The sequence below is a fragment of the Acomys russatus genome, chromosome 16 (assembly GCF_903995435.1).
Source record: "Acomys russatus chromosome 16, mAcoRus1.1, whole genome shotgun sequence".
Lineage (NCBI taxonomy): Eukaryota > Metazoa > Chordata > Mammalia > Rodentia > Muridae > Acomys > Acomys russatus.
Genome location: NC_067152.1, coordinates 23,570,757 through 23,682,529, shown reverse-complemented (window position 1 = coordinate 23,682,529; position 111,773 = coordinate 23,570,757). Strand labels below are relative to the sequence as shown.

Sequence of the window (111,773 nt, the reverse complement as noted above, 5' to 3'; positions counted from 1 at the left end):
AGGTTTGCTCACTGAACCATCTCTGCCATCCAAAGTCTACATTGCAGAGATTTAACCATATATATATATATATATATATCTGTTCTCCTCCAAGTCTCGAGGGATTCACGTAGTTATCAAAGTATCCTGTAGTGTATGTGTCCTCACAAAGCAAGGCTATGCATGCCACCCTTTCCCTTTCTGAGTCTCTGTGATGTTGTAACACAGCCACGGGGTTTCTCAGACAGTCTGACCAGATGGAGCTGCTTGATTTTTAAGTCACAGCCTTCCCAACTGAGAGCTACACCAACCTGTGTTCTATACTATATAATGTATCCATCCTCCATTATTTTGGTACAATCTCCCAATTCATCACCTTTTTCTTTCTTTTTTTCCCTCGAGGCAGGGCTTCTCTGTGTAACAGCCCTGGCTGTTGTGGAATGGTTATTAGACTGCAGGGCTTTTCTATGCCAGCTAGTTCCCAAATAATTGAGACAGAGACCTCTTGGATTTTTTTTAAAGGTTTATTTATTTATTATGTATACAGTGCTCTGCCTGTATGTACACCTGTAGGCCAGAAAAGGGCATCAGATCACATTATAGATGGTTGTGAGTTACCATGTGGTTGCTGGGAATTGAACTCAGGACCTCTGGAAAACAGCCACTGCTGGTAACCTCTGAGCCATCTCTCCAGCCCCCAGTTCATCGTCTTAATGGTAGTTGGCAGTAGGACCCTGGGAAGAAGTGAAGATCAGGTGAGATTAAGAAGGTAGGGCCGCCAGGCGTGGTAGCACACGCCTTTAATACCAGCACTAGGGAGGCAGAGGCAGGTGGATCAATGTGAGTTTGAGGCCAGCCTGATCTATAAAGTGAGTCTACCACAGCTACACAGAGAAACCCAGTCTCAAAAAACCAAAACTAAACCTAAGACAGAACAAAAAAGACTCTATCTTCAGGGCTGGGTGTGGTGACACACACCTATAATCCCAGCACTCTGGAGGCAAAGGCAGGTGGATCTCTGTGAGTTGGAGGGCAGCCTGGTCTACAAAAGCAAGTCCAAGACAGCCAAGGCTACACAGAGAAGCCCAGTCTCAAAACAAATAAACAAACACATACTATCTTCAAAAAGAAAATTATATGATAGGGGTAAGTGTGATAGCTCACTTCTATAATCCCAGTACTTGGGAGACAGAGGTAATAGAATTTCCATGAATTCAATTAGCTTTTGGTTACATAAGGAGTTTTAGGCCACTTTAGGCTACTGTGTGAGATCCTGCCTCAATATCAAACAAACAGGGCCGGAAGAGCTGGCTTAGCAATTAAAGTACCTTTTGCAAAGGACCCAGGTTCAATTCCCAGCACCCACATCAGATGGTTCTTTTTTTGTTTTTTCTTTTGTTTTTTTTCGAGACAGGGTTTCTCTCTGTAGCCTTGACTGTCCTGGACTTGCTTTGTAGACCAGGCTGGCCTCGAACTCACAGCGATCCACCTGCCTCTGCCTCCCGAGCGCTGGGATTAAAGGCATGCGCCACCACACCCGGCCATCAGATGGTTCTTAACTCTCTGTAACTCCACTTCCGTGGGAACCAATACCCTCTGGCTTCATAAGCGCCTACATGGTACACATAAAAATTCGCACAGGGAAGCACACATACACATAAAAAGAAGAAAAAATTAAAAACAAACAAAAAAAATTCCATGAGCATTCTACCCTTCACGTATTTTTTTTTTTTTTCCTTCCCTATTAGAAAATTGTTTTGGGAGCCAGTGAGGTGACTCAGTGGGTAAAGGCATTTTCCACCAAACTGGACAGCAAAAAGTGGGAAAAGGCCAGAACTGATTCCTGGCCTTAGAAAGATGACTCAGCAGTTAAGAGTTTTTATGAGAGAGAGAGAGGAGAGAGAGTTAGTTTTTACTGCTTCTACAGAGGACCTATGTTTGATCCCTAGCTCTCACAGGTCTCACAAGCATCCGTAACTCCAGTTCCAAGACATCCGATGCCGCTTCTGGTCTCCGAATCACCAGGCACTCATGTTGTTTGTACAGTGCACACATGCAGGAAAACACCCATACACATAAAAATGTAAAACAAAACAAAACTGATTCCTTTTGCAAGTTGTCCTCTGACCTCCAAGTGCACTATGGCATTTATACATCCTTGCTCATGAATAAGTAAATAAACGTAATAAACTAATTTTTTGTTTGTTTTTTGAGACAGGGTTTCTCTGTGTAGCCTTGGCTGTCCTGGACTCACTTTGTAGACCTGGCTGGCTTCGAACTCACAGTGATCCTCCTGCCTCTGCTTCCCGAGTGCTGGCATTAAAGGCATGTGCCACCACCACCTGGCTAAAACAATTTTAAAGCCAGGTGTGCGATGCACACCTTTGATTTCAGCACAATGGAGGCAGAAGCAGTTGGGTCTCTGTGAGTTCAAGGCCAGCCTTTTCTATATAGTGAGTTTCAGAAAGTCAGGGTTATATAGAGAGACCCTATCTTAAGAAACCAAGCCGGGCATGGTAGCACATGCCAATTCCAGCACCCCGGAGACAGAGGCAGGTGGATTGCTGTGAGTTTGAGGCCAGCCTGGTCTACAAAGCAAGTCCAGGACAGCCAAAGGCTACACAGAGAAATCCTGTGGGGCGGGGCCTCTGGGTGGGTGAAGAAACCAAGTAAGTAAACAAAATAAGTAAATTGAAGCTTTGATTTTCCCAGAAGAGGCAGAAGCAGGTCTAGAATGTCACCCTGAATCATTGTCAGATAATGGGCATGCTCAAAGTATATTGAGACAGAACCAGTGGCAAGGGAGCAAAATAGACCCAACACTAGTTTCTTGGTGTGGGGTGCCAGCTCTTGGATGCCAGCTGCCATAACCTTGCCAAGATCGCTCTCAAAGTAACTCAAATAAAACACAGAATGAGTGCCACCCTATTCTGAACACAAGTATCTAGTTTCAGAAATAGTATGTGAAGTATCTGAAATATGTGGAGAGACAAGCTCATTTGGTTTTGGTTTTTCAAGACTGAGTTTCTCCGTGTAGCTCTGGCTGTCCTGGAACTCCCTCTGTAGACCAGGCTGCTCCACCTGCTTTTGCCTCCAAATTCTGGAATTAAAGGTATAAAAACCAGGTGTCGTGACCCATTCCTTTAATCCCAGCACTCCGAAGCAGAGGCAGGCGGATCTCTGTAAGTTTGAGGCCCAGCCTGGTCTACAAAGAGCGTTCTAGGACAGCCAAGGGCACACAGAGAAACCCTGTCTCCAAAAACCCAAACCAAACAAACCGTAAAGATGATTTTTCTAGAGCTGGTTGAAATTAACTGTGATGGAGCCAGGTGTGGTGGCGCACGCCTTTAATCCCAGCACTCGGGAGGCAGAGGCAGGTGGATCGCTGTGAGTTCAAGGCCAGCATGGTCTACAAAGTGAGTCCAGGATGGCCAAGGCTACACAGAGAAAACCCTGTCTCGAAAAAACCAAAAAAAAAAAAAAAAAAAGAAAGAAATTAACTGTGATGGTTTGAACCAGAGTGGCCCTCATAGGCTAATATGTGTGGATGCTTAGTTACCAAGGAGCAGAGCATTTTGAAAGGATTAGGAGGTGTGGCCTTGTGGAAGGAAGTGTGTCACTGTCGGTGAGTGGGATTTGAAGTTTCAAAAACCTGTAACCAGCCTAGTGGTTCTCTTTCCCTCTGCCTCTGAGGTATACATTAGGAAGTAGTTCCAGATACTTGCCAGCACCATGTGTGCTGCTGCCATGCTCCATGTCATCATGATACTGGACTAAGCCCCTGAAACTGTAAGCCAGCCCCCAGTCAGATGCTTTCCTTTATGAGAGTTATCTTGGCTGGGTGTGGTGGCACATGCCTATAATCCCAGCACTTGGGAGACAGAGACAGGAGGATCGCTGTGAGTTCGAGGCCAGCCTGGTCTACAAAGTGAGCCCAGGACAGCCAAGGCTACACAGAGAAACCCTGTCTCAAAAAACAAAACAACAACAACAAAAAAGAATTGCCATGGTCATGATCAATAGAACAGTGACTAAGGCATTACTGATAGCATAGAGACAGCTGCTTCTAGGTTGCTTAGCAACCTATGACATCATTGCCTGTTGCAGCCAGGTGTGTGCTAGACTGTAACGAGGCCAACCTGCCACCTTGTCTCTCTTATTTTGTCTCTTATTCTCTCTCTCTCTCTCTCTCTCTCTCTCTCTCCCTCTCTCTCCCTCTCTCTCTCTCTGTCTGTTTCTGTCCCCCTTCCTTCTCTCCCCAAGTTTCTATAATCAATCTTATATCCTACATGTTGCGTGGCACATATTTAACAGTTACTCTATGGTGTAATGTATGCAGGTAAACACCCTGGCTATGGGAAAGTCAAACAAGAGATCTTTTTAGGGTTTCATAGGCTGAAAAACTAAACATGACAGAATGTCAGTCAACTCTCAAGAAGAGCGTTGGTGCCAACAAAAGCTATTTAAAGTTCCTTCTTATAAAGCAAAAGGCTCAGGAACTGTGGATGCAGCTCAGTTGGTAGTGGTGTACCTGCCCGGTAAGCGCAAAGCCCTGGGCTCTGTCCTGGGGGCCACATAAAGCTGGTGCTGGGGGCACCAACCCCAGCACTCCAAAGGTGAAGGCAGAAGAATCAGAAGTTCAAGGTGATTTTCTGTATGCTCAAGTTTGGTTTTTGGGTTTTTTTTTTTTCTTTGTTTTGTTTTGTCTTTTTTTGAGACAGGGTTTCTCTGTGTAGCCTTGGCTGTCCTAGACTCACTTTGTAGACGAGGCTGGCCTCAAATTTACAGCGATCCTCCTGCCTCTGCCTCCTGAGTCCTGGGATTAAAGCGTATGCCACCACATCCGGCCAATGCGCAAGTTTGAATCCAAGTCTGGGATACAGTGAGACCTTTTCTCAAAAAGCCAGACATGGTGGCGCATGTCTTTAATTCCAGCACTGGGGAGGCAGGGTCAGGCGGATCACTGTGACTTTTGAGGCCAGCCTGGTTTACAAAAGTGAGTTCAGCACAGCCAAGGCTACACAGAGAGACCGTGTCTCAAAACAAAACAAAACAAAACAAATTAAAATAAATAAAATAATAAATAAACAAGCAAACACACATTAAGCGAACAGTTCAAAACACTGGTTGCAAGTCTTCACGATTTGAGAGCAGGACTGGTGGCACAGATGCAAGGCCCAGGTTCCCCTCCAGCACCATGGAAAGTAATGAGAGCTTCAGGTGGACAATGTGTAGTGTTGTTAGGATTATAAAATCTTCTTATTGTGTATTTAAAAAAAAAGATTTAGTTGCCAGGCTTGGTGGTGCACACCTTTAACCCCAGCACTTGGGAGGCAGAGGCAGGAGGATGTCTGTCTGTGAGTTGGAGGCCAGCCTGGTCTACAAAGTGAGTCTAGGTCAGACAAAGCTACACAAAGAAACCCTGTTTCAAAAAAAAAAAAAAACAGAAAAACAAAACAACAAAAAAAACCAATTTAAATTTAATTAAGTATCCCTCTCCCCCCCCCCCCCCAGCAAACCATCTCCCTGGCTGCTGATAGAACCTTCTGCCCCCTTTGCACTGCGAAAACCATGTAGCTACTCTTTTAATCACCTGGTATAGTAATGGATCAACTATGACATAAGGTGGGTACTTCCTTCCAGGCTCTTCAGTTAGTGTCTGTGTAAGGGCTATAAAAGCCTCAGATTAGCCACAGAGACTTACGGCTAGAAAACCCGCTTCTCTTGCTAGGTCTGCTGTTCCTACTGACAGATGAGTAGATCCCACTTTGTAAAGCCGGCTGAAGTCTCCACCAATGCTGAAGGAGAATATTTTGTTCCGATGAAGTCACCCCGCCTCTTTCCCTAATGGAGTACCCTATTGTTTGGCCTTTTAGGACTTGTCAGACCTCCAGGAGAGAAGCCTGCCAAACAGAGACTGGAACGTTGTTATTCCAGAAGGGGCCTGGCTGGGCTTGGTGGCACAGAAACTTGTCATGCCTGCACTCGGGAGGCAGAGATATAAGGAGCCAGCCTGGTCTATGAAATCAGTTCTGGGTCAGCCAGGGCTATGTAGCAAGAAGGAAAGAAAGAAAGAAAGGAAAAAGGAAAGAGCCCTGCTGCGCTCAGCTGGAGCACCCCCTCAGCATCAGCTGGCGTTCTGGAGGAGGATTCTGTTACCCTCATTTGAGCAGCCTGGTTATTCGAGCAATCAGATCTTTCTGTCTCCTTCCTGTTCCCTGACCTTGACAGTACCTATTCATGTGCCCTCTTTGTCCTGACTCCAGGCATTCAAGCCTTTCATTTTTAAACTCAAATGCCAGAGTATTGGAATTTCCCAGACCTTGGCCCGCCTTATGACAACAGTGGAATAGCGTGTGTGTGTGTGTGTGTGTGTGCGCGCGCGTGTGGGCGGGCAGTCAGGAGTGTCCTATATGGCTTCTCTATATTTGAAGATTTGTTCTCTGTCAGCTACAGAGGACAGCAGGGATCTTGGGACAGTAGATAGGACTGGGTGGCGGGGGGTGGGGGTGGGGTGGGGTAGGGTGGGGGTCTGAACCCCTTCTCTCTTTATGCTTTCAGTCTTCGCTTGTAGTCAACCTTGGCAGATCACTGAATCTTTGTCCTGGGCCGGTTTTCTCTCCCTTCTGTTTGAAGAACCAGTGACAATGCCGAAAAGAAAAATGACCTAGTTTGCAACTTAGTTTGGCTAGTCTTGAAATGCACGCGAAGAACCTTAAGGCTCTGACACAGCAGGCTATGTGTTTATGGCCCTTTACCACAAAGTGGGAGAAAAGTTATGGACAAGAGAGACTTGAAGAATCTTCCCATCCGGATCTGAATTCCTTGGTTTTCACCTCTGCGTTGTTTTGCTGTAGTGGGTGGGGGGGGGAGGGGGGGTCTTGTTTCATTTTGGCAATGTGGCGATGGAAGCCGGGGCCTCACACAGGCTAGGCAAATAAGCTTTATTCCCCGCTGAATTCCTCCTGTTTGTGTGTGCGTGTGGATGTGTGTGTGTGTGTGTGTGTGTGAGTGTGTGCGCACGTCCTAGGGCGCGCTCGTGGGTACACGCACAAGAACACATGCCACCCTTGACTGTGAAGACTGTAAGATCACCTCAGGTGTCAGATTGCCTTTCACCTTCTTTGAGGCAGGGTCTCTTTTGTTGTTCCTGGTCGCACAGACCAGACTCTCAGCCTCAAGGGTACACATGAATGTACCTCCTAGGCAGGCCAGAAGAGAGAGTAGTGGACTCATCACAAGTGGTTGTTAGCGGCCCGGTGGGCGTGTTAGGTCCTTGGCAAGAGCAGCGAGCTATTTCTCCATTGTGCCCCACCCACTCCTCATTCCAACTCCGTTTTTAGGAAAAGGATGAAATAACGCCTGCGTTTTAGAATCACAACTTGCAAAATTCATGTGTGGGGAACCCAACCTGAATAGAGCTGCAGTATTCTAATTCCTTGAGAAGGTGGAAGGGGACAGGGCCGATCAATGCTTTCCCTTGGCCAACATTCCCACTAGCATCTTCTGTCACCTTCCTTGAATCTACTGAGCTCTTCTTGCTTTATGATAAGAAAACAATGACCACTTAGCGAAAGTACACAGCATTAAAGACAGGTGACGCATTTTGATATCTCTTGGCACAGATACACACTAGGGCAGGACACCTCAGAGTTCACTCAACTGTTTGCTTATGCAGACTGGATAATGCTGTGGTTTGCAGTATGGGGTAATAAGAATATAAATCTTGGGCTGGAGAGATGGCTCAGCAGTTAAGAGCACTGTCTGCTCTTCCAGAGGTCCTGAGTTCAATTCCCAGCATCACATGGTAGCCCACAGCCATCTATAATGAGATCTAATGCCCTCTTCTGACTTGCAGGCATACATGCAGATAGAGTACTGTTTACATAATAAATAAACTTTTTGTTTTTTGGCTTTTCGAAACAGGGTTTCTCTATGTAACAGCTCTACCTGTCCGTCCTGGAACTCACTCTGTCAACCAGGCTGACCTCGAACTCACAGAGATCCGCCTGCCTCTGCCTTCCAAGTGCTGGGATTAAAGGCATGCACCACCACCGCCCGGCCATAATAAATAAATCTTTAAAACACACACACACACACACACACACACACAAATCTCAGGCTGGGCCTGGTGGCACAGGCCTGTAATCCCAGCACTCAGGGGGCAGAGGCAGGTGTACTGCTGTGAGTTTGAGGTCAGCGTGGTCTACAAAGAGTCCAGGACAGCCAGGGCTACACAGAGACCCTCCCCCAACCCTTGGAAAAAAAATAAAAACTCTCTCGAATGGTTTAAATTGTGTCTTGTCTCTTGACTAAGGAATTTTTCTTTTTTTGACCTGGCCCAATTTCAGATGTCAGGTCCCTACATTATTCCTGCTATGTCTCAGTTCTCAGTGCATGTGTATTTTATACAGTGTGATCACACTTTGAACTAAAATAGACCATATCCAGAAACCTGCCTGTGCAGGTTCCTCAGGGCTAATGAGCAGGTTCAATCACTTTTCCCCCCTTTGAATTGGCTCAAAATACAGAGATGCTGCATTTGTAATTTTTTTTTTTTTTTAAAAGAGATTCTTAAGAGCAGGCCTCGAGCCGGGCGTGGTGGTGCACGCCTTTAATCCCAGCACTCAGGAGGCAGAGGCAGGCGGATCATTGTGAGTTCGAGGCCAGCCTGGTCTACAAAGCGAGTCCAGGACAGCCAAGGCTACACAGAGAAACCCTGTCTCGAAAAACAAAAAAACCAAAAAACAAACAAACAAACAAAAAGAGCAGGCCTCATGCCAAGACTCTCCCTGAAAAATTCATATCTGAAAATGGGAGCGCCCCAGATGCTGGCCTTACAACCTCTCTTCATTCACCTCTGCTGTTGTTTGTTCCTTAGGGACATGACAACTTTCAGTTGAGTCATGGAGCCGAGTCCCAGCTCTCCCTCCACTTTTTGTTTTGAGACAGGGCCTCATGTAACCTAAGAAGTGGCAAATTCACTGTGTTGCTGATGATGCTCTTGAACGCTGATTCTACGTGGCCGCCTCTCTGGTGCTTTTTAAGGGTCTTGTCTCTCATACCAAGTCTGGAGAGGTTGGCAGGAGAGGACTGTCCTCCTCAGATATTTATGTGGCTAAGACTCCAAGGCAAATTGCTGCTATAAAGTCGCACCCCGTGAGATTCGAATCTAAGGGTGGTGGCAGACCTTTGTGTCTTGGCTCTTTTCCCCCACCACACCCTTAACCTTGGGTTAGACAAGAGCTGGTCTCTGCTAGGTTTGGCATCAGATACTGGGGGAGGCCTAATTCTGATGTCAACTCTTCTTGACAAGGATTTAAGAAACAAACAGAAGAAGAGCTGAGGGTGGATAAATTGGGGCCCTGTGACGACTGTCATACTGTTGAGGCTTCTAATCCTCTTGGTCACACCAGGGCCCTGGCTTTAAAGAAGTTATCTTTGTGTGTGTGGTTTGGGATTTTGTTTGATTGGTTTTTTTTGTTTTGTTTTGGTTTTTTTGCCTGCATGCATGTCTATGTGCCACATGAATAGTTCCCAAGGAAGCAACACAAAGAATTCGATTCTCTAGGAGCTACAGATGGTTGTTAGCCACCATGAATGTTCTGGGAACCGAATCTGCGTCCTCTGAAAGATCAATAACTCCTCTTAACCTCCCAGCCATTTCTCCAGCCCCTATTCTTTTTTTGTTTTTTCCTCCCTTGAGCCTGGCTGTCCTGGACTCTCTTTGTAGACCAGGCTATCCTGGATTCGCTTTGTAGACCAGGCTGTTCTCGAACTCAACTCACAGAGATCCATCTGCCTCTGCTTCCTGAGTGCTGGGATTACAGGCGTGCACCTCCATGGCCTGTGGGTTCCTTTCTCTGAGAGGCTGGGCTGAGAATCTGGTCACAGAGTTTTCTTCAGCCTTCTGGAGGCTAGCTGAAGAAGGCTCTGTCCTGAGACTGGTCACAAAGAAGGCCTTCTGGGCACGGAGGGAGCGCAGGCTCAGCCGGGGTTGAGACAATAGAAATCTGCGTCCCTTCCAGAGGGGGAAGGGAGCCTCTGGCTTGTGAAGGGCCAGACCCGACTTGATTAAAATGAAAACAGTCAAGAGTCAAAGGACTAGATTTTAATTCACTGAGCTTAATGATAAAAGAAAGACAAGGGGAGAGAGCTACGGGGAGAAGTGGGGAGTGTGCTCCCCAAACCCTCTAACCTCTGGGTTTTTAAACTAAGTGTACTTGAATAGCAGGAGACAATCCCAGGACACTTGTTGAGGGGCTTGTCTCCAGGGCACCATTGATATGTTTTTCTTCAAAGAGACAGCTTTTGACACCCTTTGTGTGGGTTAGGTTGTGCAAGAAACTATCTTTTTTTTTTAAACACATTTGGGTCTGGTGGGTTGTTATCAGCAGGAGGGTCCGCTCACCTAAGTCCAAGCAGGAAGCAGACAGTGCCCACAATGGCTGGCTTATTAATTTATTTTAATTAATTTTACACCCTGACTACAGCTTCCCCTCCCTCTTCTTCCCCTAGTCCTTTCCCCCTCCCCCTCATTTATTTATGATTTGCTCATGTGTGAGTTTGTGCATGAGTGATTCATGTGTGTGGGTGTAGGTGCCAAGTCCTATGCATGCGGTCAGAGGACACCGTGTGGAGTTTGCTCTCTCCTCCTACTTTTACATAGATTCTAAGGCTGTGGAACTCAAGCTGCCAGGCCTGAGTGACAAGGGTCACTGAGCCTATTCCTGGATAGATTTTTTTTTTTAAGTCAATGCAAATGTGGTTGAAATCCAATGCAAGCATGCCAGCCAGCACCAGAACACTTGTAACCTTTAAAGACTTGGGATTCCAGGAGCAGCAGCAGCTTCCCAGCAGCATTCCAGAAACCCACGCGGGCAGACACAGATATCTGCACTCTCGCCTGCAGCTGTTGGCTTCGCTCCCTAGTACACACACTCTGCAAAGCCCTGGTGGCTCACCTTTCCCAAGAGAACGGAGGTGAACAGGCCCAACCCGAGCTGAAGATCACCAGTGAGAGGGCTGGGTCTGTCACGTTGCTGCCAGTCATTGGGGGGGGGGGGGGGAAATGAGCTGGAAGCAATGGTAATGACATCGGACCAGAAGTGCCCGAGGCGGGGTGGGGCGGGGGGGGGGGGGGGGGTGTGGGGGCAGGGCTCAAAAGGAAACAAGGCAGGTGGAAATGTATGACTCTTTCAATTTCCTGATGGAAAGATACCAGGAGAAACAGAAATCTTCTGGACGACATGGGACCAATCTTTGGCCTCAATTGGATCTACAGAGTAGCATTGCCAGTTCTCAAATAAATAAATCTGGGCTGCAGTGTAGCCCAGAGGTAGAAAAGAGCGCCCTCCTAGCATGAACAGGGAGCTCTGTTAGACTCTTCAGCACCACAGAACAAAAGGAAAAACAAAACCCTCAAAACCAATCCCTACCAGCAAGTGGTCGTGGCACACATCTTTTGTTTTTGTTTTGTTTTTTTATTTTTTTTTTTTATTTTTTTATTTTTTTTTTTTGGTTTTTTTTTTTGTTTTTTCGAGACAGGGTTTCTCTGTGTAGCCTTGGCCATCATGGACTCGCTTTGTAGACCAGGCGGGCCTCGAACTCACAGCGATCCGCCTGCCTCTGCCTCCCGAGTGCTGGGATTAAAGGCGTGCGCCACCACGCCCGGCTTTTGTTTTGTTTTTTTAGAGACAGGGTTTCTCTGTGTAGCCTTGGCTGTCCTAGACTCACTTTGTAGACCAGGCTGGCCTTGAACTCACAGCGCTCCACCTGCCTCTGCCTCCCGAGTGCTGGGATTAAAGGCGTGCGCCACCTAGTCCTAGCACTCGGGAGGCAGAGGCAGGTCTACAAAGTGAGTCTAGGACAGCCAAAGCTACACAGAGAAACCATATCTTGGGGGGGGGGGGAACTGTGCCTGTGCCTCAAACTCAAAAAGATCAGCTGCCCTCTGCCTCCTGAGTGCTGGGGTTTAAAGCATGCACCAACACATACCTTGCGAGTATACTATGTATCTGTCTTTCTTTTTCTGTTTTCTGGTTTTGTTTTTTTTCCAAGACAGGGTTTCTCAGTGTAGCCTTGGCTGTCCTGGACTTAACTTTGTAGACCATGCTGGCCTTGAACTTACAGAGATCTGCCTGCCTCTGCATCTCGCCTGGCCTTGCTAAACTGTTTTTTTTTTTTTTTTTCCTTTTCTTTTCTGCCCCCACCCCACCCCGCCCCAAGACAAGACAAGGCCATAATTTTCAAGTCAGGAGCAGCGATGTTTTGTTTTGATCTAACATGGTGGCTTCTGCTATGGTTTCCCGCATTCCTTGCAGCTCTCCTTTCCATGCTCCAGAGCAGGGGTTCTCTCAGCTGGAGATTTTGGCTCCCTACTCTAGCTCCTTTGTACTGTCTTTGCTTGGAATTATCTCTTCCCGAGATCTACATTTCCTTTATGTATCTACATGCTAGCCCTTTACCCACTCATAGTGCAAAAATGCTAAGGCTTCTTCATAGAAGATTTCAAGCCACAGCTGAAGCGCATAGGTCATTTTTGGATGGTGAAGCCAAGGCAGGAAAGGTACATGACTTGTTCTTGGACAGAGAGGACACTGAAATTCTCTCCTTCTGTCTTCAGAGTCTTGAGCTCTGGGCAAGCAAGCACTATACCACTGAGCTATATCCCCAGCCTACTTTAAATGTTCTTCTTTTTTGTTTTTTTGAGACAGGGTTTCTCTGTGTAGCCCTGGCTGTCCTGGACTCATTTTGTAGACCAGGCTGGCCTTGAACTTCTAAAGACCCAGCTGTGTCTGCCTTCTGAGCTAGGATTAAAGCTATAAGACACTATAGCAGTCTCTTTCTTTCTTTTTCTTTTTCCTTTCTTTTTTTTTTTTTTTTTTTTTTTTTTTTGAGGCAGGCTTTCACATAGCCTAAGCTGGTCTCAAAGTCTTTCTGCAGGGTAGGACGACCCTGTTCACTTCTGAAGCTAGTGTTTCCACTTCCCAAGTGCTGGGATTACAGTTGCACCATCACACCTGGCCAGTACAGGCAACAGGCTAGGGTTTTTGTTTTGGCAATCCCCCTGTCCCAGCTCTCTTAAGTAGTTGGACTACAGATATAAGCCACTACTCTTGGCCCTAGCTTTTAATGTTACATTTTTCTTTCTCATACACCCCACCCTGTAGGTCCTCATGGTGAGTGTGTGTGTGTGTGTGTGTGTACAAGTAGAGACCAGAGGACATCTTGTAGGAGTTAGTTTTCCCCATTGTGGGCTCTGGGACCCAACTCAGGTTGTGAGGCTTGGAGGCACGTGCCTTTACCCACGGGGCCATCCTGCCAACCCCCTTTATGTTGTTGTTTCTCAAGACAGCGTTTCTCTGTGAAGCCTTCGCTGTACTGGACTTGCTTTGTAGACCAGGCTGGCCTCGAACTCACAGCGATCCACCTGCCTCTGCCTCCTGAGTGCTGGGAGCAAAGGCATGCGCCACCACCACCACCTGGTCCTTTTTAACTTCTTAATTGAAGCTTATGGACTAGAAGAGGATTTTTGTTTTGTTTTTAATTTTCACATTTTCAAGGGCTTGGTAGACAGATACCTAGAACCTGGCAAGAGTAAGGCATCACCTTTCTACTCCATCAGAAGTACCGTAAAGACTTTCCAATTGCCCCTGGCGTTCTTCATTTCAGCTGCTTTAGAGAAGCCTCAGTGAAGTACATGTTAGTGGGTATCCAGTCCCAGGTAGGAAATGGCTTGATATACTGAGACCTTCTGAGTTATGGGGTCAGGGATGGGGATGAATTCGGTTATTGGCTTCTTTCTCAGCAAGTTCAAAGTCATCACTGATTGAAGTTGATTTTTCGGGTGTGTGTATGTGCTAGGAATTGAACCCAGGCCTTTTGTTTGTTTGTTTTGTTTTTTGAAACAGAGTTTCTCTGTGTAACAGCTCTGGCTGTCCTGGAACTCACTCTGTAGACCAGGCTGGCGAACCCAGGCCTTTTTAAGCACATGACAGGCAAAACACTCCACACTAAGCCTACACCCCAGCCAATTTGCATTTTCATTTCTAATCCTGTGATTTAATAAATATAATCTTAGCTTCACAGTTTCTCTGTGGGGCACAGATCTTGTGCAGGAAAGATTGTATAAGATATTCTCTCTTGTGGTTAGTCGGCTCAATAGCAACTGAGATGTACTTTGTTCAGGGCCTAGAGCTGAAAGCAATAAAATTGCCAGAGTGAGCTCCTGAAGAAGTAAGTGAGGCCAAGAGAAAATGAACAGAGTTAGGTGTGGTGGCTCAAGCCTCTAACCCCAGCCCCCAGGAGGCTGAGACAGGAGGATGACTGTGTATTTAAGGCCAGCGGGGCTTTCAGTAGGAGACCCTGTCTCAAAAAGAAGAAACCACATGGCGTGGTGGTTCATGCCTTAAACGCTAGCACTTGGGAGATAGACCTTTGAGAGTTAGGAGCCAGCCTGTTTACATAGCTAATTCCGTGCTAGCCATAAATATTCAGTTGCAAAACGTAAGAACAAGTCCAAATTAATCAGCCAAGCGAGTACTGGAGCTAATGGGAAAGGGCTAGGAGCTGGGTGGGGTCAGGGAATGAGGCCTCTTCCTGGCAAGGTGAGGAAGGGAGGGGCCCGGGTTTGAAAAAAAAAAAAAGATGAGGAAGCCATTAAGGCACTAACTTCTGAGCACTGGTGGAAAGCAAGGAGAGAGCTGCAAGGGCTAGAAAGTGAATATGTTAGAAGGAGAGTTTATGTTAAAGGGTAAGGAAAAGACAAGCCTGAGAAAACAGCTCATGATCAGCCTTAGATGGTTATAAATCAATTTTGCTTTGACGAGAGGAAGGCTTTCACAATGAAAATATTTTGAGAGCTGGGCGTGGTGGCGCACACCTTTAATCCCAGCACTTGGGAGGCAGAGGCAGGAGGATCTCTGTAAATTGGAGACCAGCCTGGTCTACAAAGTGAGTCTAGGACAGCCAAGGCTACACAGAGAAACTCTGTCTCCAAAAACCAAAAAAAGAAAAAATAAATATTTTTTTTTTGAGGAGCTGATATACAATTGGCTTAGAATAAAACAAAGTGGCAGAGTTATGAAAAAGGAAGGCGTGGTAAAGTTCTCAAGGAGAAAAAAGAAACAACTGGCCGTCGACTTCAGCTCTGCCAATTATTAGCTTAGCTGTGTACAGGCCTTGGGCAAGTCATGAACTTTCTATATATTTGCTTTTGCATATATAAAACAGGATGATGTCCACCTCACAGAGCTTCTGAGAAATTAAATGAATGTCCAAAAAGTGTTCAACAAGGGGCTGGGCTAAGAGACCCTGAGTTCAACTCCCAGCAATCATATGTTGCCTCACAACCATCTATAATGTGATCTGATGGCCTCTTCTGCAGATAAAGCACTCATATACAATAAATAAGATAAATAAATCTTAGCCGGGCATGGCGGCACACGCCTTTAATCCCAGCCATATGGGAGCTAGAGGCAGAAGGATTGCTGTGAATTTGAGGCTGAGGCCAGCCTGGTCTACAAACGGAGTCTAGGACAGGCAAGGCTACACAGAGAAACTCTGTCTTGAAAAACCAAACCAAACCAAACCAAAAAAATCTTAAAAGAGTGTTTAACAAGCACTTGATAAAAATTAAAGGCCCATTTTTTTTTTTTTTTTTTTTTTCAGACAGGGTTCCGCTGTGTAGCCTTGGCTGTCCCGGACTCACTTTGGAAATTAAGTTTTGCCTCTTAGAGGTTTCTATAAAGAAATATGCTTTTAGGACTAAGTATTTTTCTCTTGATTTAAAAATAAGTCTAAATTAGAGAGATAACTATGGTGGAGAAAGCCATAGTAGTTGGGCGCTTTCCTGAAAGTTATAATGGTAAAGGGTTTTTCACACACACACAAAAGCAGAAACAAAACTAAGGAGCTTGGGGTGTGGCTCAGCGGCATGGTGCTTGCCTACCTTGTGTGGAAGCTATGAGCTCAACGGGCAGCACCACAGGAAGAAAAGAATCTGGAAACAGATTTCATTATTTTTTGGTTTTTCGAGACAAGGTTTGTGTGTTATCTCGGCTATCCTGGACTCGCTTTATAGGCCAGGCCGGCCTCGAACTCACAGAGACCCACCTGCCTCTGTCTCCCAAGTGCTGGAATTAAAGGTGTGACGCCCGGCTTTATTATGTATGTTTTAAAAATAAAAATCTTACTCTGTGCCCATACTATCCTGGAACTCCCTCTGGAGACCAGGCTGGCCGGTGTTGATCCTCCTGCCTCAGCCTCGGTGCCCAGCTCTGAAGCGTCGTGTTTTTAACATTAAACCATGGGATCCAGTCTTTCTAACGTTTGACGTCACCCTTCCCCGAGGTCCGGATTTCACTGGTTGGAGCGACCTGGATAAACTAAAGGTTTTCTGGTAAAACTGTTCTCAGATCATCCCTTCAACTAGCTATTTAACAGAAAGGAGCCTCGGGTCGGGATTATACCGCTCAGGAAGAACGGCTATTTCCACACGTCACCCCGGATGCACTGACCGCTGCGTAGGCTTCCATTTCCCCCAGCACCTCAGGCGCTCCTGCTGTGGCTCCTCGGGGCAACAGGCCGAGCGCCGCCGACAGGTGCAGCGCGTAGAGCCGCCCTGCGCCTTCCCGTCCGCCGGCCGCGCCCTCGGCGCCCCGCCCCGCCCCCGGCGCGCGCACTCAGCGGGGCCGCGCTCGCCCCGCGGGGTCGCGCACGCAGCCGCCGCCGCCGCCTCCCTCCCTGCCCTCCTCCCCTGCCCTCCCCTCCGCCCCCTTCCCCGTAGGCAGCCCGCCCGCCAACCCGCCCGCACCGCCGCCCGCCCGGCCCAGGCGCCCGCTGGGTCTGTACCCCCGCCCCAGCCTCCCCGGCAGCTCTCCGCAGGCGGTCGCCCGCGCCCGGTGGATGTGGCTGGCAGCCGCCGCCCCCTCCCTCGCTCGCCGCCTGCTCCTCCTCGGCCCTCCGCCTCCTCCCCTCCTTCTCCTCCTCAGCCGTTCCTCTCGCCGCCGCCGCCTCCACCGCCAGGGCCTCGCCGCGATGCCGGAGAAGCGGCCCTTCGAGCGGCTGCCCGCCGAGGTGTCGCCCATCAACTACAGCCTCTGCCTCAAGCCCGACTTGCTGGACTTCACCTTCGAGGGCAAGCTGGAGGCCGCCGCCCAGGTACGGCGACCCTCGGGCTCCAGGGGCGAGCAGTTAGGCCGCGCCCGCGGGCTGGGCAGGAGGCCGGGGCGGGCTGGGCGCGTGGGCCGCGGGACCGAGCGGGAGGTGGGTGCGGCGCACCCCTCGGGGCTGGTGTGCTGGGCCCCGCCGGGCGGGATCGCGCTGCGGGAGCCTGCGGCCAAGCGATCTGTGCGCCCCTCGGGGGCCAGCACACCTGCCTGTAGCGCCCCCCGGTCCTCGTCTTCCGGGGCCCTGGGCTTTGGGAGAAGTCGGGTGGGGGGTGGGGAGCTAAGAAGGGGATAGGAGTGCCTGTTTGGTCCCAGCCCTGTGGACTGGGTTCTGTTCTAGTTGTCCCTTCACTCCACCGCGCATAGATTGGAAGGGGCGGTCATCAGGCACTTGGGAGTAAGGAGGGGGACGTCTAGGAAGGTTCGTGGCGGGGAGGGGGGGGGCAGTGGAACGAGAATGTTAATCCCAGGCAGCCTCACCGAGTTCTCTCGGCCTGATCCTGCCCAAGGGGCCGGGTTTCCAGGATGATCCGCCCCCTCCCCCCCCTTCCCCTCAAATGACAGTGCAGCCGTGACTTTGTTCTCTCTTAACCTCCAGAGAAGCTGAAGGAGGACCCCAGCTCCTCTTCTCCTTTCTGCCTTGCTCCCCAAACCTGTAAACCTGGTGGATTTATTTCTGCAGGGATGGTTTGCTTAGCAGTCCCCTCTTCTGAAAGAAAGCTCTCAGTCTTAGCCTGCCACTGGTTGAAAATATTCCATTACTCTTCTTTGCAGTTTTTTTTTCTTTTTTTTTTTTTTGGTGAATCATACGCTCCTCCCTCCTCTCCGAAGTATTTATCTGGCAGTATTGTTTGATTTTTGGAGACCGTTTAGTGTAGATGGCTCACAAAGGTCCCAAAAGAGACATTTATGATAGATAGGCCGAGGTGCGTGATGTGCTGGGAAATCAGACATGAAAACTGGGAGCTGTTTAATAGCTCTATGTGAGTGGTGGTAGATATAATTGGTTCCGTTTCTTTTCCTACTAGGGGTGGGGAAGCAGGAGCAGTAGAGGAAGCCAGGACAGTAGGCCTCAACCTGAAAGATAGGGTGTGTGTTGCAGTGAGATGCCAGAAGTGAAGACTAGTACTTGGGTGAACTGAAAGCCAAGATAGTAGGATACTCAGTTTAAAGAATGGTGTAAAAGTACAGAATTTAGAAGCACGCTTGTTAGATTTGGGGCATTGGTTTGAAAGCTTGAAGGTTCTAGGCGCTGGGCAGCCTCAAAAGGAGAACTTTTGTGACAGGGAAAATTTATATTTTTCTGTCAAGGATAGAAATGAGGATGAATGCATGTTGGGTCTAAATTAGGATTTGAAAGTGTCATTTAGGAAACTCTGGTGTGTGCCAAGTGACTTCAGTTTGATATATATTGGCAGGGGTCAGATAGAAGGGATTGTAAACAGTAGAGTGTCTGCGACCTTTGGAGGAAGGACCTAGCCTTGGATGACTTCGAATTATATGAAAGAAGTTGACATGAGTTCATGAATCTGGAAGGTGTGCATATCGAGCGAAGGAATTTGAGGAAAAAAAATAGTGCCGATTTTTTTACTGGTTATTAAGTGAGCTTTATTGAAGGGTTAGAGCAACACGCAGCAATATGCTGCTTCCCTCCTCCTTCCCCCTTTAAAAATGTGTTTGTGTGTGAGTGGGTGGGGGGTGCGTGGGCGCCATGGCCTGTATGGTTCCCCGACAACCTTCTCTTACCTTTTCATTGTGGGATCTTGGGTTCTAACTCAGGCTGTTTGGCTTTCATAGCAATCACTTTTAACACTTTCTACATTTCTAAAGAGTTGAAAACAAGCCTGGCACAGTCGGGGCGGTGGTGCAGAGGCAGGCCCAGCAGTTGGGAGGCAGAGGCAGGTGGATCGATGTGAGTTTGAGGCCAGCCTGGTCTACAAAGTGAGTCTAGGATTCTAGGATGGCCAAGATAACATAGAGAGACCCTGTCTCGAAAAACCAAAAAAAAAAAAAAAACCAAAAAAAAAAAAAAAAAAGAGAGAGAGAGAGAGAAGGAAAAAGAAAACAAGCCTAGCATACACCTTTAATCCCAGCACTTGTGGGAGGCAGAGGCAGGCAGATCTCTGAGTTCGTGGCCAACCTGGTCTACAGAGGGAGTTCCAGGTCAGCCAGGACCACACAGAGAAAACCAAAAAATAAAAAATAAAAAGGAGATGAACTATGTAGAAAGTTGGTTTCTGCCATTGAGGAATCACAAGGTTCTATGCCAACCATCAGCAGGACTGGCTAGGTTTCTTTGAGAAGGAGCTCTGGTTATCCAGGCTGGCCTTGAATTTGTGCCTCAGTCCTCAGCCTTCAGAGCAGTTTGGATTCTAAGCGTGGGCTTTTGTGTCTGTCTGATTTGTGAATTTCATACAAGGAAGTAAGTGGATCTTTTTAATAGAATAAACTTTACAAAAATTAAGAAAACATTTCTGTCACTTATATATTTTGTGTGTTCCTCTGTGGGTGTGGGAATGAGTGAGAGTGTTCATCTCTGGGGTGCTGTGGCATGCCTGTGGAGGTCATTGGACAACTTTTGGCATTAGCTCTGTCTTTCCACAATGTGGGCTCTGGGATTGAGCTCAAGACAAGAGTTTTGGCAGCAAATGCCTTTACCCACTGATCCATCTTCCTGGCCTTCAAAAAAAATTTTTTTCCCCTCAGAAATTCTTTTAAGACTATGTGGCCCTGTCTCAAAACAAACAAACAAAAAGACTAGGTGGCAACACAAAGATGGAGTGATAGTGAATCTAACTATCATGAGCTAATTAAGGGATAATTGGACTTTCATTTGTTCCTTTGGAAGTAGAAGAGAATTTCAACAGTTAGAGCAACTAGATCCATGAATTGAAGCCATATGCTTAAATTGTGGCAATAGGTGGTATCACTGGAAAATAAAAATATTCTAAAATTTACATTGACATTAGATCACTTGCTTAGCAATTGATATCATATTTGAAAGTTGTATGGAGAAACCCTGTGTGTGTGTGTGTGTGTGTGTGTGTGTGTGTGTGTGTGTATGTGTGTAGAAAGTTGCACGATTGCCTTAGTTGTTTTATTTTTTTTCTGAGACTGGTTTTCTCTGTGTAGCCTTGGCTGTTCTAGACTCCCATTGTAGACCAGGCTGGCCTCGAACTCTCAGAGATCCACCTGCCTCTGCCTCCCAGAGCGCTGGGATTACAGGTGTGTGTCACTACTGCCTGGTGTTGGTTCCAAAATTTTATGGCAGAGTATTTGTACAGGTTATACATTAGAAACCTGGTGTATTTTTAACCTGAAAGGTCCAAAAAAAAAGAAAAAGAAAATAGGCAATGGTGTAGTAAAAATTGTCATTTTACATAGATGAATTTTCTTTCTTTTTTTTTTAGACAGGGTTTTTCTATGTAGTCTTGGCTATCCTGTAGATTGATCGTAGATCAGGCTGACCTTGAATTTAGAGATACACCTGCCTCTGTCTCCTGGGTGCTGAGATTGAAGTTGTGTGACACAGCCATGCAGACCCACAGGTGACCACCAGGCCCTGCTTTCAGTGAGTTTTTCTTGTGATTTTGAAATGAGGTCTTATACTCGGTGGCCCAGCCTGCCTTGGAACCCAGCTGTGTACTCCTGGCCACCTTCGAAGCTCATCAGCTCTCCTGCCTTCGGAACCCAGGACAGTAAGCAGGAGCCACCGTGCTCAGCTTCTCAGATCCTGAAGTGTCTTGTGGGCCTAGAGAGATGTTTTAGGCTTATAATTTTATTTTCACTTTTATGTTGGATATTTTTGATCAGTATATGTCTTCAGAAATTTCAAAATCTGATCTGCCACTCTTGATGATTGATTAAATTGGATTATAGGTCTATGTGACTGAAGTCCTTGGTTGAGGAACTAGAACAAGAGGTGGGCACTCTCCTGTGGATATACTCTGTCTCAAGAAATTAACTTCATCCATGAAGCCCAAAAATCAGGTTATACCAGCTAGTTTCTGGGCTCTACCAACAAATTATCCATGTTGCTGATGACTACACTGGCAGTAAGACAAGAGTGACAGCTACAGGGGTTGGCTTGGCTAAAAGCTTGCCATCTAAGTAAATGTTACTGTTAATCCTCTGTTGTGAAAACTTATTCCCAGTTTTTTTCCAAGTCTTTTTATTGTAATCATGGTGACAGTTTGTAATTACTTTAGAAAAACAGAGAAATTAATAACATGTTAGCATTATGTTAGCTCATTAATTGGTCTTAAATTTGAGGTGTTACTGGTGTAGCTTAATGCTAAAATGTCTGCTTCAAGGGCCTGTGTTCAGTGCCCAGCAAATAGAGCTTAGAAGATGGGAAGAAGGAATTTCCTCATGTTTTTATGTTCAGCTTTTTAAAAAATGTATCTATAAAATAAGACATATAAGGCACTAAGATAGGCATGGTGGCTCATGCCTGTAATTTTAGCCCTTAGGGAGTGGGAGGATTAATTACCACAAGTTCAAGGCCAGTTCCAAATCAGCCAGGGTATGGCCCTGACAAACTGACAGACAGACTGACACATGAAAGAAAGATAAGAGATTAAAAAAAAAAAAAAAATCCAAAAAACAAGCAAACCACAGCTGGGTGGTAGAGTCCTTGCTTAGGATTTAGGCTGTGCAGGAACTTAGTTCCCAGCAGCACTACTCCCGCAAAATACAACTTCCATTTACTAAGCTTTTGTCTGAAGTTACCTGGCATTGAATTGTGTAGTGAATTTTGCATATAAGCCATACTTACCTTTGAAACATTTAACTTCTTAAAAAATATTCACTGGTTTGGAAGGCTAATTTGTTCTCTGGATTTCTTTCTTTCTTTCTTTCTTTTTTTTTTTTTTTTTTGGTTTTTCGAGACAGGGTTTCTCTGTGTAGCCTTGGCCATCCTGGACTCACTTTGTAGACCAGGCTGGCCTCGAACTCACAGCGATCCGCCTGCCTCTGCCTCCCGAGTGCTGGGATTAAAGGCGTGCGCCACCACGCCCGGCTTCTTTTTTTTTTTGTTTAAATAAAGATTTATTTACTTATTATGTATACAAATCTTGTTATAGATGGTTGTGAGCCAACCTGTGGTTGCTGGGAATTGAACTCATGACCTTTGGAAGAGCAGCCAGTGCTCTTAACCTCTGAGCCATCTCTCCAGCCCCTGGATTTCTTTTTCTAAGTGCTGGATCATTCTCAATACCTGTCGTTGATGTTAGAATACTTAAAGGAATTACCTGAAGCGCAGCACTGTGTAACTCGTTAACTTAGTACCTGCCCTTTGAAGTTGCTTTGTGTGTTCCCAGCACACTGCTTCTTGCTGTGGACTGCGTCTTGTCACGCTGCCTGTGGTGTACTTGGTCTTCTCTTCTGTTTCACTGATGTTGAGCAGAAAGGCCTATGTAGTGAGTCAGGCAAGCTGGTTTGAACTTAAAAATGAATTACTAAGTGAGAGTTTGATGGGCTCTCTTCTAACTGAACAGTATGGGCTTTGCTGTATGGACTTTGTATTATCTATCCTGACATTGTGTACAAGCCTTGTTTTGTTTGGTTTAACTTCCTGGTTCTAGATTATCAATTATACAGCCTGGATAGATGTGGTCTTGAGTAGCAGCTTATCTATGAAGCTTCTTTGAACTTTGTTTCATAAGTGAGCCGGTTTTTATTGTAAAGTAAATCTATTCTAATCTGTACATGAGCCAATGGCAAAGAACTGAGTCTTCTGATAGTTGTTTTTTTGTTTTTGTTTTTCGAGACAGGGTCTCTCTGTGTAGCCTTGACTGTCCTGGACTCACTTTGTAGACCAGGCTGGCCTCGAACTCACAACGATCCGCCTGTCTCTGCCTCCCAAGTGCCGGGATTAAAGACGAGCGCCACCATGCCTGGCCCGCTGTTTAGTTGTTAACTGAGCTCAACACCCCAGATTTTACAGATTTTCCTTTGAACATACGAACCTGTGGTTTTGGTTTATTTGGTCATTTGTAATCTTTTCAAATTTTATTTATTTTATTTTAAAAATTTATTTAATTTTACTTTATGTGCATTAGTGTGACAATGTCAGATCACCTGGAATTGGAGTTACAGACAATTGTAAACTGCCATGTCGGTGCTGGGAATTGAACCTGGGTCCTCTGGAAGAGCAAACAGTGCTCTTAACCACTGAACCATCTCTCCAGACCCTTGAAACTTTAATTTAAATCAGGAAATATCTTAGAAATACAGATAACAACTTACTTAGATTTACTATTTTTGTCTCATTGCTTCAGCCTGTTTCTATTATTTTTTTTGGAAAATGTCACAGATAGGAGCTGGAGTTGCAACTCAGCTGCTCAGCGTGCTCTTCCAGTGTGCTGGGTTTGCAGCTTGTCCCCTAGCACTGTCTGGCCCTGAGTGGCTTCTCCTATCTCAGTGCTTGGAAGCTAAAGGCAGGAGGACCACAAGTTTAATGTTATTCTTGTCTGCACAGTATTCAAGACCTGTCTAGTCTACATGATGCCTTGCCCTCCTGGACGCCTACCCCCCCCACCCCCCACCACCAAGGGGAAAAAGGCCTGGTATGGTGGCACACACCTCTAATTGCAGCATATGGGAGGCAGAGGCAGGTGGATCTTGGAGCTTGAGACCAAACTCATTCAAGGACAGCCAGAGCCATAAAGAGAGACCCTGTTTCAAAGCAGGGTGGGGTGGATAAATAGTCATGAATAGCACTAAAATTTATTTTCATGTCTTACCGTGCTCAAAGGTAACTCCTGTTGGCTGCCTGGAGATAAGTGTGTAATATACCTATGTATAGTTTCAATTTTATAATGTTTATAAGTAGTCACAAAATATAAATGTCAATATTCTGTGTATTTAAACTTTTTTTTTTGAGGCATATGTTTCTGCCTCTCAAGTACTAGGATAAATATACGTGTGTGTGTGTGTGTGTGTGTGTGTGTGTGTGTGTGTCTGTGTGTAGTTATTGATGGCTGGGAGTGGTGGTGCATGCATGTAATCCTAACTCTTTGGAGGCATAGACATATGGTTCTCAAGTTCCAGCCAGAATTACCATAGTGAGTTTGAGGCCAGCCTAAGCTACAAAGCAAACTATCTTAGAGATGGGGGAGGGGAGAGGGAGAACATGAATTTATTTGGTTTCCTTCGACTTGCTCTTTTCAGCATCTCTTGCAAGAAATTTAGCTAAGTTAGAATTGACTGGTTATTTGTGTCTCACTGACCTGAGAAATTATAGTTCTGCTCAACACAACAATTACTGAAGTTTTTTGTTTTTTATTTATTTTATGTATGAGTGCTTTCTCTGCATGTGTGCCTGCATGTCAGAAGAGGGCATCAGATTGCAGTGTAGATGGTTGTGAGCCACCGTGTGGTTGTTGGGAATTGAGCTCAGGACCTCAGAAGAGCAGATAGTGTCCTAACCACTGAGCTGTCTCTCCAGCCCCTATTACAAAGTGCTAACCGTGGAATCACTTGTCTCGGGCTTCAAATGATTGTTTGTAGTTATAACATTGGACATTTTTCTTTATTAACTTATCTGGATTTGCCAATTAGTAAAAAAAAAAAAAAAAACCAAACTATTGAGTCTTACCCCAGTAAATATAAGGTTTATTTACTGTGCATCTGATTATAGCACTGTGTGAAGTCTTCCAACAGCAAGGACCTGATGATGTAGCATGTTATTTGATTGCAGAGAAGGGTCATTCAGGAAAAACTGTCCATTGTTAGCTCTGTAGCTCTGGAAGCTTCCATTGTATAACTGTTACCAAGGACCATGCTACTGCTTTAGTATAGCCTTACTTTTATGTGGCTCATTTGAAGGACAGTCTATAGAAATCCAAAGACTTAATCAGGGGCCTGAAACAAAGAAATGACATTCTGCTCTTTTATGCTATTAAATAGAAGAATTGAAAGTGAGTTTATTATCAGTACAATTTATAGGCCAATTTAAGCACTTCCCTTTTTTTTTTTTGGTTTTTCGAGATGGGTTTTTCTATGTATCTTGGCCATTTTGGACTCTGTAGACCACAGCAATCCTCCTGCCTCTGCCTCCCAAGTGCTGGGATTAAAGGCGTGAGCCACCACGCCAGGTGCATTTCACTTTTTTATTGTTTGCTTGTTTATTTTTTGAAACAAAGTTTCTCTGTGTAGCCCTGGCTGTCCTGAAATGAGCTTTGTAAGCCAGGCTGGCCTTGAACGCACAAAGATCTGCCTGCCTATGAGTATTGGTATTACAGGTGCCACCATGCCCAACTTTCCCCCCCTTGAGACAGTGTTTCTCTGTGTAGCCCTGGCTGGCCTGGAACTCAAGACCAGGCTGGCCTTGAATTCACAGCGCTGCCTTCATCTGCCTCCAGAGTGCTGGGAATAAAGGGGTGAGCCACCATTGTCCAGCTCGGTTGTTTTTTTAAATGCATCTCTAATAAAGGGCAAAATATATTGATTGATATTTAAAAGGTTTAATGGAGTAAGACAAATTTCTCTGTGTAGCTCTGCATGTCCTGGGACTTACTATATAAACCAGGCTGGCCGTGAACTCAGAATTGCCTCTCTCTGCCAGGAGGTTTTTTTTGGGGTGGGGGAGTTGAGACAGGGTTTTTCTGTGTAGCCTTGGCTGTCCTGGACTCACTTTGTAGACCAGGCTGGCCTCGAACTCACAGGGATATGCCTGACTCTGCCTCCCAAGTGCTGGGATTAAAGGCATGTGCCATCACTCCCAGCAGGAGTTTTATTTTTAAGATAACATATTTTTGTTCCTCTGGCTTTTTTTACTCTTCTAAAAATGTCAGTACCCTGAGACAAGAAAGTAGCGGTTAAGTAACAAATTGCTTGATTTGTTAGTACAAACAGGTAGATTTTCCCCTAACAACAGGAGGGATGAGAACATATGGTAATTTGTGGTTTGCAAAGGCAGAGGCAGGCAGATCTCTGAGTTCAAGGCAAACCTGGTTTACAGAGGAAGTTCCAGGACAGTCAGGGCTACTCACACAGAATCTTTGTCTTGAAAGACAAACAAACAAACAAATAAAAACAACAAAAAATTCAGTTTATGAATAGGGAAAAGGTTTATTAGTCATTACCAGTTGGGCATAAAGGTATTGATTGGGTGTATTCTGGTAAAATACAATACAATAGGAAGAAATATTGCCACTTAAAAAAGTTAAACTAGGTTACATTTTTGGTTTGAAATAGATTTACAAGAACTAAAATTTAGGGCTGGAGAGATGGGTCAGAGGTTAAGAGCACTGACTGCTCTTCAGAGGTCCTGAGTTCAATTCCCAGCAACCACATGGTGGCTCACAACCATCTATAATGTAATGTGATTTAATGTCCTCTTCTGGCCTGCAGGTGTACATGCAGGCAAAACACTGTATACATAATATTCAATAAATATTAAAAAAAAGAACTAAAATTTAAAATGTGTGTGTGTGTGTATGTGTGTGTGTGTTGTAGCTTGAATTAAGGACCTTGTATATTCTAGTGATAAGAGTTTAAACAAGTTCCCAGGGGAAAACAGAAGATGCTTAGTAATCAGTTTTAGTTATTTAGGAGGATTATAATTAAAACCATAGAATGCCAATTAATGCTTACCAGATTGTTAGACACTTAAAAAAAAAAAGATTTATTTATCTATTATATATACAATGTTCTTCCTGCACTCTAGAAGAGGGCATTAGATCTTATTATAGATGGTTGTGAGCCACCATGGGGTTGCTGGGAATTGAACTCAGGACCTCTGGAAGAGCAGACAGTGCGCTTAACTACTGAGCCATCTATCCAGTCCTGGACTTGCTTTGTAGGTCACAGAGACCCTACCTCTGCCTCCCTGATTGCTAGGATTACAAGTGTGCACCACTTCGCCCGGCTTGTTGGGCATTTTTTAAGTGGTTTAGAATGCACTGATTTCTTTCTTTTCTTTTCCTTTCTTCCATCCTTTCTTTTTTTCTTTTTGGTTTTTTGAGAGACGTTCTCTGTGTAGCCTTGGCTGTCCTGGACTCACTTGTAGACCAGGCTGGCCTCAAACTCACAAAGATCCACCTGCCTCAGCCTCCCAAGTGTACCATGCCAGGCGAATTTTCTTTATTCTTTATATAGTAGTGTCGGTTGGAACTACTCTGGAGGGAATTTGTCAAGTCTTGTTTTTGTTTTTAAGATTTATTTTGTGTATATGAGTGCTCTATTTGCATGTACACCTGCAGACCAAAAGAGGGCACTAGATCACATTATAAATGCTTATGAGCCACCATGTGGTTCCTGGGACTTGAACTCAGGACCTCTGGAAGAATAGACACTGCTCTTAACCTCTGAGCCACCTCTCCAGCCCCAAGTCTTGGTATTTTTGGAAAATATATCCTGTCCAGAAAGACTGTCATTACGTTTCTTTCTCTGGAAAAAAAAAAAAAATCTTGCATGGGCACAGGAACACTAGACCAGGATGTTTATTGTAGTAGGGTCTTGTTTATATGTAATACAAACAAGCAACAAAGCAGTGTGTTCTTTAAAAATGGAAATAAACTTCTTTAGGAAGTCTGGATAAATAACTGCTTTATTTATAGGATGGAACACTAAAAGAGAGTTCAAATTAGTTAGATCATGCCAGGTGTGATAGTGCATGCCCTTAAACTCAGTGGAGGCTGAAGCAGGTGAACTTCTCTGAGTCCCAGGACAGCCTGGTCTACTTAGTGAGTTCTAGGATAGCAAGGGCTATATAGTGACTTCCTGACTTTAAAGCAACAAATACACTTAGGTGTATAATGTGTATATATAAGTATGTTAAGCTTGCATGTGTTCCCTCAGCCCATCTCCAGAAGTCATATCTTAAGTGAGGAAAGTTATTTGGGAAAGGTGGTGCATATACATACTTTATTATCTACGTAAAATGTGAAGAACAGTTTGTAGCCGGCCGTGTGGCGCACGCCTTTAACCCCAGCACTCGGGAGACAGAGGCAGGTGGATCGCTGTGAGTTTGAAGCCAGCCTGGTCTACAAAGTGAGTCTAGAACAGCCAGGATGACACAGAGAGACTCTGTCTCGAACCCCCCCCCCCCAAAAAAAAACAAAAACAAAAACAAAACCCACCAGTTTGTAGAGCCTTGTATATTTGAACATGCATCGGAAAGACAGACAGCAGTAGCCTGAGGTTGGTAGTTGTCTCTAGAAAGAGTGGAAGGCAGCTTCATTATATTCATTCTGTTGCCCCATGCTGCCCCGAGGTGGTGCAATCCAAGACCCCTCATGGATACTGAAATATGAGGGCATATTTTATGTCTTTCCTATATATCTTAAGAGTTGCCACACAGTAAAAGATGTACATGCCTTATTCTTCCCACCACTCCTCTTTTTTTTTTTTTTTTTTTTTTTGGTTTTTCCAGACAAGGTTTGTTTGGCTGTCCTGGACTCCATTTGTAACTAGGCTGGCCTCACATTCAGAGTTCTGCCTGCCTTTGCCTCCAGAGTATTGGGATTAAAGGTGTGTGATACCATGCCTGTCCAGTCTAGGCTTTTAGAAATTATGTGAAATATTAGCCCAGGTTGAAGGTAAACATTTTGTGTGCTATTTTCTACTAACAGCTGGTTTTTTTTTCTTTTTAGGTAAGGCAGGCAACCAATCAGATTGTGATGAATTGTGCTGACATTGACATTATTACAGCTTCTTATGCGCCAGAAGGAGATGAAGGTAAGAACTGTTTCCACTTTAACTTAGTGCCTGAAAGAGACTGACCAACTCAGATTTCCAGACTGAGGCTCAGTGCTCATCTCTGTAAAATGTGCAGGCGTGTGGTGAAGAGCTGCAGTCGGGGAGGCCGAGGCAAGAGAACTGCATGTTCCTTACCAGCCTGCTGTATGTGGTGAGGCTCATTCTCAAAAAATAGCAAAACAAAGTAAAGCAAGTTTGTTAGTTGTTTATAGGATTATTTAAATAGTATTAGCTAAGTGTATTCTGAGATACAGAAGCATCAGAATTTAAATTTTCAGCACTTGGGAGGCAGAGGCAGGGATTTGTCAAAATAAAAAATTGGTTAAAAATGTACCACAGAGCCGGGCGTGGTGGCGCACGCCTTTAATCCCAGCAGAGGCAGAAGCAGAGGCAGGAGGGTCTCTGTGAGTTCGAGGCCAGCCTGGTCTACAAAGCCAGTCCAGGACAGCCAAGGCTACACAGAGAGACCCTGTCTCGAAAAACAAAAAACAAAAACAATTTAAATTTTGCTCGAAACAAATTGTGTTGTTACCTAGGAAATCACATTTCTTTTTTTTGGAAATCACATTTTATATATGTAAGATGAATATAATAAACATAACAGCTGAGCAATGGTGGCGCACACCTTTAATCCCAGCACTCGGGAGGCAGAGGCAGGAAGATCCCTGTGAGTTCCAGGCCAGTTTGGTCTACAAAGTGAGTCCAGGACAGCCAGGACTGTTACACAGAGAAACCCTATCTCCAAAAACAAAAACAAAAAACAAAACAAAACAAAAAAAGAGAAAAGCATAATAAAGCTGGTGAATTAGTTTTTAAATTAAGTATTTTGAACATGAAAGTTTCATCAAAGGAGCTTAGTTTTATTTTTTTATTTTATTTTTTTATTTCTTAAAGACCTCACCACCTGGAATGTGAGATAGTTAAATCGTGCTTATAACTGGAAAAATAGCGTCTTGAGGCTGAGGGTTTAGGCTAGAAGCTAGATGGTGGCGCTAGTTATGAAGGGTTAAGAGAAGCATGATGTATTTTGTATAGGAAGTTTATCAGCATCTTTGAAGCTGAGAACTATTGTAGACAGTATAGTTTTCGTTCTTTGTTTTTCGAGACAGGATCTCTCTGTGTAGCCTTGGTTGTCCTGGGCTCACTCTGTAGACCAGGCTGGCCTTGAACTCACAGTCATCTGCCTGCCTCTGCCTCCCGAGTGCGCCATAGCTTTTTCTTAATCCGGCTTATAGTAGGAAGATGAAGTAGTAGGCGTTGCCCATGCTGCTGCAGCAGTTTGCAAACCCACACTGCCGCATTTTAAGTTTAGAAAAATAGACTCTTCAAGTGGACTTGAATGAGTGCCAACTTTTGAAAGAATGCCTGGCAAATGAAAGAATGATCAATTTCTTCACCTCTGAGTTAAAATGGATACACTTGTGATAGTTCCATCAAGGCTAGCTTTTAAGTCAGCCTAGGGGTTTAAAGAGGCATCTCTGTGTAGCCTTGGCTGTCCTGGACTCGCTTTGTAGACCAGGCTGGCCTTGAACTCACAGTGATCCACCTGCCTCTGCCTCCCAGGTGCTGGGATTAAAGGTGTGGACCACCATCCCTGGCACAGTGTATACTTAAGGAAGTAGAATTTATAGAGATTCAGATAAAACATTACCTTTTTTTTTTTTTTTTCTCTTTTTTTTGAGACAGGGTTTCTCTGTGTAGCTTTGGCTGTCCTGGACTCAGTTTGTGGACCAGGATGACCTCAAACTCACAGCAATCCGCCTGCCTCTACTTCTTAGTGCTGGAATTATAGGCGTGTGCTACCACTCCTGGCCCAAAACATTACATTTTTTAGATACTTAAAATATTTTCCACCTGGCAATAGTGGTGTATGCCCTTAATCCCAGTACTTGGGAGCTGGAAGTAGGTGGATCTCTGAGTTTGAGGACAGCCTGGTCTACAGAGAGAGTTCTAGGACAGCCAAGGCTATACAGAAAAACCCTGTGTCAGAAAAATAGAACAACAATTTGTTTTTGTTTTTTGAGACAGGGTTTCTTTGTGTAGCTTGACTGTCCTGGACTTTGTAGACCAGGCTGGCCTGGAACTCAGAGATCTTTCTGCCTCTGCTTTCCAAGTGCTTGGATTAAGGCATGAGCCACTACTGCCCGGCTGAACAGCATTTTTTTCCCCCAGAACTAGCTAAGACACAATCTCCAGTCCTTTTCTCCTGTAGCACCAGGAGAAACCCAGAGTCACTTAGAAGCTCATCTGATATTGGAATATAATTTACAAAATGGTAGTGTTTTTGATTTGGTATTTTAAGGCTTGTGTAAGGAACAGGGATAGATTTGGCCTCTGTTCAAACAGACACATTTTAATGTTGCCCTTGGACCTAATAGCATTTTATCATTTTTACCTTACAGGAGAGTATGGCATATTGTTTTTTTTTTCTTTCCTTTTCTTTCTTTGTCCCCCCCCCGCCCCCTGAGACAGGGTTTCTCTGTGTAACAGCTCTAGCTGTCCTGGAACTCACTCCATAGACCAGGATGGCCTCGAACTAACAGAGATCCGCTTGCCTCTGCCTCTTGAGTGCTGGGATTAAAGGCATGTGCCACCACCACCCGGCCCCATTTCTTTTCTTTTTTTTACCCCCTGAGACAGGGTTTCTCTGTGTAACCTTGGCTGTCCTGGACTCACTTTGTAGACCAGGATGGCCTCAAATTCACAGAGCTGTGCCAGCCTCTGCCTCCCTAGTGCTGGGATCAAAGACGTGCGCTACCACGCTCGGCTTCTTCCTTCTTTCCTTCCTTTCTTGTCTTTTGAGACAGGGTTTCTCTGTGTAGCCTTGGACTCACTTTGTAGACCAGATGCCTCACAGAGATCTGCTTGCCTCTGCCTCGTGGAGTGCTGGCATTAAAGATGTGCCTGGCTGGCATGTTGTTTCTTTAGAAACTGGTGGTTATAAATTTGACCCAGATCTTTTCAGAGCTATCTGCTGGTAAAAGGGAACATTTTAACCTAGCTAATCACATCAAGCACCCATTAGTACTTACCATTGATACCTTTTGCAAGATTGATGCAGCCATGCGTGGTGCTGGGAGCCTTTAATCCCAGCACTGGAGAGGCAGGGGCAGGTGGATCTCTGAGGTCCAGGACAGTCTGGTCTCCATAGTGAGTTTCAGCTAGGGGTACACAGTGAGACCCTGTCTCAAAAAAAAAAAAAAAAAAAAAATTGATGGAGATAACAGAAGCCACTAAAATTTGATGCCAACCAGAAAAATATTTGAAGCCATGAAGTTGTTGCAGTGTACATTTTTTACTGGGTGAAGAAAGGCCATATTTTGTTATATGTAATAATTCTGAGAGACCATTAGACTCTAAGGCATGGTTAATCTTACAAAACTATTTGAGATCTTATTTTGTAATATATATATATATATATTTAAATGAGAAACCAGTAAGCGAAGATGGCTGAAAACTTTTTTTTTTTTTTTTTTTTTTTTACTATTCTGCACTTCAAGGGTTGGTGAAATCACTAGCACTTAAGCCAGTGCAAGAAGTGCACCTCCCTACACAGTGCAGGGATTAGTAGTGTCATCAGCTTCTGCAGGAGAAATACGAAACTCTTGAGTGCCTGAATCAGGTCCTGACAGGTAAAGAGTCTTTTAATTTATCATTAATAGACAGCTTGAGTAAAGCCACATAGCAGTGGTCATTGGAGAGGTTTATGCCAGCTTCTCCCTCAGTGCGTCCTACCAGACGGTCTGCCTGCAGCACGAGGTGTGAGGCAGGGCTGCCCCGGTGAAGCGCGCCACACAAAGCTCTAGTGCACAGGCCGCGTTCACCAGCACCACTTCGCTCATCTACATAGAAGCCTAGATTACATTGTTCTTGAAGTGCGGTTGTGTATTGGAATGTGTGCTTATGCAGATGTGCACATGTTTAATTAATAAAAGGATATCACCAAATACATCATCAGAACAAATTGTTAAACCTGACAAAAGTAATGGTTCTTCACACTTGATCATAAGCCCTTCTCCAACTTCTAGTAATGTATGTTCTGTCATTATAGTTATGTATGGATAAATAACACTAGCTACCATCTCTTTGAAGTGGACTTATTTAATGTCATTATTCTGAAAACTCATGTGGCTTTTAAAATGGGAAGACTGAAAATGAAAGCAAAATAACCATAAAACGTATATACTATTGCCGCAGAAAGTTTCACAGAGATCTTGTTGGTGGAAGGAATTTGATTGTAACTTCAATTCTTTTTTGTTTGTTTGTTTTTTTGGTTTGGTTTTTTGAGACAGGGTCTCTCTGTGTAGCTTTGGCTGTCCTGGACTAGCTTTGCAGACCAGGCTGGCCTCAAACCCACATCTGCCTCTGCCTCTCAGAGTGCTAGGATTACAGGCGTGTGCCATTGTGCCCGGCCCATTGTTAGTTTCTTTAGCAGTATTAAAGATTGCTCTTAGGGCTTCATGAATGTTAGGCAACTAACTGGTCTAGCACCAAGACGCATTCCCAGTCCCAATTAAAACACTTTTGAGCCAGGCTTGGTGGCACATTTCTTTAATTCTAGCACCCAAGGAGGCAGGGGCAGGTGGATCTCTGAGTTTGAGGCCAGCCTGGTCTAGGACAGCCAAAACAACACAAAGAAACCCTGTCACGGAAAACCAAACCAAACAATTTCTGAAGGCTCCATTGAACTTGGTTAAATTTGGAAGTTCTGAAAGAGTCCTGGGAACTGATTGCAAGGAACCATTATACATGTTCTTCATCGCATGGACCTTAGTATAAGATGTAAGGTGAGCCGGGCGTGGTGGCGCACGCCTTTGATCCCAGCACTCAGGAGGCAGAGGCAGGAGAATTCCTGTGAGTTCAAGGCCAGCCTGGTCTACAAAGTGAGTCCAGGACAGCCAAGACTACACAGAGAAACCCTGTCTCAAAAAACAACCCCCCAACTGCCCAAAAAGATATAAGGTGAGCATAGCTATCTGATTAAAAGTGAGTAAAAAAAATTTTTTTGACTTGGGCTGGAGATAGCTCGGAGGTTAAGAGCACTGCATGCTCTTCCAAAGGTCCCAAGTTAAATTCCCAGCAACCACATGGTGGCCCACGACCATCTAGAATGAGATATGGTGCCTGCTTCTCGTGTGCAGGCATAACATGCAAGCAAAACACTGTATATTTAATAAATAAATACACCTTAAAAAAAAAAAGTTCGGGAGCCAGGCGTGGTGGCGCACGCCTTTAATCCCAGCACTCGGGAGGCAGAGACGGGCGGATCGATGTGAGTTCGAGGCCAGCCTGGTCTACAAAGTGAGTCCAGGACAGCCAAGGCTAACACAAAGAGACCCTGTCTCGAAAAACCAAAAAAAAATAAAAAAATAAAAATAAAAAAGCTCGGCTTATTTAGATAGTGTATGCCCCAAGGTCTTCTTCAGCTCCCTGTGTAAGCCAGACAGGCCCTGAAGTTAAGGCCTGCTTCAACTTGTCATGTGTTTTGCCATTCCTGGCACAGTCTTGAGGTTTATAGACTTTCAATGAAAACTGACGAAAATAATACACTTTTTTTGTTTTGTTTCTTTTTCAAGACAGTTTCTTTTCTAGCCCTGCCTGTTCTGACTTGCTTTGTAGACCAGGCTGGCCTCGAACTCACAGCAACCCACCTGCTTCTGCCTCTGAAGTGCTGGGATTAAACGCATGTGCCCAGCTTACACTATATTATAATGAAATATATTTACTAAGTTGTTTGACCTTACTTGCTGTTCATACTTCTTTGATACCATAGATACCAAGATTTCAGGACTGGCAAGATGACTCAGTGGTCACACACCCCAGGCTCATGACCTGAGTTGAATTTCTTGAACCCCTAGGGTGGAAGGTGACATGTGTGTATCTTGGAGTGCACTTGGAATGTTTAACAAAAATCAAATATTTATGGCTAGTGTGTAGTTCAGTAGAAGAATACTATGTATGTGAGGTCCTGAGCTTCACCCCTACTATTTTAAATAAAATAAAGTAAATAAATAAATTAATTAATATTCAGAGACTATCAGTTAGCTCTTTTAAAAAAAGATTTTATTTAATTTATATACATGAATGCTCTAGTATCTGCGTGTATACCTGGCGGCCAGAAGAGGGCATTAGAGTGTATAGATGGTTGTGAGCCACCATGTGGGTGCTGGGAATTGAACTCAGGATCTCTGGAAGAGCAGTCAGTGCTCTTGCCTCTGAGCCACCTCTCCAGCCCCAGTTAGCTCTTTCAGGTAGATTTTAGGATGTTTTGGGGTGGAGTGATTGGGCACATGATGCACTACCAGGAATGGAGTTCTCATGCTTACTATATAAGTGCTCCGCCACTGAATTATATCTTATCCTGTTTTTGTTTTGTTTTGTTTTTAAGACAGGCTGGCCTCGAACTCAAAGCGATCCTTCTGCCTCTGCCTCCTAGTGCTGGGATTAAAGGTGTGCGCTACCATGCCCAGCTCCCAGTTTTTGTTTTAACAAAGTCCTTCCCTGCTTCAGCTTCCTAGGTGCTGGGTTAGTTAGCTTTCACCCCTTCTTTCCTTCCTTCCTTTATTCTTTGTGTAGCCCTGGCTGTTGTAGACCATGCTGGCCTCCAAATTCAGAGATCCACCTGATTCTCTACCTTCCCAGTGCTGGGTTTAAAGGTGTGTACCACCACTGCCCAGTCCTTTTTTCTTTTTTTAATTTTGTCTCTGGTTTACGATTTCTGAATGTAGCTGGTTTGGAGAATGGGAATATAACGTCTATTTGTGCTATTTTTCTTTGAAGAATGGGTAAAGTTATACTCCAGACTACACTGAGGAACCAAATTGTTTTTCAACTTTTTGGTATCTTTTGGATGTAGCCCTGGTGGTCCTGGACTTGCTTTGTAAATCCCTGAGTGCTAGGATTATAGGCTTATGCCGTCTTATTTCACTTGAAATATATCTTAAGTTTTAGAGCTATTTCAGGTTAACAGGAGAGCCAAGAAGAAAATACAGCGAGTTCTTGTATAATCCCTGTTCCCAGGCACTCAGCAGCTCTGCTAACGCCAGCATGCTGTGCCACACTGGATGTAGTGGTCCCAGTTGATAAGTGCCCACTAAAACATCGTCATCTACTGTCTGGTTATGCTCCTGTTGTGGTGTGCTATCTGTGGGTTTTGACAAATGAATGAGGACAAGTGTCCACCCTTTTAGAATCATATGGAACTGCTTTACTACCCTAAAAACCAGCCATCTGTATGGTACCTGTTCATTCCTCCCTGGCTATCTCCTGACAACCACTACTTTTACTGTTATCGTGCCCATAGGTTTTAATATCATCATTATTATTTCTAATTATTTGTATGTGTCTCTCTGTAGGTATATGTATCTGATTTTAAGTGCACACAGTAGCCAAGGAGTGTGGGATACCCCTGGAGCTGGAGTTACAAGTGCTTGTGAGCTGTCTGGTGTAGGTGTTGAGAATTGTTGTCTGGGTGAGCAGTAATTGTGCTGAGTGCTGAGCCATCTCCATTCCTGTGCTCATAGTTTTGTTTTTTCTAAAATGTCAGGGTTGGAATCATGTAGTATGCAATCTTTCCCAATGGCTCTTTTCATTATAATAGTACACATTGGAATTTTGTCCATGTTGTTTTGTCGCTTAGTAACTTGCTTCCTTTTAGCACTGAATAATATTCCAGCTGAGTGTGGTGGTGCAGGCTTTTAATCCCAATACTTGGGAGTCAGAAATAGGTGGATTTCTGTGAGTTTTATCTGCCTGATCTACACAACAGTGTCCAGCCAGAGCTACATAGAGACCCTGTCTCAAACAAAAAATGTCTGCTTTTGGCATATGATACAATTTATTCACTTACTCGAATGTTTTGCCTGTTTTGAAATTTTGGCATTTATGAATCAAGCTTCTGTAAACATCCATATTCAGGTGTTTTCGTTTTTGTTTTTTTAACTTAGAAGTTCTCAGTTTTTAGTCCCTTTTTTTGTTTTGTTTTGTTTTTGTTTTTCGAGACAAGGTTTCTCTGTGGAGCCCTGGCTGTCCTGTACTCACCGTGTAGACCAAGCTGACCTTGAACTCACAGAGATCTGCCTGCCTCTGCCTCCCAAGTGCTGGGATTAAAGGCGTGCATCATTAGCCCCAGCCCTTTTAAAAAAAATAAATACCAAAGACTGTAATTTCTGGATAATATGCTACAAAGGAAATGAAATCAGCCGGGTGTGGTGGCGCACGCCTTTACTCCCAGCACCCGGGAGGTAGAGGCAGTTGCATCGCTGTGAGTTCGAGGCCAGCCTGGTCTGCAAAGTAAGTCCAGGACAGCCAAGGCTACACAGAGAAACCCTGTCTCAGAAAATCAAAAACATAAAATAAAACAAAAAACAAATGAAATGACATCATCTCCATCTTTCTGTGGCAGGGTCTAGTGTAGCTCAGGCTGGCCTTGGACTTAATATGTAGGCCGGTTGTGTTTGTTGTTAGAAGCATGTACTGTAGAATGGGATGTAGCAACCACAGTGCTGGACCCTTCTGTTCTCAGGCTGCTGCTATCTTGTGTGTCATTAACTTCTTGCCAGTGTGAAGTATTTCTGTAGATTTGTAAGAACAAATTGGTTTTCATAATCTGTGGTTATAATAGCCCAGAGCTGCCAGAATCCCACTTTCTCTTAAGCCGGAACTGTGGCCGGGGAGGTGGCTGCGCTGGCAATTGCTTGCTGCACAGTGTGCATGAGGGCTTGATCCAGACCCACAGCACTCACATACAAGTGCACTTGGGGTTCAGTGGCTGCCAGCCTGGCCAGACCACGAGTTACATGAGGTGGAGAGTGACCCAGGAAGGCACCTCATGTTGCCCTCTGGTCTCCACATGCATGCCCACCCCATACACATGTACACATATCCCCCTGAAGATGTCCATGCCACATACAGAGGAAAGAATATTGTTTTCCTGTCTGTTTGATCATTTGAGACGGCGTCTCACTATCATTCCAGGCCGTCCCGACCCTTACTGTGATCTTCCTGTCTTGGTGCCCCAAGTGCTGGCTGCTGTTTTAGGCATTGAGGTGGTAGTTGCCTTCCCGTCAGGCTATTATAATTGTGTTCTAGGGAATTGCTTGACAGCAGCGTATTTTTAGTTGTTGTTCTAGTATTGAACAATTCTCTTTATACCAAATTTGGGTATCTGTTTAAATTTTAGGATAGCAAAAAGAATTTTAGAAATAGGTACAGGAAGACAGCTGAGTTCTAATCTCACCATGCAGTCTTCATCAAAGCCTTAGCTTTTTATACTTAATTTTATTCTTATGATAAAATGAGTAAGTTTTACTTAGGGGATCAATGAAAGGTCTTTCAAAGTCTGAACGTAACTGTTTTTATTGGCTTTGTAAAGATTTCATTTTTACAGACACATATGTGAACCGTAGTGATAATATGAAAGTGTTTGAAATCCTGCTGGTGAATTGCAAGCGTATGTAGGGCTGTGGATGTGGCGGTGCATGCTGTGATCCCAGCACGTGGATGCGGAGCTGAGAGGATCACTGCAAGTTACAGACCAACCTCAACCATGAACGGGTGCTGCCTCAGAAAGCCAGACGCTTAGAAATGAATAAAGTATGTTATTTCAGCTTTTAGTTTGTTCACAGACTTTGTGGCCATCAGCATACCCAACCAACATTTCTTAGCTCCAAGAAGAAAGTATTCATTAGTAGTCACTGCCTATTTCTCCTCAATCTTTTACTCATTTATTTATTTAATTAACTTGCTTTATTTGAGACAGTTGTTTGATGCAATTCAGGCTAGCTCGAACCTTTAGTGTACCTAAGGCTGGCTTTGAGCTTCTGATTGTTTTTCATCTACCTCCCAGGTGCAAGCATTACAAGCATGTAGTGTCACCCCCAGCTGTCTAGGCTTCTGTTTGTTTGGTGCTGCGGTCCATGGGTGAAGTCCAGGGCCTTCCGCGCCTGAGGCAGCACACTCCTATTGAGCCTCACCCCAAGGCTCCCATAGATCTTCTGTTTCTGTACACTTGTCTATTCTAGATATTTCATATGAATATCTTCTGTATTTGTTTGTTTTGTTTAACTTGGTATATGTTCAGTTCCAAGTTTCTCAGGACTGGGACTATTGCTCTAGGGTGCTTAGAGAAAGACAAACAATGGGGTTGGCTCATTGAGTAGACTGCCGTGGAAGGAGGATTTGAGTTTTGATCTCAGCACCGATTTCATAAGCCAGGCATGGCACAAACACTCTGATAACCTAAGCACTGACTGGGCAAAGACAAGTAGATGTCTGGAAGCCAGCCATGAGAAACCAGTAAGATCCAAGGTTAGGGAGAGACCCTGTCTCAAAAACTAAGGCGGACAGCCGGGTGTAGTGATGCAAGCCTTTAACCCTAGCACTGGGGAGACAGGGACAGGTGGAACTCTTGAGTTTGAGGCCAGCCTGGTCTACATAGTGAGTTTTACAACAGCCAGACGCATGTAGACAAGCACATATCTTGTCTAGAAAAAAGAAAGACTACCCCCCATGGGATTATCTGAAACACACCCAATACCTCTTAAGTTCTAGACAGACAGACAGTCTCTCTCTCTCTCTCTCTCTCTCTCTCTCTCTCTCTCCTCCTCTCCTCTCTCCTCACCCTCCTCCCTCTCTCTCCTCTCTCTCTCTCTCTCTCCGCTCTCCCCCCCCCACCTCCTCTCGCCCGGCTCATGGCAGGCCTTTTACCCATAAATTTCTTTTGTTTCTTTTCGAGACAGGGTTTCTCTGTGGATTTCTCTGTGTAGCCTTGGCTGTCCTGAACTCACTTTGTAGACCAGGCTGGCCTTGAACTCACACTGATCCGTCTGCCTCTGCCTGCCTCCCACACTGAGATTAAAGGCATGTGCCACCATGCCCGGATTAACTATCATTTTCATCTGGGATGTACTTGGGATGTGTTGGTTGGAATTAGTTTATGAGTTCTTACTGTGTCAAATAAACTTCCTTAAGCAGCACCAAGGCAGCAGTTTTGTCTCACTCCTGGGTGGGGGAAAGTAAATAACTGGAGTCTTAATTTATCTGAACAGGTTTCTGTTTATTTTTGTAAAATCCAACAGCACAGAATCCAGAAAAGGGTGTAGTTTCTTTCTTGTTTTACATTATTTAATGGGGGCGAGGTGCAAAAGACTTTCATATCTTTAACAATGAATTCTTGGCAATCTGTGAAACTTCCAAAGATTCATGAGTAGATGCAGCTTGGAAAATAGTACCACAGTCATGTAAGATTAGAACGAAGCATTTCTGTAAGTCTCACAAAACCATCACAACTCTAGGAGCTGTGGCAAGACCCTATCTCACAAGATGAACACAGTACACATTAGTGAATAGGAAAGAAAATAGTATCATTTATAGTAACCCTATTTCCCTACAATACCAAAGATGGAAAGTTTATAAATAAATGTAATTATTTTTGAAACATTTTGTGTGTGTGTGTGTGTGTGTGTGTGTGTGTGTGTGTGTGTAGAGGTCAGAGAACAGTTTTGTGGAGTTGGTGCTCTCCTGTGTCTACATGCTGAACTCTGAGAGTTTTGAATACTGCCAGACTTGTACAGCAAGTACCTTTATCCATTGAACCATTTCACCATCCAACATAGAGTTTATTTTATTTTGGTTTTTTGAGAATGGAGTTTATTCTTTTTTTTTTTTTTTTAAAGATTTATTTATTTATTTATTATACAGTGCTTTGGCTACATATACACCTGCAGGCCAGAAGAAAGCATCAGATCACATTATAGATGGTTGTGAGCCACCATGTGGGTGCTGCGAATTGAACTCAGGACCTCTGGATGAGCAGTCAGTGCCCTTAACCTCTGAGCCCTCTCTCCAGCCCCGAATGGAGTTTATTTTTTTTTTTTAATTTTTAAAAATTTTTTGGTTTTTTGAGACAAGGTCTCTCTGTGTTATCCTTGGCTGTCCTGGACTCACTTTGTAGACCAGGCTGGCCTCGAACTCACAGCGATCCGCCTGCTTCTGCCTCCCGAGAGCTGGGATTACAGGCATGCGCCACCACACCCGGCTTGGAGTTTATTCTTAAGGAGCATGTTTAACTCATTATTGAAACTTGATTTGCTAAATCAAGAATGTTGCGGAAGGTGGGCGTGGTGGCGCACGCCTATAATCCCAGCACTCAGGAGGCAGAGGCAGGCGGAGCCCTGTGAGTTCGAAGCCAGCCTGGTCTACAAAGTGAATTCAGGACAGCCAAGGCTACACAGAGAAACCCTGCCTTGGTTGGGGAGGGAGAAGGAAAGAATGTTGCATTTTGCCTAGTATGGTGCTACACACTTTTAATTCCAGCACAGGATCTCTGAATTCCAGGCTAGGCAGAACTACATAGTAAGACCTCATCTCCAAAAGACAAATAAACAAAAGGCACATTTAATTTCATCATTTGGAGAGGGTTAAGGCAGGAGATTTGCTATGAGATCAAGAGCAGCCTGGACTATATGGCTCTCACAAAAAAGAATATTTCATACAATTTAGTAGAAATTTTGTTCAAGTTGTTAATTGTGGCAGTTGAAATTTGTTCGTTCCAGTGTAGTTTGATTTGTGAAGTAATTTTTTTATCTTTCCAGAAATCCATGCTACAGGATTTAACTATCAGAACGAAGATGAAAAGGTCACCTTGTCTTTTCCTAGTACTCTACAAACAGGTGAGAAACGTCTTTTGTGAATCTTACCAGAGATGATGTATTTTACTGCTTCCAAAGATATACATGCCATTTGTCCCCTTATTATTGCTTACAGATTTAAGTTTTAAGAACTTTTCAGCTGGGTGTGGTGGACCATGCCTTTAATCCCAGCACTTGGGAAGCAGGAGGATTTCTGTGAATTCGAGGCCAGCCTGGTTTACAAAGTGAGTCTTGGACAGCCAGGGCTGTCTTGGACAGAGAAACCCTGTCTCAAAACAAAACAAAACACCAAAAAACAAACAAACAAAAAACCCAACAACTTTTCTTCCCCTTTAAAAGTTCTGGGTTATGGCTGGGCAGTGGTGACACATGCCTTTAATCCCAACAGTCAGAAGGCAGAACCAGGTAGATCTATGTGAGTTCGAGGCCAACCTGGTCTACAGAGTGAATTTCAGGATAGCCAGGGCTACACAGAAGAACCCTGTCTAGAGAACCAAAAAATAAACTAAAAAACTGGGTTATGAAAAGAAAAGTTTCAAAATCTTGTCTTTTGGGGTTTTATTTAAACATAAACTACATTAAAAAACAAAACAAAACCCAGAAGAACATTTGCTGTAGAATATGATGTATAACTTTTCAGTTTGTTTATTAAAAATTAGCTCCTTCCATCTGTTGTTGAATGAAATCTCTGAGAACAGTGTTCCACATTATGATTTAGTGTACAGCCAGAAAGAGAGACACTTCTCTGGTAAAGCCATAGAAAGGAGGGATTTTTGCAATGCTACTATTATTTGACACAAAAGCACTAAGAAAGTAAACTTTGTGAGCTTAATACAGAAGAAATTATATGCAAATTAATTAGGAAAGCTCTAGGAATTTGATAAATGCGATGAAAAGGAGAGATCATACAGAAAACAATTGTGTGAAAGAAATATTTAGGTCCCTAGTAATCAGAGCTATCAAAACAAGTTACTATATCCTAAACCAATTTTTTTCTTGTCATGTAAGCTGAAGTTAAAAAGATCCCCCCCCCCCCAACAGGGTCCTGGACTTGCTTTGTAGACCAGGCTGGCCTAGAACTTACAGCAGTCCACCTGCCTCTGCCTCCCAGTGCTGGATTAAAGGCGTGCGCTACTAAGCCCGGCCGTTAAAAAGATTCCTAATGGGCCTGAGAGCTGGCTCAGTGGCTCAGACTGCTGCTTGTTCTTCCACAGACCCAAGCTCAGTTCCTGACACTCCATTAGGAAACAGTTCCAGCCAACACCCTTTGATCTCTCTCCTTCTCCCCCAAATAAAAATACATCTTAAACAGAAAAAGATTGTTGGTGATAAAGTCTTTGAGATACTGCTTACAGATAAACCCATGTGATTACTTTGAAAACCAGCTTGTCAGTACATGCAAAGAGTCTAAATGTGTTCATGACATTTAGCTCAACAGTTCTGTTAGTATGAATGTATTTTAAGGAAAAGCCGTAACAAAAATATTGAGACTTTACATGTGTTCATGAAAGAGTTAGAATTAATATATCTGTTCAACATTGAGTTAACAAATTCCTTATGACACATCAGTATAGTTGGGTTAGTGGTAAACATTTGTGAATTCTTATTAACATAATAAAGTACTTATTAGATAAAAAAAATTGAAAGACATAAAAGTGGGGCTGGGGATTTAGCTCAGTGGGCCCTGGGGTCGGTCCTCAGCTCTGGGAAAAATACAAACAAAAAACATAAAAGTACATACTCAAGTTGGTGCACTCTGTCTCTAAAATAGTACAAATAGGGTTGGGCGGTGGTGGCGCACACCTTTAATAGCAACATTTGGGAGTCAGAGGCAGGCAGGCAGATCCCTGTGAGTTCAAGGCTGTCCTGGTCTACAAAGAGAGTTCCATGACAGCCAGGGATACAGAGAGACACATAGTCAGACAGACAGACAGGCAAGTACAAATAGAATGACGCTTAGCTGGGTATAGTGGCTCAGACACCTATAGTCCCAGCAATTGGGAGATAGAAACAGGAGGACCAGGAAGTCATGTGGGCTAGGTGAGACCCTGGTGGGGTTGTTTTGTTTTTTTTAAAGATGTATTTATTTTATGAGTGCTCTGCCTGCATGTACACCTGCATGCCAGAAGAGGGCATCAGATCACATTATAGATGGTTGTGAGCTAACATGTGGTTGTTGGGAATTGAACTCAGGACCTCTGGAAGAGCAGCCAGTGCTCTTAACCTCTGAGCCATCTCTCCAGCCCAAGACCCTGTTTTAATGCCTCCCCACTGTTCATTTTACAGATTCCTGGATTATGTATAAATATTTACATAGCTGTTGCTTTTATCCTTATTTATTTCTATTATCTAGTTTCCAGAAGTTTTAATATTTTTAAAAAATTTGGGCCTGGGTATGGTGGTGCACACCTTAATCCCAGGACTTGAGAGGCAGAGGCTGGTGGGTCGCTGTGGGTTCGAGGTCATCCTGGTCTACGAAGTCCAGGGCAGCCAAGGCCACACAGAGAAACTCTGTCTCGGTGGAAAAAATGGTGTGTATGGTGCGAGGAATGTATGTATGGACATGCAGAATATAGTGAAGAAGCCCTACTGTGATGAATTGAAATGTTTTAAGTGTAAATTAGTTTTTATGTGTCTGGGTGTTTTATTTGAACATATGTATGTATGTATATATATATATGCATATATGTATGTATGCACACCACATGCATATAGTACCCATGGAAGTCAGAAGAGGATGTTGGATCACCCAGGACTGGAGTTACGGAAGTTTGTGAGCAACATGTGGATGCTGGGAATTGAACCTCTAGAAAGGCAGCCAGTCATTTCAACACTGAGCTATTTTTACAGCTCTTCTTCCTTTGAAGTAAAAGTTTGGGGAAAACCAAGACATGCAAAGCAGAAAGTAGGAAAAGTGGGAATGAGTTTATCAGAACCAAAAGGAGCAGCAGCAGCTGCTGCTGGCAGTGGTAGTGGTAGCATCCGCCTTTAATCTCCACACCCAGGAGAGGCAGGTGGATCTCTTGAAATAAAATAAAGGCCAGTCTTGTCTATGCAGCTAGCTCCAGGACAGCCAGGGCTACACAGAGAAAACCTGTCTGGAAAAAAGATGGGGGCGGGGAGACCAAAAAACTTAAAGAAGTGGAATAAATTAAGAAATCTGTTTGAATTAAACACAGGGGCTTTCAGTTTACAAAAATATACCTTTGGAGAGAGACTAGCTCAGAAAATATAAAGGATTGCAACCGAAAGTAGATTTTAGTACTTTGGGCATGAATGAAGCTTTCAGAGACTCTTGGTATGGCATGGAAGCTGGGGTATTACTTTGAAATTTTGGGAATCAGATTGGCACTAGGCTTGTTTTATACTTTGAAACAAGGTGTCATGTAGCCTGAACTGGCTTCAAGCACTATAACCAAGGGTGACCTTGAACTGCTCCTGCTACCTTCATCTCCAGTGCTGGGGCTTCAGGCCACCATGCCCACCTTATTGGGTGCTTGGAATCAAATTTAGGGCTTTGTGCATGACAGACAAGCATACCAACTGAGCTATATCCCAGCCCCAGCACTAGACTTTCATCAGGACCAATGGAAACTATACTCTAATAAATGCTTGCTTATTTAAAAAACGAAGTAAATCTGATTTTCGTTTGTTTGTGCGCGCACGCGTGCGTGCATGTGTGTGTGTGTGTGTGTGTGTGTGTGTGTGTGTGTGTGTGTGTGTGTGTGTGTGTGTTGCAAGACAGGGTTTCTCTTACAGTCCTAGCTGTCCTGGACTCACTTTCTAGACCAGGCCGCCTTTGAACTCATAGAGATTTGCTTGCCTCTGCCTTCTGAGTGCTGGGATTAGAGGTGTGTTTCACTTCTGCCTGGCATAATGAACAATTTTTTAAAAAATGAATCCTGTTATATTATATAAGCTAGTGTCTAGAAGTCAGAGTTGAAACCATTGGCTGGTAGGCACACTGGCCAGGACTTGTAGTTTATAGGTAAGCCTGGGGCTGCTGTATCAATTTAAAAATATGATAAAAATAAAGTAAATTTAGGCTGGGTCTTGGCACACGTCTTTAATTCCAGCACTAAAACCAGTTTCCTGTGTATTGTTAGAAACACTGCCATAGTTTTGTAGTTATATATACTAAAATTGTTTTTTTTTTTTAATAATTTTATGTTATGGATGTTTCATCTGTGTATATCTGTGCCTGGTGTCTGAAGAAGCCAGAAGAGGGCATCAGATCTTCTATAACTAGAGCTGCACACAATTTTGAGCTACTGTATGAATTCTGGGAATCAAACCTGGGTACTTTGGAAGAGCAGCCAGTGCTCTTAACTGCTGATCCATCTCTCCAGTCCCAGGCTGCATCATTCTTTTTTTTTTTTTTTTGAGATAGGGTTTCTTTGCATGGCCTTGGCTGTCGTAGAGCTAGCTCTGTAGACCAGGTTCACCGTGAATTCACAGACATCCACCGTCCTCTGTCTCCTGAGTGCTGGGATTAAAGGCGTGCACCACCACGGCCTAGCTAGACTGCATCATTCTTGATATTCATAAAGCACATGGTAAAGTCAAAGCCATTTCAAATAATAACAGAAAATTGCATATACATAATACGCCATAAGTCAGCATAGTGTTTTTTAAATGTTTTTTATTTTATTGGAAATTGAGTTTATTCATAAAATACTTTATATAGTTTTTGAGATTTTAAGTTAATAGAACAATGTGAAAATATTTTATGATTGTGTGTGTGTGTCTCTGTATGTATGTGCAGAACCTTTAGAGACCAGAAGGTTGGTGGGGTGACAGATGGTTGTGAACCACTCTGTGGGTGCTGGCAATCATGCATCCTCTGGAAGAGCAGCTAGTGTTCTTAACTACTGATCCATCTCTCTAACTGCAGTAAATTCCTAAGCTAATATAACAACAACTAATAAAAATGCTAGAAAATTCTGCAGGTGTGACTATATTAAATTATTTAATATTGGGCTGACAAGATGCCTTGGTGGATAAAGCTATTTGCCACACAAGCCTGGACCTGGATTCAATCCCTAGAGCCCCTGTAAAGGTAGAAGGAGAGAACCAACTCCCACAAAGTTGTCCTCTAGCTAATAATAATAATAATAATAATAATAATAATAATAATAATAATAATAATAGTAGTAGTAGTAGAAGTAGTAGTAGTAGTAGTAATAGTTTTAAATGTTAAATTACTGAATATCTGTGGTAATGTCTGGAAAATCACTGACTTCCATATTATACCAAAGTTCTTAGGATCAGTTACCCAGTCATTCTTTGCTTTAAATAAGGGTCTTAGTCCCCAAATATCCATGAATTAGGAAGAAATAAAAACAACCAATCTTAAGAAAAACTTTTAAAATATTTATTTATTTATTTAATGTCTATGAATGCTCTACCTGCATGTACACCTGCAGGCCAGAAGAGGGCATTAGATCACTTTATAGATGGTTGTGAGCCACCATGTGGTTGTTGGGATTGAACTCAGGACTTCTGGAAGAACAGCCAGTGCTCTTAGCCTCTAAGCCATCTCTCTAGCCCCCCAAGAAAAACTTTTTTTTATGTTTTCAGATTTTTATCAGATTATAGAACTGGTCCTAGGTGATGATGGAGCAAATATTTAACATAATCATATGAGATTTTTAGTAGTCTTTGTGTTTGTCTTTTCAAACTTAACATTTATACCAGTTATCAGATAACTAAGTAAAACATCTGATACTGGCATCATTCTGTTATCATTGGTTAATCTCCCAGAATCATTGTAAGGTCTAAGAGCTTGAGAACAGTTTTAAAAGTCCTGTCAAATGGCATCAGTATAGCGAAACACAGTTGCTCTTAGTGTTTATCTTTTATATAAATTAGTTTTAGCTTTATAGCATTTATTAATCTTATTAAATTACTTCAAGATATGTTGGTTTTACAATTATAATTTTCTAAATTTTCAACATTTGTGATTTTGATGAATGTTGTGATTGCTTTATTTATTTATTTATTAATTTATTTATTTGGTTTTTGGTTTTTTTGTTTTGTTTTGTTTTTTGTTTTGTTTGGTTTTGGTTTTTTTGTTTTTTTATTTTGAGACAGGGTTCACCATGTAGCCTTGGCTGTCCTGGACTCACTATGTAGACCAGACTGGCCTTGCACTCACAGTGACCCGCCTGCCTCTGCCTCCCAAGTGCCACCACACCTGGCTGTAGTTGTTTGATTCTAATAATTATTTTATGGCTTGTTTTTTATTTTGGCTTTTTGCTCTTTGTTTGTTTGTTTTTAAAGGCAGGATTTCTCTATTTAGCCTTGACTGTCCTGGGCTTTCTTGATAGACCAGTGTGGCCTCAAACTCACAGGGATCATCTGCCTGCCTCTGCCTCCTAAGTGCTGGAATTAAAGGAGTGTGCCATCACAGCCCGGCTTGTTTTTTGTTTTTTCAAGACAGGTTTCTCTGTGTAACAGCTCTAGCTGTCCTGGAACTCTCTCTGTAGACCAAGTTGGCCTTGAACTCACAGAGATCCTCCTGCCTCTGCCTCCCAAGTGCTGGGATTAAAGACATGCATCACCACTGCCGGGCTGTTGTTTTGTTTTCTTGAGACAGGGTCTCAACATGTAGTGTTGGCTGACCTGGAACTCTCAACTATGTAGACCAGCCTGGCCTCAAACTCAAAGAGAGATGTGCCCAAGTGCTGGGATTAAAGATGTGAGCCATTAAGCTGGCTTTATATTATATTTTTAAAGGTTTAAATATAAGTAGGTTAGATATTGAAATTAAGTATCTAATTTGAAAAAACAATGTAGTTAATGTGCGTATAGGTATAAAATTAAAGGTCACTTGGCAGTTAGTTCATCATAACATTTGGTAAATGAAATTTGTCAAAAAGACGTTTTCTAGTCACTTTAAAATTCTGTTAATAGCAATGCTTTGTGATCAGTATTGTATAATGTGAAACTAATTATTTTATTAATGATTTTAAAAAACCTTTAACTTGTGTTTTGTTTGAATTTCAGGTAATTATCCTTTCCAATACTTTGTATTTTGTTTAGTAAGCCACTCTTTGGAAGTGGTCACTGTCAGTATCTTGTTATGGTTTGATGGCCTTGGAGATTTAAAACCAAGTAAAAGTGTAAGCAGCCTTTCTTATTTAGTTATGAGTTTTAAATCCACTTTTGTTCCAAGTAGGAAAAATTGAAAGTAGATTTACTATGAATATGACTTATACTAGAAAACATCTTGACAGTGAAAACAGACTGCCAATTTCACCTGTGGAACTGCAACATAAGATTTCTTCAGACAATTCCCACTAAGGGTAATAGAATTAAAAATATTGTGTTATATTTGCAAAATCTTAATAATGTTGATACATCTGCTTTTAAAAAAATAGATAAAAGCCTATAGAAAATAGAGAGCGGGCCACCTAGTTATTTTCTTATATGCCTGCATTACTTACTACTCTAGTACCCACCATTAGTAACTCTGCCAGTCCATCGCTGCATTGAAAGTTACTGCCCTAGAATCTGTTGTTTTCGTTAAACAAGGGTTCTCTGGAATTGGAGGCGCTCAGTGGCAGAGGACCTTCTTAGCATACACACCAGAACGTCATTGTCCCTTGAGATGACACAGATCAAATGTCTTATTTCAAACTATATAGATTTGAGCTGTCCAGTTGAGCGTCAGTTAAGCTGTTAGTGTTTGCCAGCATGACTGTTTTAAGAATGTTACATTATTTTAGGGCTTTGCTATCTATAGGAGTATGAAATTCTGTCTTCAATAATTGTCAGAATCACTCAGTGACATGTGAGAAAATGAGATTAGCCACATGACGGATACACTTGTCTTTAAGTGGAGGCAGTGCCTTTTGTCCTTTACCTGATGTATAAAATTGTACTTGTGTGCCTTTGAACCTTTCCAAAGAGCAAATTCAGTTTTAGGTATGAAATTTTGACTTTAAGGCCACACAAAAAGATATACTAAGGAATCAATGTCAGACATCATTACTTTAGAGCATTTCAGAAGGAAAGTTTGGAATATTAGGATATGACAGTCTGGTATGACTGGCTGGTCATTTTTCTTGATTTGTTAGAGCCGCATACTCTAGATCTGCTTACAAGTAGACCCGTGGAGACGATCCACTCCAAAGTCAACATTTTTTCAAAACAGTTTTTGTGTGGGGACTTGATTTGTAAGATACAGAATGGGATTGTCGTTTTACCATGCATCTGAACTTAGCAGGTGACCGCTAGATACAATTGTCTTTATTCTGTTATTAAAAATAGTACATGAAAGCAAAGGTTTTATGTATAGGCAAAAACTGGTATTTAGGCTGCATTTGTGCTTGGGTTTAGTATCCATGCTCAAATGATTGAGGTAATCCTCAGAATTAACTTCATGCCCTTTAGTTGATCAAATAATTATTCTTCCTTATACTTCCTTATAGGAATATGCAATCAATATTCTATCTGGACCAAACAGACACTGTCTTTAGTGGTAGAGTAATTGGCTACATTTCTCTTTGTGTGCTTCAAACCTTCTGAAACGACTAATCACATGGTGTAATTGGCAGAGAGCATGTTTTAGAAGAAAACATTCTTGCTGCTTAATAATTTCATGACCTTTGGAAAGTCACTTTAAATTTTTAGCCCCTTGGTTTCCTTTTCTAAAAAAGGGGGACTATACTTCCAACTTTATAAACATTCATGAATATTTTTAGAAGTCCCATGCACAGAAACTTGTGTCAGACTTCATTATTAAATGCTTCTTCCTTACTCTTGCCTTCATGTGTTATGGTAATTTGAGACTTAGTAAAATTATTTTTTAAGCTTATTTTCTAAGCAATCCCCCTAAATAAGGCTTTTAGGATTAGTTTGCCACTTATGTCAATCAGTCAAATATTCTCTCCAGTTCCAGAAGGAGTACTTGAGAAAGGAAATGCTGTGAACGTTGTAATAGCCAGTTGAACATACTGTCTTTGATACGGTATTGATTAACGTCTCCATAAAAAGATCTTTATTCATCTTCAACACAGGCACAGGAACCTTAAAGATAGATTTTGTTGGCGAGCTGAATGACAAAATGAAAGGCTTCTATAGAAGCAAATACACCACCCCCTCTGGAGAGGTGCGCTATGCTGCTGTCACACAGTTTGAGGTATGTGCTACTTTTTTACTAATGTAACTTTTTTTGTCTTGCTTTTTCATTTTATTTTTGGTTTTTTGAGACAGGGTCACACTGTGTAGCCTTGGCTGCCCTGGAACATGTTCTATAGACCAGGCTGGTCTCAAACTCAGAAATCTGTATGCCTCTGTCTCCTGAGTGCTGGGATCAAAGGCATGTACTGTCATGCCTGGCCCTAGAATTTGTATTTTATATTCAGGATTATTTCTATCTATATAAAGAAGATAAGTAGCTTCCAAGACAATCTGCAGCTGGTGCAGTCACCAGCACTCAGCACCATGCCTTAAAAAGCCGAGGACTCGGGAGGTGTGGGTCATTGTTTAAGAGACCATTCTGCTCAGTGAGAGGACCTGAGTTTGCTGATTTCTAGCTTTCACATTGGGCATCTGAACAACTGTAACTCCAGGGGATCTGACACCCTCTGGCCTCTGATGGCAACTTGTTCTCACCTGCATGCATGCACACATACACTTACAAACAAAAGTAAATCTTTTTTTTTTTTTTTTTTTAAGTTTTTCGAGACAGGGTTTCTCTGTGTAGCTCTGGCTATCCTAGACTCACTTTTATAAACCAGGCTGGCCTCAAACCCACAGCGATCTGTCTGCCTCTGCCTCCCGAGTGCTGGGATCTTTAAATAAGGAGGGAATGAAGGATACAGGCTGCAGAACGATGTCATAGTCGTGTGTTTATACACAATCAGAACTGGCTTTGGTTGTTATTGTTGTTTTAGGTTGAGTAGTGAATTTAAGAGCTGCCGGGGCCACACGGTGCTACTCTATGAGAAGTAAACCAAAATAAAAATACACATCACATTTATGTGTTCCTGTTTACTTGCAGCTATTCTAGATTCTTAGCTGTAGTACACTACTATTTTATTATTACAATTTTTAAAAACTTATTATTTTTATTTTCACTTTTCAAGAGTTTTTTTGTTTTTGTTTCTTTTTAATAGTCAAATGCGGAGGCCTGGCTCATTTCAGCTCTGTCACTTCCAAACCAGGACGTATGGGCTGCTTCATAGTCCCTGCCGCCTCGTCTGTGATGACCAGGCCGTGAAAGTGCCTGCGCGATGAGCCGCCAACTTCCCGTTATCCTTGTCATGATCTTGAGGGATTTGGTTTCCTTCCGCTGGACTCTGAGCAGAAAGCCCTTGATTTCCTCGGGTTTTAAGGCATGGTGTTTGGCCCTGGGGAGGCACCAGCTGCATTTTGTCTTGGATTTAGCTCTCTTCGCTACCTATCCAAAAGTCTCACACCTTTGAGGATTTTTTGAGACAGGGTCTCAGTGCGTAGCTCTGGCTGTGCCGGAACTCATTATGTGGACCAGGCTGACTTCAAACTCAGAAGAGATCTGTCTGCCTCTGCCTCCTGACTGCTGAGATTACAGGTGTGTGCCACAGTTCCCAGCTGGCTTGGTTTAAATGTTACTATGAAGTTTGTTCTTTGACAGTTTCATACATGTATATAACATATTCCTCCCTTTTAATCTCCCACCCCAGCTCTCTTCCCCACATTCATGCCTATTTGTTTAACTTGGTGACTCTAACTTTATATACATATATTTAGATTTTGTGTCTGTGTGTGTGCCTATACAGGTTCAGGTGTCCACTCCAGGTTCCTCTGGAGTTATGGGAGGTTGCAAGGCCCCTAATTAGGTGTTGGGAACTGAATCAGGTCTTCTGCAAGAACAATACATGCTCTTAACTTCTGTGCCATTTCTGTAGCCTGACTCTGATTTTAACCAGGACTGTCTGTATGGCCATGGGGTTGGAACTATCTCCTGGAGCCTGGTGGGCTTACTGTTTGGCATACAACTGAAAGCCATGACTGTCCCTTCCCCAGAGTCCATCTGTTGTCAAATATTAGCATGGAGAACAAACAGTTGTGGTTTTGCTTGTTTGTTTTATTTAATTGATTTATTTTTTATATGTATGGGAGTTTTGCCTGCATGTATATCTGTGTAAGTGCCTTTGGAGACCAGAAGAGGATGTTGGATCCCCTGGGACTTGAGTTAACTAATGATTGTAAGCTACCATGTGGGTGTTTGGTCCTTTGGAAGAGTAGCCAGCGCTCTTGACCACTGAGCCATCGCTTCATCCCCAAACTGTTGTTAAAACAAACAAAAATTTATAGTATGCTGTGGCACTCATGTGGAAGTCAGATGACAACTTGGGGGAATTGATTGTTTCCTTCTACCTTGTGGGTCCTGGAATTGAGCTCAGGTTTGGACTTGACAGGAAGTACCCTTGCCCAGCTGAGTCATTTTGCTAGACTTCCAAACAAGAACTTTTGTTGTTTAACTCGGCTTGTCTTTACATTCTTCATGATCTTCCTGCCTTAACTTAGCAAATGTGGGGTTTTCAAGTGTGTGTCACTAGCCTGGCTCACTTCCGTTTTCTGATAGTACCCAGTTTAAAGTGCTCTGTTTCCTTGGATCCTCCTCAAACAGTCTAAACAAAAATAGATAAAATGTTTTGTTTTGTTTTTTAGACAAGGTCTCTCTGGCCTGGAACTTGTTCTGTAGACTAGGCTGCTCTCAAACTCAAGAGATCTGTATGTCTCTGCCTCCTGAGTGCTGGGGTTAAAGGTTGCTGGGAACCAAACACGAGTTTAATGCAAGAGCACTTAATTACTGAGCCATCACCTCAGCTCTTACAATTTATTTTTTTACATTCTCTTTTGTCAGTGTCTTAATTATTCACTGATAGAATTCGTGATTTACTTTGAGAATTCAGTCCACATAGCTCAGTGGTAGAGCACTTGCCTAGCAAATGTGAGATGCTGGGTTCATTCCCCAACACTGATTGAAAAAAATGTGTGCTAGGGGCTAGAGAGATGGCTCAGCAGTTAGGGGCACTGACTGCTCTTCCAGAGGTCTTGAGTTCAGTTCTCAGCAACCACATGGTGGCTCATAACCATCTATAAATGCATCTGATGTCCTCTTCTATCATACAAACACACATGCAAATAGAGCACTCATAGGCATTAATTACATAAATAAATCTTTTAGAAGGAATACCATTCTTACCAGGCTTGGTGGTGCACGCCTTTAATCCCAGCACTCAGGAAGCAGAGGCAGGGGGATCTCTGTGCGTTCGAGGCCAGCCTGGTCTACAAAGTGAGTCCAGGACAGCCAAGGCTATACAAAAAAGAAAAAGAAGTGATGCCATTCTTTTAAAAATATGTGTCTTTTGCTCTGTGTGTTTTCATTATTTCTTTCTATGATTCAGAATAGTATCATAGGCTCCACTTTGGGGTTTTGTTCTGTTTTTTTGTTTGTTTGTTCGTTTTTTGTTTTTTCTATTTTCTTTTTTTCAAGACAAGGTTTCTTTGTATAATCTTGGCTGCCCTGGACTCACTTTGTAGACCAGGCTGGCCTTGGACTCACATCAATCTGCCTGCCCCTGCCTCCTGAGTGCTGGGATTAAAGGCATGCGCTGCCACGCCTGGCTGTTTGTTACTTTTTAAAAAATATTAATTTATTTTATGTGTGTGAGTGCTTTGTTTTCATGTACACCAGAAGAAGGAATCAGAGTCCATTAGAGATGGTTGTGAGCTACCATGTGGTTGCTGGGAATTGAACTCAGGACCTCGGAAGAGCCAACTAGTCCTCTTAACCTCTGAGCCATCGCTCCAGCCCCTTGTTTTTGTTTATTAACATTGATTTATTTTTATATTTGGTATCATGCAAAACTGTTAGAACTGTATTTTGCTTTAAGCTTGTTCTTTCTGTTTATTCATTCTTTTTGTTTGTTTGTTTGTTTTGTTTTTGTTTTTTGAGACAGGGTTTCTCAGTGTAACAAGAGCCTTAGCTGTCCTGGACTTGCTTTGTAGACAGGGTGGCCTGAAATTCATAGAAATCTGCCTGTCTCTGCCTCTCAAATGCTGGGATTAAAGGTGTGTAGAACCACATAAGGTTTTTTTTTTTTTTTTTTTTTTAATTTGTTATTTTGTGTGCGTTGGTGTTTTGCTTGCCTTTATATCTATGAGGGGTATAATCAGGGCTTGGAGTTACAGACAGTTGTGAGCTGCTGTGTGGGTGCTGGGAATTGAACCCAGGTCCTCTGAAAGAGCAATCAGTGCTTTTAACTGGTTAGCCATCTCTCCAGCCCCACTTTTATTTATATTTGTATTTTATTTTTTCACATTTCTACATTTTAATCCCACAAGGTAGGCAAGGTGAAGCTTAGGCTGGGGGCCATAGACATCTGGGCCTTCCTGGCGGGATGTACGCCAGGTCCTCAGGACTACCTCACCAGCAGGCTGCTCTGCAGGCAGACCATCATGAGTGCCAGGGTGGAAGGGTCCAGGATTCACAGGGCAGGGGTGCTTCGCGCAGGCACACACTTGTAAGGCTAGATGTAGCATGGCAGGGCCTTCTCTATTCCCTGGGGCTCCCCCATGGACCATAGCGCTTCACCAAGCAGCCATTCTTATCAATGAGAAACTTGATGAAGTTCCATTTGATGGCATTTCCCAGCGTGCCGCTGCGGTTGGCCTGGACTTTCATCCATTTCTACAGTGGGGGTAGATCTTGTAAGTCAAACTTGACATTGTAGCGGCTGCAAAATCCTTGATTTCTTGATTACTTCCTGGCTCCTGGCTCCTGAACTGGTTGCAAGGGAAGGCCAAGATTTGTAAGCCACGCTCCACATATTGGGCATGCAGATCAACTAGCCGAGTGTAATTTACATCGGTTTTGCCAGGCTATGTTGGTGACATACATGAAACCTTTGTTTTTAATCCAGGCAAATCATGTGCCTGTTGATGTCCTAGGCTGAGAATATATGCATGGGAAACACACAGTGCCCGTCGTCACGGGATGTGCACTCTTATTTATATCTTAAATCTTAAATAAATTTTTATTGGGCTGGAGGGATGGCTGAGAAGTTAGGGCACTGTCTGTTCTTCCAAAGGTCCTGAGTTCAATTCCCAGCAGCCACATGGTGGTTCACAACCATGTATAATGAGATCTGGTGCCCTCTTCTGGCATGCTGGTACACATGCAGGCAGAGTACTGTATAAATAGTAAATAAATCTCTTGTTTTTGAGTCAGGGTTTCTCTGTGTAGCCTTGGCTGTCCTGGACCCGCTTTGTAGACCAGACTGGCCTTGAACTCACATTGATCAGCTTGCCTCTGCCTCCCGAGTGCTGGGATTAAAGGCGTGTGCCACCAGACCCAGCCTAGTAAAAATTTTTATTCACTTACTTCTTTTTGAGACAGGCTCTTAATGTAACCCAGTATGGTTTCAGTCTTACCGTGGAGGTGAACATACCCTAGAGCTTCTGATGGCTTCAGCCTTCCAAGTGCTCTTGCTCTAAGTGTGGCAACACTCTTGCCTTATGTTTTCCTTTTAGGCAGAGTCATATGTAGCCCTAGCTGGCTTCAAAGTCACTGTGCAGCTGAGTCTAGTTTTGAGCTCTTTCCTAATCTTATTTCCTGATTGCTAGGATCACATGCATGTACCACCATGCCTGACTATTCATTATTTATCTTACGCGTGTGTGAGCGGGTACACATGTGAGCAGATACATGTGCATGTGCTCATGGAGGTCAGAGTTCAGCCTCAGATAATCAATCTTCAGGATGTTATCTACCTCTTTTTTTCTTCCCAGAGTTTCAAATAGAGCCAGGTGGTGGTGGAACATGCCTTTAAACCTAGCACTCATGGTGTAGAAGAGAGGCAAGGCTACAGAGCAATACCATGAAAGCCAGAGCCACACAGCACAACTCTGTACCAAAAAATAATAAACAACCAAGAGGAAGAGCTTTGGCTAGGCTAGACAAGCTGGCCGAGGAGCCCGGGCCTCTTCTTATCCCGCCTCCCCCAGCATCGAGACCACGAACACCACCACAAACAGGTTCTGGGGATCAAATTTAATTTATCCTGCTTGCTTGCTCAGTTTATACTTCCTGGCTGAGCTGTCTCCCTAGTCCCATTTTTAATTTTTATAGAAAGAATGATGTCTCGAAGTAGGTCAGATAGTGAGTTTGATGTACAGTATATAGAAATGCCATTAAACAAATGGCTTGTTTTGAATTGATAGAGCATCTGCTTTTATTCTCATTCTAGATAAAGAACAGAGTATATTAAAGATTGGGAACATTTTTATTTCTTTATTATAGTACCCAACATATTTTTATTGCTATATTGATTGTTTTTAACTTAAAATAAAACCCAGAGGCACTTTCTCTCATATTTTCCATACTTTGAATCTTTTTTTTTTTTGGTTTTTGGTTTTTGGTTTTTTGAGACAGGGTTTCTCTGTGTAGCCTTGGCTGTCCTGGACTCACTTTGTAGACCAGGCTGGCCTCGAACTCACAGCGATCCGCCTGCCTCTGCCTCCCGAGTGCTGGGCTTAAAGGCGTGTGCCACCATGCCCAGCTCATACTTTGAATCCTTACAGCATGGGATAAAATGGTCTGTGCATTGTATTGTGTCTACATTATTAGTAAAGCTGTTCATGTTAAATCTGAAATGTTAAAATACTTTAATAAAAGCAAAGATATAACCACAAATGAGTCCCATTTTTTCATGATCTGTAGCAGAATATTTCACAAATAATTGCTAGTGTGACAGTGGTGGCAGCATTGGATTTGCTTTGTAGTCAGTACCTAGCTCATTTTCTGGCAGAGTAGAAAGTAAATATATGAAGCCTAGGGACAGATCAGTAGATGAGAGCTTGTCTGTTATGCATGTGCTAGAGCACAAGAATATTCCACACAAACCACTCAGACTCTGGTGTCGGTCAGGTATGGATGTTTATTGAAGCCCAAAACTTATAACAATCAGGGACACAGAGTGGACTCTCAGGAGCCAAACTGCTCTTAGGGCAGCCTTTTTATAGGAAAGCCAAGTGCAAAAGGCAGGGGAGGGCAGTAATACATTGGAATACATTTTGGCTAACTAAACAAAGTATTATCAGTTAACTGTTAATCTGATTGGTGCCTTGCTCAGCTAGGTCACCTACATCAGCTGACATTATAGGTACCTATTTGTTTGTCAGCTCCTTTTGACGTTAGCATTTCAACTTCTCAGAAGGGACAATGGACAAAGTATTACATAACTACTTCCAGCTGACATTAGGATGTTGATTATCAGGGTCCAGGAAGGCTGAAATGCTCATCAAAGCCTGGGCAATGGGGCAGTTATCAGAAGCATCTGATTAGTCGATCCAGTTGAAAGACCTGGAGCAATCACATCAGCTGGCCTGGTTTATATTATATCAGCTTTTAGGAAGTCCAGAGCTCAGCAGCTTGTATCCGCAAGTGATCCCGGGATGGAGTCTGAGTGGTTGTGTGGCTATTCTTGGGCTCCAACACAGTGATCAATACTGAAAAAAAATGAAAGAAAAAGAGGAGTTAGAGAGAGAGCTCAGAGGTTAGGAGCACAGGCTGATCTTGAAGAGAACTCAGGTTCAATTCCCAGCATACATATGGCTACTCAACTATTGGTAATTCTGGTTCCAGGAGATCTCATGTCTTCTTCTGGTATCTGAAGATACCAGGCACAAATGTGGTGCAGAAACATACATGCAGAGAGAACATGTTAAATACAATTTTTACAAAAAGGAAAGAAAAAAAAAAAAAGAATTGACTAAACTAATAAACGATAACAAAATGGCAGTGATTTCATGAAACAGCCTCTGAGGTTAACTTAATATTTATAAGCTTATATATATATATTTTTTTCCCCCCTTAAGGCTACTGATGCACGGAGGGCTTTTCCTTGTTGGGATGAGCCTGCTATCAAAGCAACTTTTGATATCTCCCTGGTTGTTCCTAAAGACAGAGTGGCTTTATCAAACATGGTATGTATGAGCTAATAAACTTTTAATAATTTGCTTTGTTGATTAAATAGGATGCCATGAACCACTTACCGTGGTGCTTAATGCATACTAGAAACATCTTTATTGTTTCCTTTATTTTCAGTGGGACAGTTACACAGAAAAACAAAACAAAAAGTGTGTTGGCTTTCTCATTAAATCATAGAAGCGATGACTGAACTAAAAAGTATATTTAGGTTTTTGGCTGATTATATTTTCAAATATGCTCTCTTTACTGTTGTTATTGATCTCATTCATAAGCACAATAAGCTTTCATTGCTTAAACTGTATTGTCTAAGACTGAGAGTAACCAGGGTCTCTGACTCTGTCTCTGGATGTCTAATAGCCACTAGCTAGCTTGCTTTCCCTCCCTCCCTCCCTCCCTCCCTCCCTCCCTCTCTCTCTCTCTTTCTTTCTTTCTAGGTTTTTAGAGAGTTTCAAGCCAGGCATGGTGGCTCTTACCTATAATCCCAGCATTTGAGCAGATGAGGCACCATGCCTGGTTTAGCCACTACCTTTCTATGCTTGGTGAATCATGCCTCTAATCCCAGCAAATGAGCAACTAAAGCAGAAAGGTTACTGCAAGTTCAAGACTAGCCCACACAACATAATGAGTTTTAGGCCAGTTGGACTAAAAGCTGGATTAAAAGCCAAAAATGAACAAACAAAAACATCTCCTTTTTGCCTACTTATTGGTGAAAGAATTTCATAGAAAACGCTATTGTCTTCTCAAACACTCCTAGACAGGAGACTAACACACTAAATGGAACATTCATTGACATTTTAGTGTGAATGAATTTGGGATCTGTTTCTTAAATCAGGCCATGGTGGCGCACGCCTTTAATCCTAGCACTCAGGAGGCAGAGGCAGGCAGATCTATGTGAGTTCAAGGCCTCCCTGGTCTACAAAGTGAGTTCCAAGACACCCAGGACTGTTACACAGTGAAATCCAGACCCTTGGTACAAAGGGTATTTGAGATCTCGAAGTTAATACACTTTAAGATGTAAGATTCCATAACACTTTTATTATCAATTCATTTTCTCCTGTTCTTATTTTTCTTTTGGTTTTTCGAGACAGGGATTCTCTGTGTAGCCTTGGCTGTCTTGGACTCGCTTTGTAGACCAGGCTGTCCTTGAACTCACATTGATCAGCCTGCCTCTGCCTCCTGAGTGATGAGATTAAAGGGTGAGCCACCACGCCTGGCTTCTTATTTTCATTTGAAAGATATTGAGAGGTTTTGTTTGTTTGTTTGTTTTTGCTTTTAACACCTCTATGATGGCCTAGGCATACTGGTGCACGCCTTTAATCCCAGCACCTAGGAGGCAGAGACAGGTGGATCTTTGTGAATTCAATGCCAGCCAGAGCTATATAGTAAGACCCTGAGTCAAAAAACAGAACTGAGCCGGGCGTGGTGGCATGCTCCTTCAATCCCAGCACTCAGAGGCAGAGGCAGGTGGATCGCTGTGAGTTCGAGGCCAGCCTGGTTTACAAAGTGAGTCCAGGACAGCCAAGATAACAGAGAGAAACTCTGTCTCAAAAACAGAAAACCAAAACAAAACAAAAACCTGAAAAGAAAAATTCCAATGTGTACCATGTAAACTTTTTAAGAAAAATTAACTCCTTTTTTAAAGTAAGTCCTTAAGAGTTTTAGCACTTTGCTTCCAGTTCTTAGTGTGAGACTTTATTAAAAACCAAGCAAGGTAGTACATGCCTTTGATCTCAGCAGTGTGGATCTCTATGAGTCAGAAGCCAGCCTGATCTGTGTAGCAAGATCCCAGCCAACCAAGGGCACATCCTGAGACCTTGTCTCAAAAGCAGAAAAAAAGAACTTGTTTGTTTTCAAGATAGGGTTTCTCTTTGTAGCTGGGGCTGTCCTCAGAGATCCACCTGCCTCTGCCTTTGGAGTGCTGGAACTCTAAAGGTGTGTGCTACCACCACCCCACAGATGGAAAAGAACCTTATCAGATCATTTTTCATCAAAGAGGGACTAGCTTCATTATATAAAAACACTGATGAGGCCCAGCGTGGTGGCACACGCCTTTGGGGGCCAGAAGCAGGTGGATCTCTGAGTTCAAGGCCAGCCTGGTCTATAAAGTGAGTCCAGGACAGCCAAGTATACGCAGAGAAACCCTGTCTCAAAAAACACCGATGAGAACTGGGCGTGGTGGCTCATGCCTTTAATCCCAGCATAGGGAGGCAGAGGCAGGGGGATCTCTGAGTTTGAGGACAGCCAGGGCTATATAGAGAAACTCTGTCTTGGAAAACCAAAAACCAAACCAAACCAAAACACTGATGAACTGGGATTAAAATAAGTCATTCTAAGGAAGGTAAAGGGAAAATATTTAAGCCGATAGTTTTTGTCTAGTATCACTCTAAAATACCAATATAAATCTTGTTAAAATTTTCTTGTTTTCTGTTTTTACTTTTTCCTTAAGAATGTAATTGACAGGAAACCATATCCTGATGATGAAAATTTAGTGGAAGTGAAGTTTGCCCGAACACCTGTTATGTCTACGTATCTGGTGGCATTTGTTGTGGGTGAATACGACTTTGTAGAAACAAGGTCAAAAGATGGGGTGTGTGTCCGTGTGTACACCCCTGTTGGCAAAGCAGAGCAAGGAAAATTTGCGCTAGAGGTAAATGTCATTGAAGAGGATTGTTCCAACAGTCCGTACCTCCAGGTTGGGGAATTTACATTTCTGATAATTTACTAGTACAGTTACTTGTGATTAATTGGAAAGTTGTTGTGATACTTTCATTAGAATTTTGGATATGCCAACCTTAATTGCATTAACATTTTATTAGACAGTGATCCAGAAAATACCAAAGCCGTGATGGGGTAGTGGCAGCGTTCGTGTTTTGCAGTTTGAAGTCATGGGTTCAGACCTCTGGCTCTGGATAGCGGGGGGCGGGGGGAATGAGAATGTAAAAACAGATTTTTGTTTTTCTATGGAACACCATGAAAATACATAGTTATATTGTTCGTATCAACTTATAAATGGGTTAGGGTTTGACCAGTGATCCAAAACTTGTGGCTAACACAGCCTTCCGAGGTGTAGGCGTCCCTGGGACTAGTTTCTGGAAGCTCATGGTACTTTGTCTTCAAACAGCTTTCCTTTGTGGAGTTCTGTGTTACTCCTAATAAAGTATTCATAGAAGTTTTTTGTTTGTTCTTTATAGGTTGCTGCTAAAACCTTGCCTTTTTATAAAGACTACTTCAATGTTCCTTATCCTCTGCCTAAAATTGATCTCATTGCTATTGCTGACTTTGCAGCTGGTAAAGTAAATTTCATTTTATTGCTGAATTGTGTGACTTTATTTGAATTTTGTGATTTTGAGGAAAAGTATGCATATGTATCAATAAATGTTTATATTTATTTTATGAAGGTGCCATGGAGAACTGGGGCCTTGTTACTTATAGGTATGTTAATGACACGTCACCGCCTTCTTTCCAATCACTGCTTTCCTAAGGGCTTGACTCCTATTCACAGCTGAGTGGCTTTGCTTTACACTCTGGGGTAGATTTTTCCACCTCTCCTGAGTTTGATGCGTATTTGAAGCATGCAGACGGACTTCCCTCTCTGGTGCTACCATCTGAGGAGCAGTAGTTTTAAAGGGAGCGTTTGGCACTTACAGTGTTTTTAGCTGTGTTGTTGGCTGAGTCACATTCAGTGCGGTTCCTTCCCAGCAGTTACACAGCTGTTGCCCAACTTTAAGAGCCTCCCTGAGTCTGCATTTTCTAGGCAGAGTTTTACATGTCTGTTAGCACAGCACAAACATGTGGGTTGCATAATTTCTGAGGCTGAGTCTGTAAACAGTTTTTCCTTCCACTTTCAGTTGCCTTTAGATGACCTGAGCTTTGCATAGCCTGCTCGTGCCCTTTTCGGGACTTGAGACTGCCTTCCTCTGCTGCTCGCTGTGTCTTCTCTGATAGCAGTCTTCCTAGTCACCAGACAGCACACTGATAAGCTTGGATGTCTTTGATTTTCTGTTGTACAAAGTCTACCAAAGTAGTCTGCAGTCTTCCTGGACCCCATTTACCTTACCTGTGCTGAGGAAATGTTTACGTGGTATTGCTGAAGCCTAACATAAAGCCATCAGACTTATTGCCTGAGTCTCCTTCACTTCTGTATGCTGCTTTTATTGAAATGCTTTTACCATTTTATTTTATTTTATTTTCAAACACAGGGAGACTGCATTGCTCATTGATCCAAAAAACTCCTGCTCTTCATCACGGCAATGGGTTGCTCTAGTTGTGGGACATGAACTCGCCCATCAATGGTTTGGAAATCTTGTTACTATGGTATTTAATATTTTTAAGTGCTCAAATATATCCATCTATGTCCTGCTGCACGCTATTTTGGCCACAGTATTTAAAATTTGGCTATGATATTGTGCCCCACAAAAAGACTTTTTCTTTTGCGCGCTTCAGTGGTGGGGGCCAGAGGCAGGTCTGAGGCCAGCCTGCTCTACAGAACAAGTTCAAAGCCAGCGAGGGCTACACAGAGATACCCTATTTCAAAAAAGAAGCGTTTTCTTATAAAAGGTCTGTTTTGAAAGGCTGTAGAAATGGTTGTTGTATTTATCAGTGTATAGCTCAGTGGTTAGACCCTTGCTCAGCATGGGTAAGGTCTTCAGTTAGGTTCCCCAGCATGGAGAGCAGGTGAGAGGTGTATGAGAAGAGAAGGAGACCGTGGTTGCTTAACAGGAAGTACTTTGTAAATTTCTATAATTTGTTGGCAAATAGGAATTGTGAAGATACTAATTTGGGTGAGAGAAAAATTCTTACGCTAAGAGGAATGAATTGTGCAATGAGATTCCAAGCTGACTCTAGTTCCCTGCGTTACCTTTGTTGTACAGCTTGTTAATTGAAATGTATAGACACAAAGCTTGCCAGACGTGGTGGCAGCACTCGGGAGGCAGAGGCAGGCGGATCGCTGTGAGTTCGAGGCCAGCCTGGTCTACAAAGTGAGTTTAGGACAGCCAAGGCTACACAGAGAAACCCTGTCTCTAAAACTTAAACACACACATACACAAACTTTATTAAAGTGGTTATATGGATCATTATTGCAGTCACCTCAAATAAGATAAATAAATTAAAAAATAAAACCTTTGATGTAATATACTTTTTTAAAAAAATCTACAGAATAAAGTCATGCTAGGGGAGTGGAGAGATGGCTCAGAGGTTAAGAGCACTGTCTGCTCTTCCAAAGGTCCTGAGTTTAATTCCCAGCAACTACATGGTGGCTCACAACCATATGTAGTGAGATCTGGTGCCCTCTTCTGGCATTGCAGGTGTACATGCTGTGTAAATAATAAATAAATCTTTAAAAAAAAAAAAAAAAAAAGCCATGCTAAAATTCCAACTATATAATTGGGAGTTTTCAGTTACCATATGTACTTTGTACCTGCTAATCCTGATATTTTACCTTTACTATAAATAAAATTCTATCTGTGGGAGTCAATTATGTTAGTGTTTCTGAAATGCAGAGTTTAATAAGTGAATTAGACAGGTACGTGTGCAGTGAATGAACTAGAGGGGAACTCACGAGATCCCTCCATCGGACCATAGGCTGCCAGCAAGCAGAGCCTGGCTTGGATGTTGGTTAAGTCTTAGAAATGAGCAAGCAAGTAAGTTGTGTTTCAACTGTAACCTAGCTAAGAGTATTTCTAAAGAAACTCAATCTCTGAAAATAAGCTGTTTCACATTTTTTTGGATGCTTAAAGCTTTTCATATAAATTAAATGTTTTATATTTTTAAAATAATTTCATTGGAATGATATGAGTTATTGCTTGCATTCAAATATGTGTAGAAATTATATCCTCTCTTTCTGTTTTTGTTTGTTTGGTTTGGTTTTTGGTTTTTGGTTGCCTACCTCTGCCTCCCAAGGCATATGCCACCACTGCCCCTATTTTTGCTTCGTTTTTCTTGAAACAAAACTATATAGTCCTGCCTGTCCTGGAACTCACTATGTCAACTCAGGCTGGCCTTGAACTCACAGAGATCCTCCTGCCTCTGCCTTCATGTGCTGAAATCCTAGGTGTATACAACCACACCTGGCTTGGTATTTTCTTTTAATCAGCAACTGTGCTATTCCTACAAACTCTTTTTGCTCAACTGTAAGAAAAATTGTTGATTTATTACCAGCAGTAAATCTTAGCAGAAGAAATACATGGCTATTGTTTTGAAACAGCTTTTTACTGAGCTTATGTAACTGTCTTGATTAGATGCCAGTTGTCTCACAGAGTGACATTCCAGAGGGTTAGTGTCAGTAGCTTTGAACAGCTTATCTCAGTGGGGCTTACTGATGCCTAAATGGCACTTAGACTGACACCCTCTATTGTGTAAGTGCCCTTTAACAAAAAAGTCTCTGGTATTTGTTTTGGATTCATATAATTAAGAGATTTAATCAACTTCGATGAAAATTAGACTGATCTGTTCTAAAAAAGCTAGTTCCTAAATTTTTCATGTCACCCATGTTTCTTTCATTCTTTATTAGTTTCTGTGCTCAAACACACAGAGTCACATAGTTAACAGTGTTGTCCCTGTACAAATAGAATAAAAAAGGTTAATGTTTCTAGACCAGTGTGGCTGTTAGTTTCTGTACATGGTCATTTCAGTGGTGAACTGGGACCTTTCCTTCCTGCAAGTCGTATTTGTTACCCATTTTATTCCTGGTTCATTTGGCTCACTGTGCATCCTCAATAACAGATGTAAATTTTCTGTTTCAAAAAAGTGTTTAAATGCCATTTCTTTTTCAGCTACTCCCAGCATGATGTTTCTGTTAAGTTTTACATAATCCTTATATGTATTTAGAACTAGAAACCAAAACTAGTGTTTCTCCTAGTCATGCGTGAATAATTTCCATGTTTCTTATTTGGCCCTGATAGCTGTGGTTTGGTTTGGCTTTTTAAGAGAAATTCTTGGGCAAGCAGTCCTCTGGTGTACTGCCCAGCCTGATGCCCTATTGCCCTGGACTTAGTAAACTGTTGTTGCTGAGCAGGGAAGGAGGAAGATGGAGGCTCTCATTCTTTAGTAAACTCTTTTTTTTTTTTTTTTTTTTTTTTTTTTTTTTGATTTGGTCTTTTTTGAGACAGGGTCTCATTGTGTATCCCTGGCTAACCTGGAACTTGCTATGTGGACCTGGTGGCCCAAAATTTCTAGAGACCACCTGTCTCTGCCTCTTACGTATTAGCATTAAGGTGTGTGCCACGTGCCTAACCAAAACCCTTTCCTTTCTTTCTTATTTATTTTTTTATTTATTTACAGGGGAAAGGGCTGAGACAGGGTTTCTCTGTGTAGCCTTGGCTGTCCTGGACTCCCTTTGTAGACCAGGTTGGCATCGAACTCAGAGAGATCTGCCTGCCTTTGCTTCCCAGGATTAAAGGCGTGTGCCACCACCACCCAGCCAAAACTTTTTTCTTTGTGACAGGGCCAGGTAACATGGTTTTACTTTGTAACTCAAATTATTAATCCTCCTACCTCATCCTCCCATGTTCTGAGATTATAAGAGTGTATCCCTACAGGGGATGGAGACATGGCTCAGTGGTTTAGAGTGCTGACTGCTCTTTCAGAGGACCCAGATTCAATTCCCAGTACTCACTGGCAACTCACAGCTGTCTGTAACTCTAGTTCCAGACACCTTCACGTAGACACACACGCAAGCAAAAGGCCAGTATACATGAAATTGCATAATTTGAAGAAAATAAATAAAATGTTAAAAAAAAAAAAAAAAGATATACCGCCATAGTTGGCTCAGAGGCCTTTATATCTAGTCTTGTCTCTGCTAATGTGCCCTGTTTTCTTTCTGTGCATGTAAGGCTTCTCCTCCCTCCTTCTGCCCGCAGGAGCTTACTTAGCCATGGTGTTACTGGTTGGAATGTCTTTTATTCTTCCCTTTTTTTATAAATATGAGATCTTTACAAACCATTTTCCATTGAATTTTAGTTTATTAAATTATAAATTTTGAAGTATGATAGAAAGGAGACATGCTTTTAAAATAATGGGCTTTCATCTTGTTTCCTTCACTTGTTTCTACCTTTTTCTTTCTTAGGAATGGTGGACTCACCTCTGGTTGAACGAAGGCTTTGCATCCTGGATCGAGTATCTCTGTGTGGACCACTGCTTCCCAGAGTATGATATCTGGACTCAGTTTGTTTCTGCAGATTATACACGTGCCCAGGAACTTGACGCTTTAGATAACAGCCATCCGATTGAAGTGAGCTATACTTTCCAACCATTTCAGTGAAATAAGTAATTTACTATGTCTCAAGATGCTTGAGATTCTGAACTGAAGAGAAGGCTGCATGGCTGATTTATTTATTTTATTTTTATATTTCCATGCTTGAAATCCTGATAAGACTAAGTTCTAAATAACCTTTCTTTTTAAGGTGGGGAACATAAAGAAATTGTCTTTGTAGAGGCAGGAAGCATGTGGCTTTGTTTGTTTGTTGTTGATGTTTGGCTAGTACGAGGAAACCGGCTTATTGAGCAGCACTGTCACTGGTCCAACAACAATTCTGGACCTAGTTCAGTGTCATCATCACTCCTCTGCATGTGCCTAGTTCTTGGTGGTCCTTACCTCTTTTTTTAGTTTGGTTTTTCCAAGATAGGGTTTTCCTGTGTAGCCCTGGTTGTCCTGGACTCTTTGTAGACCAGGCTGGCCTCAAATTCATACAGATCCTCCTTCCTTTGCCTACATGAGTGCTGGGATTAAAGATGTGTATTATCATGCCTGGCAATAGATTAGGTTTTAACATTTTTTTGTTTTGCTTTTTTGGCGGGGGAGGGGGTGAGACAGGGTATCACTGTGTAGCCTTGGCTATCTTTGCTCTGCAGACTGAGCTAGCCCCCAACTCAGCTACCTGTTTCTCCCTTCCAAGTACTGGGCTTACAGGCATGTGCTGCCATGGCCGGCTTTGTCGTACTTATTATTTTTATATGTGGGGGAGTACAAGCCACAGTCTGTGGATACCAGAGGACAACTGTTGAGCACTGGCTTTCTCTCCTTCCACTATAAGCTTAAAGGATTTAGCTCAAGTTGTCAGGTTTTTGTGGCCAGCTCTTTTACCCAGTGAGCCAATTCATAAGCCCTGATTGCTTGTTTTTGAGATAAGATTTTGTTATGTGACCCTAACTAACCTAAAACTCACCGCATGAACTAGGCTGGCCTTAAAGTTGTGGGTAATATTCTCTGTTTGCTTCCTCTTCCTGAGAGCTAGGAATATGCCCCTGTACCTATGTGGCTTTTTTTTTTTTTTTTTTTTTTAAGAGTGGCAACAGCAGGTTTTTATTAGGTGAGAACACCTGAGTTTTGTTCACATAGGTGGTAACTGGCAAGCACAGCATGTCACAGACACAGGAGGCATTTCCGGTGTGAGCATTCATTCTCCTTAGCTCTGGTCATGCAGGAAGAGCTTCTCTGAGACCGACCATGACATGAAAGGCTTGCAGTGTTTAGCTCAACTTGGCCAACAGTTCTTCAGTTCTGGCCGAGCTCTGCACCTTCCCTTGAGGTCATCGTCAGTGTGCTCCCTCACTGACAGCCTCACTCCTTCTGGAAGGTTGCTTTGGAGTATTTTCAAGAAAATCTCTGCAAACACAGTACTCACACCACTGACCTGAACCTCTCGCTCATGTATGGTAAGGACTGAGTCCAGGGCCGTTTTGTGCCATAGTCCAGTGTCCACGTCACTCCATGGGTTTGGGAGGCGTTGTGTAACTGTCCTTGATCTTGATGGAGAGCCGGTTGCACAGGCGGTGGACATACTGGGCATAACGTTCTGTGAGAGTCATGTCATAAGCAGTCAGGTGGGTAATTAAAACCTCGTATTTCTAATCTGTCCCCAGATTACTGGCTCTCACTTCCACTTTTGCTTTCTTCCTTTTGGGCTCTAGCACTTTCCCAATGCCATGAGTGGGCTTAGTCTTGTAGTGTTGACTGATCGTCAAAATACCGCCTGCAGAACAAATGGGATTCTCTCCCAAAATTCCGAGTCTTAGGAGGGGAAAAGTTTGCTCAGAAACACTGTCATTCAACGGGCTCAGCACTTGTAAATCGTCTTTAGGCCGCTTTGTTTATCTTGATGTTTCCCAGTCTCTCCTCATGGCTCCATCCCATAGGCGGCTGTCATAGTTTATAAAGAACTGAAGTTATAATCCTGCTTTGTGTTTAACCATTGTTCTTAACAAGTAGTTCCAAACCTTCCTGACACTGTGACCCTTTAATACAGTTCCTTAGCTTGTGGGGAGCCCTGACCCTAATGTTATTTCATTTTGACTTCATAACTATAATTTTGCTACTATTATGAACTATAATATAAACCTCTGATATGCAGGATATCTGATATTTGACCTTTAAGAAAGGGTCATTCAATTCCTAAAGGGGTTGTGACCCATAGGTTGAAAACTGCTCTTCTAAACTGTTATAATTAGTGCAACAAAGCAAATTGTTTTCATCTTAATATTTCCAGACACACTCAAAAATAAATGGATCTTTTTGTTGTTGTTTTTGTTTTTGTTTTTTTTTTTTTTCCTTCTGTTTTTGGCTTTTCCAGTCAGGATTTTGCTGTGTAGCCCTGGCTGTCCTGGACTGGCTTTGTAGATCAGACTGGACCTGAACTCACAGAGATCTGCCTGCCTCTGCCTCCTGAGTGCTGGGATTACAAGTTTGGGCCACCAGGCATGACAATAAATGGAGCTTTAATAGGTTGCCTTTCCTCAAAGGAGAGAACCTAGGCTCTGATACATCAGGTATTATCCTATCCTGTTTTACTTAGGTTCTTCATTCTTAATTTTTTGAGGATTGTTATGTACATTTATGAATGAGTGAGTTAAAGGCAGAAGACTATCATGAGTTAGAAGGGGTTTCCTAGAAAGCTTTCTATGTAATTCAGTATTACAGGCTATCTGCTTCCTGTCATAACCCTGACTCACACTGTCTGCCAGGTCAGTGTGGGCCACCCATCTGAGGTTGACGAGATATTTGATGCTATCTCATACAGCAAAGGTGCATCTGTTATCCGAATGCTACACGACTACATCGGCGATCAGGTAACAGCAGTGGTTGTTGTTGTGGTTGTAGTAATTGTTACATTATTATAATTCTAATCCTATAAAGCATGAACAAAAAGGTTTTGGTCTAATTTTTAGTTTACTTGTTTCTTTTTTATATTGGTTATTAGAGTTTCCTAGAAGAATGAATGATACATAAGTTAGTATTTTTGTGGGAATTGGAAGGTAGCCAGGTGGTGCACACATTTAATCTAAGGATCGACAAAGGCAGGCAGATCTCTGAGTTCCTGGCCAACATGGTTTACAGATTTGAATTCCAGGCCAGCCATGGCTACACACTAAAGCCCTGTATTGAAAAAACAAAACAAAACTAAGAATAGGAGCCTGGTATAAAACTTAAAAGCTGTTGGGCATGTAATCCCAGCACTAAGGAGGCAGAGGCAGGTGGATCTCTGTGAGTTCTACACAGTAAGTTCCAGGCCAGTCAAGGCCACACAAAGTAACCCTGTCTGTATTAGTTAATTTCCTATTGATGTAACAAAATACCGTGTCTAAGACAACTTCTAGAAAGACGCACTGAATGTGATTTATAGTTCCAAAATGATTAAGAATCCATCACCATTCTGGAGGAACATGTGACAGGCAGGCATGGCACTATGGCAGTGGCTAAGAAGTCTCATTTTGGTTTTTTGTTGTTTGTTTTTGAGACATGGTTCTCTGTGTAGCCCTGGCTGTCCTGAAACTCACTCTAGACCAGGCTTGCCTCCCAAGTGCTGGGATTATAGACACTTGTGGTTAAAGGTGTGTGCCACCACTGCTGGCTAAGAGCTATCGAGACACAGCCATTAGGCAGAGAGGGCCAAATGGGAATTGCAGGAATCTTTTGAAACCTCAAAGGCTGCCCCTAGTGACACACCTCCTTATAAAGGCTGCCCCTAGTGACACACCTCCTAACAAAGGCCACAGCTCCTGCAGGGCGTGCGCCTTTAATCCCAGCACAGGGGGCAGAGGCAGGCGGATCCCTGTGAGTTCGAAGCCAGCCTGGTCTACAAAGCGAGTCCAGGACAGCCAAGGCTACACAGAGAAACCCTGTCTCAAAAAGGGGCCACAACATCTAATCCTTCCCAGGCATATTACTTAGGGAGGTGGAGGCAGGCTGGTCTCTGTGAGTTTGAGGACAGCCAAGAAACCCTGTCTAAAAAATATACAAATAAAAGCAAACGCATGAGCTTATAGGGGTCATTCTCAAATCACCACGCTGGCAAAGATAAGGCACCACATTTAGAAAGCAACAGTGGGAGTCAGGGTAGTTACTCTTAGATAGAATTTGTGGGCGTCAAAAGTACACATGCTTTTCAGAATATCTGGTACTTCAGTATTTGAGTACATTTACTTTTGACTAATGTGTATATCTGCTATAAATTCTGAGGTCGAACTCACTTGATTTTAAAATTATATTTTTTCAGGACTTTAAGAAAGGAATGAACATGTACTTAACCAAGTTCCAACAGAAGAATGCAGCCACAGGTAATCTTGATATTTCTTATTAATTTTATCTCCATCTTTGCTTTCATCTTTTTATCATGTTAGAGATCAAACATAGGGCCTCATGCACGTAAGACACAGCTCTGCCATATTGAGCTATTCCTTGCCCTCAAAGGTAATACTCAATAGCTTGAAATAGAAGTGCAGATAAAGGCCCTTGGTTGTGATTTCCCCAGTACCAGACAGTGGTTACTGGAGATAAAATGTCAGTCTACACTGAAGGGTCGTTTATGATGAGTCATTTACAGATCTAGTGTATTAAGACATCAACTACGAGGCCGGGCGTGGTGGCGCACGCCTTTAATCCCAGCACTTGGGAGGCAGAGGCAGGCAGATCGCTGTCAGTTCAAGTCCAACCTGGTCTATAAAATGAGTCTAGGACAGCCAAAACTACACAAGAGAAATCTCTGTCTCGGAGGGGGGGAAAAGACATCACTACACTTGGAGCAGCAAAATCTACTGTTTAATGGGGGGTGGTGGGAGTCCTTGTTTCCAAGACAGGGTTTCTCTGTGTAGTCCTGGCTGTCCTGGGACTCCCAGAGATCTGCTCATCTTTGCCTCCCGAGTGCTGGGCTTAAAGACGTGCAACTGCCGTCTTGCTATTTAATGTTTTTATTCCCACTATTTATGAAAAATAATTGGCATCCCATATCATGTGCTACCAGGAATGGTTTTCATCCTCTTACAGAAATTCTAGTGCCCTGTCTTTCCTCACTGTTCTTCCCTTAAATTCATGACTTTATGATCCCTCTGTTAGAATTTTGTGATTGTCCACACACCCAGTACTTGAAGCTTTGCTCTGTTCCGTCTCTTGAGCTAAGGCTTCTTCTCACAAGTGCTGTGTTACTCTCTGTTGCATGTCACTCATGTTGGAGTCCACACCTGTGTGTCAGCCACACTGCCCTGGGCACGGTACAATCCACACCTGTGTGTCAGCCACACTGCCCTGGGCACTGTACAGTCCACACCTGTGTGTCAGCCACACTGCCCTGGGCACGGTACAGTCCACACCTGTGTGTCAGCCACACTGCCCTGGGCACGGTACAGTCCACACCTGTGTGTCAGCCACACTGCCCTGGGCACGGTACAGTCCACACCTGTGTGTCAGCCACACTGCCCTGGGCACGGTACAGTCCTTGCCTATGTTTCTAGTATCATCTCCTTATCCTTTTGCGCTTTTCTGTTTTAGAACTTACTGAACATACTGCTGGTACTTACTTACTTATTTATTTTTGGAAATAGGGGTTTGTATGTAGTCCTAGCTATCCTGGAACTCACTGTGTAGACCGGGCTGGCCTCACAGTTAGGTAGATCCTCGTGCCCCTGCCTCCCACATGCACTGCCACACCCAACTCATATTCCCAATTTTCATGTGGGTGCTGGGGATGTAAACTCGAGACCTCGTGCTGCTGTGGGAAGCACTTCTCTGCGCCCCTGGAGCCGACTTTGTAGTAGCATTTACTTTGTTGTAGCATTGTGGGTGAGGGTTTGTTGGAGGCACTGTGTGATGCACTTCATAGTTGCTAAGCTCTGTAATGTTAAGAGTTAAATGAGTTTTCCAATATAGGAAGTAAACATAAACATTTTTTCTGGTTATTATTTTCATTTACCTTCTAGAGGATCTCTGGGAAAGTTTGGAAAATGCCAGTGGTAAACCTATAGCAGCTGTGATGAATACCTGGACCAAACAAATGGGATTCCCTCTCATTTATGTGGAAGCTGAACAGGTAAAGCTATTAGAAGTCCTTGCACAGCCAAGTGTGGTGCGTCATACCTGCAATCCATGTCCTTAGATGGAGAGAGAAGGTGTCAGGAGTTGGAGCCCACTGAGGCTACCTAGCCAGACAGTGTGAAGATTTCATTTCTCAAAACTGTTCTGTTCATTAACGCTTACACTGAATGCAGACTGCTGGCTGAAACTTTTCCCTTAGGCTCTCACTGTTAGACTTCAGGAGGCTGCCAGTGGCACTGGCACACGCCTTTGATCTCAGCACTTGGGAGGCAGAGGCAGACAGCTCTTCTGAATTTGAGGCTAGCTACTCCACATAGTGAGTTCCAGGAAAGTCAATGGGCATGCAGAAAGTCTTTTTTGTTTCCTCCTGAGTCAGGGGTATCACTATGCAGTCTTAGCTGGCCAAAATCGATATCCATAACCCATAGTTAATAACTTTTATATTGTAATTTAAAAAATTTTTTTCATGTGGATAGGTGTTTCTCTGCATGTATGTCTGTGCACTGTGTGTGTGCATGGTAACTGTGAAGTCTGGAAAAAGCATCGATCCCTTGGAACTAGAGTTGCTCAAATGGTTGTGAGCTACTATGTGGGTAATGGAAATTAAACCCAAGTCTTCTAGAAGGAAGACAGGCAGTGCTCGTAACTGCTAAGCAATCTCTTTAGGCTGAATTCTTTAATTTTAATTTTTATGAATTTAGTTTTTACGAGTAATTTATTTAGTGGTTCTGTGGATTGAACCAAAGACCCTTTCTTTCTTGTTTGCTTGCTTGTTTTTTGTTTGTTTTTGTTTTTCGAGACAGGGTTTCTCTGTGTAGCCTTGGCTGTCCTGGACTCACTTTGTAGACCAAGCTGGCCTCGAACTCACTGGGATCCGCCTGCCTCTGCGTCTCGAGTGCTGGCATTAAAGGTGTGCGCCACCACTGCCCAGCTCAATTCTGTTTCTTGTACTTAAGTTTAATTACTAAGGTCATCATTAGTCTAGTTTTATGTTGACTTAAGTAAACTCAAATCTGTTACAATGTATGATCTTTGAAATATCTTAGAATGTAATCATTGGTGAGTAGTAAGGCAAATTGACTACCTGTTTGGAAGTTTTTTCCTTTTGGTGCAGGAGTGAGATGGGTGTGTGTGGGAGTGAAGAGGAGAGGTCAGTAGGCTGTTGACCTTGGCGTTTTGACAGGGTCTGTCACTCGGACCTGGGATTTGTCAGTTTTGCTAGGCTGGCTGGATAGTAGGCTTCAGTGATCTGCTCTTTCTACCTTACAGACACTAGGATTATAAATTGTCATTATTACCCCAGTTTTCACTTGGTGCTGGGATTGGCCTCAGGTCCTGGAGCTTGAGTGGCAAGTGTTGTTTTAAACACATAGACTATTGCTTTTGGTTTTCTAGTTATTTGTAGTCACCCCACCTTCACATTTGTGTTTTATTGCAAAACTTATACTTTATATACACAAGATATATATTGCCTCTTCTTTTCATTCAAGGGTAACCTGGGAGTCCTGCTCCTGCCTCCATCTCACTTGTTATATTAAAGCTATTTTGTATATGTATTGAGTGGCCGTCCCCAGGGCATTGGGGCAGGACCTTTTACTTATTTTTATTCTGAGGTCTCAGTGAAATGGGCTGACTGACTTTGTTTTGTTTTGTTTTGTTGAGAAGGGATTCTCTCTGCAGCCCTGGCTGTCCTGGAACTCATTATGTAGACCAGGCTGGCCTTGAACTCACAGAGGTACACCTGCCTCTATCTCCCTAGTGCTAGGATTAAAGGGATGCCACCACAACCACAAGTGAAACTTTAACTTTTTAAATTTATTCTTTGGCAGTTTTGTACATATATACAGTGTATCTTGTATCCCCGGAACCCTTCCTAAAACATCCCACTCCTACTCTCATGGCCTTTCTTTTTGTTTTTTTAAGACATTTTTAAGAAATTAAATAAAGGGGGCTGGAGAGATGGCTCAGTGGTTAAGAGCACTGTCTGCTTTTCCAAAGGACCCGGGTTTGAGACGGGCGTGGTGGCGCACGCCTTTAATCCCAGCACTCGGGAGGCAGAGGCAGGTGGATCGCTGTGAGTTCGAGGCCAGCCTGGTCTACAAAGTGAGTCCAGGACAGCCAAGGCTACACAGAGAAACCCTGTCTCGAAAAACCAAAAAAAAAAAAAACAAAAACAAAAACAAAGGACCCGGGTTCAATTCCCAGCACCCCACATGGCAGCTCACAACTGTCTGTAACTCCAAGATCTGACACTTTAACACCAATGCACATAGATTAAAACTAAATAAAAATATTTTTAAAAAAGAAATTAAATAAAAACCTCACTGCATGAACATGGGGCATGAGCAGCTTGCCAGGGACCACAGCTCTGAAGAAAGTTGACGCCCACACTCGAGAGAGATGTCACACACAGACAAAGCAGCTGCTTTTCAGCTAGGTTGAAGCTCATGATCCCCTCCCTAAAGAGTGGCTTTTTCTTTCTGTTCTTTAGTATTCTCATCTTTATCTTGGCAGAGTTTGTCTGTACTGATTTCCTGTCTACATTGTCACAGAAACACCCCCACCCAAAAATCACCATTGTTTTTATAGCTTTTGCTTCGCTTCTTAGGTAGAAGATGACAGAGTGCTAAGGCTGTCTCAAAAGAAGTTCTGTGCCAGTGGACCATATGACGGTGAGCAGATAGACTGTAAGAGGGTCAATAAATTTGCATTCCTTACTAGTAGTTTTCAAAATAAGAACAAATAATACCATGTTATTATTTCTTCAGTTATACTTTGGATTTAATTTTTAAAAAATATTTGTTGTGTGTGTGTGTGTGTGTGTGTTTCTGCTTGTCTGTATGTTCTCCAACTACCTGGGGAGGCAATAGATCTCTTAGAACTGGAGTTATAGGCAGTTGTTAGCCATAATGTGTGTGCTGGAAATTGAACCCCTTCTACAACTGGTTGTTGGAAAAGCAGCCAGTACTCTTAACCGCTGAACCCATCTAGACCCAATCTTTAAAATTCTGTACTTATCACTAGGTGGTGGTGCACACCTTTAATCACAGCATCCAGGAGGCAGAGGCAGGCAGATAGAGCTCTTAAGTTTGAGGCCAGCCTCGTCTACAGAGTGAGTTCCAGGACTACACAGAGAAACCCTATCTTGAAAAACAATAACAACAAAATATTTTATAGCTCTTTTATTGAAAGAAAGTGAAAAAGCATAGGAATACCCAAGAAATTATTTCTTTAGTCTTACTATGTTAGTGGTTCTGAACTTACTAATGCTTTGATTGTGGTGACCCTCAACCATAAAATTATTTTTGTTGCCACTTTATAACTGTAATTTTGCTAATTATAAATTTATATTATATTATGAATCATAATTGTAGTATAAATATCTGAGGATAGCTGATATGTGACCCCTGTGAAACCTCCCAAAGGGTCACCTGACCTACAGGTTGAAAACCATCACTATGTTACTTTTTTTTTTTTTTTTTTTAAGTTATTGGGCTTAATTAAGCCCAATAATATGTCTTAATGTCTTACTTTACATTACACTAGAACTACAGTTGGGTCTATATTTTCTCAGAATAAAGTAGTAACTCCCTTTTACACATAAGAAAAGCTGAGATTATGGCTCAAAATCACCTGGCTGTGGTGGCATGTCTGTAATCCCAGCACTTGGAAGGCAGAGGCAGGAGGATCCCTGTGAATCTGAGGCCAGCCTGGTCTACAGAGCTAGTTCTAGAGAAGCTTTGTCTCAGTTGTTCCCACTACCTCCAAAAAGAAAAAGGAAAAATAATTGCTTAAACTCACCTGTCCAGTGAATTTAAAAGAGTGGAAATTCAGGGCCTGGAGAGATGGTTCAGAGGTTAAGAGCACTGGCTGCTCTTCCAAAGGTCCTGAGTACAGTTCCCTGCAACCACATGATGCCTCACAACATCTATAATGAGATCTGACGCCCTCTTCTGGTCTGCAGGGTACATACAGGCAGAGCACTGTATACATAATAAATAAATAAATCTTTTTTTTTTTTTTTTTTTTTTAAAGAGTGGAAATTCAATTAAGGTAGTTGAAATTGTTTTTCCTATCAGCTACTACCTTCTCAAATAATATGCTTGTCATTCAGCTCTTTTTACCCATGAAATTTTACTCAGGAAATTATTGTGGTTTTGTTTGTTTGTTGTTTGGTTTGGTTTTTTGAGACAGGATTTCTCTGTGTAATAGCATCCCTGCCTGTCCTAGACTTGCTTTGTAAACCAGGCTGGCCTCAAACTCTTAGAGATCTGCTTAGCGACAGAAATTAAATATTAATTGAAGAAACTTAAATTTGATTTCCTTGAAAATAATAGTCTCAGCAGGGGCACGTATATGTACAGCGACCTTTCTGTCATGTTGTATTCACATCCAGTAAAGAAGTATGGCCTTCTGCCCTTGACCTGTCTCTCTTTGAACAGCTCTTCTCAGTGGAGGCCTTGGATTTGATCTCCAGCGCTCCTTGCCTAATAGGAAAAAGACTTAGTAAATAGGCCAAACAAGTCAGTTAATGGCTGTAGTATCCAATTAAGTCTTCAGGGGTCAAAGTTCTATCTTCTGCCCCATATTTATAATCTGTACTGTAAGTCTGACAGGTGTGCATGTTTTTCTAACCTGTGAACAATATTGGTCACATTAAAACCTGGAGTGTCTCTGTTGGGGAGGTTTGAGCTACGCTTCAACTTGTAACCAAGTGTGTAGTTACTTAAATGTCGACTGTGTGCCTTCTTTAAATAGCTTTGTTAATGCACAAGATAACGTCTGCTTTGCTGTCTGATATCTAAGGCACTGGCTTTGCCTTTCAAATGTGGTGCCTCAGTGATGAAGTAAAGTGACTCCCAGAGTTGGTCCTGTGCAGTGTTGCAGGAGCGCGGGTCGGTTAATGAAAGTACCTTAGAGCATGCACTCCTCACAGTTAGCAGTAGCCTCAGTGCTGTCGTTATTGCTCTGCAGAAGCAGAAAAAAGCCCTTCTCTTTAGATGATTGTAAGCTACCTTGTCCCTTGCACTGATGCTGTTAGGTCATCTGGAGGCATGTGTGAGGCTGGGAATATGTCCTTACCGCTCTAGTAGTCCTCGGGCTACCTAATCACCTGTATTTTTCAGTATAACCTTGTCTTTCAAATGTTCTGTCTGTTCTCTTTTGCTTAGGTGAAGACTGTCCTCAGTGGATGGTTCCTATCACAATCTCAACTAGTGAAGACCCCAGCCAGGCTAAACTGAAAGTCCTGATGGATAAGCCAGAGATGACTGTGGTGTTGAAGAACGTCAACCCTGAACAGTGGGTAAAGGTAGGTTTAGAAAGGCGTGGCCATTCTAACTCCTGCTCTGTGTCTTTGTGGCTGACTCTGAATTGTATTCTTTCTTTCATTTTATTTTATTTTATTTTATTTTTCTTTCTTTCTTTCTTTTTTTTTAAGGTTTATTTATTATGTATACAGTATTGTCTGCACGTACACCTGCAGGCCAGAAGAGGGCATCAGATTACATTACAGATGGTTGGGAGCCACCATGTGGTTGCTGGGAACTGAACTCAGGACCTTTGGAAAAGCAGGCGGTGCTCTTGTATTCTTTCAATGTAGACTAGTGTTTTTCTTTTGGTTTTTCAAGACAGGGTTTCTCTGTGTGGCCTTGGCTGTCCTTGACTCACTTTATAAACCAGGCTGGCCTTGAACTCTTAGCGATCTGCCTGCCTGTGGGCTGGGATTACAGGCGTGCGCCACTGCAACCAGCTTAGGTTAGTACTTTGAAAGGAAAAAACAGTTCTAAGCAGAAAAAACTGAATTGTGAGGATTGAAAATTAGAGTTGACTGGGTTTGGTCATGCACACCTCTAACTGCAGCACCCAGTAGTCTGAGGCGGGAGGTGGAGCTTGGCTCGGTTACTGAGACCTAGAGCAGTAAATAGTACATTGTGCATAGAACATTTGTAGTCTAGCAGCTGTAAGCTGCCTGCCTCCTTTTATAAAAAGTCAGGCGGTGGTGGGGCATGCGTTTAATCCCCGCAGAGGCAGGTGGATCTTTTTGAGTTCGAGACCAGCCTGATCTACAGAGTGAATTTCAGGAAAACCAAAACTATACAGAGAAACCCTATCTCGAAAAGCCAGCCATGCAATGAAGCTGCGCCCCCCCCCCCCCCATTCCCTCATCCCTTCTAATGACTGTTAATGTAAGTAGCGTGTTGTCCACATGTAACTAACTATCCTCAAATGAAATCAGAAATATCATAAAACGGTTTGTTGCTGAAATGTGAAATCCTTTTAGCTATTGCTATAATATTATTTTACAAAAATACCAATGTGGCCGGGCGTGGTGGCGCACGCCTTTAATCCCAGCACTCGGGAGGCAGAGGCAGGCGGATCACTGTGAGTTCGAGGCCAGCCTGGTCTACAAAGCAAGTTCAGGACAGCCGAGGCTACACAGAGAAACCCTGTCTCGAAAAATCCAAAAAAAAAACAAAAACAAAAACAAAAATACCAATGTGTAAATATTATATTTTACTTTGTAATAATTTTTTTTTGCTATAATTTATTCTTGCAGTTACTGGTTATCCCAAAATTTTAGCTGTCAAAAAGTAACTATTTTAAACCCTGAATGGGGGGAGGAGAAATTATTTTCCCCAGGCATGGTGGTGCACGCCTGTGATCCCAGCATTAGGGAGACAGAGGCAGGCGGGTTTCTGTCAGTTCAAGGACAGCTGACAGCTAAGGCTGTACCGAGAAACCCTGTCTCAAATAAAAAAAAAAACATTTTTCTATTTTAACATTTAAAATGGAATATATTAGCATTTGCATTTTTAAAAATATTTGCTTATTATTATGTACAGTGCTCTGCCTGCATGTACACCTGCAGCCCAGAAGACGGCACTAGATCACATAATAGATGGTTGTGAACCACCATGTGGTTTCTGGGAATTGAACTCAGGACCTCTGGAAGAGCAGCCAGTGTTCTTAACCTCTGAGCCATCCCTCCAGCCCCTAAAAAAAAGTTTTATATTCGCTTTACATCCAATGGAATTGCCCTTCTTCCTCTCCTCCCAGTTCAACCCTCCCACCATCTTCCCCCTATCATCGCTCCCTTTTTGGTTTTTCAATACAGGGTTTCCCTCTGTAGCCTTGTAGCCTTGGCTGTCCTGGACTAACTTTGTAGACCAGGCTGGCCTCAAATTCATAGCGATCCACCTGCCTCCCGAGTGCTGGGATTAAAGGTGTGCACCACCACCACCCGGCCATCCCTCCCTTTTCCTCTGGAAAGAGGAGCTCCTCACCACCACCCACTCTAGCACATCAAGGCGTATCAACACTGAGCTTCTCCTCATCCAGTGAGGGCCAAGCTAGGCAGCTCCTGTGGGGGGAAGTGATTGAAAAGGCAACAGAGTCCATGTCATAGACAGCATCTGCTCATCTTACCAGGGGACCCACATGGAGATCTAACTTCCCATTGGTTACGTATGTGTAGGCGCCTAGGTCTGGTCTATGCATACTCTTTGGTTGGTGAGTATTTGAAATTATGATCTGGAAGAATAAGTAGCAATGAGGAAGTTCTTATAAATTAGAAAAGAATTGTATATGTAATGGTTTTAATTAATGACATAAAGACGTAGTTTCTAGAGTAAAAGATAAAGAGACTCAATGTAATTGGATCAGAATTCTTTGGCTATTTTTATAATTTCTCAAATTATTATTAAGGTGCATTGGCGTTTTTCTGCATGTATGTCTGTGTGTTCTGGAACTGGAGTTACAGACATTTGTGTGTTGCCATGTGGGTGCTGGAATTGAACTCAGGACCTCTGGAAGAGCAGCCAATGCTCTTAGCCATTGAGCCATCTCTCCAGCTCCTATTTTTACAATACTTTTATGTAGTAAGTTTTGTAATTTTATTTTATATAGGTTCTGTTGGTTGGTTGGTTTTCAAGATAGGACTTAGCTCCATGGTAGAATACTTGCTTAGCATGCAGGAATCCATTCGTTTGATCCCCAACATTACCCCCCAAATTTGTTTGTTTTGTTGTTGTTTTTGAGACAGAGTCTCATTACGTAGCTCTGGATGCCGCTGTGCTCACTCAAAAAAAAAAAATCTATAAAATGGCGGTGCTACCTTCAATCCCAGCACTCAGGAGGCAGAGGCAGGCGGGTCTCTATTAAGAGTTTCAGGCCAGCCTGGTCCACAGAGTGAGTTCCAGGACAGCCATGGCTACATACAGATCCTGTCTGAAAGTGGGGAGAAAGAAAGTGATTAATAGTATTTATTGGCTCTTTTTAGTTAAATCTGGGAACAGTCGGGTTTTATCGGACCCAGTACAGCTCTGCCATGCTGGAAAGTTTATTACCAGGAATCCGTGACCTTTCTCTGCCCCCAGTGGATCGACTTGGATTACAGAATGACCTCTTTTCTCTGGTGAGCATCTGATGTGGTCATGTGATGCGTTTTGTTCGTTAAAGGGTCCTATTTCTCCTGGAGTGTATAAAACATATTAGAAAGATACGATTCTTCCTGAAGGTTGTGTATTTGCGATGACAGCAAATAGCTAATCACTAATTAACGTGATGAGATTGTTACCTATGTTATTTGCCTGAAGCAAATTCCATTTACTTCTTCTAAGCCGGTTTTCAAAACCTATCTTTGCTTAAACTGTCCTTTGTAAGGCCAAACGTCCATCCTTTCAAAAGAAATGGATATGAGTCATAAACAAATTTTTCTACTGATTTTTAAAGAACTAATTTAGAGTGATTTTATGTTTTTCTTAAGTAGTACTTGTACTTTGCTGGGAAAGCCAGAATATTTTAACAGTGCGTTGTTACTCAAAGTATAGTACATCAGCCCCAGAATTACAGACATGTTTGGCTTTGTTCCAGGAAGGATTTAAAGCAGCAAAATTCATATTGTTGTCTTTATGACTCCAACACCAGCACATTAGGTAATTTCAGGATGTCTTTGCCTGTGGTAAAATTGTCATTCTTTCTAGTGTTCCTTTAAATTGGACCGAAATCTCCCTGCCCTCTGTGACTGCTCTTTGGATTCCTTCTTTGAATAAATACAGATTAGCATTGATGGACAAAACCTCCCATCTGCTGATGGCATTGCCAAGGGAGACCTGTCCCAGGAGAGCAGGCTGTTTGTTCAGTCGGCTGCTAGGACAGAGGTTCTCCTTCCAGCTCTTGTTAGTCAGCACTGAAAGCACGCTGAGTCTGTAGAGCCTCCTGCGCATGGTCTTCTAGAAGGCAGTAACGGAGAGGGAGGCTCAATTTGACAGTTGCAGGTTCAGTCCTGAAAGAGCCTTTGTCAAGAACCAGAGCCCCAACTCTTTTTGCAGCTTTTCTGAAAGTATTAAAAATTTTAAACATCAAAGTGATGCCCCAGAAACTGAGTAGAAACAAAAAGTTAACTAGTTATTATCAGTACCAAATTATGAAGTACAGTGTAATTTTTAAGGAGTTCTTTTATAAATAGAAAAGAAATTTATAAAAGATGTTGTCAAGATAGGATTTTTATTCTAGCAGTATTGTGAACTTACTGCGCCTCATTTCCTTAAAACAAACAAACAAAAATTACTAGCAGTAGATAACGCCTACTTGTGTGTGTGTTTTCTTTTGTCTTGTTTAGTTTGAAGGCTGAGCTAATTTGTGTTTTTTCCTGTCCCAGGCTCGAGCTGGAATCATTAGCACTGTAGAGGTTCTAAAAGTCATGGAGGCTTTTGTGAATGAGCCCAATTATACTGTGTGGAGCGACCTGAGCTGTAACCTGGGGATTCTTTCAACTCTCTTGTCCCACACAGACTTCTATGAGGAAATCCAGGAGTTTGTGAAAGATGTCTTTTCACCTATAGGAGAGAGACTGGGCTGGGACCCCAAGCCTGGAGAAGGTACTCTATGGGGAGAGAGTCTGTCTGAAGCTATTTTCTGTTCACTTGTGGTGAAATTGTTAGACTAGCAATGGCTTGGAACCCATGATTTTACTCTCTTCCTTCAGCACGGATCATCATACTTGGCAGGGGCCAGCTTTCCAAAATAAGGATTTTATTTGGTGTTTATGTGTGCTTTCCATGATTATGACTATAAACTTGTATCTTTTTCAAAAAGTGTCGCTTACATGTTGGAATGATGTGTGTTCCGTGTCTATTGGTGGCCTGGGTTCCATGTCTGGCAGGCCAGACCAGGCACTGTTTGCTTCCATAAGGGAACAGGAACCTGGAGAGCAAAGGTCCTGTTTCTCTTATTAGGAGCGGTTCTCTTATCAGGAACAACTTAGAGCTCCCAGGGTGAGGCCCGCACACTGGGCGGGGCTCCCAGGCTTACCTGGAGAGGTGGTAATAAATTTAGCCCTGGGTGTTAAAGTTAGTGCTTTTAAAATGAGATTGCTGGGATCAGACAGCAGTGGAGACTTGGGAGTTCCACAAGCCCTTGATGATACCAAAGCTGTTCCAGCCCTTTGTTTAGCTGCCATGCTAAGCACGGCAGAGGAAGCGGGCAGATACCCTAAACTGGCCAGAAGGCAGGGCAGGTGAGGCATAGGCCCAGCAAGGGCTTCACTGGTGGTCAGCACTGAGCTTGCTCAAGATGGAGCGGGCTTCAGTGGCTGCCAAGGCAGTTCTGCCATCGCTGCCCTGGACCCAGAATAAATGATGAGGCTCAGATAGTCTGTGGTGAGGCCTTTATTTTTGAGGATTGGGGACATTATAAACCTTGGGCAGTGGGAGAGGTTGCCAGGGTGATTGTGTTTGGTTCCCGGGGGCTAAGAATACCAGGGTACTTAATCTATATGTAACAAAACAGCCCTGTCATAAGAAGGAAAAACAGGTTGGGCATGGGCCTTTAATCTCAGCACTTTGGAGGCAGAGGCTGGTGGATTGCTGTGAGTTTGAGGACAGCCTGGTCTACAAAGCAAGTCCAGGACAGCCAAGGCTACACAGAGAAACCCTGTCCCAAAAAACCAAACCCAAAAAGCAGTACTTGATTATCCTATAGGTTGGAACAAATCTCCAGATACACCAAGACATCTTGTTAGTATAGGGTGGGTATCTCCCGGAATCCCCGGGTGCTTGCTGAACAGGTTTCTTTTTTTTTTTTTTTTTTGGTTTTTTGTTTTTTGGTTTTCTTCGAGACAGAGTTTCTCTGTGTATCCTTGGCTGTCCTAGACTCACTTCGTAGACCAGGCTGGCCTCGAACTCACAGTGATCTGCCTGCCTCTGCCTCTCAAGTGCTGGGATTAAAGGTATGCATCACCACACCTGGTTTGAACAGGTTTCTTATAAGGAAAGGGTCAGAGGTGTAATCTTCCCTGAGGGCTAGAGGTCCTGAGGGGCACCTACGGTTCCCCAGATCATCAGGCAAAGAGAGAGAGCCCCACTGAGAAAGGGCCCTTCTTCTTAAACCACTCAGAGGCTATCCAGAAATGCCAGACCTTAATACCAGGGTTCCACAATGGTGACTTGCAGGTTTTAAACACAATTATTTGTTGCCATCTGCTCCCTAAATCTTTTTTTTTTTTTTTTTTTTAGATTTATTTATTATGTATACAGTGTTCTGCCCACATGTGTGCCTGCAGGCCAGAAGAGGGCACCAGATCTCATTATAGACAGTTGTGAGCCATCATGTGGTTGCTGGGAATTGAACTCAGGACTTTTGGAAGAGCAGCCAGTGTTCTTATTTAACCTCTGAGCCATCTCTCCAGCCCCTTTCCTGCCAAATCTTTCTTTCTTTTTTTTTTTTTTTTTTTTTGGTTTTTCGAGACAGGGTTTATCTGTGTAGCCTTGGTCATCCTGGACTCACTTTGTAGATCAGGCTGGCCTCGAACTCACAGCGATCCGCCTGCCTCTGCCTTCCGAGTGCTGGGATTAAGGGTGTGCGCCACCACGCCCGGCGCCTGCCAAATCTTAATCTAGGTGTTTTTTTCTTTTTCTAGTGCTGGGTTTAAACCTAGGGGCTAAGTCTGTGCTAAACTCTGCCAATGAGCTAGCTACTCCCAGACCATTAATCTGAGACTGTTAAATAAGAACATTAATAGTAGCAAGTTCTGGCCTTCATTGATTCAACTAATATTTATGTAACTAGTAAAAGGTGCTATTTTAGAAGCTGCTGGTAGGGGTGCGCAAAGCATTGCACTGTATAACATATTCTAGAGGGAGACAGCAAACAAGTTAGATTAAGGTGGTAAAAAGTATCAAAAAGAAAAATTAGTGTGAATAAGGAGGACTGAGCCGGAATTTTATAAAATAGTTGGGGAAAATCATCACTAATTAGCTGATCTTTGAGCAGAACTGAAAGAGAGATACAAGAATACAGCAAATTATTATAAGACCAGAGGGACTAGCAGGCACAAGAATCTGAAGCAAGAGTTAGCCAGAGTGTTTAAAGAAAAATTGAAAGGCTGCTAAGGTCAGGACCATGGAGACCCATGGTAAGTCGCTCATCTCCTGTAGGGAGTGTGGACTATAGCAAGTGATACAAGATGCTAGTTTTAAAACTGTTGAGCAGAGGAGCATGATTTGATTTGTGTGACTATGAAGAACAAACTGAAGGAAAACTATTTGGAAGGCTAAAACTAAAATGATTTGGTGGAGGATTGAGTGTGGTAGAAAGAAGGCTCATCAGATAAAACTACTCAGGCAGGCAGTGGTGGTGCAGATCTGTAAGTTCCAGGACAGCCAGAGATGTTGTACAGAGGAACCCTGTCCAGAAAAACAACCCCCACCCCCATACACACACACAAAAAAAAAACCCTGCTTGTTAGAGGGACAAAGTTCCAGGCCAGCCAGTGTTGCATAGTAAGATCCTCTCTTAAAAAGCATATAAGCTGGGCATGGTGCCACGTGCCTTTAATCCCAGCACTCAAGAGGCAGAGGCAGGTGGATCGCTATGAATTCGAGGCCAGCCTGGTCTACAAAGTGAGTCCAAGACAGCCAAGGCTACACAAAGAACCCTGTCTCGAAAAACTAAAAGAAAAAGAAGAAAAGAGGGAGAGAAGGTGGATGAGTGGCTCCTAAGGATAACGCCCAAGGTTGACCTTTGCTCATGTATGGTCACACAAATATGTACCCATATGTACCCAGACACAAAACCATCACAGGAGCTGGAGAGCTGGCTCAACAGTTAAAAACACTTACAGCTCTTGCAGAGCGTCAAGTTTGGTTCCCAACACCCACACAGAGGCTCACAACCATCTATCTGTAATTCCAGTTTAAGGGTAGCCAACTACCATTCTAATCTAAGCTATATCCCCAAAGGCCTCTGGCGTGCTCTACCACAAAGCTACATCTGTGACCGTTGATGGAGGCTTCATTTATGGTGACAGTGATGCTGAATTGGGGAGGGTGCTTACTGGTAACTCGGCATGTCGTGGAAGAAGCAGCCACTGAATTCTCATCTAAAGATCTAAGGCTTCAGTTTGTTGTACAAAGAGCGTTCTAGTGCCATGTGGGCCTTTAAAAAAAAATCTTGGGCCAAATCTGCATGATATAAGCCTCTCCTTTTCACATGTATTCATCAGCAGTATATATACTTAACTACATTAGTAGATAGACTCTGGCAACTGGTACTTGTGAGTCCAGACAAAGTCAGCAAGTTTGTTGGCTTGTCTAGTATGTTTATTCCTTCCCTCTTACAATTTGGTAGATTAAGTCCTGTTCACTTAAGTATTAGAGGAATTGATTGTGTTTGTTCAAGACTTGATATAACAGTTACAAAATATTCAGGCAGTTCATTAATGAAAGCAGGTTCTTCAAGTAGTCTTGTGTCTTCGCTTCTCAATCAGGTCATCTAGATGCACTCCTGAGGGGCTTGGTGCTGGGCAAACTGGGGAAAGCAGGCCATAAGGCAACTTTGGAGGAAGCCCGGCGTCGGTTTAAGGAGCACGTGGAAGGGAAACAGACTCTTTCTGCTGATCTGAGGAGTCCTGTAAGTTATCTTAGTAAACGGCCTGGAACGCTGGGTTTGGTGGTGCAGTCCTTCAGTCCCAGCACTCAGGGAGCCAAGGCAGGCAGAGCTCTGAGCTTCAGGCCAGCGTGGGCTGTGTATACAGTGAGACCCAGTCTAGGGGGAAATTTTTCCTTTGACTTCTAGGTGTTTTAGTCTGTAAAGCTAAAATTGACCTAAAAATGGACCCTCAGACCCCTACACAAATGTTACTTAGCAGCATATCAGTGCTGCAAGATGATTAACTTTGTGCAGAGAGAACTGGTGCAAGCTATTGTCAGAACATGTCAGCCTCACCAGTAGTCTTATTATTGATGGATAACCACAGTCTGTGCTTTTGTAACTTTTTGTTTTGTTTTGTTTTGTTTTGTTTTGTTTTGTTTTGTTTTTCGAGACAGGGTTTCTCTGTGTAGCCTTGGCTGTCCTGGACTCGCTTTGTAGACCAGATTGGCCTTGAACTCACAATAATCTGCCTCTGCCTCCCGAGTGCTGAACTTTTTTTTTTTAAAGAGCCAGGGTTTCTCTGTGTAGCCTTAGCTGACCTGGACTTGATTTGTAGACCAGACTGGCCTCAAACTCACAGAGATTTGACTGCCTCTGACTCCCTGGGATTACACAAGTGTATGCCACCATCGCCAGGCATAACAATATTCTTTTAAACTGGCCTTATGTCCTATGTTGTTATATTTTTCCAGACAGAGTCTATGTAGCCCACAGAGGGCTTGGACTTACAGTCTTTCTCCTGCCTCATCCTACCTCCCGTTCCCCACCCCTAGTGCTAAGACAGCCGACTTCTGCCAACGTGTCCAGCTGCTTTTTATCTTAGCATTAGACTGTTTATAACAAAACATGTATAGCTCAAATGGCTTCTCTTTTCCCCTGGCGTTGTTTTGTAGGTTTATCTTACTGTGTTGAAGCATGGTGATGGCACTACCTTAGACGTTATGCTAAAGGTAAGTGTCTTTGGAAAGGCTTCCAGATTCCTGCTTTTGAATTGGATCTACCTAGTACCACGTAATAGTTTGGGGAGTCGGGGAAAGCCTGGGCAAAGACAGACATGTGCTGGATTTGGCTTGTAATCACAGGTATTAAGGAGGTTGAAGCAGAAGGACAGAAAATTTAGGGTCTACCTGGCCGTGGGATGAGTTCAAGGTCAGACTGGGCAATTGTGAGGCCCCTACTCAGTACAGATAAAAGAGCTCAGGGAGTATGGGAGAGTTGGCCAGCATATTGTGGGACCTAGCCCGCAGTACCACAAACCCTAGGGAAAGAAAGGCATGGAGAGAAGAGCGGCCTGTACAAGGTCTATTGGGGTGTTTCCAAAGATGCTACACTCATTTTTCAGGGTTGTTTGGTTTGTTTGTTTGTTTGTTTATTATGTGTACAGTATTCTGCTTGCATGCCAGTAGAGGGCACCAGATCACCATTATAGATGGTTGTGAGCCACCATGTGCTTGCTGAGAATTGAACTCAGGACCTTTGGAAGAGTAGTCAGTGCTCTTCTGAGCCATCTCTCCAGCCTCAATTAGGTTCATTTGAGGTTTTGTTTGTTTGTTTGACTTTGTTTTTTTTGTTTTGTTTTGTTTTTTAGAGACAGGTTTTCTCTGTCTCTGTCTGTCCTAGGTTCTCTTTGTAGACCAGGCTGGCCTTGAAGTCGCAGAGATCTACCTGCCTCTGCCTCCAGAGTGCTGGGACTAGAGGCATGCGAAACCATGCCTGCCATTTTGTTTTGTTTGTTTGTTTTTTCTTCCACCTCACTTTGTAACTGAAGCTGGCTTACAACTCTTCGTCTTCCTTCCACCTTCCCACACAGTACTCAGATTACAGAGAGCACAGGTTTAACCTATCAAAAAGCAGGATCTTACACGGTATTCAGGTCGCCCTTGAACTTACTCTCTAATGACAGGCCTTGAACTAAGCCTCCTATAGCCCACCCCACCCCCGCCCCTCACCAGCAGCCAGGGTCACAGCTTATACTGCTACCAAGTCCCAGAGAGAGAGCTACCTAGGTCAGTGGTTCCCAGCTTTCCCTACTGCTGGGACCCTTTAATACAACTCATGTTGTAATGACCCCCAATCATAAAAGTATTTTCACTACTATAATTTGCTATTGTTATGAATTATAACATAAATATCTGTATCTACTGGTCTTAGGTGACCCCTGTGAAAGGGTTATCTGGGCAGTGGTGGCACACACCTTTAATTCCAGCGCTTGGGAAACAGGCAGGCGGATTGCTGTGAGTTTGAGACCAGCCTGGGTACACAGAGAAACACTGTTTCCAAAAACCGAGATTGGGGTGGGGGACAAAGGAGGAAGAGAGGGTTGTTTTCTCTTGGTAATTTAGTAATGAACAATTTTATTTATTTATTTATTTTTTTTTTTTTTGGTTTTAGAGATTTATTTATTATTTATGCAATATTCTGCCCTCATGTGTGGCTATATGCCAGAAGAGAGCATTAGATCAAATTATAGATAGTTGTGAATTACCATGTGGTTGCTGGGAATGGAACTCAGGACTTTTAGAAGAACAGACAATGCTATTAACCTCTGAGTCATCTTTCAAGTCCCCAAAACTTAAATTATTTTAAAATAGTTGCTATTAGTCATGTGAGGAGGCGCACTCAGGAAGCAGAGGCAGGTAGATTGCTATGAGTTTAAGGCCAGCTTTGGTCTACAAAGCGAGTCTTAGGACAGCCAGGGCTGTTACACAGGAAAAAAAAAACCTGTCTCGAAGAACAAATAACAACAATAATAATGTTGTTGTTGTTGTTAATTATTCCTACTGTCTTGAACTGTGATATTAGAGTGCCATCTAGTGGATATGTGTTACATGTCCTCTGGGAGAAAAAATGCTTCCTAAATATATTCCTTGAATATATTGGACCTTCAGAAGACTCAGGAGGCAAGGGACAGGGGATTTGTCTCAAATTTGAGGCCAATCTAATCTACATAAGGAGTTCTAGACTATCCAGGACTGCATAGTGAGACCCCGTCTCAAAACAGAAAAAGCATTAGATAATAAATATTCTGGGTTTTCTATTTTTTTTCTTTTCATTAAATGTGTATGAGTGTTTTTGCCTGCGTGTATTTCTTTGTACCACATGTGTGCCTGGTGCCCTACCTAGCTCGGAAGAGGGCTTCTGATTCCTCTGAAGCTATTGTTAACAAGTGGTTGTGAGCCATCGTGGGTTGCTTCAAACTGCACCCCAGGTTCCCTGCAAGAGCAGCCAGTTCTCGTGGCTTCAGAGCTGTCTCTCTAACCCCAAATATTCTTATGGACTCTGAGGTACTGAAAAGATGATTCCTTTTTTTTTTGTTTGTTTGTTTGTTTTTTGTTTTTCGAGACAAGGTTTCTCTGTGTAGCCTTGGCTGTCCTGGACCCGCTTTGTAGACCAGGCTGGCCTCGAACTCACAGCGATCCACCTGCCTCTGCCTCCCGCGTGCTGGGATTAAAGGTGTGCGCCACCACGCCCGGCTTAGATGATTCCATTTTATAGGTAAAAAGTTTACTGCACAGCAGAACACCTGAGTTTGGATTCCGTGTGTAAGAGCCAGGTGCAGTGGTGCCCTTCTCTGTAGCCCAGCACTGAGTGGATAGAGGTGGGCAGAACGTACAGGCCAGCTAGCCTACAGGGTCATTGACAGAGCCTGACCCAAAGAGACAAGATGGACAGCAATACAGGAAGCCTCGGCATTGGCCTCCACCCTCTAAGGGTGAGCGTAGCTGCAAGCATGAGCACATCTTAGGCACACCACTGTAAGCCGTGTTCAGTAGTCTGTCTTTTGGGGGTCGGGGACAGGGTCTCATATAGCCAAGGTTGTTCTGAAACTGTACCCAAGATGTCCTCAGGTGTCTGATCCTTCTGCTTCTACTTCCCCAGGGTTAATTTATCTTTTCTTAAATAAGTAAATAATTGTAGCCAGCTACTATATGTCTAGATTACTTTCAGCTTCTATTATTACAGGCTAAATTGATGATGTTTGGTGATAGTGCATCCATCTCATGCAAAGTGATGTAAAGAGTTTGACCATGGCAGCCTTGCTCTTTAGATCTTGATGTTAGACTCTGCAAAGCTGAGACACTGTTTAGCTGGTGCACATGCACGTCCAGTGGCTCACTGCTTTGCTAGATGTCGGTTTTGGTGCCCATGTGTTATGAAGAAGGTCTCTGTGGTGTAGTGTTCCGCCAGTCTTGCACGGTGAGCGGGCAGAAGTTACTCCTGATTGGAAGACAAGCTGGTAGACTCCAGGGAAGCACTAACTATTCCTCTTTATTTTTTTCCTTGTAGCTCCACAAACAAGCTGATATGCAAGAAGAGAAAAACCGAATTGAAAGAGTTCTTGGGGCTACTCTTTCACCTGAACTGATTCAAAAAGTCCTCACTTTTGCACTTTCAGTAAGTTATGAGTTACATTTCAAGAGAAGTGGCGTTCAGATTAAAAGCAGCGGTGCACACTCTTAATCCCAGCGCTTAAGAGGCAGGGGCAAGCAGATATCTTATTTCGAGGCAGCTTGGTCTACAGAGCCAGTTTCAGGACAGCAAGGGCTACATAGTGAGACCGGAGAGGGAGAGGAAAGGGTGTGCTGGTGTGAGCTTTCGGTTTTGTTTTCAGTTTTTTATTTGCTTTATTTCATCTGTGGCAGGATTGGGGTAGGATGAGAGGAGCTGAGTGGCTCTTCCTTTCATCTATGGTTTCCAGAGACTAAGTCAGGCTGTGAGGCTGGCTGCTGTGCTGGCCCTTTAGCTCCCACTAAGAGTGAGAATTAGAATAGGCTGAGGAGGAAGTGTGCCTTTAGTATACCTTTCACCTCCCTGGAAATGAGTGTCTTCCCTGGTACCAGAAGATAGCCTTTTTTTCTTTTTCTTTCTTTTTTTTTTTTTTTAAGATTTATTTATTTATTATAATGTATACAGTGTTCTCCCTGCATATGCACCTACAGGCCAGAAGAGGGCACCAGATCACATTCTAGATGGTCTTGAGCCACCATGAGGTTGCTGGGAATTGATTTCAGGACTTCTGGAAGTGCAGACAGTGCTCTCAACCTCTGAACCCCACAGCCAGTGTTCTTAACCACTGAGCAATCTCTTGATAGCCAGACTTCTAATTCTTTTTTGTTCTTTGTTTGATTTTTAGGAAGAGGTACGTCCACAGGACACTGTGTCTGTAATTGGTGGAGTAGCTGGAGGCAGCAAGCATGGGAGGAAAGCTGCTTGGAAATTCATAAAGGACAACTGGGAAGAGCTTTATAACCGATACCAGGGAGGGTTCTTAATATCCAGACTAATAAAGGTATGTGGGAGTCTTGAGGAGCTTGCTAATCTCAAATTATTGAGTAATTATCATCTATTAAGGCTGGGCAGTGGTGGCGCACACCTTTAATCCCAGCACTGGGGGCGTGGGGGTGGGCAGAGGCAGGCAGATCACTGTGAGTTCAAGACCAGCCTGGTCTGCAAAGCAAGTCCAGGACGGCCAAGGCTACACAGGGAAACCCTGTCTCAAAAAACAAAAACAACAAACAACAAACAAACCAATGTGATCTATTAGACAGTGGTTCTCACCTTCCCTAACGCCAGCTCTTTAGTGCAGCTCCTCATGTTGGTGGTGGTTCCAGCTGTAGTGATTTAATTGATACCTCATAACTAACTTTGCTGCTGTTATCCACTGTAATGTAAATATCTGATATGTGACTCCTGTGGAGGTTGTGACCCACAGGCTGGGACCCTCTGTATTACACCCAAAAGTTAGGGTCTTTGCTCTGTAAAAGGTCCTTCAGCCAGGTATGACGAACCATGCTTATAACTCAGCACTGTAAGCTGAGGCAGAAGGATTGCTGTGAGTTGGTAACTATCCAGGACTATATAATAGACCCAAACCCTACACCTGCCCTCGAATAGAGTTCCTCAAGGGCTTTGGTTGCAACTCAGTCATAGGCCGGCTCTGGACTAGGCGCAGAGTTCAAGCCCAAGCCAAAAAGATTTGTTTTGTGAGTGTGCAGGCTCACCTTATCATCTCTGCAAACCAGAGTGGGAGAGAACAGATGGTTTGTCTTTAAGGGAAGTGGAAGGTTGTTCCTAGTCTCTTTGTTTCTCTAAACTGTTTAAAACCTTTGGTTTTGTTTTCAGCTGTCAGTTGAGGGATTTGCAGTTGATAAAATGGCTGGAGAAGTTAAGGTAAGGAAAGTACTGTTTATTTATTTATTTATTTATTTTAATTCATATTACATCTCAATGGTTACCCCCTCCCTTGTATCCTCCCATTTTCCCCTTACTCCCCTCCCCTATGACTGTGACTGAGGGGGACTTCCTCCCCCTGTATATGCTCATAGGGTATCAAGTCTCTTCTTGGTAGCCTGCTACCCTTCCTCTGAGTGCCACCAGGTCTCCCCATCCAGGGAACGTGGTCAAATATGGGGCACCAGAGTTTGTGTGAAAGTCAGACCCCACTCTCCACTCAACTGTGAAGAATGTCCTGTCCATTGGGGTGCTGTTTACTTACTTTTCTCTCTCTCTCTTTTATTTTTATTTTTTTCTTTTTTTCTTTTTTTTGGGGGGGGGGGTTCGAGACAGGGTTTCTCTGTGTAGCCTTGGCCATCCTGGACTCACTTTGTACCCATGCTGGCCTCGAACTCACAGTGATTCGCCTGCCTCTGCCTCCTGAGTGCTGGGATTAAAGGCGTGCGCTGCCACGCCCGGCTCTACTTTTTACTTTTCAATCCAGGACATAAATAAACCTAGTTCCCTTCTTTCTTGCTCTCTCTTTTTTTTTTTTTTTTTTTTTTTAAAACTTACTTTATTTTGTGTGTATGAATGTTTTACCTGCATGTGTGTGTGTACCGTGTGCTTGCTTGGTACCCATGGATATCAGAAGAGGGCATCAGATCCCCTACATATAGAGTTCTAGGAAGTTGAGCCACCATTTGAATGCTAGAAATCGAGGTTCTCTGCTCGAGCAGCAAGTGCCTGTCACCTGAAGCTCTTCACCCCCTTGAACCTCATTTAATGAGTGTTGGGATGATCTGCTTTTGTGTGTCCTTGTTGCATAGAAAAAGAAAGATGTGAGGCTAGAGAGATGGCTCAGAGGTTAAGAGCACTGGCTGTTCCCACAGAGGTCTTGAGTTCAAGTACCAGCAACCACATGGTGGCTCACGACCTTCTATAATGTGATCTGATGCCCTCTTCTGGCCTGCAGGTGTACATGTAGACAGAACATTGTACATAATAAATGAATAAATCTTAGAAAGAAAAGAAAAGAAAAAAAAAAACAGCTGTGACTTTCCTTTCAATATCTGAAGAATTTGGAGAGATAATCAGTTTGGGGTAGACCCTGGACCTAGTAAACATCAGTATTTTAAGTCCATTATACTTTAAACTTCATTATAATATCTTTTTAAATTTTTTTGGTTTTTTTGAGACAGAGTTTCTCTGTGTAGCCTTGGCTGTCCTGTACTCACTTTGTAGACCAGACTAGCCTCGAACTCAGAGCAATGTCCACCTGCCTCTGCCCCTTGAGTACTGCGATTAAAGGTGTGCGCCACTATGTCCTGCTCATAATGTAATTTTTTAAAAAGAGTTTATTACTTATTTTATGTGTGAGTACTCTGTCTGCATGTATACCGGCATAGCAGAAGAGGGCATCAGATCCCAGTATAGATGGCTGTGAGCCACCATGTGGTTGCTGGGACTTGAACTCAGGGCCTTTGGAAGAGCAGCTGGTACTTTTAACCTCTGAGCCATCTCACCAGTCCCTAAAAAAATGTTTTTTTAAAAGATCTACTTTATTTATTTATTTAGGTTTTTTTTTTTTTTTTAAAGATTTATTTATTTATTATGTATACAGTATTCTGCCTGCATGTATGCTTACAGGCCAGAAGGGGGCACCAGATCTCATTATAGATGGTTGTGAGCCACCATGTGGTTGCTGGGAATTGAACTCATGACCTCTGGAAGAGCAGCCAGTGCTCTTAACCTCTGAGCCATCTCTCTAGCCCTTATTTAGGTTTTTTGAGACAGGGTTTCTCTGTGTAGTCTTGGCTGTCCTGGACTCACTTTGTAGACCAGGCTGACCTCAAACTCAGCGATCCACCTGCCTTGCCTCCCGAGTGCTGGGATTAAAGGCATGTGCCACTACGCCTGGCTCTTTTTCATTATTTATACAGTATTCTGCTCATGTGTGTACCTACACACCAGAAGAAGCCACCAGATCTCATTGTAGATGGTTGTGAGCCACCACGTGGTTGCTGGGAATTGAACTCAGGACCTTTGGGAGAACAGACAATGTTAACCTCTGAGCCATCTCTTCAGCCCTTCTTCCAGACAATATTGAGAGCTATGATCTCACTATGGCTCATTGTAGGAGCTGTTGTTAGGGATAAGTTGGTTTTTTTGTTTGTTTGTTTGTTTTTGGTGGGGGAGGTTCGAGACAGGGTTTCTCTGTGTAGCCTTAGCTGTCCTGGACTCACTTTGTAGACCAGGCTGGCCTTGAATTTACAGCGATCCAACTGCCTCTTCCTCCCTCTGCCTCTGCTGGGATTAAAGGCAGGTGCCACCATGCCCGGCAGGGATAATTTTTATAGCCAGGTACCCTTCATCTGATGAGTTAGTCTTTTTCCCTCTCACTAGGACAGGCAGGCCTGTGCCATTTTCTGGTTGCTGTTGCCAGATGTTTTGTTTGCTGTGAAACCAAATGAGCTTTAAATAACTTTTAGTAATAAACTTGGAAGGAGTTTTACTCTATGAAAAATGTAAAACTGTGGTGTTTAAGTGCATGTGGAGCAGCACTTTAAACCTCTGGTCGGTTCGTTGCGCTTGTTGGGATTCTGAAGTGCCCTGGGCCCTGCCTGTGAAGTGGTTTTTCTTTTTCTTTTTCTTTTTGTTGTGTTTTGTTTTGGTTTTGGTTTTTCAAGACAGGGTTTCTCTGTGTAGCTTTGGTTGTCCTAGACTCAATTTGTAAACAAGGCTGGCCTTGAACTCACAGCGATCCACCTGCCTTGCCTCCTGAGTGCTGGGATTAAAGGCGTGCGCCACCACATCTGGCTGCTCATTTGTTTTCTTATCCTGCAAATATTTCTCATAGACAAGTAACTGAAGCTTAGAGCAGTTAAGTTTGACCAAGCCTGTCCTCAGCTTCTATATGTGCCATATGTCATGCAAGGTCTTTAACACTGGGACTTGGCAGTCACCTACAAAAATTCATACTTAAGAGCCATGAACTCAGAAGCAGTCCCTGTTCAAAAGCCTCACCTTCCAAATCCCATTAACATATTATATAGGAGAGGGTGCAGTACAGAACCCACCACATGGTTAGGGTGAATGTTTTATTCTGAGTAAGAGGGAGAAAATACCCAGAGATATTCAGCTGAGTCAGAACAGAGAGAAACAGTAGGCTGGGCGTGGCCAGGGCTGTGTGCACAAAGAAGGGACAGGGATGAGATGGGAGGGGGGCAGTGGGGGGGGCAGCAGGAGAGAGCCGGCGGTGGGTGGGGAAGCCTTGTGCTCATGTGGAGAACAAAGGGTGTCTGGGCAGAGGGAAGCCTAGAGAGCTGGGGGGGCTAGGACTCGAGCCTAGAGGCTTTGAAATGTTGACTTTCGAGTGACAATTAAAGGACCCTGGAGGCCACACATGCTTTAATATGCAGTTTTAGTCCCTGTTCTATTCCTGTGAAGACAGGGATGACCAAGACAGCTTATAAAAGACAGAATTTAAGTGGGGACTTGCTTGCTGTATCAGGGGTTTGGTCCATTACCATGGCGGGGAACATGGAACTGTAGCTGAGAGCCGCAGCCTGGGACACAGCACTGGGCCTGGCTCTGGCTTCTGAAACCTCACAACTCTTCCCCCAGTGATACACATCCTCCAGCAAGATCACCTCCTAATCCCTCTACTCCCTCAGGGCTAAACATTCAAGTATGTGAGCCTAGTTCACAACATCCTGAGAAATGTTGGCTTTCATCACCAGAAATCCTTCTATTGGCCAGCTTGAGCTCATTTCTACACATACAGAGGGCCTGCGACCTAACAGATACAACTCTGAGAACTAGGTTCCCAGGAAATGAAGAGTAGGGGTAGGGGACCCTTCCAGTGCCAGCAGCAGGATGTTGAAAAGGACAGCGAAGTCAGGGCTTTTCGAGTCTTGGTTAGGGCCAGAGAAAAAGTGCATCATGAGCCGGGCGTGGTGGCGCACACCTTTAATCCCAGCACTCGGGAGGCAGAGGCAGGCGGATCGCTGTGAGTTCAAGGCCAGCCTGGTCTACAAAGTGAGTCCAGGACAGCCAAGGCTACACAGAGAAACCCTGTCTCAAAAAACAAAAAAAAAAAAGTGCATCATGCCGAACCTGATGGTAATTTGGATTCCCCAGGATCCATATGGTGGAAGATGAGCTGTAACTCCTGGGGGTTGTCCATCTGACCTGTGTCTCACTGCGACACACCAAGCCCTTAAATATATTGGAGGTAGCATAGTGTCTCTGGGTTTAAGAACACTTGCTGCACCCGTGCTGGCTGAGTCACAACACTTACACCTCCAACCTTAGACCACCCAGTGTTCCTGGCCTCCAAAATGCATGTGTGCTCGCACACACATACACACATGTATACTTAAATAAAGTTAAATCTTCAAAAATGGGCCACACATTTAATCCTAGCTTGGGTGACAGAGGCAGGTGGATCACTTGTGAGTTTAAAGCCAACCTGATCTAGAGCAAGTTCCTGCACAGCCAGGGCTACACAGAGAAACCCTGTGTGTGTGTGTGTGTATGCATGCACGCATAAATAGATAAATATATAGAATCTTCAAAAAAACAAAACAAGGCCGGACGTGGTGGCACACATGCCTTTAATCCCAGCACTTGGGAGGCAGAGGCAGGCAGATCTGCAAAGCGAGTTCAGAACAGCCAAGATAACACAAAGAAACCTTGTCTCAAAAAACCAAAAACACAGCCTAGTCTACAAAAGGAGTTCAGGACAGCCAGGGCTACATAGAGAGACTCTGTTTCAAAAAAACAAAACAAATGTAGGGCCTAGAGAGATGATTTAGCAATTAAGAACTCTTGACTGCTCTTCCAGAGGCCTTGTTCAAGTCCCAGCAACCACATGACAGCTCACAACTGTCTAGAACTGCAGTCCTATGAGATCCCATGCACTCTTCTCATATGCAGACATATATGGAAACAGAATTCCCACATACATAAGCACATCTTTTTAAAAGATTAGATTGTGAATGAAGTGAGAGGAAAGGCAGTTAAATAGACTTGAGGAGCACAGAGGGGTCTGAGCATGCCATGCTCTGGAGGGGCCTGCCTTGCTCTTCCAAAGCTGTGCTTCTCTGCAGAGAAAAGCCTACTGGGGCCACGGGTGGCAGCTGAGAGCCGGAAATATAGCTGGTGTGTAAGTATAAAACAGATTTTGGAGACTATGTAAGAAATAGAATATAAAAATCTAAATTTTTAAATATATTTGGAGTAATGTTTTTTATGTCTAGTTAAATAAATCATTTTATTGAGAAAGAAAGAACTGCATAATCAAGTTATTGAATAAGTTCGATGTTTTCAGTAGGTTTGTGATTGCATACTGGACTCTGCTTGCAGCCTGTGTGGGGCCATGAAGTGGGCAGGCTGGAAGACAATTAGCATTTTAAGAACCAGCAGGTTCCATCTCTTTCAGGTTTTGATCAGGTTTTATGCATTCATTTGTTAAGGAAGGATTCCTGTATTGTAGGCCCAAGGAGTTGTTTATTCCAGCCTGTGATGGCAGTAGTCAATTCTCATGATGAACTTCTCGCTGTTGCTAACAGTGGTTCTGCATTCTGGATTGTTTTATACCAGGCTTTCTTCGAGAGTCACCCAGCTCCTTCAGCTGAGCGTACCATCCAGCAGTGTTGTGAAAATATCCTGCTGAATGCTGCTTGGCTAAAGCGAGATGCTGAGAGCGTTCACGAGTACCTCCTTCAGCGGAAGGCTTCCCCACCCTCAGTGTGAAGCCTCCACACCACGTCTCGCTGCCTCTCTGCACAGATGAGGTGGAGCTACCAAACAGCTGATTCACATGCCAAGAATTTGGAGTCTTACACCAGTGGGGGTTGGACAATGAATGTAGTTAACTGGTTCCTGCTCACACTCCAGAATTAAATTCTATTGAAAAAGGAAAATCAGCAATTCAGCAAAAAATAAAATAAAATAAAAATGTAAATATGATAGTAATAAACTAGAGCATAACGAAACTGTGAAACTTCCTGAAGCCTGTCATGGTTCCAAGTGTTGAACACTCTCCTGTTAGTGACGGAATTGTTTTATAGCCTACCAGAAGAGGGTTTTTGTGAAGTGGGTTCTCCATGCTGCCTGACAAGCCGGGTATGTCCATTGCTGGGGATGCTGACCAGAAGGCTAATCCTGGCTCACACAGTGTGCAGTTTGTGCATAATTCCAAGTGGGTTTTCTTTGTCCTTTTTGGCGTGGGAACTGACCAGGAAGGTATCTTTTCCTGCAAAACTCAATCTGAACCAAGGATTGTAGTTCCTTCTTGCTTCCCTTCTGTGTGATTCCCCACCCACCTAAAAGAAGTAATGAAAAGCTTAAAAAAAAAAAAAAAAAAAAAAACACGACCCCCTGCCCCTCCCCCATCTTTAGTTCTGCCCCAACCTTGACCCTCTCCTTAGAGATAACAAGAAACATCTTGACAGCCACATTAAATAAGAGGCATTGATATACTTTTATTTTCTTCAAGATAACCTTTAAGAACCCTGAAATGCATAATAGGTGAGAAAGTAGAAATAAAGACTATCGGCCAAGCCTTTCTGCTGGAGTGATTCTGCTCAAAATGGTCCCAGTTACCTGACAGGCCAAATGCTGCGCCTTCCGAACAGTATCAGTGAGCTCTGGCTCGACAGCTTGTACGGATGAGGGGCCAGTAGGGACTGCCGTGGAGCCAGGAGTCTGCCCACTGCATCCCCAGTGTGCCCACTAACGAGCCTCGCCACCTAGCCCAGTGTGTTTTTACTAAGTCTCAGCCCCTTCCTCCCTCCACCCCTTTCTGTTCCTTTTATTTTTCTTGATTTTTTTTTTTTTTGTGTGTGTGTGTGTGTGTGTTAACAGAAATTCATATTTGGTGTGGCTTAATGTATTTCAGAAGGTCATCAGATTGTGAGATTGCTTCCTTGAAACATTTTTGTGCTATTGTTTTAAAAAATAATAATTAAAAACCAGTTGGCGTTAATAAAAATGTCAATATGAAGTTGATGTCCTCATTCTTTCAGCCTCATTGAAAAGAACTAAAACTCCCTGTGCCTCAGTAGAATTACAAGAAGTCTGATCACCATAGGATCTTTGTTGTTTCTTATTGGGGGTTTTGTTGTTTTGTTTTTTGAGACAGGGTTTCTCTGTGTAGCCTTGGTCATCCTGGACTCACTTTGTAGACCAGGCTGGCCTCGAACTCACAGTGATCCGCCTGCCTCTGCCTCCCGAGTGCTGGGATTAAAGGCGTGTGCCACCACACCCAGCTCTTTTTTGTTTTTTTTTTTTTTTGAGACAGGGTTTCTCTGTGTCACTTTGGCTGTCCTGGAACACTCTTTGTAGACCAGGCTGGCCTTGAACTCCCGGAGATCTGCCTGCCTTTGCCTCCCAAGCACTGGGATTAAAAATGTTCATCACCAAGAACTGGACGACCGTAGGATTTTTGAAAACTTATATAACTTTACGTGTGTGGGCATATATATATATATATACACCACAACACGTGTGTGTGTGTGTGTGTGTGTGTGTGTGTAGGTCAGAGGACACCTGTGACCCCCTCTACATTTGGGTTCTGGGGGTTGAACTCACATCATCTGGATTTGTAGGAAGAGCCCTTAAACCAGCCATCTTGCCACTCCCATTTGTGTTGCTGAGGCAGAAACTTCTGAAGCCCTGCTAGACTAGACCGTGAGCAGCCCAGGCTGTCCTCAAACTCAAAGCCATCCTGCCTTGGCCTTCACAGTGATGGGGATTGGCATGAGCTAGCTACCAGGCACAGCATTATTACCACAGGGTTTTATTTGGGGTTTTTGGGTTGGTTGGTTTGTTTGGGTTTTAAGAAAATTCGAAGCAGGTATGATTGTGTCTATAATTTAAACATTCTGAAGGTTGAGCATTTCAGAGTAATACGGGCTGCACAGCAAGACCCTGTATCAAATACACCCACACACACGGGCTGAGATAGACCTCAGAAAAGAGCATTTGCCTATCTTCCACAAAGCCTGAGTTCAGTTCCTAGCCACAATAAATAAAATAGGGTCTGGCAGGATGGCTCCCTGGGTAAGCTGCTCGGCAAAGGAAGACCTAACAACATTCTGAGAAGCCGTGTGGCCAGGTGTGGTAGTGCTTGCCTTTAATCTCAGAAGGCAGAGGCAGGTAGATCTCAGAGTTCCAGGGTAGCCAAATGAGACCATTTTTGGGGGGAAAGAAAACAAAGTGACCGTATGTACATCTATCTGTAAAGCTAGCTCTCGGGGAGGGGACAGGCAGGGAGATTTCCTGGGGTGATCTCATCAGCCAGCTCATGAAAGGAGAAGCAGTGTTGCTATAACTGCAAGGCCAGCAGTTCCGGCACCAGAGAGCTGCAGGAGAGAACCTTTCTGACTGTACAGTAAGTTCCTGGCCAGCCTGAGCTCTTCTGTTCTGAAACACCATATATCAAAACAAAAAAGCCAATAGCTAAATGTCCCAGCACCTACCACCAAACCTGATAGCCTCAGTTCCATCCCCAGGGACATAGTGGAAGAAGAGAACCTACCCCAACAACTTTACCCTTTGATCTTCACATTTTTGTTTTTCAACACAGGGTTTCCCTGTGTAGCAATGGCTGTCCTGGAACTCACTCTATAGAGCAGGCTGGCCTTGAACTCACAGAGATTCAGCTGCCTCTGCCTACTGGGATTAAAGGCATGCCGAGCTGACCTCCACATTTTTTTTTTAAAGATTCTTTTTATTTATTTTATGTATGTATTTATGTATGTGTGTATTTATTTTATGTATGTATTTTATGTATGAGTACTCTGCATGTGCTCCTGTACGCCAGATGAGGGCATCAGATCCCAATATAGAAGGTGTGAGCCACCATGCGGATGCTAAGAATTGAACTCAGGACCTTTGGAAGAGCACTAAGCTATCTCTCTAGCCCCGCCCCCTTCACATTTTTTTAAAACTTGAAGAAGATGAAGAAGCGACATCACTATTACCCCCTGGCTCTCATTGTCAGATCCTAAGAGTCCTCGGTGTCCATCTACTAAAGACCCTTTCTTGCACATGCGGACATAGAAAGGACACTTCTCTCCTGCTCGCTCTGCGTTATTGATTCCTTGTTGGCTCTGGTGAGCTCTGCCCATGTATCTGTAAAGAGTCCTTATATGAAGTGCACCTGTGTTTAAGCATGGTTTTTTGTTTGTTTTGTTTTGTTTTGTTTTTTGAGACAGGGTCTCTCTGTGTACCCTTGGCCATCCTGGACTCACTTTGTAGACCAGGCTGGCCTCGAACTCACAGCGATCCGCCTGCCTCTGCCTCCCGAGTGCTGGGATTAAAGGCGTGTGCCACCACGCCCGGCCTTGTTTAAGCATGTTCTATGTCCCACTAACACCTCGGCTGAGTACTGTAACCCCAGTGCTTTTGGTACTGACCTCAAGCTTAGAATCCTCCTGCCTCAGCCTTCACTCCCACCTTCAACAACCTCAGTCCTCAGCTTTGCAAACCAGAGCACTGATCACCTGGCTTCACTTGTCCTGGTCTGCATACTCTGTTCTTTTTGTGGCTAGTCTCCCTCCTGGGCTTGAGTTTTTGTTTGTTTGTTTGTTTTTGTTTGTTTGTTTTTGTTTTTTTGAGACAGGGTTTCTCTGTGTAATCTTGCCTGTCCTGGACTCACTTTGTAGATCAGGCTGGCCTGGAACTCAAAGTGATCCACCTGCCTCCCGAGTGCTGGGATTACCGGCGTGCACCACCACACCCGACTACACAAATCTCATTTGCTTTTAGACAAGTTTTTACTCTGTAGCCCAGGCTGGCCTTGAATTCATGGCAATCCTCTGGACTCAGTTCCCCAGATGGGGAGATGACAGGCAATTTTCACTGCAGCTGCCTGAGAGAAACAAGGATGGCAAGTTTTGAGGCTAACCTGGGCTACAAGATGAGCCATAGTCTCAAAAGCAGAAAAGAACAAAATAAAAACAGGCATCATGTCCAATCTGAAGAAGCTTCTAGAAGTCCACCCTTTTCTACACCTCATATCTGTAAGTGTATTTTTGATAGATAATAGAAAATTCGTGCACAACTATTTTCTTTCCCCCAAATTGTAACAATTCATCCTAGATCATTGTGTTACTAACCTCTGCCCATGAGAAACTATTTCCTGTTTGAACTGTGATACAAGACCAGAAATGGAGCTTGGTGGTAGAGAATTAGTTTAGCATGACACAGTTCTGGGTTCAGTCTACTGTATACATGATAATGATATATATTTATTTCCCCCATTTTTTCCGGGGTGGGGGGAATGGGGGGACCAGGTGTGGTGTCCTACATCGGAGGATAGCAGGATTCTGCATGAGAATTACTTAGCTCATGAGTTTCAGACCAGCCTGGGCTACAGAACCCATCTCAAACAAGAACAAACAAGCTGGGCGTGGGTACATGGGGAATGGGGTGGGCAAGGGTTGGGAGATGTGTCTCAGTCAGTAGAGTCCTTGCCTGTCTCTCATGCACAAAGTCCTGAGTTCAATCCCCAGCACCTCTGGAGGGAGGTGGAGAAGATCAAAACTTCAGTGCTGTCCTCAGGGGACACAAGACCCTGCCTCCAAAGGGGGGGGGGGGGGGGCCCAACATGCAGTGAATTCCCATAATCCCAGGACTTGGAATACAGAGGCAGGATTCTGTTTGAAGCTAGCCTGGGCTATATACTTTTTCTTCTCAGTGGTAAAGAACTTGCCTAGCATGCATAAGGCCCTGGGTGTAATCTGAAGTAGAGATCTCGAGGAGAGAAAGGGAGAGTTCTTAGTAAGCCCATCTCTCAGGAGCAGTTTCCCCCGTCTCACTTCGAGACAGGTTTTCTCTGTGTAGCCCTGGCCATCCTGGAACTAGATCTGCCTCTGTGGTTAAAGGTGTTTGTCACAAGGCTGGAGAGATGGCTCAGAGATTAAGCATATTTAGCAGGGTTCAATCCCCAGCACCCACATGGCAGCTCACAACTGTCTGTAACGCCAAGATCTGTCACTCTCACACAGACATACATGCAGGAAAAACACCAATGTACATAAAATAAAAATAAATAAGTTATTAAGCAAAAAACAAAGGTGTCTGTGGAACAGCCTTGTTTAACAGGTAAATTTAGAAGATATTCTTCCAGGCCTTTTTCTTTCTTTCTTTTTTTTTTTTTTTTTTTTTTTTTTTTTTTTTTCCTGTTTTTCTTTCTTTTTAAAAAAGATCTGGCTCAGTTACAATCAGCCACCTCCCTTAAAAAAAAAAAAAAAAAGATTTATGTATTATGTATACAGTGTTCTGCCTACACACACACATGCAGGCCAGAAGAGGGCACCAGATCTCATAGATGGTTACGAGCCACCGTATGGTTGCTGGGAATTGAGCTCAGGACCTTTGGAAGAACAGCTGGTGTTCTTAATCTCTGACCATCTCTCCAGCTCTTCCTCCCCGGCCACCCCCCTTTTAAGACATTCTTGTATAGCCAAGACCAGGCAGACTAGCCTAGTTCTTTCTGTCAAGTCCTGGGGCGAGCACCACCACACCCACCCTGCCTGTGCTTCTCTGCATTAGTTAGAACACGTCAAGTGTTTGTAGGGAGAGAGACAGGCTGTGTCCCCTTTTCCTGTCCCCTCTGCAACCCAGTATGCCACACCTTTGCTGTCTTTGATGTTCCAGGCTCCACACATGCAACATGACAATGTGCTTGGCAGGCACACCTGAAGACGTGCATCTTCCTCCAACTGGAGTCAAGGCCACGTGTTGCAGGCTGCTGTCCTGGTTTTGGGTGTCAGTTTGGCGTAGTTCCCACAAATGAGGAGTGAGGGTTAGCACATCTGGGTTCATTAGTTCTAAGTGGTTCTTTTGTTGTTGTTGTTGTTGTTGTTTTGTTTTTCTGAGACAGGGTTTGTTTGTGTGGCCTTGGCAGTCCTGGACTCACTTTGTAGACCAGGCTGGCCTCGAACTCACAGAGATCCGTCTGCTTCTGACCTCCCCAGTGCTGGGATTAAAGGCGTGCGCCACCACGCCCGGCTTTCTAGACAATTTTAAACAATGCAGACTGACCACTCCAATTCCTCCCTCCTACCACTGTCAACACCATCTTCAGCCAAAATATCTGGCTAATATCACCACTAACTGGATTAGAAAGCTGCATAGGGATGGATTTTAGAAAGCTTTTGCAGGGAGAAATATCGCTGGCCAAGAAAACCACTAGAACCTGTTTTCATAGTCCCAAACTGCAGAGACTGCAACTCCCCAAAGCTGTTAAGGAGGCCCAGGTTCCTCTCAAAGCGCATGCTCACCTGCTGATTGTGGGCCACACCCGTCCAGGCAACTCCGCTACTTCCACTCTTCTGCTTGCCTCATTAATCCAGTGACTGCCTTCTTCTTCCGGCAGGGAAAACATGCTGGTGTTAGGGGTGTAGCTCACTGGTTGTCACGTGCAGCTTCCTGGATTCAGTTTCAGCATGAGAGACGGGGATAAAGGGCATACAGGACAGGAAGGACCTCGGATAGGAATAGTGTTGGAAGGTTTTGTTTTTGAGACAGGCTCTCACTATGTAGCTCTGACTAGCCTGGTGTAGACCAGGCTGGCCTTGAACTCATGGAGATCTGCCTGCCTCTGCCTCCTGAGTGCTGGGATGAAAGGCTTATTCCACTACTCCTGGCAATGTGGGTAGTTTTAAAAGACTGTCATTTGTGGTCCATCCTTGACCACACCCCGTGTGTGCTGGACACAGTTTCTTGCTGGCTGCCTTGTGAACATCACAGAAGCAGGAATCTAGTGAGGACAGAATGGCGTTGTGCAATCTCATGGCATTTCCTTCCGTGGATGTACATTTTAGTGACTGATGAAAAGACCTCAGTTTATCCTAGCACTTGTAGGCGGAGGAATCGGATCTCTGTGAGTTTAGAGCAGTCTGGGCTACACAGTGAGTCTGTGGTAAGTCCCGGTTATCGACGGGGAGGCTGGAGGAAGGACTCAGCAGTCAACAGCATGCACTACACTTGCGGAGGACCTAGTTACTAGGTTTAGTTTCCAGTGCACACCCATAGGAAGGAGCCACCAGGACCTCCAGTTCTAGGGAATCCAATGTGCCTTCTGAGGGTACTTGCATGCATATGGTGCCGATCATGATCACGGTCAGTCACTAAGATGCCAGAGAAATCATGTCAGAAAAGTCCCACCAAATTGTCCATGAAGGCGGTGTCCAAAGCACAGGCCAGAATGTGTTAGATCTGGCTCTGGGGTGTAGACAGCAGGCATGGCCTCTGTCTGCACGAAGCTGAGGAGGTAGCCTGGCCAAGAGGCACCAAGTGAGTCCTCTTCTCCTGCAGTGTTGGAGATGAAACCTGGAGCTTGCCAGTAGGCCAGGTAAACCCCCGGGCCGCTGTTCCACACCACTAACCCTTCGGAAGGGGAAGCTCAGGTCATCCAGCTGAGGGCACCGCTGGCGAATTCCATAGCCTTAGTGTTCAGGACGAGTCCTCTCGAAGACACGATGTCAAAGCATGACCTGAAAGATGTGCCAAGCAGGTGGGCGAGCTGGCTCAGCAGGTAAGAGCTGGCTCAGCAGGTAAGAGCTCACTCCAGCTGCTGTCAAAGAGCACCTAGGTTTGATTCCTAGTGCCCAATTGCAGCTGCCAAGCAGGCAAAACTCCGGGAAACCCAATGCCCTCTTCTGGCTTTTAGAGGCACTGCATGTACATGGTGCACAGGTTACAGGCAGGCGAAGCACCCATGCACATAAAATAATAAAAATCATTTTAAAATGAAAAGTAAAGCATTCTAGCGACACTACTAATATAATTGACTAGTGGTCACTTTGCTATCTAAAGGGGCAGTGCCCAGGCGTTCACATCTCCTCCTCGTAATAGGAAACTCCTGACCCGCTCCTCCAGGGAGCTGACGCAAAGGCAGGAAACATACTTCACTTGAAACTTCCAGTGTGAGGTCCGGAAGCCCAGGGGGGTGAGCTCAGCTGCTTTGAGCAGGACCTGACCATTTATGGCCATGTGCATTTCTCCACTCCAATCCCTTAACACGACTCCCAGAAGAGATCAACACTCCCTCCTGGGCCTTAACCCTGTTGGGCAGACCCACTCGCGCACCCTGTCTTCCGAGTTTCTTCCAGCCAAAGCTTGTTCCCAACATCCTACCAGCTTAAACACGTTGAGGTCATTCCAAAGTGTTACAGTCCCCCAAACGGTCCCGTTCCCCTGACCATGCATCCCTCGAGCGGTTCATCGCCATTAAGATAGAGACAATGTTCTGTGAGTCAACACTTAGGATGCCTCAGAAGGTACCTTTAACTAGTCAAGTCTGGGATGCAGGAGAGAGCTGGGACTTAGCTCGCTATAAGACCAGAGACAGCCGGGCGTGGTGGCACACGCCTTTAATCCCAGCACTCAGAAGGCAGAGGCAGGCAGATCGCTGTGAGTTCGAGGCCAGCCTGGTCTACAAAGTGAGTCATGGCCAAGGCTACACAGAGAAACCCTGTCTCGAAAAACCAAAAAAAAAAAAGACCAGAGACACTGCTCTCCTGGCTTCATTCTGGGCCATTTCAGTGCTCCGGTATAGAAGGTGACATTTGACCCAGGTCCTGTCTCTGCCACTCCTCACCAGCTCTGAGGAAAAAGCCCCATCTCTACCCGCCAGCTACCAGAGGCCACTGACTGTGGAAAAAAAAACTCTACACAGTACAGTAGAGGCTGCAAACTTGCATTTCCCCCCCCCCCTTTGACCTGCATGACACCTTTTTTTGTACTATTGAGGGTTAACCTAGGGCCTTGCGATCTACACTAGGCTAATATGTTACACTGAGCCACGCTGTCAGTCCTTATAAAAACAACAACAACAATAAAGCTGTTGGCTTCAAATGACAGCTTCTTTGTGTGTTATTAATTTGTTTTGAGACAGGGTTTCTCTATCACCCTGGTTGTCCTGGACTCGCTTTGTAGACCAGGCTGGCCTTGAACTCATAGCGATCCGCCTGCCTCTGCCTCCTGAGTGCTGGGATTACCTGGCCCCAAATGACAGTTTACTTTTTAAAATTATTTATTTGTTTGTTTTTGTTTTTTGAAGACAAGGTTTCTCTGTTTTAGCCCTGGCTGTCCCGAAACTCATTCTGCAGACCAAGATGGCCTCACAGAGATTGGCTGGCCTCTTCCTCCCGAGTGCTGAGATTAAAGGTGTGCGTCACCACTGCCCACCCAACAGAGGGTTTTTGGTTTTTGTTTTGTTTTGTTTCTAAGACAGGGTTTCTCTATGTCTTGGTAGACCAGGCTGGCCTTGAACTCAGCGATTCACCTGTGTATTCCTCCCGGGTGCTAGGACTAAAGGTAAGCACTATCACACCTGGCTTTTAAAGTCATTTTTGAAACGAGAAGCGGGAGGGGGGGGGGCTAAAAGCAACATTACTAGACAGATGGTGAGCACCTGCAGTCCCTACTATCCCAGAAGCTAAGGCAGGAGCATCACTTGGGCTCCTGAGTTCAAGGCCAGCCTGGGCAGCAAGCTGGATTTTGAGAGGGCTCCGCTGACTCTGACCTTCGGCAGTGCACTGGCTGGAACATGCCCTTTCCTATTATCCTGCAGGTAGAGCGGGGATGGCAGGGCAGACAGTATGGAATGGATGTAAGCAGTTCAAATATTAGGTCATCACCTCAAATTGTCATTTATGTAGTGACTCAATATAGCTCAGATTTCAAAACATCTGGGCCCTGGGGGGAGAGTGGGCAAGTTCTCTTTAGTGCCAAAATGTTACAGATGAAAGAATGAAGGTTCACCTCCAAATCATTCACAGTCCAGTGGGAAAAATAAACACAGGCCTACAAAAATGTACAATACAAGCGTATTAAGTCTACTGTAGGCTGGCTTCAGAGATACACAACCACCCTTCCCCGTGATGGGATGAAAGTTGGTTCTAAACTTGGACAAACTATTTCAGTCAAAAGGTATCCAACTATTGGAGCACATGTTTAATGCATCAGGTATTTAATATTAAAAAAAAAATCAAAGCCAGGCGTGGTGGCACATGCCTTTAATCCCAGCACTCAGGAGGCAGAGGCAGGCGGATCACTGTGAGTTCCAGGCCAGCCTGGTCTACAAAGCAAGTCCAGAACAGCCAAGGCTATACAGAGAAACCCTGTCTCAAAAATAAATAAATTTTTTAAAAAATTAATTAATTAATTAAATTAAAAAAAAAAAAAACAAATGTGATGTGTTTGTGTGCACACTTTTGTCCATAACTGTTTGGATATTTTACTTCTCTCTCTCTCTCTCTCTCTTTTTTTTTTTTTTTTTTTTTTTTTTTTTTTTTGAGACAGGGTTTCTCTGTGTAGCCTTGGCTGTCCTGGACTCACTTTGTAGACCAGGCTGGTCTTGAACCCACAGCGATCCGCCTGCCTCTGCCTCCCGAGTGCTGGGATTAAAGGCGTGCGCCACCACGCCCGGCTTCTCTCTCTCTCTCACTCACTCACTTTCTCTCTTTTTTTCTGAGACAGGGTTTCTCTGTGTTAGCCTTGGCTGTCCTGAACTCACTCACTTTGTAGACCAGGCTGGCCTCGAACTCACAGCAATCCACCTGCCTCTGCCTCCCAAGTGCTGGGATTAAAGGCATGCACCACCATGCCCGGCCGGCTTTTCTTCTGTATTTTTAATTTAATGTGTACAGGTGTTTTTCCTGCATTTATGCCTGTGTACTACATGAATGTCGTTCCCAGGGAGGCGAGAAGAGGGCATCAGATTGCCTAGGAACTGGTGATACAGATAGTTGTGAGCAGCCATGCAGAAACTGGAAGTCAAACCCAGGTCCTGTTGAAGAGTAGCCAGAGCTCTTAACCACTGAGCAGTCTCTCCACTTTTCCCCCCATGTTTTTGAGATGGCTGTCCTGGACCTCAATCTGTAGATCAGGCTGGTCTCAAACTCACAGAGCTGGCTTTGTACCTACTGTGTGGAACATCAGGCTGGCCTCACACTTAGCTTCTTAGTTTTTCCTACCACTGCTTCCTGAGTGCTGGGATTATAGGCGTATGCTACCACATTCAGCCTGTTGTTTTATTTTCTTTTACTTTTGGTTTTTCGAGGCATGTTTTTTCTATGTAATAGTCCCACAATTCTGTTTGGTTGGGGTTTTGTTTGTTTGTTTGTTTGTTTGTTTTGGTTGGTTGGTTGGTTTTTGGTTTTTGTTTGTTTGTTTGTTTTTTGTCTTTCAAGACAGGGTTTTTCTCTGTGTAGCCCTGGCTGTCTGGATTCACTTTGTAGACCAGGCTGGCCTCGAACTCACAGCCATCCACCTGCTTCTACCTCCCGAGTGCTGGGATTAAAGGTGTGTGCCACCACGCCCTGCTCTGTTGTTTTATTTTTGAGATATCATGTTGCCTAAGCATTTCTTGAATTTGTTGGCTGAAGTGATCCTCTTACCTCAGCCTCCCTGAGTAGCTGAGATTACAGGCATATGCCAGCACACTAGACTTGACAATATTTGTTTTGTTTTGTTTTGGAGACAGGGTTCCTCTGTGTAGCCTTGGACATCCTGGACTCATTTGTAGACCAGGCTGGTCTTGAACTCACATCGATCCGCCTGTCTCTGCTTTGCGTTCATCTTCTAATAATTATTTTATCTTGTTTCTTGGCTACATCACTTCCTTATATTATTAACTTTATTTACTTGTGTGTTTGTGGTTGTCTGGGGACAAACTGAAGGAACTGGTTCTTTCCTCCCACTGTGTTGGTTCCAGCGATTGGACGCAGGCTGTTAGCCTGGGTGTCAATCACCTTTCCCCTATGAGCCCTCTTGGCTGGAAACATCATTTCTGTCCTAACTGTTCTCTAGGCCTCCTGCCTGGCAAACTACTACCCTGGGGACTTTCCTTCATTGTTATCTTGGAGACCTTCATTCTGACCCACGTATCCTATTTCCTGGACCAAATGTCTTTTTTTTTCTCTTTTCTTTTTCTTTTTCAGAGGCAGGGTTTCTCTGTGTAGTCTTGGCCAACCTGGAGTCACTTTGTAGACCAGGCTGGCCTGGAACTCACAGAGATCCACCTGCCTTTGCCTCCCAAGTGCTGGGATTAAGGGTGTGTGCCACCACGCCCGGCTGTCTTTTTCTTCTTTTAAATTGTGGTTTTGCTTTTGTTCTAAAGGGTCTCCCTTGGTAGCTCAGGCTGGTTCTGTAACTCACTGTGTAGCCCAGGCCTGTTCAAACTCATGACAGGAACCCTATTTCGGCCTCCCTAATGCTGCTGTTACTGGACCCAGCCGCCATGTCTGGCTGCCTTTCTGGTTTGCTTTATTTCCTGGTCTGAGTGTGTGACATCCCTCGGCTGTCTTCTGAGAGCCGATGTACAGCCAGGAAGAGAGTTTGTGTTTTCCTTTGGTACATATGAAAATGAATTGCTATGCAGCTGATCTCTGTGATGACCGGTCACGAGTGGCAGGACAGCTGGCCAGGAAAGGGTCTCTAGAGGCTGCCTGTGATCTTCCAGCTCAGAGGCTAGAAGCACGCCACATTTCCCATGCTTGTCCCCGGGGCTGGCTCTTTGCCTCTGCATTTTGGGGTCCTCATGGTTCAGAAATGTCATGCTGCTGCTTACTGCTTACGGATCCTTTTCATCCTCCGTTCTGGAGATCTGTGATTCTTGACATAGTTTCTTGAATTCTTCTGGCAAGGACAGCTTTCCCTCCTTCATTCCTCTCAGCAGTTCTCTGAATACTGGAGCGACTGTGCTACCTTTTTTTTCCCATTGGTGTTTGGACAGGATCTCCCTGAGTTGCCCTGGCTTGCTTCAGACTCACTATGGAGCCCAGGCAGGCCTTGAACTCATAGCAAGC

At 43.6% G+C, this 111,773-nt stretch overlaps 1 protein-coding gene and 2 pseudogenes across 1 annotated transcript; 1 reads left to right on the top strand and 2 right to left on the bottom strand.

Moving 5' to 3' along the window:
* The first annotated feature begins 16,829 nt into the window (after positions 1-16,829).
* Npepps (aminopeptidase puromycin sensitive) lies at positions 16,830-98,942 on the top strand. The gene is made up of 23 exons (XM_051158442.1): positions 16,830-17,142; positions 28,751-28,835; positions 41,450-41,527; positions 50,530-50,651; positions 58,382-58,489; positions 60,940-61,140; positions 61,685-61,781; positions 61,892-61,925; positions 62,693-62,807; positions 66,559-66,723; positions 69,453-69,557; positions 70,985-71,045; positions 72,681-72,790; positions 75,404-75,467; positions 77,967-78,106; positions 81,077-81,211; positions 82,457-82,676; positions 86,564-86,706; positions 87,621-87,677; positions 91,015-91,122; positions 91,862-92,017; positions 92,851-92,898; positions 98,548-98,942. The coding sequence occupies exons 1-23, from the start codon at positions 16,888-16,890 to the stop codon at positions 98,698-98,700; spliced, it is 2,760 nt and encodes a 919-aa protein (XP_051014399.1). The 5' UTR covers positions 16,830-16,887; the 3' UTR covers positions 98,701-98,942.
* LOC127200275 (phospholipid hydroperoxide glutathione peroxidase-like) lies at positions 55,033-55,470 on the bottom strand (annotated as a pseudogene).
* LOC127200162 (39S ribosomal protein L48, mitochondrial-like) lies at positions 67,785-69,292 on the bottom strand (annotated as a pseudogene).
* Positions 98,943-111,773: the final 12,831 nt, after the last annotated feature.

What these genes read in the sequence shown, in the direction of transcription:
- Npepps (XM_051158442.1), top strand. Translation starts at nt 16,888, where the DNA reads ATGTGGCTGGCAGCCGCCGCCCCCTCCCTCGCTCGCCGCCTGCTCCTC. An exon ending in TCCTCACTTTTGCACTTTCA is followed by an intron (nt 91,123 to 91,861) that starts GTAAGTTATGAG and finishes TTTGATTTTTAG; the next exon opens with GAAGAGGTACGTCCACAGGA. An exon ending in AAATGGCTGGAGAAGTTAAG is followed by an intron (nt 92,899 to 98,547) that starts GTAAGGAAAGTA and finishes GTTTTATACCAG; the next exon opens with GCTTTCTTCGAGAGTCACCC.